This window comes from Thamnophis sirtalis, unplaced genomic scaffold (genome assembly GCF_051295495.1).
Source record: "Thamnophis sirtalis isolate CommonGarterSnake01/CBP01778 unplaced genomic scaffold, rThaSir2_p1.2 scaffold_7, whole genome shotgun sequence".
Taxonomy (NCBI): domain Eukaryota; kingdom Metazoa; phylum Chordata; class Lepidosauria; order Squamata; family Natricidae; genus Thamnophis; species Thamnophis sirtalis.
Window position 1 is genome coordinate 43,575,228 of NW_028261387.1, and position 121,896 is coordinate 43,697,123.

At 38.8% G+C, this 121,896-nt stretch overlaps 2 protein-coding genes and 1 long non-coding RNA gene across 12 annotated transcripts; 1 reads left to right on the forward strand and 2 right to left on the reverse strand.

Moving 5' to 3' along the window:
- Window positions 1–41,348: 41,348 nt before the first annotated feature.
- Window positions 41,349–73,424, reverse strand: KCNC4 (potassium voltage-gated channel subfamily C member 4). 6 transcript variants are annotated; one of them, XR_001312913.2, is made up of 5 exons: window positions 71,818–73,424; window positions 61,761–62,703; window positions 55,811–55,996; window positions 44,984–45,068; window positions 41,349–42,046 (listed from the first exon to the last, which is right to left on the reverse strand). XR_001312913.2 is itself a non-coding variant. In XM_087719857.1 (5 exons), exons 1-4 carry the CDS (start codon window positions 72,463–72,465, stop codon window positions 45,026–45,028), a joined length of 1,806 nt encoding a protein of 601 aa, XP_087575983.1. In that variant the 5' UTR covers window positions 72,466–73,424; the 3' UTR covers window positions 41,349–42,046; window positions 44,984–45,025. The 6 variants fall into 6 exon arrangements, 4 of the variants coding, with proteins under 4 accessions (XP_087575983.1, XP_013911483.1, XP_087575984.1 ...); XR_015697288.1 differs by lacking the exon at window positions 44,984–45,068 and adding an exon at window positions 53,112–53,264; XM_087719857.1 differs by having other exon boundaries at window positions 44,984–45,054.
- Window positions 73,425–73,624: 200 nt separating this feature from the next.
- On the forward strand, window positions 73,625–99,504 carry LOC106540766 (uncharacterized). 4 transcript variants are annotated; one of them, XR_015697292.1, is made up of 7 exons: window positions 73,625–73,710; window positions 79,218–79,319; window positions 80,356–80,450; window positions 84,130–84,275; window positions 88,670–88,973; window positions 96,912–97,064; window positions 99,210–99,504. It is a non-coding gene; the product is annotated as an uncharacterized LOC106540766 (long non-coding RNA). The 4 variants fall into 4 exon arrangements; XR_015697290.1 differs by lacking the exon at window positions 73,625–73,710 and having other exon boundaries at window positions 78,473–79,319; XR_015697289.1 differs by lacking the exons at window positions 73,625–73,710; window positions 79,218–79,319 and having other exon boundaries at window positions 79,429–80,450.
- Window positions 86,453–121,499, reverse strand: SLC6A17 (solute carrier family 6 member 17). 2 transcript variants are annotated; one of them, XM_014056012.2, is made up of 13 exons: window positions 120,787–121,499; window positions 116,965–117,089; window positions 108,417–108,826; window positions 99,539–99,696; window positions 97,237–97,363; window positions 96,376–96,557; window positions 95,584–95,694; window positions 93,526–93,767; window positions 92,692–92,884; window positions 90,807–90,999; window positions 89,068–89,227; window positions 88,654–88,816; window positions 86,453–87,714 (listed from the first exon to the last, which is right to left on the reverse strand). In XM_014056012.2, the coding sequence occupies exons 3-13, from the start codon at window positions 108,694–108,696 to the stop codon at window positions 87,346–87,348; spliced, it is 2,178 nt and encodes a 725-aa protein (XP_013911487.2). In that variant the 5' UTR covers window positions 108,697–108,826; window positions 116,965–117,089; window positions 120,787–121,499; the 3' UTR covers window positions 86,453–87,345. The 2 variants fall into 2 exon arrangements, with proteins under 2 accessions (XP_013911487.2, XP_013911488.2); XM_014056013.2 differs by lacking the exon at window positions 116,965–117,089.
- Window positions 121,500–121,896: the final 397 nt, after the last annotated feature.

A 121,896-nucleotide genomic window follows, 5' to 3' on the forward strand; every position in this document is an offset into this window, starting at 1 on the left:
GCTTCCTTCCTGCTTCCTAGTTACTTTATTCTATCAATAATAAAAAAATATTTTAAAGTGTGGATGTTATATCAAACATGCACTAAAAATGAAATCTCAGATATATCTCAATGAATTCATAAAAAGTTAAAATGGTATCAACAGATCTGAAATTATTCATACAAATGTATTTAGGGTGTACTGGTCTCACCAACAAAAATATTTGAAGGATGGATATCAGATTTTCTCTGTGTAGGTATAAAATTGAAGGTTCCTTGATCATGATCATGTGATTATTTGATATCTTTTGGAGTATAGGAGTTAATTAGTGTACATAAGTAGGTTTATGTAGGTTAAAGGTTTAATTACTATAGATTTTAATGAATTATATACCAAAGCTTTGGAATCTATTTATCAGGAATGATAGTTGTACTGAACATGGGAAGTGGTAAAAAGAAACATACCAAAAATTGAAAAAATATTCTTTCAACTATTAAGAAATGGTTTTCAGAAATGTTGATATATATATTTTGGAAAAAGTAATTAATCTATTAAAGTAATTTTCTATTAATCAAAGGATGGTGTTTTAAAATCAGCTGTGGAAGACTTACTTTATACTTTATATAGAAACTTTATATAGAAAGTCTAAGAGAAGCTAAACTAAGAGAAGAAGTAATTTTCCTTAGTAATTGTGTGAAGGCTTGTCATACTTTCATTGTAGACATTTACTGGTAGACATTTACTTAATTTTTCTGTACTGTTTTTATACACATAAATAAAGCCGTTTTACTTAAATAGGCATTTACTAATAGTCTATATTTTAAGTGGGGTTTGGGTGAGGGTTTTGTGTATGTGTGTGCCTGAGTTTATGACTCCTAGTGATTGCCTGGATTATTTCCTACAGTTTTCCAAGATTTGTCAGAAGTAATTTGTCATTGTCTCCTTCCTAGAATTGAAAGACAGTGACTGGCCCAAGACCACCTGGCTGGATTTTGTACCTAAGATGGCAATAGAACTCATGGTCTCCTGGTTTCTATCTTGATGTATTAGCCACCCCTGTACACCAAACTTTCTCTTTTAGTTTCATTAGTCTTTATTATTTTATTTATTAATTATTATTTAATATTTGCCAACTGTGCATCTCTTGTTTCAGTGATGTGAACAGAGTTAGCAGAAAAGATTGATTTCTGGGCATGGTTGATATAGTTGCTAAGCTGGACTTCTTGTTGAGATATCATGGCTCTGCTTCCCCTTTGGGGGAGATTTTTGCCTCCTCTTGCCACCCAGCTGAATTAGAGATTGTGTAAGTGAAATACTAATTAGCAGCTTTGCAGCTTCTCCTTAGTAGCTAAATCAATTTTTTTTTTAAATTATTTCCATTTCTAAGCAAGGAGATTGTTAAGTGAGTTACATGGATTTTACGACCTTTTTTACCATGATTCTTAAGCAAATTACTGCTGAATCACACAGTCACTAAGTGAATCCAGTTGCTCCCATTGGGGAGGTCACAAATGGTGCTCCTGGGATACCACAATCATCATAAATACACACCAGTTGCCAAGTACCTAAATTTTGATGGGGATGCTCTAATGGTTGTAAGTACGAAGTCTGGTCATAAATCACTTTTTCAGTGCCACTGTAACTTTGAATGATCGCTAAATGAAAAGTTTTAAGTTAAGGACACCTATATTTTGTCCATTTCCACCTTTTAGGCCTGGCAAGGTGCATGCTATATGTCAGGTTAGTGGGTTTTCTCCTTTTATATTTTCTATACCTTATATACGTGGTGGCTCAGTGGCTAAGACGCTGAGTTTGTTGATCAGAAAAATTGGTAGTTTGGCGGTTCAAATCCCTAGTGCTGCGTAACGCAGTGAGCTCCTGTTACTTGTCCCAGCTTCTGCCAACCTAGCAGTTTGAAAGCATGTAAAAATGCAAGTAGAAAACATAGGAACCACCTTTTGTGGGAAGGTAACAGCTTTCTGTACACCTACAGCATTTAGTCATGCCAGCCACATGACCACGGAGACATCTTCAGACAGCGCTGGCTCTTCAGCTTGAAACGGAGATGAGCACCGCCCCCTTGAATCGGGAACAACTAGCACGTATTTGCAAGGGAAATCTTTACCTTTATACCTTTTATAGGGAATTTGGTGGTGGTCGGATTTTTTTATTGCAACATCTGAGGTCAGGGCTGATTTTGCGTTTTGATTTGAGCATTTCAGAAATGAAGATAACCACAGATTTTCTTCATAGTGGTTCTGGAAGTTTGGCGAGTGATGGTATGAAAATGTGATCAAATTACTTTGTATAGTAGCAATGTTACATATCGCTAGGTAAGATTATGAAATCTATATAGGAATCATTTGTTGATTTAACCTGAGAAGTATTAGGGTTAGAAATCAGTGCCAGATAATTTCATGTTTCAATATAACTTGTCTTCATCCAAACAAAATACTAAGAGCCTGTGTGGGAGTCAGGCGGAACAACATACTCAGACTGGGTGTCATAGAAACGAATTAATGGTTACCATGAATCTATTTTGAAATCACATTGACAGAACCTCCATTAATTTCTATTTTGAGCAGCTTTATTGGGTTTGGAGAAGGATGACATAGCAGAAGAACATACAAGGCTGAATTTGATCATAATGGAACTGAGACTGTATTCTTATATAACTGTATTTACAGTTCTTTTGAATAATATATAGCATCCTTACTGAATACTATATGGTTGCTTCTCTTCCCCGCTTCCCGATTTACATTTAACACACTGGATGGAAATATATTTTCTGCCAAAATTAAAATATAAGATTACACATCTGTCCAGTATTTATTTATCTATTACATTTATTGGCTGTCCACCTTACCACAATAAGAAAGAATATTGGACTTCTAATATGCAAGAAACAAAACCTAGTATAGTTATCCCGTCATTGAAGAGAACTACAGCTAGTCCTTGACTTACAACCACAATTTAACCCAAAATTTATGTTACTGAGACATTTGTTGGTTTTCCCCATTTCTTGCCACATTTGTTAAGCGAATCACTGCAATTGTTAAATTAATGACATGGTTATTAAGTGAATCTGACTTCTTCATTTACTTTGCTTGTCAGAAGCTTGCAAAAGATGATCACATGATCCTGGGAGAATGCATCGATCATAAATATTAACCAGTTGTCAAGTTGGATTTTATTTAAATCCAAATTTAAATCATATGACCATGTCAGCTTCTGCTACGCTTACTTGCTATCAGCTGCCATAGAAACGGGGAGGGAGGGGCTGTGTTATCATTTGATATGTACTTGTTTGCTCCTTTCTGGCTCAGATCTTGCTTTACTTTCGCTGCTATCTTTTCATAATCAGTAAAAAGTATTTTAATTCCATGAACAATGGAGTTGGGAGTTTTCTTTCTTGGTTATTGATGGAGGCACACCTGACAGACCATGGGGATCCTGCCAGAGTCATAAGTGTGAAAAATGTTCATAAGTCACTTTTCAGTGCCCTTGTAATTTTGAACAGTCACTAAATGAACTGTTGTAAATTGAGGTTTATCTGTAGTTAAGAGCCAAGGTGGCGCAGTGGTTAAATGCAGCACTGCAGGCTACTGCTAGATCAGCAGTTCAGCGGTTCAAATCTCACCGGCTCAGGGTTGACTCAGCCTTCCATCCTTCCGAGGTGGGTAAAATGAGGACCCAGATTGTTGGGGGCAATATGCTGACTCTCTGTAAACCGCTTAGAGAGGGCTGAAAGCCCTATGAAGCGGTATATAAGTCTACTGCTATAAGACATTAACATAGGTTGGGACAAAATAAATACGGTTTAGTTCAGAGAACAATACAGAAAGTCCCACTATTTTCACCAAATAAATTATGTGCTTATACAAGAATGGAAATATGTAGTCAGAATAGGTATCATAACCGGTGGGTGCTCAGCTCAGGCAAGGAAATACAACCATAAGTTTTTAAAATATTCCAAAGAAAAGCCACAATATAGAGGAGCAGCACAGAAGGATTATCCTAGCAATAGGAGTTATAGATTCCCTGAAAATCAGACAAAAGAACACACAATAACATCCACATATCCTGTCATGAGTTCTGAGGGTGAGATATTCCAGGACCCATCACCCAAAGCAGGTCATCTTCCTTGGTAGATGTAAACATACAAAGAACATAAAAGCTTCCCTATTAGCTACAGTGGAACATCCTGCAGGGACACTCCTGTGTTTATTGCCAGAAATCCTGCAGACACGCTTCAACTCCCCTTATAACCCATATAAGATGAATTTGCCTTAGGACTCATGGTGATATTCTCCTAACTGGGACAGCACCAACATGTCCCATCTTTGTTAAGAATGTTTTCATGATACTCCCTTCTCCAACCAACAACTGAAGCCATTTAGATCTTCTAATTTTCTCCAACACATTTTTTTTGCTATTAGTATGATCTTAGCATGCTGTACTGTCAATTGCCATACTGATCCAAATATGATCCCCTTCCCTGAAATCACTGGGCACTAACCTCCGTGGATATTTTGTTTCTGGGTGTAAAGGAGAGATTGGACACTTGGCTTCTGCAGAGAATCCTGCTCGAGAACTGCATAATTCCTGACCAATACTTTCCAAAACAGTTGTCAGGTCTTAGTGTTTTTCAACCACTAGTGTGCCGCGGCACAGTGTGAGGTGTGCCGTGGGAAAAACACTCCCCCCCCCTCCCCCAAAAAATCGTTTTTAAAATGCGCTTTCTGAACTCGGCCTCTGTTGTCTTGGGAGCCTTCGGGGCGAATTCGCTTAATCTCCCGCCACCGTCGTCCCTTTCACCCGAACCAGAGCTAGGGCAAGCCCCGTGGCCGTTGTACACGTGCGCGATCCTATTTTCTCCAGGGGACGACGAGCCCGAGGAAGAGGGAGCCGCGCAAGGGTGGGGCTTGTCATTGCAGGCTCTGGGCTGACCCTGCCTGAGAGCAGCTGCAGCTGCAAGCCAAGAGAAATTGAGAGAGAGGGAATGTGCACGTTGCGCTCTCCAGAAGGGCTAGGGACTGACAGCCGCGGCGAAAGCAGCCCCCGCCGGCCGGCCCTCGCTGGCCGGCCCTCGCTTTTGTCTGCTGGGTAGTGAAGGCGGCGGCGGCGGAGGAGGAAGCAGCCCGGCGTCGCTGCTCGCCTTTCCCGCTCTGTGCGTGGGAGAATGTGTGTGTGTGTGTGTGTGAGAGAGAGAGAGAGAGAGAGAGAGAGGTAATTCATAAAATCCCTTCCCCCTCCAGCCATTCTTCCCCTTTCCTACAACTGACATTGGTTTTTTTTTAAAAAAAATTGTGGCGGAAGCTATTGCAAGTAGATTCGGTGTGTGTGTGTCAGGGTGGAAGGAAAATTGAAGTAAGATTATAAGCACAGTTGTAGTTTTAGTAGTTTTATTTAGAGGCAAATAAACGTGGCTTGCCTCGTCTTTTGGGGCGGGAGGAGAGCTCTGCCATAATTCCACATTAGCCAACAGTTTTTCCATGCTAGAGCTAGAAGTGTTGTGTAAGCCCAATCTATATGAGAACCAATAGAAATTAGTGGATGAATTCAATAAACCATGGTTAACCATGTATAAATGTCTTGTGGAAACATTCCCATGTTGTCCTATTGCAAGTAGATTCGGTGTGTGTGTGTCAGGGTGGAAGGAAAATTGTAGTAAGATTATAAGCACAGTTGTGGTTTTAGTAGTTTTATTTAGAGGCAATTTCACTTAATAACCAAGTTGCCAGTTCCAATTGTGGTTGCTAAATTTTTTTAACATTTTCTAATGGTGGTGTGCCTTGTGATTTTTTTCATGAAAAAAGTGTGCCTTTGCACAAAAAAGGTTGAAAAACACTGGTCTTAGATATGCAAACCTAACACCTTTTCAAAATCCAAATCTTCTTTAAACAAAGATTTACCATTTATTTAGCATATAGCAATGACATTAGCCAGGAGAGTATGGTGCTATTTACGAAGTACTTGTTTGGCTGCTGAAGATTGCCAGTTCCTTCTGTTCACACTTGTGCACTCTCCAGAGTGCACCATAGGGGGCATAAGGAACGAGTGGCATCCTGCAGCGTCATCCTGGGCCTTCTCTCACCACCAATGTTGCCTTGTAGTCAAATGTCACATTTGAGGAGGTCCAGCATTGGCAGACTATTCACACGAAACACCACCACATTTTCCACCAAAGTGATATCTATTTATCTACTTGTATGTAGCATGCTTTCAAAGTGCTAGATGGGGCAGGAGCTGAGGCAAGTATCAGGAGCTCACTCCACCACGCAGTGTTAGGATTCAAACTGCCAGAGCAAAGACTATCTCCAATGTCTTTAAGCCATTGAGGCACTGTGCCTCTATTTTTTTAAGAATACTAGTCCTATGTTAAACTGGGAAAGAGATAGATGTTCTGTCAGTAATATGTTGCTAGTTCTGTCACCATTAGCTTTGTTTTTCCTTCTGCTGACAAGAAGTTTTGTGTGGCTTTATTTATCTGCTGCTTATACCACTTCTGTTATTTCTGAAAATTTGCAGGCATAACTGGTAACTTATCTGTCAACACTTCCAGGATCAGTACCTTATAACTACTGTCTTCATAATGTTTGCAGTTGCTGTTCAAAGATAGCCAGACAAATTGTCATTAGCAGTGGAGATGGAGTTGCATAGAGCAGGGAGCATTAGGAGAAATTCCTGATTCATCTTGCATGTCTCAGCCACATCTATGGGCTGTCAGCTAGAGTTCTTTGGGTTCTAGGCTCTGTCAGAAAAGTACTGGACTCATACTCAGAAATAGCCTGACTGAAAGTGATATGCCCGAAGAAGCTACATATCTGTTTGTCTGGATCTGGGAACATGATGAACTAAATAACCTGTTATTTTGAGATTGGGAAGAACAAAGCCAAGGGTATACACCAGTCACTTTCTTTAACTTTTGTCACTTTAATGATGTCCTCCTTTTTATAGAAGAATCAGAATTGGCAATGAGAGCATCCTAATCTATGCCAGCATACTTTTTTGAAGTTTAGATTTTTTATTTCCCCTTCAGGACAGATTAGCATAGCTTTAACAGCCAATTGCTTTTGCTCTTAATATTTGTATTATCAAAATTGTTGATTCTTCTGCAACTAAGATTGGTGAATTAGAAATTTATGGCATTATTTTGAATGTTGTGATTTAACTCCCAACAACTTGGAAAGTTATTTGTGTTATAAGTTTATTAAATTTGTTTGCTTTTGGGAAAAATGTAAAAACTGACACTAGTAGAATCCCTGAATCTTTTGCTGTTGTTCCACAAACACTGCAGAGATATCTACCATTGTACATCATTTTCTGAATATCTGTGTTAGGGTATTGTACTAATTAGTCTAGATTGGTATAAATTGTCATTCCGTTGTCTTAATGGCAACGTATTTTTCCCTCTTCAATATAGAATTGCTTCATGGAATGAGATGAAAACACACCAGTTGTTTTATTTACCATTGATCAGCAGAGGGCAGAAACTGTATAGGAATTTTTCTAACACTTCCCTGATTGTAGTGTTCTAGCATCTGTCACTTATCTTAGACGTTGATAATGATAGCATCCAGAGTCTGAATTGTAACATCTGCTGTAATATGTCATCTCACTAAAATAATTCATTCCTTACTAAGTTTTTCAGTCAAATGGCTGATGGCGATGCTAAATTTGAATAAATAATGAGAGAACTTTAAGATCCATTAATGCATTTGGTTACAAGTGTTTTAACATCTGCATCTTCAAATAATATTTACTGTCTCAAATATTTCATCTAATATAACTAAAGGCCTCATTTTCATTACAATATATATTCAGTTAACATTAGCATTATTTTTCCCCAGAAAGTATACTTATATTTATTGTTAACCTTGCATTTCATACCTTCAAACAGATCTTATTCCTTCATTTTTCAACAAAGCATCGCTGCCTATATATACCAGTTTTCATTTGTTCCCCTATTAGAATTGCTTATCAGCAGTGAAATATCATTATAATAAGTTCTTAACCTTATACATTATATCCCCAGACCTTATATTAATTCTTCATTGTGTCATTGTTAGATTATTTCACAGCATAATTATATCATCATTTACTTTCTTCAATTAAGGCATAAGTATATCATTTTTCATTTCCAAAGTTTTTTTTTTCCCCTAGCCACCGATAAAACAAATCCCATATCTTATAAAATTGTTCATCCTCTTGCTCTCTAATTTCAAATGTCAATTTACTCATTTCAGCACAGTCCATTATTTTTCAGATAACTTCTTCCTGTTTTGGTATTGTTTGGTTTTTCCAGTTTTTTGCAAATACAATTCTGGCTGCTGTTAACACATTTACAATCAGATATTTTAAGTCTTTGTTGTAGGTTTCTGGTATGATCCCCAATAAAAAGACCTCTGGTTTAAAGTCTATTTGTTTGTGTGTCATTTTCTCCAACCACATGTGGATTTTAGTCCAGTATCTTTTAGCTTCAGTGCAAGTCCACCACATGTGGTAGTATGAGCCAGGTATCTGGTGACATTTCCAACATTTTTCTGATTTATTTTTGAACATTCTTGCGATTCTGGTCGGGGGTAGGTGCCACCTGTAAAACAACTTATACAAGTTTTCTCTATATGCAGTAGACATTGTCATTTTGTAATTTTGAGACCACAATTTCTGCCAATTTTCTAAATCAATCCCATACCTAAAGTTTTTCCCCAAGCTATCATAGTTTCTTTAACTTGTTCTTCATGCAATTTAAACTCCAATAAATATCCATATAGTTTTTTAATTACTTTTTCATCAGTGCCTGTTAAAATGTTGTCTAACTCAGTCGTTTTATTATAAAGACCTTTAGTTTTTCTATCTTCATTATATCTAGATTGTATCTGTACATATGAATACCAGTTCATTTCCTTCCCTTCTTGTTTCAACTCTTGAATAGATTTGAGCTCACCCTCTGTATTCAATAATTTTGTATATCTAACTGTTTGTTCCTTTTTATATATTATTGGATATGAAAATGCTTCAATTGTTGATATCCAGACTGGAATTTTTAAATAATGTAGTCTTTTAACCTTTTCCCAGTTTAACAACAACACCTCCCTTATATAATGTCTTCTAAAGTAACCATGTGATTTAGTACCCTTATACCATAGGAAAGCATGCCATCCCAACAGTAAGTCGTGACCTTCTACATTCAATAATCTAGAGTTTTTTAATAATATCCATTCCTTAATCCACATCAAGTTTGTTGCCTGATAGTATAGCTCCCAATCAGGTAGCCCAAATCCTCCTCTAGATCTAGCATCTTGTAGTAATTTAAGTTTTATTCTAGCTTTTTTCCCTTACCAAATAAATTTCAAAACTATTTTATTTAAATCTTGAAAAAAATCTTTACCCAATCTGATTGGGATTGTCTGAAACAGGTATAGAATTCTAGGTAGAATGTTCGTTTTAATTGTAGAGATTCTTCCCATCATTGATAAGTGCAAATTTTCCCATTTCTCCAAGTCAGTTGCTATTTGTTGTTTTAGTCTGGTATAGTTATCCTCTTTAAGAGTGCTACATCTAGGTGATAAGTATATCCCCAAATATTTAACCTTACTTGTATTTTGAATCTGCAACGTTTCTGACAGCTCTTCCTTTTGTGTTGCTGGGATATTCTTCGTCATGATCTTTGTTTTATCTTTGTTTATTTTCAAGCCTGCTACTTCTCCATATTCCTCTATTCTTTCCAGCAATTTGGATGCTGTTTCTAATGGATCTTCAAGAATAAAAACTAAGTAGTCTGCAAACGCTTGTAATTTATACTCTTCTCTCTTAATTTTCATTCCTCTTATTTCTTCTTCTCTGATCTTTCTGTTTAAGACCTCTAGTGTTAGGACAAAGAGTAGTGGTGATAGTGGGCAGCCTTGTCTCGTACCTCTCTTTATTTCAATCGGATCTGTTAGTTCTCCATTTACCATTATCTTTGCTGCTTGTTTCTGATATATCATTCGTATAGTTTGAGTGAATTTCTTGCCAAAATTCATCTGCTCCAGTTGCAAAAACATAAATTGCCAATTCACATTGTCAAAGGCCTTCTGCGCATCGAGGAACATCAGTGCCATTTGTTTTTCAGGATGGGCCTCATAGTATTCCAAGGTATTCAAAATCATTCTCATATTGTCTTTAATTTGTCTTTTAGGTAAAAAGCCATTTTGATCTGAGTGGATGAAGCCATTTAAATATTTTTTAAGTCTCTCAGCTAGTATAGATGCAAATAGCTTGTAGTCTGAATTTAATAAAGAGATTGGTCTATAATTCTTGATTTGTGTAAGATCAGTCTCTTCCTTGGGTAGTAGTGTGATATACGCTTCTGACCATGACTTCGGTATTTTGCTCTCAGACATCACTTCATTCATGACTTGTAGGAGTGGGAGGGTCAATGTTTCTTCAAATGTTCTGTAGAATTCCACAGGTAGTCCATCTGGTCCTGGAGCTTTCCCATTGTTTTGTTTTTTAAGTGCCTCTGTTAGCTCCATCATTGTTATTTTACTTTCTAACATTGTTCTAGTTTCATCTTGTTCACTTGTAACCAAACGACATGCTGCATGTGATGATGGTTTTTTTTTCTTTTTTTTCTTTTTTCCCTTCTTTTTTTTTTAAAACCCTAGGTTATTGTGGTGTCTATTAAATATACAACAGAGAGATACGGGATGTGTGTATGGGGGGAAACGTAGTAGGGATGCACCTGTGATCAAATGACATATTGTATGGGATGATGGGGGTTTTTTTCCTTTTTTTTTCCTTTTCCCTTTGTTTTTTTTTTCTATTGTTATGTGATTATGTTGTCTATGTAATAAAAAATAAAATTATATATTTAAAAAAAGATCCATTAATGCAGCCATCGATCTCTTTCTCCTAGAATTCTGAGAATGACCAGGTGCTTTCAAACAGGGTTCCTGGCACTATCTATCATTGCTCTTCCTCAGTTAGCTTAAAGCTGGATTGCAATTGGCTGTCCATGCATCAGAGGGCCTGTGCATTTTGAAATCCACATCTTGTTCTGTTCTATATATAAAATAGAGGAATAGAGTTGTCAAGCAGGCAAGCTTTCAGCACTAATTATCACACAAAGTTCTCCTGAAATCTTTAATGTCAGTAATTTCTTAACATTATTGTAATACTGCTCTCTCTTTCACCTTTAATTGTAGTTGCTATTATTGTTTTGTTATGATTCTTATTCTTATTGCCTACAGAATAGAGCTAGAAAATTGCAAATATTCCTATTTCTAAGTATATAAACTTAACTGTGGAGTTCATCTCAGAACAAGGTCTAATCAAACTTTATTGTAAGCTTACATTAGCAGAATCTTGCAAGTCTGAAAATACATTTCTGTCCCATCATCTTTACAGCCCAACAAACTAGGGAAGGTCCCTTCTGAGACCTTTGCCATATATTTCTGAGCAGGGCTGAGCTGACTCTTACTTGACCATTTTCCTAGTTATGACTCTTTTCCTGTCTCCTAAGGCTCACACACTTACAAGTTAAAAAAAACAAACAGAAAAATTAGATTTCCAAAATCTCCAGGAATGCTTTGCTTTGAAATAATTTTCAGTCACTTAAAGAGAATAAAAATAGGGACTTCTATGATGGTCATGGTGAGCTGAATGACCTTGAAGGAGCAGGGATGGCATAGTGGCAGGGATCAGCAACTTGGAACTGAACACTGGATAAATTCAAGTATAGCTGGAACAATGCACAATTAAAGTTAAGATTGTCTGCTATCATAGACAAACTGGATGTAAAAGAGATTATAAAACTGGAAGTTTTATTGGACAAGACTGAGACTCAAGCTAATTTGAATGTGGATTTAAAAATGACAAATTATAAGAATGATATAGAAAAAGATGTTAACACTATCCACTATACAAATGAAACCTAATGTCTTAATAATTAAAAGTGATATACCAATAAGAAACCATAAGAGTGATTTAGATAATTTTCTTATTTGGGATTTACAAAAGAGACTTCTTAAAGTTTCAGAGAATTTTCTGAGAAGAGACCAACAAGAAAAGGGAATCAAATTCTGGAGCATAAATTTAAAAGGATTAAAATAAAAGGGAAGGAATATAAAGTTGGTTTATTTGACTAAGGTTAAAATATATGTGTTGTTTCTAATAATCCTTAAAGGATTTGTATTGACTAGAACCAAGTGATGAGGCTTTAAAGGTTTGGAAAAAGATACTTTTTATTGTATTTTTAGAGAAAGTGGTAAGATTTTAAGAATTTCTTGATAGATAAGAGATGAGATGTGACAAGAAAAAACCTTTTGTTGCATTCTCAGAGAAGGTGATTAGTTACTGAAATTGTTTGCACTTGTGACGAAGAGGAAAGTCATTTTATATCCAGCATTTCTTTTCTTTTTCTTTACTTAATTTTTCTATATTTTGTATTTTTCTTTCTATTTTGTTTTCTGCAGTTTCTATCCCTCTTTTTCCATTTTTTAAAAAGTGTTATAGTCTTTTATTTTTGTAATTACAAATTTTATTAAAATAAATTTTTTTTTAAAAGAGAATAATAAAAAATGGCCTGGGAGGAGGGTCAAGTAAACATGCTTTGTCTTCCATTCCCCTGACCTGTATGGAATACAGAAGAAGTGAACAAGTAAATAGGATCAATTAATTTAGAGGGGGTTACTTATGCTGCATTCTGGTTATTTCAATAGATGGGAAATTCTCTTTCAAGGCAATTTATCTTTTCAGAACTGACCCTCATTCCACCATCATCCCCAGAAACCCCCCTCCTCCCCCTGCAACCCCCCCCCCAAAAAAAAACAGGAACAGTTTGTTTTTGTTCTGACTTCCCCTGCTGGAGAAATGGACACTTTGATCTGCCTCTGTAAGTAAAACAACAAACACAACAAACCACAGCCTGGCATTTGCATGCTGTCTGGATTCCTGCTGGTGGGGAAAAGGGGTCTTTTTCTCATCAACCACTTCAGAAGATGGCTCCTACTGACTTACTGTTAGGCAGCTCTTGTCAATTTCATCCCTACTCATTTCCCTTAGCTACCATGGTATATCACCCAAGCAGCTGTGAGGACTGGAAAGACAGCATGGGTCCTCATTCAAATTAGGCCAGTGAGTGTCTTTTATATCAGAATCCAAAGTGATGGGAGAAGGAACATTTGATTATCTGGAAGTCTCTTGATAAAACTAGAAGAAAAACAAGAGTTAATTTGGGGTAGTAGTTTAGTATCAGGCTAGAAACCAGGAGACAATGAGTTCTAGTCCTGCCTTAGACACAAAGCGACTCTCAGCCTAGGAAAAAGCAGACAATGACAAAATACTTCCAAAGTCTTGCCAAGAAAATTGCAAGGACTAGTCCAGGAAGTTGGCATTAGTCAACTCTGACATGAAGGCAAGGAAAAGGAAAAGGAAAAGAACTTCTGTAATATTGTTAACACTATTAGCCATCCTGCTATTGGGGCTATAACAAAAATGGCATACAGATAAAACAATGTAATATAAGAGACTCGAGCACTGACCTCTTTGTTGTACAATATTTAGCTTAAACAAAGCATAATCTGTTACTCAAATTTTATTGCTGTCTGTTTTCCCACATTCAGACTTGATTCTCTTTGTTCAAATCTTTTAAGCATAAGGTAAATTTATATTTTGTTCTTATATACATATATTAATCCATATTTATATATGTAATATGACTGGATAAATTCTCATTGTGATAAAGTCTGGAAATTATGTAAACTAGAATTGAAAATGTAGATGAGCAAGCTTACATTATTTAAAAAGTTCAGTTAAGCCTTGAACAAAAACACTGATTTTTTTTCAGAATTGGACAGACACTTTTAATTTCCTGAAAGCTAATATATAATAATATAATCTAATAATAATGAGATAATAAACTCATATTGAGGGCAGGCAGAATATCAGTTCTTTTAATATCAAATTTTAATCCTTTTCTGAAGGGGTGCCTTGTGCTCTAAAGTATTCATCTAAGAAAATATGTTTTTATTATTTTGATATAATTTATCTTTATTTTATTTATTTATTTATGAAATGTATTTACCGCTCATCTCATATCTCATGACTCTGGGCGGCTTGCAACATAAAAACATTAAAAAACATTAAAATAATCAATTGTAAAAATAAACCCAAATAAAAACATTAACAGATAAAATCATTAACACAAGATGGCAAAGGAGGGAGCCAGACACATGGGGGATTCAAGTTTTAATTAACCACTCGAATACGAAGCTCCCCCATTGGGTCCCTAAGCTGTCTGGCAGAGCCAAGTCTTAAGGCTCTTACAAAATTTCAAGCAAGTAGGAGCCACTATCATCTCAGGGGGTAAGAACAGTGCTGCTTGTAAGTTTATAAGATCACTGTCCCAAGGATCAGAAAAAAAGCATTCCCAGCTATGTTACCTTCTCTCTATATATATTTTTGAGGCATAATTAGAGAGGAGGAAGACAGCTGGAGGTTGGAGCTTCACTTTTCAGCCTGCTCACCTGATAAAGCTTTAAATTGCATAAGTGATATTTGGGCAGGCAAGGACAAATGCCAAAAAAAGCAACTGAGAATGCAATGATCATTTTGATTTGAGACTACAGGGGTAAAGTCTTCCATTGTATAATTTTAACAACTATTTCTAAACCTTTGCATTTGCGAGCAGCCATTCTGGAGAATCTGAAGATGTTTCAGCAATTCCTAGGAGCTGAATTTCTACTGATGCAAGAATGGATAAGGCAAAGGATCTACCAAATGTGTGGGATGCATGGAACAAATAGACAACAGGTTTCATACATAAGGGCTGCCACATTATTTTCTGTTCTTGTTTCCCTGTACTATCAGTCTTTATCTACATACTAGAAGTTTCAATCACAAACATGTGCTACATCAGTCACTAAACTTGTGCAGATTGTCAGGAAGCCTCAGTGTAAACTCACAAATAATCTGACATTATTACACCATTGCTGTTTAAATAGGTACTATAATTTCAAATGCTCTTCCAATTACTTTAATTATGGAAGAAAGAATTGGGGAACCTGAGTTAAGTCTAGCAGGAGATGCAGATAAGTTTTTCATTGTAATTATTTTATGTTTTCTTTTATTTTCTTATAGCTTCTGATTCTCTTTGGTTCTTGCAAGCCTTGCTGAAATGGTATTCTTGCTTGAGAAAATCTTTCAGTCCTTGTCATCAACTGAAAACTTATTATTAAGTTCAAGGCGTGAGGTAAACAGAACAAGTTTATTCAACGGTTAACAGTACAATGGTAACTTCAGAATGCAGACAGCGCCAGCCCGCCTGACAGCTCTTTATATATCCGAGCTGTCAGGCGGCTGGCCAATAGGAGGCCAGTGTTTTTACCGCCAGCCGGCAGGTGCGCCAGGGCCAATCAGGAGCCTGCAGCTTCGGCCCTGCCTGTCGGCTGCGTCGGGAGGACACAACACCCCTTCCCCCCAGATAGCGCATGCATAATCTTTTAAGTACGCAGGCTTCCTGGGCACGCGCTGGGATCTCCGCAGACTGGGAGTGTCCGTCGATGGAAGAGGAGGTGACCTGCAGTTGTGACGCGGCCTCTGGGACGGCCCAGCCCCGGAGTCCAAGGGAAAAGTTAAAGGTAGGCCACCAGTTTGAGCTGGAATGTTTGGATGACGGAGGTGCGCTGCGGGGAAGACGGCTGGAGCTGGAGGAGCCGCGGTTGTGCGCGGCTGGGCAGGATAGGCAGTCACTGGGCAAGCAGGCCCCGGCTGCGTTGTTTGCAGATCTGCGGACACGGCTGGAGACGAGTGGGCCTATTGGTGGCTGTGGACTCCCTGGTGCCCGGCGCCGTAGTTGATTCAAATGGCGCTGCCATAGTCCAGCAGGACCCTATAAGAGCAGGGTCCTGTTAATTTGGTAATAACCCTGGGTAGCCATTTCGGGTCCCCCGCGAAGTTTTGGGCAAAGACCCCCTCACCCACCAGAAATGCCCTAGGTGATTTAGCCAGAGGCCGTGAAGTGGGAGAGAAGGAGGGGTGCATCCTGTCAAGGGTGGTCCGCAGGCGGCGGCCCATGAGGACCTCAGCTGGGCTCTTCCCAGTAGAGTGGCATGGGGTGGAGTGCTGGGCGAGCAGGTAGGTGCGGAGCCAGTGGGGCCAGGGCAGGTGGGTCAGTCGGGCAAGGCCTTCCTTGGCAGACCGCACCGCATGTTCAGCCAACCCATTGGCAGCCGGGTGGTAGGGGGCAGTGGGGGCATGTCTGATACCCAGGGGTGCTAGGAAGGAGAAGAAAGGATAGGATTGGAATTGGGGCCCGTTGTCGGAGACGATGACGTCTGGAATTCCGTGAGTAGAGAAGAGGGATTGGAGAATTTGAACGGTGGCACCAGCCGTGGTGGATGTCATAGGGAAAATTTCCACCCATTTGGACTGGGCGTCCACTACGAGGAAGAAGGATCGGCCATCCAGGGGCCCAAAGAAATCTATATGAAGGCGGCTCCATGGGGAGGAAGGGATCTCCCAGGAGCGGGTAGGGGCGGCGGGAGGTGCCGGCTGAACGGCCTGGCAGGGTGGGCACCGCTGGACCCAGGCAGCGATGTCAGCATCCATGGAGGGCCACCAGGCATAGCTACGGCTGAGGGCCTTCATCCTCACTATGCCCAGGTGCCCTTCATGGAGGCTGGTGAGGACTTGCTTGCGGAGGGCAGCTGGCCAATAGGAGGCCAGTGGTTGTCCCACCAGCCGGCAGGCGCGCCAGGGCCAATCAGGAGCCTGCAGCTTCGGCCCCGCCTGTCGGCTGCGTCGGGAGAACGCAACACTTATCAACACAAGGACTTGATTGGTTGTACCCAGCTACTTAAACATCAGGTTTTTCCAAATTGGAAAGCAATAGGTACATTATATATAGTTCCACTCCCCACCCCAATAATGGTGGATAAGCTATTCTGTTATTTTTTTTTACAAATGGCAGTTTGAATGATTCACTAGCTAGAATCCTGTGAGCAATAGGCAGTCTTGTGATACCTAACAATTATTTTCTGTTGCTGTCCAGATAGCTTAGGGAGAGATGAAGGAAAGAACAGTAATTTTATTGCATTAAAATCTTACAGCCTATCTGCCTTGAATATATAGGCTGTATACTCAAGAAAAACCAAGCAAAACATGTAATCATTCAGCATGATGTCAGAAGGAACATTTCTAGTTCCTCATAATAGTTAATTCTTATTGGCTATAAGAGTTTGCTTTAAGTCAACCAGTTAGTTTTCAAAATATCACAGGAGGTTTTGTATTCTAACTGTTGTGATTTAACATGAGTCATTTTTTGAAATGCATTAGTTATATACATACATCTCCTCCCTCAGAAGAGAAATATCGTCTTTGATATTTCAAACTTTGCCAAGGAAATTCAGCCAAGATCTTTTTAGTATGTACTTCAAAAACTTATGGATCTGAAGAATCAAGACCATTGCAAGTTTCAGTTGGCAAATGTAATAAAGAAAGCACAAGCATCCAATGTGTCATGAAGTGTTAAGTTGACAGAGTTAGGAATACAACACCTGCCAAATATTTAATAGGGACTATTAAAGAGAAACAAGATAGGAAGCATGGTTGAGGAGAACCAGGAGCACAGGAAGAAGGTAAAGGAAACTAATATAGAAGCAGGAAAAATGAGTGGTTTAAAAAAAGTTACTTGATCTCATCCAATCAATATTTATTACCCATTATTTTTTTTTTTAAATAAAGCATCTGAGCCAGAAAATATCCTCAGAAGCAGGGGTTGGGGTGAATCCTGGGGAGAGCTTGGAAATGGATAAGGCCCTCAAGAAAATGGAAATGGATAAGGCCCACAGAAAAAGTAGGGAGGAACCTCTTGTTGAAGGAGTACTAGCAGCCCCAAGTCTCAGTCGGGACTTCCAGAGCAGCCCCAAGTCTTTGAGAGTGAGAGAAACAAAAGAGATTAAATTACAATAGTGCCAGACCACAGGAGAAGGCTCCTTTAGAATAATGGTCTACCTAGGAGTTATTGTTGTTTCTAAGTCTGACAGCAGACTCAAAGGGGATAAATATTTCATCAGTTGGAAATGATTCAGTAATAGAAAAGACAGCTATATGCTGCTGTGTTGAGCTGTCAGAACTTTCTTTGCGCCTTAGACTTGAACCCAAGATCTTATGACTTCTTAATTTATTATCATTTGCCAGTTTCATGAGCAGAATAGTGGCTACACTACACAGTCCCGGTCACAATGGATTTTCATCCATCACAAATACCTCATAATTAGGTATCTTATTATTTAGTTTGTATTGATATTTTTTCCAGACCCGCAGTAGAGCATTCCTTAAAATATGACTTCTGAAATTCTTATCTATCTTTTTGTTATATAACAGGTAAGCATGCCAACCATATATCAAATCATTCCCTTCAATATTAAGTATTCTATCATCTGTTAAATTGATCAATCGCTAATTACAGATAAAACTACTGCTTCATAATATAGTTTTAAATTGGGTAGTTTCAAACCTCCCCTCTCACGCACATCTTGCATTATTTTTAGTTTTACTCTCGGCTTCTTCCCTGCCCATACAAATTTATTAATACCCTTCTGCCAAAAGAAATAAAAATTTAGGTAGAATATTCATTTTCACTGCTGCTTTTCTTCCCAGCAAAGATAACTGTAATTTCTCTTCCCACTGCTTCTAGACTAAGACCTGTAGCTTCTTGACCGGTGGCAGGTGTTTGTTGTAATTGTTGGTTTTTTAATTCTTGGTCCATTCGCCTGGTAATCACACGGGTTTGTCTTTGTTCCTTACCTCCTTGTACCTCTGAGAGAGGAAGTTGATCCAACCTTGTTGATACTTATGTGGTTTGCTGTCTATCCTGTCCTTCTTGTTCTCTTTCTCTAGGTCCAGGCGGGGGGGGGATGTCCAGCCTTCAATATGTTATTGTAGAAATCTCGAGCCTTCCATACTTAATTAAGACGGTATCTTTGCCCCTGATAGATGAGTGCAAGTCCGGCTGGCGCGTCCCATCTGAACTGTAACTGATGATTTTTAAGCTCTTCAACTAAAAAAGCATAGTCTTTCCTTGATCTCAACATTTTAGGTGGTATCTCCTTCAAAACAGTCACCTCCTGACCCCCAATTTGAAGCTTAGTTTTGTAAGTCTCTTGCAGTGTCATATTCCTCATGTCTCTTATAGCGAAGTACACCACAATGTCTCTTGGTAAATGCTTTTGTCTGGCAATCCAGGAGTTAACACGATAAACCTTTTCAATTTGCCATTCATAATTCCCACCTGGCCTTCCCATCAATTGGTCAAAGGCTTCTGAGAAAATCTGCTTCAAATTTTCTTGATTATTTTCACGTAGGCCTCTTATTCTTAAAGCAAATTCCATTTGTCTGTACTGTAACATAATAATTTCATTTTCAGCATCGCCGACTTTTTGTTGAACCACATCCATTTTCGTTACCAGGTTGATATTGGAATCACTAAGATCTTCTAATCTGTCTTCAATTCCCAAGACGTATCCCGAGAGGCAATTAAAAGCCATCAAAATATCGTCCCTAATTCCCTGGTTCCTAGTCACAAGCTCTTCAGACAGTTCTTTATAAGCAGCAGATATCTCCTCCTTAATTTTAACTTCCATCGCAACTGCATGATTTTTTAAGGCTTCAACCAATTCTTTCTGCAAAATTTCTCTGGTCAGGGGCTCCCCTGCAGAAGTAGGGGGGGGGAGTAGTGACTGTAATTTAGTAGTGGGAGCAGGCAAGCTGCCTGCACTTTTGGACGTGTTAGTGGGGGGAGGAAACTTTTGCTTAGAAGCCATTCCAAGTTTAATCTTCTTTAGCCAATTAGTAAGTCTATGCAAGCCAATTATACAGCAATTGGTGTTTAGTTTGATGATAAATCACTTCCTTTTCTTTAAAAGTTCTGAGCTCCGTAAAAATGTTTTCAAAGCCTGACCCCTGCTACGAAGCTGCTCAGCGCCATTTTGTGTGTCTCTTTAGCAAGTAAATTATCAGAAGGAATTCTTTAAAAATGAAGCTAAGGATTTATACATACAATTAGGAGTTCACGAGTAAAAGTTCTGCCCATTCTGGAATCATCATGTGCTGAGGATGGGCGGATGCCTTTATTCTGCAGATAAAAGCAGAAGAAATTCTTGAAGCGGAGAATACTATGCTATCGGGTGGCCCCCCCCTTCCTTCCCAGATTTATAGTCTGGGGAGGTTAGTTGGAGCACTGCCCAAGCATAATTAACTCGCCTTCTTCTTCTAAGCCTGAAGAAGAGGTAATCAAACTGCCAAACAGCTGATGAATTGCTGTTTAGACAGTTTAACGCAGCCAAGATACTGGAGCTGTTAAGAACAACAAGCTCCCTCAGCCCCCCCCCCCTCCCTGGAAGTCACAAATACCTCAGAATTGAAGGTGAGGAGGATGACAAGTATGTTGGGGACAATCTGGCCATCAATTTTTTTCCTCTTCTTATAGAGGAAGAGGAAAATGTGAGGAGAGATAAATTATCATTCAGATTTGTAATCTGGATTATTAGTAAACACACACACACACACACACACATATTATACCCCAGGTTTACATTGTATAGTGTGCGGGTGTGTATAGTGTATGCACACACTATACAATGTAAACCTGGGAATAATCTCACGAAGACTATGTAATGTATTTATACAATTACATAATGCAATAAAATTTCTATTTAAAACCAGTGGAGGAGAAAGATTGAACTGCAAATTACCTCATATACTGTATGTCAATGATATCATTACAAAAATGATGCAGACCACCATGCAAGACAAGCAATTAATAGAACTTAACTGCCTCATCCAAAATTAGATGGAGGGAAATGTACATTATTCCAAGGGGAAGTCCAGACATAAATTTCAATCCTTACATTTGACGGCTGCTAAATTAGAGACCATTATATGGTAGTTTCATTGCGTTAATACAGGCTAGGCCAGTACATGGTGATAGTGTGTTACCTCAAAGGCACTTGGTTTCTCAGAGGTGACACAAATCAATTGAGCAATCATGACATTCTATCTTTGAGGCCTCTGGCATTTCCAGGAGCCTGAAGGCTTTTGTGCATCTTTTGTAAAACAGCTTTGATGGCATCTTTGTCTGCAGCAAACTGAACCTATGTAAAAATGACGATACTGTAAATGTGTGGCAAGATCAGTAGGTAAATGTCACTTCAATGAACAAGGCCCCGTTTCATGCAATTTGTAGGTGTATTTTGCGATGTCCATTTTCTCACTACCCTCCTCCCAGTTCTCCTATTGACCCTCTTTTGAATGACTGCTGCAACTGTTTCAACCCATTAATTGTTCCATCACTTCAAAATTTTGCACAGCCCCAGATATAAAATCAGTTGGCAGCAAATGTTCCCTGCATGTGGACACTCCAAAACACTTTCAATTGATTTTTTCAAAATGTATCGTTATATTGAACTCTTTTTAATTTTAAAAATTGATATCCTGCCTTTCATGATAAAGGCCCTTACAAACATTTTGCAAGCAATATAAACAGGTGGAAATAAAAATAGTGCACAATAGTATTTAAAAGCCAAACATCTAGAATCCTTCTCACAGGGTAATTGTTTAGTCAAGCTTGTATCAGGTTGCAGAGGGAGGAAAGAGTCAAACTGAGCAAGCGTCTGTGTTGCTTTTCATCTGCCTTCCTTTCTCTCCTTCAATGTTTATCTTGTCTTGAAACTTAATACAGTCTTATAAAAAAGAAAAAGAAACTTTGTGGTCTTGTTTCTTGGAGAAGCTAAAAGAGCAGTTCAACCTAACAGGCTTCTGGGATGGCTGAAATCAATCTCACCCTTTTTCTCTCTCTTGTCCAAATTATTGGATTCTACCTCTTAGCTTTAAGATCACTAATACATCTTACACATTAATACAATAATTAATTATAATCAAATAGTTAGTACTATACTATCACACATTCCACACAAAAACTCCAATGTATTTATTTCAGTGAAAGCAGTCTCTCTCTGAATGTTTATGGAGATTCTTATCCATCCAGATCCTGCTTGTCCCAAAGGTGCTTTTTTAAAAAGGCAACTGGACTTCCTTTGTTTTTCTGTGAAGACGTTTCACTTCTCCAAGAATCCCAGTTGCCTTTTAAAAAAGCACCTTTGGGACAGCCTTTGTGAACAAGCTGCACAAAATTATAGAGAGACAAAGCTAATATGTGCATATACCTAGATAAAGTTTCAATAAAGCATAATAGGCCATATACATACTGTATACATCTATAAGGAACTTGATTATGAATTGCAAATAATATCCTGTTTACCAATTACTCAGAGGGTTGAATATATGATGAAAACAACCTTTTAAAATTGTTTAGTTTGGGGGTGAGGTCTTTTCAATCATAAAGTCATCTTAAAACATGTTTTTTGACTTTACACTCCTCTCCTTTAAAAGCAGGGGCAGAGCTGTATAACTGCCAGCTATGTCTTTTGTCTCTATGGAAGAATTTTTTCCCCTAGATTTTTTTTTAAGGGTATGTATGTTTGTGTGTTATTTGTTTGTTTCTTGCAGTGACATGATGCAAATTGTTTCAAAGTTCTTTTGTTACTGAAACATTTTTAAGGATGCACATCTTGCCACGCATGCTTAGATGTGAAGATCTTACACTGGGTGCATCTAAGGTGAATGCACCCCATTTTTTCAAACTAAAGGAGATAAATTTAGTACCTGGCAGAGATAACACAATGCAGGAAATGAAACAGAGCAAGTATAAAGGAGTATAATCAATCAGAATAGAGCTGGATGGGACCTTGGAGGTCTTCCAGTCCAGCCCCATGCTCAAGCAGGAGACCCTATACTATTTTAGACAAGTGACTGTCCAGTCTCTTCTTAAAAACTGAGGAAATTGTGAAGGCAAACTTATACTCCTAAATATATTGTAAATCTGCATGCTTTTTCTTTAAAGCATGTTCATTCATTCATTTCCATATAAGAAGTGCTGTTGAAAGATCTCTGGATCTTTCTTAACTCCAGTCTTTTGTTTCTACTTTGGTCAATTATGGAGCGAGTTTGCTCAAATCTTGATGCTCTCCAGATATATTAAATTACAGGTCCTAACATATCAGATGAACATGCCCAATAATCCTGGGGGAAATGATTTGAATCCAACAAAACATTCTGTTGCAGAGGGGAAAATTGTATAAGGCAGAACACAGTTTACAAGAAGCAACTGCAGAATATGATTTTAAATAAGTTATAAAGTATTCTCTCATTCATTAAAAAAAAGCCCTCAGTAAATCTTGAACTGATGAGAAAATTTTCCAACAAAGTTAACAGGAATGCAAAGCAAAATCAGAGGAACATAGGAAAGGTGGATGAAGATTTGGGGAGGGGATGGCAATATTTGTGGAAGAAAATGCAAAAACTTAATAACATTCCTCTCAATAAAGGACAAGGGAATGTGCAGTCAGTAATTAAAAAAATAGAATATTGATAAGATTTGCATAGATTTAAAGCACAGCCAGTCAGAAATCCAAAAGGGTAGGACTGTTTCAGGAATATACTGATGCTTGTTCTGAGAATTCATTGAAAAATAAACATAGTATGAGGAAATAAGAAAATGAGAAGTATAATGGCTGTATTTTTTGTGGGGAAAGGGCATGACAGGAATTTTTAAGCAGATCCCTTTAACTTCATGCTAATGAAGGTAATGAAATGAAATGCTGATTTGTACTTCATGCATTTAGTAGTAGTTATCATTAATCATTACTAATAGCAAAAAATAGATTTGCTTATATGTTGAAGTGTTATGTTTTTCAGGTTGTACTAAAAGTGTGAACTTTCCACCAGCTTGGAGAAGCTGGTCAGTTAGAAAAGCAGTCTTGACTCTTAGAAAAACAGGCTAAAATTATTAAAATGAAATGCAACCATATATGTAAGTGCACACATGTAATGACACATAAGTGATGATTTCACAATGTTGTTGGAACCAATGTGCCTTTTCAACACAACAGCAGTAATATGGGATGAGTGGTGAGAACATTTGATAACAACTTGCAAGTCCTATCCTGGGAAGCAAAAAAGAAAGACACTTTCATGGTGGTTTTGATATTGTAAATTTAGCTTCAAGTTGGAATATATATATTGAATATACCGTAACCCAGTAATTCTTAAAGTATTTCTCCCATTCTGTTGCTGAAATTCTTCTTAACTTTCAAATTCTTCTTAACTTCCATTATTCTTCCATCTTCCATGTTAAATCATTTTACTTTCTACTAAAAATGTACTTGATTTCTTTTAAGTACAGTTGAGGATTTTTACTTTGGGGGGCTTTTGAAGGGAGGGGGCTTTGGAACTAAAAAAAAGAGTCTCACTCTCATTAAAAAAAGAGAGCAGAAAAACAATTTTGGGGATATACAGTATATAGCATTTCAATTATGCTTATTACAAACCAAGTTCTCCATGGAGATCATGAAACCAAGCATCCTAAATTTAATGGAACTTGTATCTCCCAGATAGTCTACGAATGAGGTTGGTTTTGTTAAGACAACCTATGCAACAATATTTCAGGTGATTATGTTTCCACAGGGCCATCTTCCTACCTGTGCAGCCACTTTCTGACACAAAGTTCTGTTGCCCTGGAGCTGGGTCTCCATGGTTACATTTGCTTTTCAGACACTCAATGGAAAATTCTGGTGTGGAGAGACTCATGCTGAAATACTGATTCCATCTAAGTGTCTGCAACACAGAGTGAATTTTAATGCTATTTTACTTGCCTATTGGCTAAAAATATATGTCAGTTCTCTTATTAAACTTTAAGAAGGAGAATAATTCCTCTTGTCACATTTCTATGAATTGACTACAATTAAGCCCAACTGAATATTTTGAGAAATATCCAGGTAAAACAATCATTCTTCCGATTAGTAACGTGCAATGATTCCTAAAGAAATGGGGGGGGCGGTGTTGACAACTAGAAACAGGAAGTGCTTTGTAGTAATTCAGAAAGAGAGAGAGAATTAGTGAGTCACAGCACAATAATATTGCGATACATAGAACAGAAACCACTGGGACCTACCAACAAATATGGTAATTATCACAAGTTGTGGTTCTGGCTGCCAGCTTGGACCAGTTTCAAAAAAGGATTGGACTAATTTGTGGAAGTCATGGTGATCAATAGCTATTAGTCTTGATTGCTCTGGGGCTGCTCTAGAAGGCTGTCTGGCGACAGACTAGTTGTGCTTCCTTTTGTAGTTGGTTGCTCACTGAAGGAACAGATTGGTGGACTAGACGGGACAGAGGTCCAGTCCAGAAGGGCATCACTTATGTACAATACAATACAATGCAATAGCAGAGTTGGAAGGGACCTTGGAGGTCTTCTAGTCCAACTCCCTACCTAGGCAGGAAACCCTATACCGTTCCAGACAAATGGCTATCCAACATCTTCTTAAAGACTTTGGGTGTTGGGGCATTCACAATTTCTGGAGGCAAGCTGTTCCATTGATTAATTGTTCTGTCAGGAAATTACTCCTCCGTTCTAAATTGCTTCCCTCCTTAATTAGTTTCCACCCATTGCTTCTTGTTCTACCCTCAGGTGCTTTGGAGAAGTTTGACTCCCTCTTCTTTGTGGCAACCCCTGAGATATTGGAACACTGCTATCATGTCTCCCCTAGTCCTTTTCATTAAACTAGACATACCCAGTTCCTGCAACCGTTCTTCATATGTTTTAGTCTCCAGTCCCCTAATCGTCTTTGTTGCTCTTCTCTGCACTCTTTCTAGAGTCTCCACATCTTTTCTACATCATGGCGACCAAAACTGAATGCAGTATTCCAAGTGTGGCTTTACCAAGGCATTATAAAGTGGTATTAACACTTCACGTGATCTTGATTCTATCCCTGTTTAGAACTGTGTTGGCTTTTTTGGCAGCTGCTGCACACTGCTGGCTCATATTTAAATGATTGTCCATGTGCTTATGTTCTTAATAAATCAGAAAATGCTTTTATTCGGTGTATTTTAGTTGCATAAATTGTCAGCACACGTACTCAAACATTGGGAATCAAAGGAGTTAATCAGGGAGGAAGGAAGGGATGGAGAGAGAGAGGGGGAGAGAGAGAGAGAGATGGGAGTTATTTCCAAACATTTCTGGAGGTGCCTTATTTTTTTTCCCCTAAGCCCATTGGTTTTCTTAACTTGTAGGACAGAAGCGTTCATGGCATGATTGGCAACTGAACAAAATAGGTTTATATGTACTTGTTTACCTTGTTTTATTTCTAGGACTTTCATTGTCATGACAGATTCTATTGGGAGCAATGTGGCTTATGCCCAACTAATTGTAACTGGAGGGCAGCCAATCATCATTTTGACCAATTTCACATAGTTGTGTGTAGCAATCATTCCAATTATTATCTGGTTTCTGTCTTCATAAGGTTTCCATCTGGTTTCCATCTTCAAGTGCCAAGGTTCTGGTTTCCACCTTCCACTGGAGCACACACAAAATATAGAAAATGATATCTGGGTTTCTTAAAAGGTAAGCCGTGATTGTTGGAAAAGTAAGGCTGTTAAACCTGATGGCTTGCAGAAATTTCTATTGAGTAGGTATAAATTCAAATGTTTATCATAACTTCCTCAAGGATTCTTATTAGAATTTTGGGTTGGGAGTTGCGAGATGTGGTGGGCTGGTACTTTCCAAAGGAATAGAAAGACATCACAGCTGAGAACAGTAGCTGGAAGGAGGATTCTGGCAATAATCTCTCTGGATCAGAGAGAGATCATGAGATAATCCATGTGCAATTTGGATATCAATTTCCCTAAAAATTCCCTGAATGTTTTTGTAGCCGAGTCAAGAATTGACTTGCCAGAAACCCAGGATTCTATCTACACTCACAACTGTGGCACAGTCGTCATAGACATTAGGTTCTGCCTTTCTCATTTCTTAGTCACTTTGGAAAGTTATTCATTCATTCATCCATTCATTCATCAATTCATTCATTCATTCATTCATTCATTTCTATACCATTCAACTCCCCTACACATTGACTCTAGGTGGCTGACAATCTGTAGAAAGAAATAAAAAAATGCCAAAAGATTAAAAAAACCAACATTACGATATCATTAAAAACTGTACTAAAACTAATTAATCTATAAATATAGAAAGATTTCTTCTGTGGCAAAGGTAACATTTATTGTGTGGTGAATCAAAATAACTTTTGGGATTTAAAAAAAAGAAAAAGAGACTGTAAGGATTGAAAGATCTAAGAATTTTCAGCAAAAAGCTTAACAAAGAAAAGATTTAAGAAAGCTTTAAAGTAGATAAAGGGTCACTCCCGGTGAAAAACATGGTGTGAATTGAGGCTTCATTAGATTGAAACTCTTAAAGCCACAGAAGATTAAAAAAGAAGGCGGCTTGCTTTTTCCTTTTGCTTGTTTGAAATACTTTCACTTTTGGATTACAATAAAAAAGGCATCTCTGAGAAATATATCAAGAGAAGGCAGAACGGGGTCGGTAGAGCAATTGGCAGAAGCAGTTACATTAGTTTTGCTTCAGAAATCGGAAGCTTTTGAAAAAGAATGGCTGAAAGCTTTATAAAGTTGAGAGAGGAGATGAAAGAAGGTATTTAAAAGATGGAATGTTGCATAAAGCAAGTATCAGCAAAGGGAAAAGAAATGACAAAGTGGAAACTTTATACAGTAACCTACAGATAGAGAAATGGAAACAGAATGAGACAATCTGGTTTTATTGAAACCGAAAAATAAATAATTTTGTTTGAGATTCCGAGTTGTTTCAGAGGTTTTAAATGAAGATATTAGAGGACAGTTTATTAAAATATTGGCCAATTTTCTGGACTGGGAAAAAGAAGATATGGAGATTTTAAAAAGTCTATAGATAAAGTCTATAGCAGTAATGGCTAACCTTTTCTGGACTGAGTGCCCAAAGCCTGCATGAATGCATGTGCACGCCCGAACCCCCCCCAATGCAATGCATGTGCGGGCCCCATGCATGCATCCTGCCCCCACACATGCGCATGTGGCCTTCTGTTTGCGCCCCACCCCTGTGCATGCACTCCCTGCATGCACCCCCACAAGTGTGGGCGCCCCTACACGGCCCCTGCGCATGTGTATGTGCAACAGAACTGAACTGGGGTGATGGCTCGTGTGGCATCAGAGAGGGCGCTATGTGCCACCTCTGGTACATGTGTCATAGGTTTGCCATCATGGGTCAATAGAATAAATTCTAGATATGCCAGAAAAAGAAATGTCCCAAGGGATAATTTGGTTCATTTTTTGGTTAGAAAAGTGACAAAGTATCAAGTCCTGCAGCAGCATTTTAATAAAATATTGAAAATACAGATGAAATTATTTTGAAAGAGATTCCTATTAGAATTTTGTAAGAAAGGCGAATATTTTTTCTTGGCTGATTAAAAAAAAAGATTCCATTTTGATTTGAAATGGGAATTGGAAGATGTCTTGTTTTTTTACTTTTACATGGCATAGATTCAGATTGAATTCTGTTCAGAAGGTGGGGGGATTTCTAGAAAGATTTAAAGGAAAATCGGAGGAGGTGCAAATGGAACTCTCAGAGGACACTACAATAAAGTAGAATAAAATATGGATTAAAAATATAAGAATGAAGATGTGGCATAAAAGGAACAATTAGAAGCCTGCTTAAAGGAAATGTAATCAGCCTCTAACCACATGATGTTTTAGCCAACGTCCCTATGTCAAAAGTCCAAACCACAAGGTTCAGATAAAGTTCGTTAATGACACGTAGTCCATACCTGTAATAAAAGGAGAAGTTAGACCCTCATCTATTTATAAGGCTTTCCCCCCAAAATAACCAATAAGAAATGAGTTAAGTATTTCCGTGTTGCGCTTCTTTAGAGAATGTATAAGAATGCGTGCTTTGATGATGAAGGTTGTTCAGAATTTGCAATGTTAGCCATTTCGCTAACTTTCTGAACCTGGCTGCCAAATAAACTTTTCCTGTATCCTGAAAAGTCTAAAGCCTGTCATTTTCTGCAGCAACAGAAACATCACAGCAGATGCAACAGGAAAAAGCTGATGCTGAATTAAATGCTACAGGTATTGACTTATCTAAATTTTGGGCCTGAGTATGAATTATGTTCAGGGGTGGGATTCTACCGGTTCGGATTGGTTCAGGCAAACCAGTAGCTCTGATGATCAGCTGGGCCCACCCACCTGCCCCTCCTCTATCCTTTATTTCCTGCTTTCTAGCTAATCTCAATCACATTGCACAATTGATCCCCCCCCTCGCGCCCCAATCTGTTTTAGTTACCGGTGCTGACTTGGAAGGTAAGCAGCTGAGCTTCTAAATGCTCCATTTTCAGCGCTCCGTCTGCTGCAAACCACACATGCACACAAAGTGCATGCTCACCGGACCAGTTGTTAAACCAGCAGCATCCCACCATGATTATGTTTCACACGGAATATAAATGGAGCAAATGTTCCTCAAAGGAGAAAATAAATGTCTTTATTTGGAGAAATTAGAACAAGGTATTATTGGCCTACAAAAAACTTATATCAGAAAAAAAAAGATATAAAATATTTGATTTACAAAGCTTTAGGTGAAGAATTTATTTCGATAGGTACTGTTGCAGAAAATGACAGGCTTTAGACTTCTCAGGATACAGCAAAAGTTTATTTGGCAGCTAGGTTCAGAAAGTTAGCACAATGGCTAACATTGCAAATTCTGAACAACCTTCATCATCAAAGCATGCATTCTTATACATTCTCAAAGGCAGCGTAACACGGGAACACTTAACTCATTTCTTATTGGTTACCTTGAGGAGAAAGTCTTATAAGGAGATGGGGTCTTACTTCTCCTTTTGTCTTGAGCCATAGGTACTGACTACGTTCCTTTATGTGAACTTTAATTGAACCTTGTGATTTGGACTTTTGACATAGGGACGTTGGCTGGAGCATCTTGTGGTTAGAGGCTGATGACATTTCTCTGTCCCTTTAAGCAAGCTTCTAACTATCCTTTTTATGCCACATCTTCATTCTTATATTTTTAATCCATATTTTATTCTACTTTAGTACAAAAAGGAGAAATTGAGTTGTTTTGTATATTAATCCTCAACTTTGCCCGATTAATATCTATACCTAAATTTGTTGGGGTAGAAATTAATCCTCAGAGCATTAACACTATGGTGTTGGGAATCTAGGTCCCAAATGAGGATAATAAAGTGATGTTTTACAAAGAATGAATGGAGAGATCAATAGTCTTTTCTTATGAAAGTTGGATATATTTAAATTTATATGGCAGTGGGTGGGGAACCCACAAAGTAAATGTAAGGTATTAGAATAAATAAAGAAAAGAGGAGTATTGGGTCTGATTTGAAACAATGCTCTGCTGTCTGTTGCTTAGCTTGGATGAAAGAGTGGATGTTGCTGAGAAACAGAAGGCTATTGGAAGGACAAGTTTTCAGATTTGAGTGACATGGATATTTATAGAACAATAAAGTTGAGGTTAAACTTTAAAAATCATTATGTGATGTGTTATTTTGAGAATATGGAATAAATATAAATCTAGGTCGTGTCCAAAAACCTTTGTGGCTCTGGTTCTATATATTCTAGTCTTAAGGAATTATTTTTAATAAAATGATGTACTGCTGGTACATGACAGGAGATAAATTATATAGAATGTATAAAGGTAATTTGAATTTATTCTGAAAGGATTCCATTCCAATTAAATCCTTCCACACCCCACCATCCAGTCAGAGCTGAATAAGCTTCTTGGATGAAAAGTGAAACATCTTCAAAGTAAAACAAGAAAGTCCAGTTGCCTCTTGAGAAGGCACCTTTGGGAGAAAAAAGTGTTTTTGTACATATAGAGTCAGAGATAATTAGGTAACTGTATTTGCTGCAAAAGAAATTGGAATTTTTCTTTTTGCACCTTTGTCCATTCATTTCTTTCTCCTTTTTCCTTTCATTTCTTTTATTCTGTATTCGTTTTTGTTAGTTTTTAACTTTCTTTTGAAAACTTTCAATAACACTTACACAAAAAAGTTGTAGACTCTCTGAAAATTTGTTTACAGAAAAGATAGCTTTTAATGTGATTTGGAAATAAGGCAAATAGCTGGAGCAAATTGCCGATTTGGAACACATTCATTTAGAACTTCTGCAGAATACTTACTGTTAGATATAACTTTGTTAAATTGTTAGAGACAAAGGAGAAGTTGTAAATGTAAGAGATTATTAGTAAGTGTAAGTTATTATTATTAGTAAGTATAAAATATTACTAATAAGCAGGCATTGTTTCATTTTCCCCCTGTATTAATGGTGAGTGCTTATCTCAATTTGCAACTCATATAAATTCCCTTCTGAGTCCAGCTTATATGTTCCATTTGCTTTCTTTCCAGGTATTGCTGAAATTATGGATTTTGACATTTGCAATTTATCATAAGCAGCATTAGGCTGCCAATGTCAGAACATCTATGTTTCATAATTCTCCTAGGTCTTTATGCTGTGTTTATTTATTTGTTTATAGTCCACCATTTCACCCAACGTGAATAATCCATATTGGATAATACAACATCAATACTGTAAAAATATGGAATATTTTTTTGTACTTGATAATTTGCAAGAATATTGTATGCCCAAGGATGGAAATATGTGGCACTATCTGCAATGGAGGAGTGGTTGGTGAAAATAATAGAATTTGTATATATGGCTACATTGACTTTTTAATCAGAAAAAATACAACATATGCTAATTGCTAACTAGAAATTCTTACGGACTTCTAAAAAAAATAAACTTATGATTTATAGCATTGATGATTAGGCAGGATAGACAATAGAAAGAAGAGAATTATTTTGTAACCATAGAGTAAGAAGTGAATTGATAGTTGTATTTACAACTGCTGTGAAGATCAGAATTACTGATTTGTATTTTTGTCTTTCTTTTATATTTTTTCTTTCCTTTCTTGCACTTTTACCTATTTTCTTTTTCTTTCCTTTTTTCCACTTTGCATTCATTTGTATTAATTTGTATCCCTTTAAAAAAATTTTTAATAAAATTATATTTAAAGAAGACACAATAACAATAGAAAGAGCAAAAACATAGCAACTCAGTCAAACCATAACTAATGAACATGCATGAACACCGAGATGTCCTTAAAGCCATTCAAAAGGCCCAGCTGAAGAAATTCGGTATGCATGTTCTGAATTCATTTGACCATGAAAAACCTTGACTCTGAAACCTTCAGATTTTATCCCTTTCGCTTGTGGGGATGATGGGGCAAGAGAATAGAGTTCAGAGTCCACTGCATGAACTCCCCTTAGAAAAATCCTTCACTTGCCAGATGCTGTACTTTGCTTTCACTTAATGCCCTTAAAGTGTAAAGTTCTGAGTTCTGTCCAAATACAAAGGAGGCCTTACTGTTTTGCTCTTTTCTCTCTCTTTCTTTTTCACTTGAAAGATACTTGCACGCTCAAGAACATCCTTCTTTGTGGTGGCAGAAACACATGCTTTTCCTTTGCAGAGGCTTTATGCCTTAACAGATGCCTGGAGTATAAATGTTCAACAAATAGGTTTTTCTCATTCCCTCATCTCCATGTTGGGGAAAGCTCACTGAGATTCTGTCAGGGAAACGTTGACTGTACATAATGGTTGGCATTTTTATTTCTGTTCCTCATTACTGATTTGTTTCCACTCAGTTGTGCTCTTGTGTATTCATTGTTCTGCTTTGGAAGTGTATACCTGGGCAACTGGGAACGTGTTTTGGGACTATATAGTCTCTCCCCTTGCATTCTTCGGTCTTCAATAAATGAATCATATTAACTATCATGCCTCTTTCCATTCAGAACTACAAAACTAAAGAGCAGTGACTAATATAATTAGGATTTAAAATCATAAATCAGAGAAACCCGGTGGCATAGTTAAATCCAATATCTGGTGATATGACAGCCACATATTTATTTTGGACTCTTGTAACAGCAGGGCAGGCTGTGTCCATAGATCTCTAGTTCTACATATTCTACCTCTGCCTTTCTATAGAGATTTGGAAGTTCTTATCACTACTACTTTATTTGGCATCTTCCCTCTCCCTACACTGGAATGTAAGAGAAGACTCCCAGAGCCTATGGATTTTACTAGCAAATAAACAAAAGAAAATGATTACATCTGAGATGAATGAATGCTGATTGAACTCAGATGCATCTGGCTTTCACTAGATGGGGGAGGGAGGAATGTGTGGGGTATGTGTGAGGACCAGCAAGTAACTTGCTTGCTCATTACTGTAATTCTCTTTCAAAGTTCTGGGTGGTTTAAGGAACTAAACTAGGAGTCGTTTTAAGAATCAACTTTATAATTTAGAGCAACCAGTTTCTTGGTTGCATAATATTTGCTGGCCAAATCTTGTAGTCTTCCATAATCAGAGTCCCCAATTTAATGTCCTTTCAGGGTTAGGATCATTAAAATTATTAGCTACCGTGGCACTAGCCTAAAATCTATGATACATTTGTTGGACAATAGCTAAGTTTGTGGAAGATTATATATGAGGTCATGCAATATACAAAGCAACATCGTTCTTTTCAGGGGTTGTTCAACAAATGATAATGAACGAAGCCATGACAACATATTGTATGGACTTGGCCACTGTTAATCTTTATATAAAATGCCATCCAAGAATAAAGATGTGAGAGATAGCTAGCAGGACCCTGGAACTCCATTTAGTTACCCAGCTGTACTAGAATCCCTGTGAGCTGCATTCGGTGCTGAAGAGCTATTTAGACCTACCTGCAATTCTTTCTTTGTCTCAGCCATCAAGGAGTCTGGTCCCAGATACAGAATGATTCTAATCTTTTCAAAATACAGACAGTTTGAGCTGTTCTTATTGATCAGTAGCAAACTTAAAAAGAGGCCCTGCAATATAATATGATTAGTGTCCAAGCAAAGCTGTTAAAAGCCTTTACAGATTCAGCAGCGACACCGTTTTCAGGACATCCTTACAAATAGCTGTGGATCTAGATAGTTCCATCTCAGTGGAACTAGAGTTTCTTTTTCTGCTTCCCAGACAATTTTTATCTGTAACTGATTCTTGGCCAGATTCTATAGTGCAATTGTTTAGGATTTGATGCCTGTTGTTTTCCCTCTGAGATTGATGGCTGGAGTTTCAGATGAGTGGGCTTGGTGCCAGCAGCCAAACTGTGTAGCTTTCCAAGTGCTGGATTTTTAGGGCTATGGGATACAGAAACAATTCATTTCAGCCTACTCGCTGTTGCTAAAATATGAAGCTTAAATCAGAACTGAGAGACAAGTCAATTCTGCCCCTCTTAACATCTCCACTGAGAACAGATGAGAAGAATATTACAGCAGGAGAATTGGAATAGAACAGGGGTGTCAAACTCTTATTTCATTGAGGGCCGCATCAGGGTTGTGTTTGACCTTGGCAGGCAGGGGTGGACATGACCAGCTTGATGTTACTCGTGACAGGGCCACCTGTGGTGGTCTGAGCATTCTGCCAGCAAAAATGCGATCCCGATTTCCATTTTAGACTGCAATGGCCTCCTGCAACCTCAGCCAGTGAAAATGGAGCTTGGGAGGGCCACATGCGTTCCTCCTGAACTCCCTTTTTGGCTGTCAGAGGCACTGCAGACCAGTCCTTCGCTGTTTCCAGAGTAGCCCCACAGGTCAGATCCAAGCCCATGGGCCTTGACCTTGACACCCCTGGAATAGAAGGTTTATATTGCTCTTTTAGCCATGAATTGGTGCTCTAGTAGGATGTACCATCTCACATTGGACCCTTGTGAAGCTAATAGTTCTCCTGTATCCTACCTGTAGCTCAATTATCCTCCTCCTGACCTTTAGAGTTCTCTTCAGCCAGGCTACCAAGCATAACTGAAACAGACAGAGGAACAGCAGTGTCCCTCAAAACATTTTCAAAGGTAGCAGCCCATACAGGAGGAAACTATAGGGAAAATAATGCCTGTCACGGAATGTACATCTCTCAAGTCATAATGTAAAAAGCAGTTGAATGGGGAGTTGAAAAGGCAATGCTCCCCAGTGGTTCAATCCCATTTGCTTGGATGACTCTGCATTTAACACACATGCAAACAAGCAATCATCTTACTTAGCAATTTGGGTTCATGTTATTATGTAAAAGGACCTCCTGCTTGGCAAACAGTGTGATATAGTAGCTTTGGAAGGTATATAAACTGTTCTAATAATAATGTACCGATGCTGCAACATGCAGCTGGCAGTGCAGCTTGTTTTTTTGTTTTTTGTTTTTTGAAGAGCTGAAACCTGATATTTCACTACATTAGTTTTCCTCAATCTGGTACTCTCCAGCAGAGTTGGGCTATAGCTCCCATCAGTTGCCATGATGGCTTGGAATGATGGGCTCAACAAGCTGGGAGGGAATCAGTTTTAAATGTTTTGTTGACAGAGAGCAATAGAATCTTTTCTCTGATCCACAAAGGAGTATTTTTCCCAATTTTCATATTTATTTTGTGTATATTCTGTAAGGATTTACAGACATTAATATTTATCATTTTTATAAATAACTCAAGGTGACAAACTCATCTAATATTCCTTTCTCCTCATATTATTCCCCAAAACAACCATTCTGTGAGGTGGGTTGGGCTGAGAGAGAGAGTGACTGAAGTCACCCAGCCAGATTTGATGCAGGACTAAACTCCCAGTCTCCTTGTTTCTATCGGTACTTTAATCACTGGACCAAATATATCTCTCATAGATGTCTCTCATAACTCTATATGATTATTTTAGTCAATGGAAATCACAGTGATCCCATCTAATGAAAACAATGTTGATACTACAACATGTAAAGTCAGTATTTATTCCTTAGAGGGGAATCCCTTCCTCTACCAGACTTAAAAGGTGTGTGTGATCTTGCTTTTGCAACCAAGTGGGGTATCCACAACCTTGACATAGCTGCAGGTTTTTCAGAACAACACATCTTTAAGAATAAAACTGAGAAGAAATTTTCCAAAACAATCAAGTAATGACTGAGCATGCTCAATGGCACCTGGATACTGGATATTCAAGCAAGCAAAAAATTACGTCAGCAAAATCAAATTATCTTAGAATGCAACTCTGATTGGCTGAAATATGAAACTGAGCACCTATAGAGCAGCATTTTGTTGAAGATTTCAAAACAGGAAATAATTCTCCTGCATGGGTCAAAAAGTTAATGTGACATGTTTGATTAGATCCAGAAATTTAGAGAAATCCCCACAAAGCCAGGAAGCCCATACAAAGATTGGGAATAAGTAGTTTCTCAATCTAACCGACCTATTTAGGTTACAGCTGTTTTGAGAATAATGAAGCAGGGAAGCCATAAAAATATAACTGAAAATTAATAAATACTGGGTGTACTTTGGTTAAGCAATGTGCTTAATCTTTTCTTCCCAATGGCCTTGTGGATAATAGTAGAAGGCGTTAATAGTTTTTTAAGTTCCTTGTAAAAATATATAATAATATTATATATTTATAATATTATATATATATATATATATATATATATATATATATATATATATATATATATATATATATATTATTATTATTATTATTATTATTATTATTATACAATTGTATCACAGCGGCCAGTTGTTTCGCCAGATTAGTCGGGCCCCACCCAGGGGCCTAGGACGTCGTAACGTATTTTCGTAATATGCGTGCAGATCCAAGCAGTGCGGCTTTTTGCATCTGACTGATGGTGATTTTGTCAATTTTTAACTGTTTTAAATGTAATTCCAGTGCTTTTAGAATAGCACCCAGTGTGCCAATTACCACTGGAATTATCACTGCTGGTTTGTGCCATAGTCGTTGAATTTCGATTTTTAAGTCCTGGTATCTTGCGATTTTTTCATGTTCCTTCTCGGCGACCCTGCTATCACCTGGTATTGCGATGTCTATGATTGTGACCTTATTTTTCTCAACCAGTGTGATGTCTGGTGTATTATGCGCCAGTATTTTGTCGGTTTGTATACGGAAATCCCACAAGATCTTGACCATCTGATTTTCGGTTACTTTTTCAGGCTGATGTTCCCACCAGTTTGTTGCTGTTTTAATATTATAATTTTTGCACAAATTTCAATGGATCATTTGTGCTACTGAATTGTGCCGCAATTTATAATCAGTCTGGGCGATTTTTTTACAGCAGCTGAGTATGTGATCAACAGTTTCATCAGCTTCTTTGCAAAGTCTGCATTTGGCATCATCAGAGGATTTTTCGATTTTGGCCTTAATGGCATTTGTGCGGATAGCTTGTTCTTGCGCAGCCAGGATTAGTGACTCTGTTTCTTTCTTTAATGTACCTGTTGTTAACCATAACCAAGTTTGTTCACTGTCCACTTTATCTTTTATTTTTTCCAGAAATTGGCCATGCAGTGCTTTGTTCTGCCAACTCTCCATTCTTGATTTTATCACATCTTTTCTGTATTCTTGTTTCGTCTGTTGGGCCTTCAGTAGATTTTTGTTCTTTACTTCGATTAATAGATGTTCTTGACTTTCTTTTAAATAATAATCTCTTATTCAACTGTTTGCTTCACTTGTAATAATCCTCTGCCACCTGATTTTCGGGGCAGGTACAGTCTATCAGTATCACCACGTGGATGTAAACTGTAGTGCATTGTCATTAGTTTCCTGGTTTTTCGGTCCAAAATGTCCAAATCAGCTTGTGTCCAGTTAACTGGTATTGCCCAGGTATTTATGGCCTTGATTGTATTTCCACCATTCAATTTAGATTTCAAAATTTTCTAACTCTGTTGGTGTACTCTCGCCTGACAATAGTTTTTACTTCTCCATGCTTGATGTTATCCAACTGCAGAATGCCTAAGTATTTGTAGGCTTCATTTTCTTTGCATTTAATTAATTGGCCATTGGGCATTTCAATTCCCTCACATGCAGTGATTTTGCCCCTTTTTATGGATACAGTGGTGCATTTTTCCATGCCAAACTGCATTGAAATATCGGTGCTGAATACTCGGACTGTGTTTGTCAATGATTGGATTTCTATTTCTGACTTTCCATAGAGTTTCAAATCATCCATATATAGTAAATGCGAAATTTTTTCAGCTTCTTTGGCTGTTTGGTAGCCTAATTTCATTTTTTTTAAGATTACTAATAGTGGGATCATCGTGATGATGAAGAGAAGAGGTGAAAGTGAATCACCCTGGAAAATTCCTCGCTTGATATTAACCATTCCGTAGATCTCATTCCCTACTGCCAACTCAGTTCTCCATTGTTTCATCGCCTTTTCACTAAAGGATGTAATATTTTTGCTAATGCCAGTTGTTTCTAAGCATTTTATGATCCAACTATGTGGCAGTGAGTCAAATGCCTTTTTGTAATCAATCCAGACCATATTCAAGTTCGTTTTTCTTTTCTTACAATTTTCTAATATCATTTTATCAATTAGAAGCTGATCTATTGTGCCCCTGCTCCTTCTTTTGTTGCCTTTTTGCTCTACTGGCAAGATGTTGTTTGTTTCCAAATAATCCATCATGTTATCTGCAATAATGCCTGTGAGTAATTTGAAGGTTGTTGGCAAGCATGTTATTGGTCTGTAGTTTTCAGGTGTTGTTCCTTTAGTTGCATCTTTCTGAATCAAGTATGTTTTTCCAGTTGTCAACCATTCACCAATTTGGCCCTTTTGTAAAATTTCATTCAGTTGCCTGGCCAATATTGCATGTAAACTGGTCAGATATTTGAGCCAGAAACCATGTAATTGGTCCTTTCCAGGTGATGTCCAATTCTTTACCTTTTTAACTCGATTTTTGACCATCTCAGTTGTTATTTCTAATACTTGCATTTGTTTGTTGCCAATGCTTTTCTCAAAGTCATGTATCCACTTTGCTTCCTTGTTGTAGTCCTTTGCATTTTCCCACAATTCTTTCCAGAATTCAACTGTGGCCTGTTTTTCTGGTTTTTCACTTTTGGTGTCACCATTCACATTAAGACTTTGATAAAAACGCCGTTGGTCTGATCGAAATTGCTGATTTTGTTTATATTGGATGATTCGTGCCTCATATCTTTCAATTTTTCTAGCTGTTGTTGTTATCTGCTGTTTTACAATCTCTACAGCTTCATTGATGTTTCTTGTATCCAATCTATATCTTCTGATTAGCCGATCTATGATTTTGTTGTTTTTAAGCCGTTGCTCATGCATATTCTTTAAGTTACTAGCATCTGCCCTTAATTTTTTGATTGTTTGTTCTAAACGGATTTTCCACTTTGGCTTTGATGCTTTTTCTGTTGTGTGACTAGGTACTTTAATTTTAATGCCTAGTTCATTAGTGACTATTACAGCTGCGCTGTACATTAACTGGTTTGTTTCCAAGATGGATCCCGGTTCAATTGTTGAAAACACTGCATTAACCATTTTCATGATAGGGGCCAAAATTTTCTTAGGCACAGTTTTTAGTGATGGTAAACGTTGCCTTTCCTCATTAAGCAGAAAATGCTCCATGATCTTATCCTTCAATTCTTTTTGTTTTTGAGTTAGTTCATCAGTTGGTTCAGTGATAACTGGTTCTAGTGGTGGTGATGTTATTTCCTCCCCGAGAGCTTCTTCTGGGAGTTCTACTATAATGTCTTTAGTTCTGTCTTGAATATCAGTTATTTCCGCTTGTGATATTGTTTTTTGGGTTTTGCAATTTGCCTGAATTTCCTCATGTTCATCTTCACTAAACACTTTATTCCGTATAATAAATCGCCTTTGATCTGCTAGTCGTTGTTCACTAACATTTGAATCTGGATATTGTTGTTTCCATAATCATACATTCGCTTTAAATAGCCTCTTTTTTCTGGCTCTGAGTTGTAGTAACAGGCCATTATGGCACGGTTTTCATCTGCACTATATTTTTGTCGTTTTGTTGGCTGGTCCACTTGTAGCCCACTTGTCAACGGATGTCCAGGGACCCCAACATCCGCCGCGGCCCTTGTTAACCCGCGCGACGACCGATGCGGTATGGAATTCTTATTTGTTTTTTTCACCATATTGTATGGGTTGGCGGGTTTTTTTTTACGGGACCAGATGCCAACCTGACCCCAACCCTCCTCCTTTCTCATCCGGGCTTGGGACCGGCAACGGCGGCGTTGTTGTTGTTGTTATTATTATTATTATTATCATTGCCAACATATAAAAACTGAAGATTATATATCTTTAGATGGACTAAATTAGATGCAATTTGGAAGGTCCCTGCACTGTACATCTAGTCTTTTGTTTTTATATTAATTGTAGACATAGCAACCAAGGATTTCTTTTTCCATACCAAGCTGTTTTTCTGATTAAAATAATTACTCATTGCTTCTCGTTTTAATAGGAAAAATCTGCAGATAGCTTTATACTACCTGTCCCCTACCCTTAAAGAAATTGTAGCTTCTGAAAGAAAATTGTCAGAGTGGGAAGGATTGGGCTGTGTCCCCCACAAACCAATGCAACTATTATTATTTTTTTTAAAAAAGTGAAGATATTTTGTTCAGAGATTTATCATAGTGATTATACCTAAGAGTCAGACAATGTCATTTCTGAGAAAGGAGAGTAATTGACAGGGCTCACTTTCATCTAAAACATGACGCTGCATATTGTACCAAAAGGAAGAATGCACACATGACATTTTGAAAGTTTTTCTTTAGGGAAGTGCATGGTATACAAACCATGCCCAAAGCAGGATTCTCTATTACCCCCTGGCATAGACACTTAATGCCATGGTCATGCTGGAAGAAAATCAAAGTGAAATACTTTGCATTATGGAGTGGGAAAGGGACAGTTGTTTCCTGGTGACTTACGGCAGTTCCACTGGAGGAGTTCATACGGGAGGGGGGGGGTCTCATTTTTGAGGATCTGAGGCCTAGACCTAACTTCTGTTGGCTATTTCAGAAAGAGCTAACATATAAAGGTGTACAAACACTTTCAATTAAAGAGGCTATCAAGCAGTTAATAAAGCATTGAGAAGATCAGTGTCCTGTTTCTGAGTCAAAAGGTTTCTGAGACTTGATTCTGAGCCAAGATGGTGCAGTGGTTAGAGTGCAGTACTTCAGGCTACTTCAGCTGACTGTTAGCTGCAGTTCAAATCTCACTGGCTCAAGGTTGACTCAGCTTTCCATCATTCCAAGGTGGGTAAAATGAGGACTCAGATTCTTGGGGGCAATAGGCTGACACTGTAAACCGCTTAGAGAGGGCTGTAAAAGCATTATGAAGTGGTATATAAGTCTAAGTGCTATTGCTATTCCTCAGGGACTGCTAGAGAGTGTGAGAGGCTATGATATGAATGCAAAGGGTCTTGTGTAGATAATCAAGATCCATTTCAGTGTCAAGACAATCCAGTGAAACCTTATGCTAGTTGTGGTGGTTCATCAAACAAGTTATTTTTTAAAAGGCCACAGAAAAATACCCAAAGTTGTAATTTAGTTCCCAGATCTTTTTATTAAGACTTTTTTATAGTTTGACAAGAAGAGCCATGTGTACAGCACAGAAGATAATAGTTCTAAATACTGTCTGGGAATGCAGTAACAGCACTGAGGGGGAAACAGTCTAATGGTTCTTCTTTTTCCTTAAATACATCCACAAGCTACTTTCACCTTGCAACATCTTGTGGCTTCAAATTCCCAAATAGTTCCATGAATATCATATACAGAAAGGGAATTTCCTACTGAAGAAGCCAGGAATACACACAGTAGAGTCTAAAACAAAATACTATCTGCAGACAATGCTAGGTTGGCACTTACATGTTGAAGCATCTGCAGGAGTCTGCTGGAAGGTATCTAAGATTAGCAGTGTCCATCTGTAATGAAGTCCAGGAACCATTCACATTTCTACAGTGAAATAGCAGCAATGCTGGCCAACAAGTTGGTCCACACAATAAAACGCTGATTGTGAAACATTCCAAATGCTTGTACTGGTTGACAGCCCATCTTGACATTGATAGTATGGAGTAACCCTGGATGTCTCAGATACATTTTTATATATTGAATACACAGCAAGCAGGATTACAGCAAATTGATAGGTCCTTCCAGCTTACATTCTCCTTGTATACATTTTTAACAGGAACATTTCTTGAGCCAATCCCAGCTTCTAGTGACAGTCACTGAGGATTCAAGAGTCCTGAAAAAACAAGCATTTTCAGATTCTTTCACAGTAAAAGATTACAAGCAGGCAATAAAATAAACTCCAACCAATCCCCCTTTTCAGTTCTGTCTCATGACCAAAGTTTGCCTTGGGGTTAGTTTTGATTGAATAGATCTGGCATTGACACACTATTAAATACCTTTTGCTTCCCATTGACTACTGGGACTTGAATGGATTTAAAATAAACTTTTTTGTAGCGACATGAAATGAGAAAAATGGGATCTTTCTTCTGGAGGTTCCAAAGCTGCTTCAAAGGGAAGAGCAGTGATGATTCATTCAGCTTTCTAAAGGCCTCCAAAAATGCCCAGATGCACATAGGGTGGCTTGGCTGACCGAGAAGAATAAGACAAAAGCACAGTGGGAACGGAGAGTACTATATCTGACTAACTACACAAAGAGCATTTTCATTTTCAGAAGGATCATCAGATCACCACAAGGTAGCATCTGCTCACAAAAAGAAAGGTGACCCCCCCCCTCCGCCACATACACACACATTTTTGACTGTACAAATATTGTTCTGGAACACATCTGTTTCTGGCTAACACATTAAATCTACATAGTGGACCATTTACTTTACCATTAGTTTAATAAAAGTTTAGGACATTGGAAATTAAATCAAAGATATAGTAAGAATGCCATTCTTGAGGCTTAATAAAGAGGGAATAATTAATTCATGCAATCTCAAAACATTTCAGTATCAATGAAGTAAAAAACAGCAAAAAGACTTATAACACAGCCTTCAGCAATTTAGGTTACAGAAATACCAAATACAGCCAGGATCAAACAGGTCAGGATCAAACTCCTGGCAGTGGGCAGAGTTAGCCTGCAATACTGTATTCTAACCACTGCATCACCAGGACTAATTGGTCCCTGAAAATATCCTTTCCTTTTGGAGAAACTGTAACCCAAGCTAGTCAGGTATTTCTCAACTTATGACCACAATTGGGGCAAGAATTTCCATTGCTAAGCAGGATGGTTGTGAGTTGCACCTGATTTTATGGCCTTTTTGCCATGGTTATTAAACAAATTGCTGCAGTTACTAAGTCAATCATGCGGTTATTAAGTGTATCTGGATTTCACCATTGCTTTTACTTGTTAGGAGCCAGCTGGAAAGCTTGCAAATGATGATGTAGCACCCTGGGATGCTACAACGATCATAAATACATATCAGTTGCCAAGTGCCTGAATTCTGAACCTGTGACTATGAGATGTGCGATTGTCATAAATGTGAGGAGCTGTCATAAGTCATTTTTTACCAGTGCCGTTGTAACTTTCAGCAATCACTGAACAAATAGCTGTAATATGAGGATATATATTTATACTCAGTTTGGAAAAGGAGAAATCAGATTATTCTTATATTACCAGTTAAAAAATGGGTGTAGACAAAGGGAGTGGCATGTCTAAGTTTAGGAAAATCCGGCTGATAATTAAATAAGTGTATTTTTAATTCATAGCTTTAATTGGCAGGCCAGCCTCTTCTTTGAACTTAAAAGGAACACATTAACAGATAACTCTTTTCCCATCCATTGCTGATCTCTTATGAGAAGGCAATGCTCTGAACTGAAATTTTTCCTGATGGAACAATATGCCTCAAGGGGCCAAATGAATTCTCCTCTCTCCAGAACTAGAGTTCCTTCTTGGGAAAAAATTTAGTGGTTAAACTTCGTCCTGTTAAACAACTGCTGTTAGACTTGAGGAAAAAAATAGCAAAGCCAGTTGAAGGGGGACTGAAACCTCCAGAGTTTCATATTATTGCACAGTATCTTCAGTAGTTTTATTTATTATAGCCACATTATGATTAGAAATCACTCCAACTGATTCACATATGCATGACAACACTACATCACTCAATGATCAATCACTCTGGCTTGCAGCTGGAAGTGCCTCAGCTAAAAAGCACATTAGTTCTAAGGAGAAGTGTTTAATCTCTAATAGCTGTTTTACTTATACAAGGCACAAGCTAAGTACAGCTGTCTTGAGCTGACTGGAACATCTCTATGAAAGAGAAAATCTATGCAAATCTAATCTTGCTTCTAAAATCTCACACTGCTAATAAAGGGCAAATCTTGGGGGCGGGGAGGGGGGATTAATGATGAAATAGGTATATCAGGTCATTTCCCAGTAATCTGAACTTTCAGTTCCTGGCAATCAAAGCACTAACCTAGCCTCTAAGACAGAGGTGGGTTCTAGCCGCATTACTGCCGATTTGTTTGTGTGCATGCGCAATTCAATAGAAATTTTTCTGTGCATGCACAGAATTAAAAAACAAGATGGCAGAGACGACTGCGGCAACCAGGGAACCGGGCCGAACTGGTAGGAACACTGATCTGAGATCATAAAATTTCAAGTTAGTAGAGCAGCTTGTAATAGATGGATGGGGGGCGGGGAAAGTGTATAAAACAGGAATAGTCAACCAGTTCAAAATACATAGAAGACCCTTGTCAAACTTCAAAGTGTGCCCTGCTGTTGCAGCCATCTTTTCGTTTCTCAGCTTGCCACAGACTAATGGGGGAGGTTTGGAATGCCAGCCCAGACAACAAGAAACCATCCCATGGGAACCAAGGCCATCTCAACAGATGTTTGGCAAGGGCCTGAAGGAGTTGCCATAATGACACCAGAACACCTATTTGGACAATATGACCTGGTTGAGGGAGGAGGGGAAAGAAGTCATTGTTTAATTAGGTGAAAACCGCAGGAACTAGTAAAGAGTTGATTTTGCTTCATGCATGCTGAAATGATGTACTCAATAAAATTATGCTTAAAGAGATCTGATTGTCTCTAGAGCTGGCATGGTTGGGTTCGTCAGTCGGAACCTTGACAATCCTATCTGGCATAAAAACAATATGCTATTTAGCCATAGCAGTACAGTGTACTTTTTATACACAACGGAGTACACAAATGCTTCATACATACCCACAGACAGGCAAAGTAAGTGCTATAAAAGTGAACCAGCCCTCAGTTCCTTTCATCATGTCCATGTTTTACTGAAAGAAGAGATCTAGGAACAATTAAATTCAAATAATCTACTATGAGAATAAGAACCAAAAGTAACTTAGTTATATTTGCCTTGATTTTAAAGTTTCACATAGAATTGCTGCAGGGTGAGCTTTGCAAAATTCAAGTGGCTGATACATGGGGTCACTGCACTCAGTAAGTTGTTTTTATATTGCATGAGATCTTGGTCTACATAGTTCATTATCTGCACAGACCACTGGCAGCAACTTGGAATGCCAGGCTGGAGTCTTTCCAATCTTATTTGAATCTGTTGGGATTTTTGACACGTATCAACCAGGTGCCTCTCTCTAAACTATTACTTTATTAGAGAGACAGAAGAGGGAGTGGAGATTGCAAGAATAAGGAACTTGCAACCTGAACCTCTGCATGTCCCTTCAAAAATAGGTTCTGCAGGATATTCCCTAATAAGTATACAGGAAATTGTATTTTTCAGAATACACTCCCCAAACTGAACTGATTTCTATTTTAGTCCTGAACCTTTAAAAAAAATACCTAATAACTGTTACACAAAATTAATACATTCCATTCAGACCGAGGCATTTGCACACACATAACTTTGTAGCCTAATCTTTTGGATATATTTGTTTATTTGCTGAAATGGGTAAAACTAGATGAACATTTGATTGACCGTTCTGTGTTTCCATAAATGCTGCAGGAATTAAAGGTTTGCTTTTTCTGCTACGACTGTACTTGATCCAAATATCTATTTATTACAATAAGCTAACACTAACTGATGTCCTGTTTCTAACCACAAAAAAATCTTACTGGCAAGGCAGAAAAACCACTAGCACAGATGATTTCTGGGCAGCTCAATTATTGCTATGCTATTTAAGCAAAGTGGCTAGCTAACACTCTCGTAATTTCCATTTTCTCCACTCTCCTTGTGCCCCTCTGAGAAAACAAAGGTATTTAAGAATTAAATATTCATATGCAAACTATTTCATGTGTCCATTGTGTCTTTGGACAAAGTAACTTGAACCAACGGTATATAGAAAGGCTGCATTCTATGTTTTAAAAGGATCAGATTAATTTTCCCGGAGCCTGGTCTGTCAGTGTCACTCATGTCAAAGAAGGCTCCATGATTAGAATCAATGTATTTCTAATTGATAAATACGATGGAGACACAGCAGCCAAGCTATTTTAGGATGTGCTGCTGATATGTTTGCTGTAATATATATTGTGGTTGAATAATTTGCTGAAAACATGTTGCCCGGGATCAGAAATGCAAAAATATTGTCTATCGGCATTCCCTCTGTAGACCCACCAGAATGACCTATCAAGTTGAAAATGTTGTATCTTTTTGCGTATTGTAGAACTTATGGAGGGCTAAGGAATGCTCACTTTGAAACATAGCCTTCAACATGCTAGGCAAAGCATGCTGGGGCCTCTCAAATCAACAGATGTTCTGCATCTCCTCACTAGACCAGCATGTCAATTCATATCTGCCTTGCTTTCCTACTAGAGATCTACATAAAACAGTGTGTATGTATATGGGTACAATTGATTTATACAGTGTCTTTGCACCATTCCAAAAATCAACTCTGTGCCTGTACAATCCCACACAGTCATCTGTGTCGCTGGCTCAGCTACAGCTAAAATTTCCATTTGTAATGTTTTAATTCTATAGGTAGCCTATTTTTCTGTTGCTGGGAAGATTTGTGTCACCACATCTCAAAGCAGTCATCATTTTACAGCTCCTTCCTTGTGCAACTTCTATATTCTGTTCAAGATACTTCTCTGTAAGCATTCCAGACAATTACTCTCAACCCCACTCCAGCTAATCTAGTAAATTTGCAAGAATGCTTAGAAATAATGGAGAAAGCTCTGGTTGCAGAAACACCAACATGCTAGTTTCATCGTGGTAATTTGCAGGAGGCTTTTCAGAGCAACGGAGGAATAGCATCTTTGCAGCTAAGAATTTTTCCTTAAGGTCAACCGTTCAGTATTTATTTGTAAACAATCAAATGTACAGAACACCAGCTGAAAATACAGCTGGATGCTGGCACCATCAAGTTAACTCGTTTCTCTTTTGTGTGGAGTAGAGATGAAAACATGTTTGTTGATCCAGGACTGATGATAGCTCAGGGAATGGGACATTGTTCATATTTTTGTACCATCCTTTTGATTTCCTAGAGATGAACTCTGAATGACTCAAGGTGTTCTTGTGCCTTCAGAATGTGAAGAGAACAGAAATAAAAATGATAACAAGTTATCTTTTGAATTGTTTTGGGGAAACTGGAAAACAAAAATAGTAGTAGTGTGGAAATATTCATTCATATAGTTTTGCTCTCCTTCCTATTTAAGAAGGAAATACCAGAATGAATTGAGATCTGAGTTCAAGAGCTTTAGGATTCAACAACCATTAGCTTTCCAACAGTTCTTTTCTTATAACAATTCAAAGAATACTTCTAACAGTTGGCAGAATCCATTTGATTAACATCTAACAGTGCTCTCTTCACTTATCAGGGATGGTCTTACCACTATTAAAAAAGGTTCTGCTAAGCTTTCTGGTGTCTTACTCCCTAATTCTAGTTTTTGTTCTCAAAGTAGCAGGGATATTAGTCATGCTTTGTACACTAAGTTGCATAATGTCAAGTCTAAAAATTGCATAGTGGGGCTACATGTCACTTCTAATAAACACTGGCTCAAACAATATTGTCCTTGCTGATTAAAAATACTTGGTGCACGTTAAGTTTCTTAATGTCAGAAGGGCAAAGACTCATCCTTGCTTTAAGCAGAGATCAGATTCACACCCAACTTCTGCCTGGTACCTGATACCAAGGAAGTATCAACCTATGTGTACCTATGTGTAGCCTAATTATTCCCCCACCGACCATCATAGCAATAGCAATAGCAGTAGACTTATATACCGCTTCATAGGGCTTTCAGCCCTCTCTAAGCGGTTTACAGAGAGTCAGCATATTGCCCCCAACAATCTGGCTCCTCATTTTACCCACCTCGGAAGGATGGAAGGCTGAGTCAACCCTGAGCCGGTGGGATTTGAACCGCTGAACTGCTGATCTAGCAGTAGCCTGCAGTGCTGCATTTAACCACTGCGCCACCTTGGCTCCTCTTGCACCCCTCTTCAACCTACAATCCAAGTTGCTTTTTAAAAATTGGCAAATCATTTAGCACAACAAAATCATTCGTTTGTGTATGCGTGTGTGTGTGTTTTTACTGGCTTCCTGCATAAGTATGAGGAAATTGTCTGTAAAACATATGCATGGAATGGTGAAATCTCACTGGGATAATTTGATTAAGCTTCCTGTCTTAGAAAAGGCCACAGCTGTCTCATCAGGAATTCAATCCAGGTCTTAATAGCATGTGCATACCTTCTATTTTATTGTTGAACACTATAAAATAGGTAATTACCTATTGGAAGATAGGAAACCTGCTTTCAAATAGTACAAGAAAGAATTTTGTGCAAATCACTGGATACCAATCAAGGAATAGCGAAAGCCCAAATTTATACAGCTGCTGGCCATTAAGCCATCACTACTCAGGTATACTGCTATCCAATCATTCATAAATCTCTCTTTGCCTTACATCCTGCCTATCTGAGCCAGCCTACAAAAGCAAAAGCTTCCAATGGAAGAGAATATCTGTAGCCCAGAATTGAACAATAGAGTCTCTGGTGCTTTCTAAGCTTTATTGTTGTTTACAGATGTTTCATTATCCAACTAGGTAACATCAGTGTTAGCATCTGTGGGTTTGTTTCCTGTTTATATGCAGTAGTCATGCCAGAATTGGTGGGGGTGTTCTCCTTTATAAGAGCCAAGGTGGCGCAGTGGTTAAATGCAGCACTGCAGGCTACTGCTAGATCAGCAGTTCAGCGGTTCAAATCTCACCGGCTCAGGGTTGACTCAGCCTTCCATCCTTCCGAGGTGGGTAAAATGAGGACCCAGATTGTTGGGGGCAATATGCTGACTCTCTGTAAACCGCTTAGAGAGGCCTGAAAGGCCTATGAAGCGGTATATAAGTCTACTGCTATTGCTATTGCTATTTATAGTTTCTGATAAGAACTGCCAAAGGGGGGAAAAACTACACCTGGTAAGCCAAACTACCATATACAAAATGAGAGCAAACCTCACACTCACTAGGACTGATGACATTACCAAGCCAGGTAATGAAATGTCTGCAACCAAACAACCACACTGAGAGACTGCCAAATACTCCAAAGCAAAAATTAGCTGAGCATTTAATGTACTAGGAATCAAGAGCAAAAGGCAGTGTCTGATATAGTAGAGGAAGATATTGCTGCAAAACAATGGGGAATATGCAAAGTATAAATAATTAATTAATCAATCAATCATAGGATTGTTTTAATGTAAGAGCAGCTGACAACTGTTTTTGCTGTTTTGTCTAACAGCTGACAATTAAAAATGCAGATTCCTGAAGGAACTTATTATGAATCAATGGGATCTAAAGTTGTATAAAATAATGTATGGCAAATCTACAATACCCCTGGCTAAAATGTTGTAAAATTAAAAACGGCCACTTTCAAATCATAATCCAACTGTAAGCTTGTGCAAAATTATTTTTTCAATCTGCGGGAAAGACAAAAATGTATCTTTGCATATGAATGAAAAAGATAGAAAATTTTGCTCCTGCCTCCCTGAATTGTTCTCTGATATCTTACAAAGTGAAAACATTACAATATTTCATTTTCAGGCACAAGTCTCAGGTATTATATGAGTTAGCTACTTGATTTCTAGATGGCACCTACTGTACTTTCTCTGCTCCACAGAATCCTATTATCCTGGTCAGATATAAAGGTCTAAAAGGTTTGGGTATTATTTGAGTAAAGCTGCACAAAGGAAAAGTGTGAGCAAACAGGGTTCCTAAAATAACATTTCCTCAATCAGAAATAGCAGGAAAGGTCCTAAGCAGGGGTGAAATTCAGCAGGTTCTGGAGAACTGGTAGCGGAAATTTTGAGTAGTTCGGAGAAGCGGCCAATACCACCTCTGCCTGGCCCCAGAGTGGGGAAGGAATGGGGATTTTGCAATATCCTTCCCCCAGAAATTGGGAGGGAATGGGAATTTTGCAATATCCTTCCCCTGCCACGCCCCCAGAACCAGTAGTAAAAAAAATTGAATTTCACCACTGGTCCTAAGGAATTCCTGTAATGGCTCTACACATTTCAAGCAATCACTTAGATCATATGCACTGTATACAGGTAGCATATGACCATTTCAACTTATAACCATTTGTTTAGTGACCATTCAAAGATACAAAGGCATTGAAAAAAGGGACTTATGACTGGGTTTTTTTTGCACTTATAACCATTGCAGTATAGGTATAGGTCACTAAATGAACTGTTGTAAGTCGAGGACTACCTGTATCTCAGTTGTATATGATCAAAATCCAGATGCTTGGCAACTGGCATGTTTATAATGGTCACAGTGTCCAGATCATGTGATCATCTTTTGCAACCTTCTGACAAACAAAATAAATGGGGAAGCCAGATTCACTTAACAACTGTGCTACTGATACAACAGCTGCAATTATTTTTTTAACATCTGTTGTGAGAAAGGTTGCAGAAGTGGGGCAAAATTCACTTAACAAATGTCCCGCTTAACGATGGAACTTTTGGGCACAATTGTGGTCATTAGTCGAGGACTACCTGTATCAAAAATTAGGCAAAATAGAATGATGTTTGGATTAGTGGATAATCTTTATTTTACTTTTATATCAGCTGCTTTTAAAGTTTCTGGGATAAAGATGTATATGGCAGATAACACAATTGTTTAAAAAAAATCACTGGAAATTTTTTACATTTATTTTCAAAACAATTATGTCGTAAGAAAATACATTTAATTTTATTTAAATATAATTGGGTGAAAAACAATGAACACTCAAACTGTTCTAAAACTAAATCAAGGATGTTGTGGCAGCTGCCATCTCAAACCACTTTGCACCGTCATGCACAAGTGAACTGTTTAATAAATGGAATTTCAAGAAGTATGCTTTGTTTTATGGAGTCAAGAATAATTGTAGTTAAGGCACTGAAAAGTCCTGTTCTCTTTTGTAGTCAGTCATTATTAGCACATTCCAGCTGCAGTCCCATTAACCTGACTGTATTTTCCTTTTGAGAACTGTATGCATGAATTAATAATTCTTTGGTTTTTAGTCTTTTTGGCAGAATCACATTTGCAAAGAGGCTTGGAAGTTAACAGTAGGTTTTGGCTGGAAAACTGATAATGGAATGAATTATAATTTTGAAAATTATAAGCTTCATTCTTTGAATCAGATATATTAAATATATGGCCGAATTATAAATGAAAGGCAAATAGTTTCTGCATTCCAGTTATTGCTTTTATTTGCAGTGACACTGCAAAGATGACTCCAGGAGGTAAAATTCTATCTTAATGGTTAATGACATTATCCTCCTGTTTTGAAGAGAGTTTCCTGCACCTTGATTAACCAGAACATTTGGGCTGGCTGAATCTAAAGCCAAAAGAAAGATTTCACTGACCTTTTCAGATAAAGGAGACTCTGAATCTACCCTTTGTGTTAAATTAGGCCACTTGTTATGTTTAACCTTATATTTGCAGAAATGTTTATACACTGTGCTTCTACGAAAGGAAGTGTTTTCAATCTACAATGTTGCTATTTTCAATCCAATTTAGTTCCCTAAAGCCTGCACAGAAGGAACTTGAACACACACAAAACTGATGAAGCAATGAAATGCAGGCTATGTGGCTTTCAGATTGCAAAACTGATGCATGGTATCCCACACTGGGTCTGGTCCATAGCTGGCCTCATTACAAATAATGGTATTTTTTTCTTCTCAGATACCCCAATGAAAATAGGAGCTAGATATATCAGTGCCTTATCACTACAGTACACCAATTATCTGAAACCGTATTATTTCCCTCAGCTGAATAAAGTATACAGCATTCAGCATATTTATTGCATGACTCATTACCTACTGAGAATTGAAAGCTTAATAAGCAAATGAATACACTTAATTAGTCAAATCGCACAATGCCAAAACACACCGTTATGGAACAAATGCCTCACAAACCTGCTGGATTTAAACAGCAGATTACTCACAGTACAAGGCACGGGAATTCATTCACAGCTATCAAAGCATGGGGCTTATACACGTGGTGAAAATCTTGCATTTTTATCTGTCTCCTTCTATGCTTTAGAACCTGAGGTAAATATTCCTCAAAACAGGATAGGGCAGGAGGAGAGCAGAATATTAGAGACCTCCACTCAGATCTCCTAGAGACCTTTATTATTATTTTCAGATTTTTTTTTCCTAGGATTGAAAGTCTCTGCCCAATGATAACTTCAAGGTGAAAATGCTATGTGTGCTTCTTGACTTTAGTAACATCCAGACACAGCTTATGCTCTTCTTTAAAACACTGGCTTTCAGTTTCTCAGGGAGAAGCCCTTTAATGATTGCATCCTAAAGCCAGACAAGTCACATCAAGACCCATAGTGTCATCCCCTCCCTCCTTCTGAAAAACAAGCGAGGAAGAAGATGGAGGAGAAGAAGAAAATGAGTGAATGGTGCTGGCTGGCAGATGTCACCAAGTCTGAATAATGTTCAATGACATAAGAAGAGAAAAGATGACTTGCTTTGTCTGTTCCCGAAACTGTCCTGGATCAAACTAACAGTACACAGTACAGTAAGGTGGGCAAGAAGAGCAGCAGAGGAACAAAATAGAACATTTTGTGCTCTGGCATCACAAGCATCCTATTTATATTTTGTGTTTTGGGGTTAGGTTTTATGAAGCAACTTGTTAACGCAAGAAGCAAATGGATGGAATAAAGGTTTTGAAATGGCAGCTGTCCTTTTTCAGAGAATCATAGAAAAAATAGCTTATCTTCATATCAAATCAACTATCTTTACACCTGTACAAACCATGGAAATTAGGATACTCCAGATGCTGTGGGAATATACAATCTCTTCTAGGTACCAATAATTCTAGCATAATCCGGAGTGCCACAAGTTGCCTACTACCTCCAAAATATGGTTTGTTTCAAAAAGAATGAGAGCAAACTATTACTAACCTAGAATCTGCAAATGTAGGTATGGTGTTGGCAGATCATCATATTGCACCAAATTGTATCTTTCTAAATGGAATTTATGTCCAGAAGGAACAAACATGAAACTCGAGAGCAGGCAGAAGCCATGGAGTCTGGTAGCAAGCTATGCTGACATACCTGTTAGGCAAATGGTAAATGGTTATGAAGAGTTTGTTTTAATAATTTTTGTGCTGATTTTTAACAGCACAAGTTAGATAGGCAACTTTCCCAGCAATATGTACAGATGCTAGTTAAAGTCATTCTAAGTGCATAATAATGCATTTGTTTGTTGCCAAGTAACTGACTGGATGCATAAAGAAATCTATGCCATCATTAGTGCTTTTATATGCATCCTTTATTGTGTAAGTGTCCTGCCTCAAACCTAGGCTGAGTAACATCCTGTGTTTTCTCCATATTTTTGCTATGCTCTGAAAAGAAGTCTATTAAAGAGAAAGATATAAAGATGTGTCTTTTCATTAGTATTCCTAAGAATCTTCTGTTTGGATGCATCACAGAAAGACAGGAGATATTCTTTCATATCCAACTGTTATAGAAATTCAGGATTCTTCATGTGCTGCTACTTACAGTTACAAATGGTAGTATAGGAACAGGTGCACATAGAATGAACTACCTAGCCTTATGATCAATTACTCATTTCAGTAACTATATGTGTCTGCTCACATATTTACCTTTAGTTTGATTGCTAAAACTTACGAGTGTGGGCAGCCATCAACGGGAGAATGTGAACCTGTTGAAATTCATGATTCCACATAACTATGAAAATAGGAAGCCTATCATGGCTTGAAGCCAGTACTATCCATATGCTCTTATCTGATATTTACTTACATCAGATCCTTCTATATTCATAGACATGGATGTGAGCAATTCATATTGTACATTAATTATGCAAACAAGCACATTCATTGTATATTTGACTGCATGACTTGCATAGTTTGTTCACCTGCCCTTTAGAAATGATAATTATGTAAATGGCCAAAGTCCATAAAAGAGTATTTCCAAAGTGTACGTTTTAAAAAGGTTATCTTCTGCCCCCATCTGCCATCCTCACCCTCCAAATTCCACTGCCCTTTAAAACAGTCTCCCCTAAATATGTCTTATTCTTTCATTTGTTAGTCCCAAATTACCTGATCCTGTTAAAGTAATGATAGACAGTTTCATCTCCTAAAAGCCTAATTTCTTTAGGGATAATTTGAGAAAGGAGTAACATTGAAATAAACAGAATCAAGTAGCCCATATATTTCTCTTCCAAGCAGCTAAGAGGTTTGACCTGATTATTTGCAACATTTTTTAAGCTGAGGGCTACTTAAAGCATGAAATCTGATACATTTATGGTGTGTTCCACTTTGACCTGATTGCAATTTCCCTCACCCACATCTGAATATTGATATATTCTACAAAGTTTCTTTACAAATTGTTTCTTCCAGGACATGCACGTCTTCATTGTGACATGCCATCTATGATGATTGCACATATCATGTATGTCCCTGTCTGCTGTGTGAATTCAAAAGGACCAACATAGAGTGAACTTCATATCTAAATGTTGCAGATATTAAAACAGGCTTTGAATTATTTAGCTAGAACTCAGGAAGCCATTTTATAACCTATCAATTCATTTTGCTTAATAATATCTACACTGACCAGCAAAGACTTTCTTGGTTTTGGCACTGGAAATCTATCTCAGACCCATCTGGAGATACCAAAATTAAGCTGGATTTTATAAAAATACATATATCCTACGGTGCTAGGCTGTTCATACCTGATCCTTAAAGCTATAGTATGTTTCAAGAACAAGAACATTAAACTTCTTTGTCCCAAAGGTGCTTTTTTCAAGAGGCAACTGGACTTCCTTGTTTTTCTTTGAAGACGTTTCGCTTCTCATCCAAGAATGGGAATGGATGAGAAGCAAAACGTCTTCAAATAAAAACAAGGAAGTCCAGTTGCCTCTTGAAAAAAGCACCTTTGGGACAACCAAGACCTGGATGACTGAGAATCTCCATAGACATTAAGCTTCTTTGTAAGGTTACATGATAAAAAGAAAAAGAAATTGTGAACATGACATGTTGCCTCTAAGACAAGCATATATCTACTCTAAGCTCTTTACATGGTAAAAGTAAAGGTTCCCCTCGCATATATGTGCTAGTCATTCCTGACTCTAGGGGGCAGTGCTCATCTCCATTTCAAAGCCAAAGAGCCAGCGCTGTCCGAAGACGTCTCCTTTGTCATGTGTCCAGCATGACTAAATGCCGAAGGCTCACGGAACGCTGTTACCTTTCCACCAAAGGTGGTCCCTATTTTGCAGAGGGAAGAAGGCAACTGTTGTTCTACCACCTTTTTCCCCCCCTTAATCCTTACCTTCTTGTTTGCCAGAGCCAGTGCGAAAAGAAGTCAACCAAGAGAACCAGGGCAAAAACAAAATGGGAGAGAAAAGCTATAGCTTTTAGGTTTACTATTGCTTAGGACAGGTTGTAGAAATATATTTTGGGTCTTTACAAATCAACTCTAACATAGACCGAGAAAGTGCAGAGAGGTCAATTTTCAAAAGCAGTTAGCAACTGACATTGTCAGTTATAGCCAACTGCAAAACTTGCCCCATATACATTACGGTATTTAATATTTCAATTTCCATCCATTCACCAACACAGATCTTGGAATCTCCTTCATACCTTTCCGGATGCCACCATCAGAAGCACAAGAGAAATCTCCAGTGCTCAGGAGAAAACAGGTTGCTGCTTTCTTGTTTTTGTCCCTGGTACTTGAGCCCCTCATGAGTTGCTTCTCCTCTTGGGGTGACGAAAGAGGTTGATCTTCATCTGACAGGACCACATTGGCATCTCCATTCTGCTTGGTGTCTTAGAAGGAGAAAGAAAGAAAGAAAGAAAGAAAGAAAGAAAGAAAGAAAGAAAGAAAGAAAGAAAGAAAGAAAGAAAGAAAGAAAGAAAGAAAGAAAGACCTTTGGAACCATAATTCACCAAATCTACAATCTGCTTTGCCAACAGGAAAATGAATAATTTATTTATATATAAAAGATTATATGACATAATCCAGGGGAGGCAGCATTTTCATTTTTAGTGACATTTCCAAAATATATTGGAATCAATTTTGCACCTTCTTGACTGGAGTTTTGCATTCAGCCCCTTCAGCAATACATGTTGGTGAATCCACCAATATTGGAGGTGGGGGGAAGTGTCAAAACATCAGTCCTATACACTCCTATGTTTCAAGTGACATATGGCTAACAGAAAATGTCTATAAACATATACCGTGCATTAATGCTATGGTGACTGCAGTATGGTTTCCACAGAAACTGAAGTTTTCTAGAAACAGCATTCTGTTCATGACGACTGTATAGCCAGATATCACTTATAATATAGTAAATGTTAACATTCTAGTACTGATAATGTTATTCTAGGCTAAATCTTTACATCTCATCAATATTCCTTATCTGAGACCGGAAAAAATGATACAAATGACCTGCTCACACCTCACATCTCAGACTTCCTGGTTTTCTTGTTAGTCTTAGCAACTTGTGAACATTGTACCATACCTGGTTCCTTTTTTAGTAACAGAGCAGCCTTCCTTATCCTACTGTGTTTTCCCGAAATTAAGACCGGGTCTTATATTAATTTTTGCTCCAAAAGATGCATTAGAGCTTATTTTCTGGTTAGGTCTTATTTTCAGGGAAATATAGTACTAAATGCATCCATCTGGCTGACGATTTTAACTGGAGCTTATTTTGGGGGGGGGGGGTAAGTCTTATATTACCAGCATCGTTAAAAATCATGCTATGGCTTATTTTTGGGTTGCGTCTTATTTTCAGGGAAACACGGTAGTATATTAAATGTATTGAAATCCAAGACTGCATTAATCCCAACACATCTGCCAAGCCATAAAATGAGGAAGGATTTCACAGGATTTGGAATCAAAACTTCTTTCAAGTGACAAGAGATGCAATCTGCCTATGACTTGTGCAAAACACTAAATCAAGTTTATTGTTCCAACACGGCAATAGATGGAGGGAAAAATGTTATATAGACCATTGGAACTAAAACCCAAATGTGTTTTATTTAGTTTTCACTTATGTCCTGGGTGAGTGATAAATTATGGCTTGTACATTAGCACAGTATGAATCTAGCTAACTGCGGCTTATTCAGTAAACAATGATTAAATGTGACTTTTGAATCAGACCTACGGCTTAGTCACCATGTTTATCCAGCATTGTAGCACAGTCTGTTAATCCAATCTCTGAAATTATTTCATTGGTTTTCAATTACAAACTGAAGAAGCTGAAGTCTTAAAATAATGAAAAGATTTGCTTTCTGTTACATGAGTTGCCCTAGGGAAAAACAAAGTGCTTTTTAGAGCTGAGATTTTTTTAAAAAAAATTTCAATTTGTTTGTTATTGAAATATAGAGAAAAGCCATTCAAGCCAACTCCTTTCAGGCCTGGCCCTATGAAGAGGCACACAAGGAAGCAACCTCTGCAGGTGAGGACAGAGAGGGAGACCTAGCCCTGAGCCTACCCTTGATACTCTGCCGTCCTAGCTGGTGTTGATTTGATGGCCTGAAGGGCCACAGCAGTCCTAGCCCATCCCATCTCCCAGGCCAGAGAATCAGTCCCCTTCTTGACAATTCTGCTAAGCTGCTGCTATATGCCATCAACACCTATAGACAACTGATGGTGATGGAGAGGTTCCCTCAACCACTGGGAATTCCTCAGGGAGAAATGCTGTTGCAAAAAAAAAAAGGAAAAAAAAGAAATTTCCAGCTTTGTCTTACTTTATAATCCTTCTGCCCTAAGATGAAAGCAGACTAACAGGTTAATAGTAGCAAAGAAGCCTTATAGGTCCTAAAGATTACAAATGCTTAGCTCCATTGACTCTCTTTTCCTACCACCAATTAAAGTATTGTATCCAACACTGAATTTTTTTAAACGAGACCTTATTATTTTATGTCTGTCTGTCTGTCTATCACACACACACACACACACACACACACACACACACACACACACACACACACACACACACATATATATATATATATATATATATATACATACATACATACATACATATACACACACACACACACACACACACACATATATATATATAGTGGTTATATAGTGGTTAACACATCTGCCTAATATGTAATACAGCCCAGGTTCGAATCCCAGTAAGGGTATGGCTAGCTGATGAGAGCTAAATAGCTTGAAATAGATCTATACTAGTCTCCCTTTATTTATTTATCAGCACAAATACAACAATGTTGTACGCAACGACCGTAAAAGCCCGTCATCAAGGCCCTTCTGCAGGAATCCAAGACGTTAGGAATAGTGGCCCTGTTGGGAGAAATGCCAAGAGGAGAACACCACCGGTCAAAAGCCGCCCAGGTGGAATTGTAGATGCGGGTCGTAGAAGTGTGCCGAGACGCCTCAAGGTACGAATGACCCCAGCAGACAGGGAAGCCCCGTTCAGCAGCCGCTGTCCAAGAGTCAGGCGGCCAGATGGACCCACTGGGGCTCTGGGCGAAGCAGGACCCCCTGCAGCAAGACCACCTCCCCCCCAAGGAATCCTCCACAGGGAGCCACCGACAGCTGGACTAGGCCTGCGGACCAAGGCCTCCTGGACCGCCACCGCTAAGACCAGGGCCGTCTCCACCACCGAGGAAGCCGAGGAGTTCACAGCGAGGCGAACAGATCGACCAGAGAAGACCAGAGTCTCTGACAGATCGTCCGAGCAATGACGGGTGGAGCTGTCACCCCCCCTGTCCATAGTCGCCCGACTCAGCCACTCCGCCCGGATGGTGGAGAGCCCGGAGAGTGTTTCGACACCAGGACAACAGCCCCCCCCCCGCCCAGGCGCCCAGTCTCAGAGACTCCAGGCAGAGAGCCCGAGAGTAGGTCCCCCCTGACAATTGATGTGGCCTTGGCGGCCCCATTGGATGTCCGGAGGAGCACGTGATGCTCCTCCACCGAGGCCTGAAGTGCCGCAGAGCCAGGAGGGCTGCCCACAGCTCCAACCAATTGTTGTTGTGGCGGAGAGCCAAGACCGACCACCTACCCTGAGCCATTCGGGAACCCACCATCCGAACAGACTCATGTCTGTGGTGACAGTCACCCTGCCTGGTCCCAGAGACAGCAGCCCCGCTGAATGGCCAGGGACAGCCACCACCCCAGCGAGACCCGGACTCCCACTGGGAGGTGGAGGGACCAAAGAGAATTGCTCAAATGTCCCTTCCGAAAGGGGATGAGTTCCCCCTGGAGAGGCCGAAGATGAAGTCCGGCCCACGGGACAATCCAGATGCAAGAAACTAACTTGCCCAATAACAGAGATAGAGAGAGGATCGAAACTAACCGACTACTGCGAACGCTTTCTGCCTGACTAACTTTGGGATCCCAAAGACAATCCTCAGAGACTTATTGCTGTAGAAAAGGTCAGACAGTTAATCAATGCTTAAGAAGAACGGAGATCATTCAAACAGAGCAGGGGTGACAGATCACTTAAATGCAGTCTTAGATTGCAAAGAACATGACTTTACATATCAGAGGAAGCAGGCACTTAGAGGCTGTGCATTTTCCTTGGTACTTTTACATGCAAGCTGTCAGCTTTCACAAAAGCTTCACAAAATGCTAAACACATCTTTGGATTCCACAAGTGGGATTCTTTTGTTTTTAAAATTGGCATAGCAATGTCAGGACCATGGCATGGGTTTTCAGTCTTTTTCTCCTATACCCAGGGTTTCCCTGCTGAACTTTCTTACTTCTTCCTGCTCTTAATAGAAGAAATGATATCCCTGGTAGGGGATTCCTTTTTAATGGAGAAAAAGCACGGGTGAGAGAGATTGGCTTAATATTAAGGATAACCTATGTATCAAAGACCCCCCCCCCCAACACACTCTTGAACCCCTTTTCGGTGTCCCAGTGCTTCTTCCAATTACAGGATTACTTTTCAATATTGCAGTGCCAAACAATCAGTAGAGTTTTCTTGCCACTTGGAGATGAGAGAAATATATGAAAATTATAACGTTATACCCAAAATACATAGCAGGATCCAATCTGTGTCAGAGGTTCTCTGAAAATGGACTCCAGCATGAGTCTGAAAGTTTGGAAGACAAAACCTCTGGTCCCGGTGGCCAACCCAGATTGGATCCTGCAACATTATCCTGGGACATGTATATTCGCCAAAATACTTTTATTGTGGTTTTAAAAAGAAACAAATTGTTGATATTCTCATAGCTTCTCCCAGAGCCACAAACATCCAGTGTTCTGGCTCTATCCATGTAATTCAGCCCCACAAACTATGAGTCTGCCCAAAATTGTCAAAAGTAACGCAACCCATTGAAAAATTGCCTATAGTTGGCTTAACTAAGGGTATCATCTGTTTTATAAAGTAAAGTACAAACTATAGATCAGAAGTGTCAAACTCAAGGCCCGCGGGCTGGATGCGTCATATGCTGGCCATGCCCACCTCCATTTTAGCGAAGGGGGAAAAAGTTGTGATATGTCACAGGATGCTGTGTCATTGCGAGTTTGACACCTTTGTTATAAATAGACAGCAACAAAGGGTTAAATTTTCCTGTATCTCTTTGTTGCCACCTAGTGGTCATCCATAGTTTGTTTGTTTATTGGATTTATATGCCGCCCTTCTCCCAAAGGACTCAGGGCGGCGTACAACATTAACAAAAAACCACATATTACAAAAGTTAAAAAGGAAATTAAATAAAGTATCCAAAAACAAACCCAATTAATATTAATAATAAAAATTTAAAAATTAGATTAAAATTAACAATTAAATTAATCATTTATTTTATTCTATTCAGGCCAGGCCGGCTTGCTGGAAAAGCCAACTTTTTAGGGCGCGTCGGAAGGACTAGAGATCGGGGATTATGAGAAGCTCCGGAGGCAGCTCATTCCAGAGGGAAGGCGCTCCCACAGAGAAGGCTCTCCCCTTGGGGGGTCACTAGCCAACACTGTCTGGCCGACGGCACCCTGAGGAGGCCAACTCTGTGGGATCGCACTGGACGATGGGAGGCTACCGGTGGCAGTAGGTGGTCTCGCAGGTACCCTGGGCCTAAGCCATGGAGCGCTTTAAAGGTCATAATTAGTACCTTGAATCACACCTGGAAGACAACCAGCAACCAGTGCAGGCCGCCTAAAAGGGGTGTAACATGGGAGTACCTGGCTGCCCCCATGACAACCCGCGCAGCCGCATTCTGGACCAGTTGAAGCTTCCGGGTGCTCTTCAAGGGCAGCCCCATGTAGAGAGCGTTGCAGTAGTCCAGGCGAGAAAGGGCGAAGGCATGAGTGACTGTGCATAGAGCATCCCAATCCAGAAAGGGGCACAACTGACGTACCAGGCGAACCTGGTAAAAGGCCCCCCTTGGTCATGGCCGTCAGGTGTTCTTCTAAACTAAGCCGCTTATCCAGGATGACTCCCAGATTGCAGACCCTCTCTGAGGGGGCTAAAATCATCAAAGATGGAACAAGATGCACAAATCAGGATGATGGAAACCACAGCCACTCAGTCTTGGAGGGATTGAGCTTGAGCCTGTTCCTCCCCATCCAGATCCGCACATTTATAGGTTTTGTTTAGCCTGAAATCTTACATCTCACCTGATCTTTTCCTCTCCATCACCCCAGCTGCTGTTGCTGCTGTTAGAGGACTGTTGTAACTCTGAATACTGTTGTGAGGCGAGTTGTCCTCCGATTTGCAGAACGTTGGAGAGTCAAGTGGTGCTGGACGGGGTATGTGCTTCTTTTTCTTCTTTGGGAGCTTTTGCTTCGCCATGGCCAATGAGTAATACATTCCAAAGTTGTTAACAATCACTGGAACAGGCATAGCAATGGTAAGAACACCAGCCAGGGCACAAAGAGCTCCCACCAACATACCTGACCAGGTTTTTGGATACATGTCTCCATAACCCAAAGTTGTCATGGTTACCACTGCCCACCAAAATCCAATGGGAATATTCTTAAAGTGGGTATGGTCACTACCACTAGGATCAGATGGCTTGGCACCAATCCTTTCGGCATAATAGATCATGGTAGCAAAAATTAAAACTCCTAGAGCCAAGAAGATGATGAGAAGGAGGAATTCATTAGTACTGGCCCGGAGTGTATGGCCCAACACCCGAAGTCCCACAAAATGGCGGGTCAGCTTGAAGATCCGGAGGATTCTGACAAAACGAACTACCCTCAGGAAGCCCAGCACATCTCGTGCAGCTTTGGATGATAGGCCACTGAGTCCCACCTCTAAGTAGAAGGGTAGAATGGCTACAAAGTCAATGATGTTAAGAAGGTTCTTAATGAAGATCAATTTATCCGGGCAGCAAACAATGCGCACCAGAAACTCCAGAGTGAACCACAGCACACAAACTCCTTCAATACAAGTGAGAATAGGCTCTGTCTCCATCTTTTTCATCACAACAATCTCAGTTGTGTTGCCCACTACTAGGGTCTCAGTCACATTGGTGTCTATGATGAAGGCTTCATGTGTCTCCAGACAAAAAGTTGTGATGGATACCAGAATAAAAAAAAGTGAAGCAAAGGCAATGATCTGAAAAAGAAGGGAAAACATATGCTCAAAGATTAAAAATAAACTATGGGAGAAGAAAAACAACCTAAGAAACAAGAATACAAGATTTAAAACTTTCATTCTCTATTTTTTTTTTTCATTTTAATCACTACAAAGAAAGCTTGGAATAAAGAAGCATGTTTCATTTGAATCTAGGAGGAGAAATAATCATTGACTGGCTCCTTACACAGTTTATAGGGCCCTCTTCTCCTCTTTCCTATGATCCATTGTACCCCATCAAATCAGAAGATCTCAATTTTCAATCTACCCATCTATTAGAACTATTCATAGAATATTCTTTATTGGCCAAGTGTGATCAGACACACAAGGTATTTCTCTCCAGTGCATAAGCTCTCAGTGTACTAACAAACAACAAGGTGATAAGTTATAAGATACAAAAAACAAACAATTCATGTTCTAATTCTGTATATTTTATTTTTACATTAGGCTCACTAAAGTGTGCAACAGTGATAGGAATAATAATAAATATATTTGTACCCAGGTGTTAGACACAGACTGAGCAAATGAAATTCAGCTTCTCTTAATTCAGTTCAATTCTTTTGCAGCATGAAATTGGTCATCTCACAGTCAGCAGTAAAATTTATTGGCAGATTTGGTTTTACCTTCTATCCCAAAGGTTAATCTAACACCTTCCCCTGATATTAACAATAAACAGAGAAATTCAATTGCTCAGCTGCGACTGATTACATTTGATTGTGCTCCAACCTCATTTATGCTCATTTTCCTCTGCAGATTAGTTTGCCAACAAAGGGAGGAATTAACGCTTATATGAATATGCAAGATAGCTACTTCTCTGCTTTATTTTGTGAACAGCGGCAGAAAAGCTCTGACAATTTGAAAGAATAAGGAGACTATTATTTAAAGTCATGTTACTTATTTGTTAATCCGGGAGACTATTTGCTACCTATAATAATTTTACTGATTTGCTCCTAATTGGAATTTTCATGTTACTTACAATAATAATCTAAAAGTCTTTCATAATCAAACCAACAACATGGGGTTTTTTTTGGAGGGGGGGGATAGAACTTATATATCACTTATATAATGTGATCATTTATCACTTAATGTATTTTCGTTTTGCTTTTTTCTGTATCTCTGCAGATATATTATGTTTGCACATATAGTTAATTACCCAAGAAAGCTGCAGTTTGCCTCCTCTAATCAAAACCACCCACATCACATATCAAACAAGTTTTGAAAATGAAGAATTTCTAAAGGCGAATGCTGGTAACTATTGAACAGAACTGTTTTATTCTATGTTATGAGAATTACTGCCAATTTGTATTATTACACAGAGTCACTGTTTTCTATCTTCTGTCCACAACAATCTCTTACATGGTATCATAACCTATGGCTTATGGGAACTAAGTCCCATTTCCAATTATGCAATCAGTGATTATGTAAAAGAACAATCAAATGCAAACTCTGTATCTAATCTGATTTTAAAACCCCATTAAATACAGGATCTAACTCAATATGATCCATTGCACTGAGACTTTAAGAAACTAATGATTAAACACACTTTAAAAAAAATAAAAACCCATCCATTTGGATTTACTTTACTTAAGTGTCATTTGACTTTGAACCTACTCAATGATGCCCCCTCCACCCCCCTTGATAGCATTTCCAGCCTGTTTCCCAAAGAAAAATTCTTGGCTGCAGCTTCTCAAAATGCAGGATATTTCAAAATCTGCGTAACTGGGACAAATGTAAAGCAAGGACAAGAACACGCACACAAATATGCACCATTTTCATCAACCAACTGAAAAACCAGTCTACCAAACACTCTTACTGAATTAATAACCAACAGGTTGAAAAAGCCAAGAGGTTTTCAATTCTCCTCTATGTTATTAGTTAATCTATAACCATTACAGTGGCATATTGTGTAAATCAAAAGGATATTAATATAATATAAACATATTAATATATGTGTTCTGAATGGACATGGTAGTCTGAAGGTACAAGTGCAGAAAGGAATGGCAGTAACTTTACTTATCTCTGTGCTACCCTTTCCTCCATGCTCCCACAAAAAGCCTACTAAAAAATAACCATAAAACAGCTCATTCTTAATTGAGCATTCTTAAGCTCAATTCTTAAACCTGGAAACAAGCTACCCATTATATTTATATGATACACTAAACCAGAATTATTATTTTTTATCTCCTTTAGTACATACACTTATATAAAAGGTCAAAATAATTCTGCTAAATATTTCCATAAAAATATTTTTAATTTAAAATTAATTTAAAATCAGCAGCCCAAAAATAAACAGAATTTTGACAAAACTTGTCTTTTGGTATTAGTAAAATACGTATCAGAAATAGTGGCAAAAATTGGCTTCATTAACATTGTGGCTTCTCTATGATCATTTCCAAAGGATTCTTCCCCCTTCAGTGAAAAGAAAATAATTTGATATGAGCGGGTGGCATATTAGAGATCCAATTTTCTTTCCCTCCCTGACCTCGAAACAAACAACATTTATAAATCAAAGCTCAATTCTTGTATCTTGAAACAAACTACCCATTATATTTATGTGACACACAAGCCAGATTTTTTCAAAATGATCAATAACCATTTGTTCTTCCTGAAGTAATACAACTAACACACCTTGGACAATTCTATTCATCTGCAACTGTCATGCTGCCTAATCCAGGGACCTTGATTTTCTCCTGTCAAAACAAGCTACCAAAAAACAAATGAACAAGCAGAGCCAGAGCGAGCATTATAAACAAATACTGGATAGAGCTGTGATTTCTAAGCCACCTTTGCTTATAAGTGGAGACATAACATACAATCAGAAGAAGGTGCAATGGACAGTCCTCATTAGCTGAAGAATTCTGGTGTAAATTGGTCCTATAAACTCAATAATTTAGTTGTCCTCTTCTGAACCATGGATAGGGAGGGGGCTTGTGGATAGCCTCCCTATTTAGCTCCAGTACAGTGCAGTATTACACTGATCAATTTAGAATGTTATCAATTTAATTTAATTTAAAGGTGGAGCAAAGTTCCAAAGGAGTCCTTTGCCAAATCCTTTCAAAAGACATTGTAAATGGTCCCCTCACTTCTAGGCATGGCATGATGTGAAACAAGGTAAGCAAAAGTTGCCTATCATGTTCTATGTAAGGTTCAAAGTGGGACCTAATAGGTACAGTATCTTTAGGAGAAATGCTGTTTCAATTGCTATAAAATGTTATTACTAGCCTCTTAATTAATTAAAATAGCTTTAGTTTCCTTAAACTCATTTCATTTTGCTTTAGAGCTACCTTCTGCTTTCTCCTGTCAAATTTGCAATCCTGGCCATCATGATTCTAGTCTTCATCAAAGACTATCTGTAGTGGCAGCCGAAGAAGACCAGCCTGGACTAGCCCTCTTCCTCCAATATGTAGCAAAGTTCTTTGTTTGCAGTTTGCCACCTCTTTCCACAAAAAATACAAAGGGCCTATCACTCACATACAAACTGCTTATCAACAACTTTGGCGAGTAATTCAGAGGTGGCAAAGGGTACACCCTGTACAAAGGAAGAGGTAATCGATCCAAAGCTCCCTGCTCTTTTGAATCATCTACTAAAAATGAGCCAAGATGGCACAGTGGCTAGAGTGCAGTACTGGAGGCTACTTCAGCTGACTGATAGTTTCAGTTTGGCAGTTCAAATTGCACCTGCTCAAGGTTGCCTTCGCTTTCCATCCTTCCGAGGTGAGTAAAATGAGGACCCAGATTGTTGGGGGCAATAGGCTGACTCTGTAAACTGCTTAGATAGGGGTGTAAAAGCACTATGAAGTGGTATATAAGTCTAAGTGATATCGCTATTGTGTGCCAAAGGGCTAGTCTAAGTGGCTTATGTGGTGGGTAGTCCAAAACCTGAAAGCAATAATGAAGAAGCTTCATCCCACATCAAGGCTCACAGTGGTTCCATGGACACCCAAACTGCTTGCACAAAGCAAATGAGACTATTTTCTTACTATGATAACATATTAACCCCATGGTATAAATTATCCAAGTCAATTCATGCAGGCTTTTACCGTGTTCCCCTAAAAATAAGACAGGGTCTTATTTTCTTTTGACCTCCAAAATAAGTGCTTGGCCTTATTTTTGGGGAGGTCGTATTATTTTTGAGGTGCAAAAAGGCAGAGAGCGTGGTAGAGGCAGAGAGCGTGGTCACCTCATGGCTGCTGCTGTGTTGCAATATTTTCGGGGAGGGCTTATTTTAGCGCATGCGCTCAAAAGCCCGATTGGGCTTATTATCTGGGAAGTTCTTATTTTCAGGGAAACAGAGTAATTTACAAATAAACAATGAAACTACCATTGCCCATGGTGTGCAGGCCATCTAGCAAATAAGTCTTGTAAAAAAAAATGTATTGTGTAAGAGAGGTGCTTTTGAACTAAAGAGAAAAGTTGGACAGAACTGATGTAATAGCTCCCCCATCTTCATTATGAACTTAGTCACAAAGAGATGATTAGTTTAGTCACTGCAACATTAAAATCATTATGGAATATTGTTTTCAACTTTCTTGAATAAATATAACTCTACATTTGTGTATATATTTAAAATGAGTGGTATTCTGTATATGAGTCTTAACTGTTTCAGTTGTATCCAACTTACCATATTTTTCGGAGTATAAGATGCACCGGAGTATCAGACGCACCAAGGTTTTGAAGAGGCAAATTTTTAAAAAAGTTTTTGCCCTCTGCAAACCTCCCAAAAATTGGCCCGTTTTTTCAAAAAAAAGACATGAATAGCTCTTAGGAGGCTTGTAGAGGCTTGTAGAGTGCTCCGGGAAAAATGCTGTACTCAGTATATAAGATGCACACAGATTTTCAGCCTCTTTTTTGAGGGGAAAAGATGCGTCTTATACTCTGAAAAATAAGGTATATGTTGTCTTTCTATTTCAGTGTCTAACAATACTGTAATTACACTACAAAATATTAAAAAGTTTTAAAATCAAGAAATTTAATACCATTCTTTAAAATTAAAGGCTGGTAAAATTAAAAACTGATAACAAAGAAAAAATAAAGCCACCTTCAAGTCAAGCTTTACTCTCAAAAGGTATTAAAACCGCACTAGAATACTAGAAATATTCCTACCTGCTGGGACTATAACCAACTCACATAATTAGGAGCAAACTGTGCAAATTATAAGTCATGTCCCCAGGCAGAATTGAGCCTGGACCCTTTCCTTACCAAAAAGTAACCATTGCTCATTTGCTCTCAAATTATTCCATAATCAGTTTTTACTGAAATGTAAGACAACACTTATTTCCTCAATCAACATGTTGGATAACCAGGTTTAACCAACATGCTAAGCCACAACATATTTGATTTTGATGTTGTGTGAAGTCTCCTATGCAATTTGTGAACTACAATTCAAGATTAATTATGAACTGTGAACCCAGTCAGCCATGGTCCATTCAACAATCTACAATTAAGCAAATCATGTGTGAATTAGAGGCGTACCAGTCTGTTGCAATGATTCTCCATTGCAAAACTCACCATTTTGGCATCACAGCCATCAAGGAGACTAATGGGGAGGAAAGACGGTCTGAGGTGCCTCTCATGCTGAAATTCTTTAATTCTGAACACACTCATTCCTATATCTACACAAACAGTGAGGTTCCTAATAGTGAGAACCCTACTTGCATGTTGATATACATGATGGAAGAATGGAATGATGTTTGCTGCTTTCTTTTCTGTGGTCTGCCTATCTTGTCCTGGAGGCCAAAGATATGCCTTAAGTTCCTGTCCTTGGCGATTTTCCACTACTAGACTTCCATCAACTCCCTATGGGGCTCCTTGTGATTAAGGACAGCTGTTTCCTTCACTGATGCTTCCCACCCACCCCCCGCCACCCATGAAAGGAGGATGCTAGGAGGATGAGACTGCTTTTCTCCCCATGGACAGTTTGGAGAAACTACTAATCAGGATTACGATGGAGACTTCTTGAGATTCTCTATGTCCTCCATGGTTCTACTGCAATGCTTTTCAAACTTGGTAACATTAAGATCAACTAACTGGGGAATTCTGAGAGTTGGAAGTCTAGTATCTTAATGTTGCCAAGTTTGAAAAAGAGTGCCCCTACAGCAGGGGTCCCCAAATCCTGAGCTGCGGACCACCACCGGTCCACGTCATGGCAGAAACCGGGCTGCGCAAACAAGTGAAGCCCCATCTGCAGGATGCAGGCAGCACATGAAACCACACCCCCTCCAGTCCATGGAAAAACCTCTCACCATGGAACTGGTCCCTGGTTCCCAAAAGGTTGGGGGCCACTTGCCTACAGGAAGATAAAGATAGGTGAGAGTCAACAAAATGGCTGCTGGGTAATGAGGGATGGATGGAAGGCAGACGACTGTAGTGAGTTTATGAACAAATAGATATATTTTGGAGGTGAAGCTGTCACAACAAAGTGTTTGGATGACTTTCCTTTACAACAGAACTTCTTAGGAAAAGAAGTTTCCTATTGCACTAGCCAATTATAAAAGCACTTTGCAAGATATCCCATTCATGTTTTATTCACTGTTTAAACATTCTTTTTGAATTCAGTACTGATATTAGAATAGGTGCTTGATAAATGTTGAGATAACTTGTTGATTTTTTTTCCTAGTTTTTTTAAAATCCTTATCATAGTTGGAAAGAAGCCTGGAAATGAAGACGAATTGAACCTCAATTGCCAACTGTTGCTAATTCTTTTAGAGTGCAGTGAAATCAACTAGGATAGACTGGCCAAATGCTAATATATACATATCGTCTCCTTTAATTTAGGTAGTGTTGGATGTTCTTATGTAATGGCTCTGTGCCCTGGAAATCCATGTTTCTTTCCAAATTCTTTATCTGACCTTGACATTGGGTCACTTATTTTTATCTTCTGTAACAGGTTGAAATATTTTCCTAATTAATACCACTGATTCTTTCCTTTAAAAAAGAAAAAGGAAGGTTTAAAAAGGTAGTTAGCTACTGAGGGAAAACTGAATAGAAATAGCCATGTTTTCATGGATTCATAACAAGCTGGCAGGAGGCTGTCCTCACCCTCCATTTGCTAGCTACTAGTGATCCTTATTAGCAAAATTGTTTATTTCTCACCTATGATCAACTTTTTATCACCTGAGCATGCAGAACAATCACAGTTTTTTTTCTTAAGTAGGCAAGATGGTGATACAGACAAATCCAGAAGATGGTTTTCAACAAATCTGTTTATATCTTCTGATCAACAGTAATTGTGGAAATCTAAGACTTTTGAGACGCAAATAGTTACAAATTCTATTTAAAATGAATCTTTTGGAGATATGAATGCCTAAATTGTCTGAATTTAGGTGAAGGAAATATTTTGAATAAATTTTATTGGCACTTCCCAGCTATGGAATATACATTTTGAGGTGAACTTTATAAGAAGCAAAACTAGGCTCAGAGTTTACACATTTAAATCTTACTATGTTATTCATCCAAGTATTATACACAAAATGGAAAGCTTAGAATATGTATGGCAGAATGTATATATACCACGTGACTAAGAAATTCATTACTGGAGGCTTTCAAAAAGACATTGGACAATCATTTATCCGAAATGATATAGAAGCTCCTGCTTGAGCAGGGGTTGGACTAAAAGACCTCCAAGGTCCATTCCAATCCTGTTATTCTATGTTATAAAGCAAATATATGGATATTTGTTTCTTGAATGTAAAAAGTATGCTTCAATCGCAAAAATGGACTTTAAAAATATGGACATCCAAAGAGTGGACATTGTCCATTACTAATTTATATGGACTTGCTTGAGAATAAAAATGATATATTTCTACTAAAATGCCCAAAGTGTTTATTTTTTTAAAAAAAAGAGAGAAACAGAATTTCTATAGAAGACTATTACAGGGATTTCTAGCACACCTCAATTTGTACCAGCCAGGTATTGCTGATTTGTTTGCATGTTATTGAAAATATTAAGGGTAAATTAATTCAGATATGGGAAAACTATAGGAAAACATCACAGCACAATAGAAAGAAAATACAAGACAAAAGTGAGTCTAGTAAGTTTCTTTGATGTTTGTTGTGTGGGTGTATGTGTATGTAAACATCAGACACAACAGAACTTTAATTGCTTGGACAAATGAAATATTTCTTGATGGAGCCCCTGTTGGATGTCTCACAGCTTAGGGAGAAATTTTCTGTACCAAACTTAATTCAGAGTACAGTTCTTTTATGCAAAAGCCCATTCCTGACTACACAAAACTTATTTGTATTTTAGCAACCAAATTTCAATGGAAAAACCATTCTCCTGTTATTATTCTTTAATAATGGAGAATTAGAAATGTCTTAACTAATACCAAGGGATCTACCAGTACTATCCCTCTTCTGAGGTACACTACATCTTATACCACTAGTAAATTCAGAGCACCTGGCAATCCTGGAGCTAGAATAATAGAATATACAAAGGGGGGTGGGGGGTGTCTAATTGTCAAATGTTGGATTCAACGGGAGGGGGGGGAAATCTGATACAAGGGTGTACTGGTAACAGATTTTTCCAAACCTCCAAAGAGACCCCTAAATATAAGCACTGTTGTTGTCTGCAGAGAGTATCCGTGTGCAGTACTGATAAATAACTGGGGAGTATAAAACAGCTAAGTCTTCACCATGCACAATAAAAACACACACACAATGAAAAAGAGCAAGACCTGTTACCTGAATAAGAAAGGGCAAATAAAGGGGAAAATAAGAGAAGAGAAGCAGCAGCAGAGAAAGCAGAGGTCAGTTCAGGTGAAGAACTACACTGAAAACTTTGGAGAGCTTGAAATGTAAAGTAACTATAGTAGTAAATCTGCAAAGAAACATACCGAGGGGGGGGGACTTTTTTGTTTTGTATGTCCCCAAACCCAAGTGATTAATTCAATCTTCCCCAATCAGATACACTACAATAGAGTGCCTGTCGCCCAAACAGGTCACTGGGAATGTTACCTGGGAATGATAGGACTTGTAGTCCTACATATCAGAAGGGCATGCAATTGTACCCTAGGCATTAGAAGTGGGGCATATACCTATCCACCTACCCATCCACCCTAGGAAACCGGCTCTCACTGCCCTTTCTTACTGACTCACCCGGGCTGCCTTTGATGAATAGGGATCCTCAAAAAGTGCCCACATCTTTGGCTGCCAATTCCGACAACAGCCACATCCTCCTCCTCCTGAGGCCCCAGGAGGCCTATCCTCCATGCCCAGGTGTTGAAGGGTCATTTCCCGGGCCCCTTCATCTTCCATCTCTTCCCCAGTCAGCCCACTGCCAGGCTCAGGGCTCTCGAAGATATCCAGGGCTTCCTCCGCATCTCTGTGCTGCCTGTAAGTCATCCAGCAGCAAGGCTCCACATCAGTCTCGTCAATGCCCCAGTAAGTCAGCTCCTCTTCAAAGAGGGGCCCACAGATGTCAGCCGGGCAGTGTAGTTTACCTGTGCGGTAGTAGTTCAAGACATAAGAGAAAATGCCTGGGTGGCGGTCAAAGAAAAACTCATTGCTTTTCCCATCAAAGTCAAAATTGCTCTGGGCATCGGGATCCGCCAGCCAGGCCAGGCGGGTGCCAGGCAGGGTGCGCAAAGTGCTCTTGTAGGTCTCATGCCGGGTGCCCCCCACGTTGATCGTGATCTTGTCGGACTCTTCTCCTTTGCCCATCTCTTCCTTCAGGCATGTTTTGGAGGGTGGCTTGTTCCCTGATTTGCGCCCACGGTAAGATGAGACACACACCGAGCTGATCATAGATTAGGTTAGGTGGGCTAGAAGTGCTTCTGATAACCCTTTTCCTTCTGGCCCAGAAGCAGGAGGTGTGGGGGGGGGAGCAGAGAGAGGCCCTGCACCTGCTGTGCCCTGAGGGAGCTAGTGAGATGGACCTCGGTTGAACGGCCGCCGTTATTTTGGGGGGAGGAAAGGAAGTCTCCTCAAGGCCACCCAAACCCCAACGAGGAGCTGCAACAAGTGCCCCGGTGAGCCGGGAGCAAAGCCCCGACGTGGAAGGAAACGGCCCTGTCTGGCCAACCAAGATAGCAGAAGGATTATATCTCCTTTTGGGGGGGGCTGGGAGCAAATGGCCCCAGACCAGAAGCGGCGGGGAGGGCAATTCATCCAGGGCACAGGCTCCTGGCCAAGCGAAAAGAAAATGCTTTCTGCCGCTGGTTGGTAAACAGCCCCGTCTTGCAAAGTAGAGAAGAGAAGCTCGACGTGACTTTCAGGCCGATTTTAAACTTCGGAAGACCTCCCCGGGTAAACCCGCTTCTCTCTCTCCCACGCACCGCTCGAGATACGCAACCAAGTCGCCGGGTCTCGCCTTTGCCTCCCCCCTCGTTCCCAAACGCTCGCTCGATGGCCCGCCTTTCCCTTCTAGGCAATCGGAGAATGACAAAACAACGATCCCCACCCACCCCGTCAGCGCAGCGCTAAGCCCCCGGGCCGTTTCCCTAGACGAGGCGAAGAGCCGGTAAGAAAAGCCGGTGTGCCGAGGCGCATCCTCGGCACCTGCCTCTTAGGCTGAACGGTTCCGCCGTCGCAAATCGCAGAAGAGGGCAGGGAGGCTCCGAGCTGGGGCTTGGCTGTCTCCGTCCGGCTGGCTTGGATAGCCGAGGCTCAGGCTTCCGACAGGGGGATCCGCTTCCCGTCGGAGACCCTAGGATCTAAGCGGGAGAGCAGCGGTCTTGGCAGGGCCGAGGCGAAAGGGGGCGGGTGGGCTCGTCGGGCGTCAGGTGCGCTGGCGAGAAAGCGGGAGCAACCCGAGCCCGCTTGGCGCTGTCTCATTTTCAAACTGTGGGAGGGCGAAGAAGAGGGAGTGGAAGGAGCGCACTGCTCGGGCGACTTGGGCTCTCTCGCGTGTGCTGGCGCCGCTTTCCCCTCCTCCAGGGCTGGGAGGGGCTGTCGAGGGAAGGGCTGGCCGTGAGGGGCAGCTCAGCGCAATCCACAAGTTGCTGCGCGAGAAAAGGCGGGAGGAGAGAGAGAGAGAGAGAGAGGGCGAGGGTAAGTGTGTGTGTGCGCGCGCGTGTGTTGCGGGCACGGGCGCCCTCGTGGCTCTTCTTTGCCACAAAGCAGCCTGTTGCCGGCGCCGTCCGGACGGCAAAGCCGAAGCCGAAAAGCCATAGGAAGCGCAAAGCCAAACAGAAGCGTTTCTCTTGCAGCCCAGAGAGGGCGCTCGCTGCAGGGCGGCGCGGATTTGGTAGCCCCGGCGGTTTTCCTCCGAATGGCTTTGCGCTTGCCCGTTGCCCGGATACACGGGCTCGTGTGCGCCCGGCCCTGCCCAGCCCAGCCCGTTTTCCAAGCCGAGCGGGAGCTGGCAAGATGTTTTTCTGCCTTTGCACGATCGGGGCATAAGAACGATTGTGGACCAGGCTCGCTGCGTGTTTCCTTTTGCATTTTATCTCGCAAAGGAGTGGGGGAAACGGGGGTGGGGGCCGCCCTGAGTCTCTCGGGAATAGGGCGGCATACAAACCCAATCAAATCAATCAATCAATCAAAATCAAATCAAACACCCTTTCTCGCCGAGTAGTACAAATGCCCTTAGCTCCAAAGGAGATCCTAATCCTCCCACGATCGAATGCAGGAAATGAGAAATCTGAAACCTTAGAGTCGTTTCAGGAGAAGAAGCGCGTTAGTTTTATACCAATAGCGACAAAGAACCCGAGGTGGATTTAGGGAAGAAGTGAGTCCATACTTTTGCTCCATCCAGCCAATCGCTGCCTGCGTTGCCTGGCAACGGCTATGATTCCTTATTGCTACTGATTTCTTGCATTTCGTTTCTTTTTGACTTGTTAGTATTCCTGCCCCAGACGGAATACTCCATCATGTTACACAAAGAGTGAATTGCAGACAATCAATGCTTATGGCAAGGAGGAAGTTACTTTATGCACAAGGTCAGAGGGCGAATCCAGTGGGTTTAAGTTGAAGGAGGCAGGTTTTGGATGCACATTAGGAAAAATGGTCTGAGTGTAAGAGGTATTGTACAAATCAAGAGAGGTGGGCTGTTCTTTGTGGGCCTACCCAAACAAAGGCTGGATACTTGGGGCCTAGGTTGGCCTAGAATATCTTCAAGATTATTTTGAACCCTTCATTTTATTATTCTCCTATTCATCTAGCCTATTGAATTCAGGTATTTCACATCTCATCTGGAAGTGATGGGAAATAAACCAGGGATCTCCCATAGGTACAGTGTATGTTTTACTCCTGGGTGTCAAATCCATCATAAATGTGCTATATAGTGTACCATAAGGATGTTTCTTACTTTCAATTACAAACTTACGAATCACAGCAAGCTACATTCTCCTTTACTGATCTTACTAAAATCTCCCTTTCTTCCTTTGCAAATGTGGAAAATGCTCTGCCTCTACTATCTCAGAATTCCCATTAGCTGGGGTTGAGATACTGGTCTTTATTATGGTCGGTGACCATGTTTTATAAAAACTTTTTAAGAAGATTGCAAGACTTAGGTGTTGACATGATTAATAGAAAAAAATGGATCAAACTGCAAAACCCTATAGATACTGGTGGAATACTAATAAATACCAAACCCTTCTTTATGAGTAAAGTACTAAAACCACTACACTAGAAGATATATATGTATTTTATTTATTTATTTCCACATTGCTACCAGACATAGTATATGTGAATATGTAACTTTATTTCAGCCTGTGACCAGTGAAATGTAACAAGAGAAAACATAAAACAATATAGAAAGCATAAGAAAATGTTTATTTATGAAATACTACAATGTAGGATAATGTTTCCTTGCTTAAAGCAATAGCAACTGCATTAATTGTTGCAACCATCCTGGAAATGTTAGGTAAACAATAAAAAGACAAAGAACACAGCAGGTGGAAAGACAATATGAAGGTAGGGCAGAGGCTGCTGTAGAAAGGACATTGAATGAACATGTGGGCTAGGACCTCAGGTTCACTCTGCAAAAGAGGTATTGTTATATCTTTCCTCTTGGGTTACAGAAGACAAGGCATTAACATGGACTAAATAAAAAGTTCCACAGTGTGTTACTCTCTAAAAGAATGGCAATTTTTCTAGATTGTTGATTATTGCTGCTGTTTGATCTGCTCTAAGCTGGAACTTCACTGGTCAAACTAAGACCTTTGGCAGATACAGTTTATGGTACTGTCTGTACATTAAAAAGCTTTCATCTAATCAACCTATAGTCCCAATCACAACAATATTTGTTCTGGACATATAAGTGCATGATTTGAGATAACCCAAAGATTCTTGGTGTTAAGAGAGACCCAAGTACTCAGTAATTTATCTGGTTTGAGTAAAAAGTGATACAATATGGCAGTGTTTCTCAATCTTGGTAATCTTAAATTTAAACCTAAGCATTTTAAACTTGCCAAAGCTGAGAAACACTGAAGCAAGTGTGCCATAGTTGACAATATGTAGGTAAATTGAAAACTCTGAATTGGATGACCTGCATCCAGAATTGTATCTTAAACTAGACCAGTGTTTCTCAAACTTGGCAACTTTAAGATCTGTGGACTTCAGCTTTCAGATTTCTCCAACCTACCATGGGGCGTTCCACTGGCTGGAATACTCTGGAAGTTGAAGTCTACATATCTTACAGTTGCCAAGTCTGGGAAACACTGATCTGGATAGAGTAGAATTCAGAGCCTTTTTGTCTCAAATTAGGCAGGAACATAGCACTATGGGAGGCCAAGAGAATCATCAACAATCTTGTAGGTTCTTACAGTCTCTCCCCTTTGTTTCTTTTTCTCCCTCTTTTAATTGACTCCGATATAATGCTTTGCCTAGCAGTAAATATTTGTTACAATTGTTTATCTGCCCACCTGTCTCCCATTAGTTTATTTTGTGTCATAAAGGAGATTGTTTGGAAGAGTCTCAGCATGAGAGGACTTTGGGTACTTTAGCAGCGTGTGAAACTGAAGTCCCTGGGCTTTAGATTGTTATCTTGTGGAACTGCATCTCAATTTTGATTTGAACAGGAAAAGGTTATTAGGAGGGTCCATGATGATGCAAGTCACCTCTATTAATTAGCAGCTCCATAAAAAAGCCATAATCTTTTCCTGAAATCTCACAGGTGCATCCTCTTTCTTACACAAGTCAGATTGTGCATCTCTCTAGCTTGACAAAGATTAAAAATTCTAGAACAACACATCTGCCTCTCTTGTTTTCTGAGGTAGGCCCCGGAAAGCAGAACAGCAGACAAACATGTTAAGCTGCTGATTAGGAAACATTTCAATCAAAGCAAAATGTTGGTAGCCAGGGCCAGCCCTCCTGATCAACAAATCAATATAACTGCCTTAAGCAGCAGATGCTGAAAAACAACAGTAACAGCCACAGATATAATTCCTAAAAACCTTTGAGGTTCCCTTCAGTTGTAGAGGAGATAAGTGATTATTAAACAGCCTATCAACTAGAATCCTATCAATGCAAATTCTGTGCACAAATGTAAGGTACCCCAGTACAAAAAAATTTATTTTCTGTTTGTATGGGTAAAAAAAATGCCTTAGGGAAAAATTAACCCAATGAAAATTGCATACATTAGTTACAAAATGTTGATTACCACTTGGCAAATAAGGGATGAAAAATACCAAAAGGGAAATATGCAGGATTACCCCTGAGAAGAACAAGGGTGATAATTGATAGAAACATTAATTCAGTAGACTCATAAATAGATCATTTTGTTCTGTAACTTAATAGTTCAAATCATTATAGGTATTTTTCGTGTCATCTGTCTTTACTATGACAATAGTTCCCTTCTTTTCCAAGTAGCATTTCCCAACAAGGCCAGAGAAAGTTATTTCAATTGCTGTTGAACAACAGACTTGGTAATTCCTGAAGTTATTTATTAACAAATAACAGGGTTTCAAGGGACCTTGGAGATCTTCTAGTCCAACCCCCTGCTCAAGCGAGAGGCCCTATACTATTATGGACAAATGGATGTCCAATCTCTTCTTAAAAATTCCAGTGATAGAGAACCCACAATTTCTGAAGACAAGCCATTCCACTGGTTAATTGTTCTGTCAGGAAATATCTTCTTAGTTCTAGGTTGCTTCTCTTCCTGATTAGTCTCCATCTATTGCTTCTTGTCCTACCTTCAGGTGCTTTGGAGAATAGATTGATCCATCTTCTTTGTGGCAGCCCCTCAAATATTGGAACAGTTATCATGTCTTCTTTTCACTAGACCAGATATATCCAATACCTGCAGTCATTGTTCATTTATTTTAGCCGCCAGCCTCCTAATCATATTTGTTGCTAATTGTTGCTTTGTTGTTAATTGTCTTAAAACTCTTCAGCAGAACATTGGAATATCTTGGAGATTTGCTTCTCTTCTGTTACAAAATACATGGTCTTTTGCACTCTTTACTCCAGTCACAAAACTGCAATTAGAAAGGAATAAAATCAAGAAGCTTTGTTGGAGTTTTGATCAACATCCTGGGAGCAGAGAGACATCTTGTGGTTATTTAAGTCTCAGAGTAGTATCACATTTTCCAGGCTATGCAGTCTGAGCCTATACAACTTTATTTTAGGCAACTACCTATGTGAGGCACTCAGAAAAAATCATGCTTTCTGTTTGAGACAGTAATACACTATCCAGAGGGGACCAGGACACTGGTGGGTTTCTGCTGGTTCAGCCCAGATCGGGCAAACCAATAGTGGTGGCAGCGAGGGGCTCCCCCCACCTCCACAGAAGCGTCATGCAAGTGCGAGTGCACGAGCAAACCGATAGTAAAAAAAAATGGAAACCCACCACTGGACCAGGAGTAGGCACATGGGACATGTGTGGCCAGATGTTGTCAAGGTTTGTGTAGAGTGTGCCATCTACCCCTGGTAGGATCTGTCCCCAACCTCTCAGATGCCACTTATGAAGGAAGGTGAATGTGTAGTATCGTCCTTCTGATGTGGGAGGGGGAAATGATTTTCTACTAACATAGAGGTCCATTGGTTAGGCAAATGTATACACCCAAATGCCCTCCGTGGTTCCCTGCCACCCTGGAAATGCACTTGGATGGGAAAGGCTTCTTTAGACATTCTTGAAGACATTCTTCAGAGTCAGGAACATTCATGTCAGCCAAAGTGGATAGTATAATGTGGAGGCAAACGGGCTTCCTGAGATTGGTTTGATGAGTGGGTAACCAAGTTTAATTTATAACTTGGTTAGAAGTAGCACACCATGGAAACATTCATGGTACTCCCCACTATAGCTCTTTATCAAGAACCTGGGATTATTGTTCCTAAGCCTTTTGAAACAAGGAAGGAAGGGACCAAAAAAAAAGAGCCCAGAAGACAATGCAAGGTAAAGAAGAAACTATTTTAATTGCAGGCTGCTATGAGTTGTTACATTATTTCTCCCATACAACAGAATTCTCCTGCTGACACAGAGTGCTTGGGATAGTACTTACACTGACTATGGTGTATATGAGATAAGTCACTACAAATTGTGCTTCCCACTCACCCCCACCCCCATCCAGTTTCAGGAGCCATATGTTTTCTAGTTGTTGTTTTTTTCTATGCAGGCAATTCAGAAAATCCAGCAGCCTCCTTCCTCAACTTCAGCATCCTCGTTTCACGTGCAGCCTTCTCAGCATGGATTCAAGATGCAAGTCCGGGTTGATCCAGTACTGCAAGATAAACTTAAATCTACACTATCTTCATCCTGACTCTTTCCCCATGTGATAGACTAATATAGCATTTAATTCTTCTCCATCTTTCTGGATTACTGTAGAATCAATGTATAGTAGTTCTGTCCTGAAGATGTTTTGATGACATCAATAGATTCAGGCAATCAAAGTTTCTTCTGACAGCAGTTTCAATAATATTGCAGTTTTCTGATCATAAATTAAGATGACATATGTGAAACTTCCTTTAAAAAAAAGGGTCCCCTCCCTTAATTCTCTATTACTAATATACTCTATGATATAGTCTATATACTCTATGACACAGGGCTATGGTATGGACTATAGTAGGTTGATGGAAATTCCTTGGTGGGAGCCAAGAAATCATACCATAGAGAGTTAAATAAATATTACTACAGGCTTATGATAGGCACCATTTGCAGGTGCCTATAGAACCAAGTAGGACTTTAAAAAGCCTAACATTCAATACTATAAAAAGAATACCTAGTAAAATTTGATAGGTTAAAAATATTCTTCTTAAAGCCACCTGAGGTGTTTGGGAAGATTATGCATTAAGAATGTAGATTCACTATTTGACTTCCTGCTGTATTGTTGAATATTTTTTCTTGCTAGATGTTTTGTAAAAACTGCAGAATATTTCAATAATTTGAAAGCAGTACATAATGTAAAGATTACAGTCAATGAGGCTGACTGGAATATTAGAACACTGAGGCAAAGAGACAAATGATCAGCTGGTTAAAAAACCCCCATCCAGAATAGAATTACTGTAGAACTGATAAGCACCAGCCTCAGTTCTGATGTTGAAATTTCAGACTGATAACATATGGGTCTGAAAATACTAACCATCTTAAAGTAACTCAGCATTCAGTATGGTGGTTTACAAATCTAGCAGCTGCACTCACATCTCCTCTAAATGGTACTGTCAGAAGGAAGCTGAGCTTATTTCAAGAGGCTGCCATTAGTGTTCAATGTTGCTGACTTTACTATAAAATAATCCTACTATATTTTTGTTTTACAGAATAATCTGACGCACATTTAGGATTACCATATGTGATCAACAAAATTTAGACGGCAAGGAAAAGTTTCTATGCTGCCATCCCATGGCCATATATGGTAACTAAGCATGCCTATCTGCATAGAATCAGACAGATAATATTGCAACCGCCTCCTTACTGTATTTCTATCATAATAATGCAATTTTTCTCATAATAATCTAACCACATATCATCGCACTGGGATTTATCACATTATTCATTCATTGTTTGCTTTATAAGTCTTTTTTAGAACCTAAAACAAGGTGTATCTTGGGAACATTGATTCATTGACTAGAAGGATCAACTCATGATGGCAGAAAGTTGGGCTCAGTTTATAATGTCATAGGTGAGCCAGGAATAGTTATAGGATTCATTTTGACCTTAAGCATGAATATGTTCAGGCAACTCATGCTCCCAGATAGCAATAGCACTTAGACTTATATACTTCCCCATAGTGCTTTACAGCACTTTCTGGGTGGTTTACAATATCCGCATGTTGCCCATCGGGTATTTTTGATAAAAGAACTACATCATTCCAATGCTGGAAAGGCTGATCAAAGTGGAAGCCTCCAAAATTTAGAGGCCACAACTTGTTTCCAAGACAATAGTTATATGGTTGAAATTTAATAAGATTTGATTTTGGACCAAGATATAGGAGATGTACTGTATAGCATATTGTTTCAGACAAGGCTTTTAAATTGCAAAGACCTTACTTCATTCCTGGAATCTTATGGAGAACCTATATGAAGTTGCCTGCCATTTCAATCTTCTCATGGTCTCCTACTTCTTCTGGAAGCACATAAAATCAGTAGGAGTATTAGCATTAAAAGCATTTTCTTAGATTGCTGGGCTCATTCTTTAGAAAGAAACATGAATATTATCAGACGTGTTCCAGATAGGTTGCATGTTGCATTTCTCTTCTAGATGCTTGTATTTACAAAAGCTGTAGTTTGTGCTATAGGGTTTTTTTTTGCCTATCCCAAGTGGCTAAATAAGGTTTAGCTAAGGGGTAGCCCAGTGATAAATGGAAGAAAATAGTCTGCCTTTCCTACCTGGAGCCCTCTATTTGAGTTAAATCTCACTTTCCATTATTTCCAGCTTTAAGGTTGGTTAATTTAATGTTAGTTGAGATTACAGCAATTTAACTCTGATAAATACAGAAGGCACCAAGCTGGAAAGGGTCATTCCATCAAGTGAGCAGGAATATTGCATATCCATTAACTTCTATTGACTATTTGTTTTACAAAGATTGGGTATATGTTCCTACATCTGTTAAGCAACAGGCCCTACATTATTCTACACTGACAGAAGATGATATCCCCTCCCGCCATTATCCTTTTCTATGTTTTAGTTTAGCAGCATACAGTACATGACCATATTTTGGGCTCATTCTATTGGCAATATAGCTGAACACAGGCCACAGATTAATGCAGTGCTTCAGTAATATTCCTGTCAGAATAAGCCAGACATTTTATCTTGGTCCAAGTCCACAGTCATAGAATATCCATACAAAAGCAACAGAATGGCCTTGAAACAGATTATATTATAGGAAGAAAACTAACTCTAGTAGAACAAAGATAAGCACAACAGCAGATATGAGTCTTAACACAGAGAGACTCGATGGATCAATTGCTCAAGGCATCTAACACTTATTCCCATCATACCCCAGTTGCTGCTTAGCAAAATGCCACAATGAAATACTGTTACATATTTTCACAGAAATAATGACAGGAGTGCCCTTTTGTGCTCCACCCCACCCTCCCACCCCATGGGCAGCTCAGCAGGATGTAGTCACTAATCAGACACTAAAAAATTATAAATATATCAAATATACAATAAAATATATCTGTACAGCACTGAGAATGAAAATAGTTCACTGATCACTTTGGAATATGTTTCTCATTTAACAGAATTTACACCAACATTTACAGAATAAATATACAATGGAAATAGAATCTATAGATTATTGTCTTCTCTCTTTATATATATATATATATATATTATGTACAAACAACCAATATACGTTCCTTTGTCTTCCCACTGCCACTAATCATACACCACAAACAAGAACGAAGGAAATGCTATGGATCCATTGTGGAAACACTTTACCTAGACTGGCTTCTCCTTGAGAAGCCAATAGAGGGGCTTTGCATGAAATTAGCTCCAGTCAACCCAATGGCCCTTCAAACATGTCCCAAGGTGCAGAGAGCAAATCAAGAATTCTGGGAATCTCTGACAATTTCCTTCCATGCAAAAGAAGAAGTCTTCAGGAGAGGACAATATGGAGAGGAAGGGGAAACTCTGTATTCAGCAATTAGCTTCTTCAGTGATTGCCTTTTCACATTTTGCATGATCTCTAGACAACAGGGGCTGGGTGATATTTTTTTCCCCTTAATGGAGTCCAGAGGGTGGGGGTGCGGGTGGGACTATCAAAAGATAAATAAAAAGGGAATTGAGTCTTCTAGCAGAATTTTTTTTTATCCCTATTGGATTCATTCTTTTTTTTTAATGACTCATAAAAAAATCAAGTGGTATCTCCTTCACCTTAAAACATAATATCTTTATAAAAAAAGAAAGCAGTCCATTTAATTGCTTCCATCACAAGCTCATATGATCTCTGCTTATAGTCTTGTCAAAGACATACAGAGAAGTCAGAAGAGGAATCAAAGAACAGGAAACAAAAATCTGCTGAAACCAATAATTATAACACTATTCTGAAAAGAACCTTTGTCCTAGAACTGCCAGTGTCTATAGTATAATGAAGAAAAAGTAAGAAGGCTTAATGAAAACTACAAGGCCACCCTTGATTGTCTTTCACATCTTAACCAACTAATATCCTTAATTTCTAAAATAGCAGTCATCACAAAAGATGTTTCTAAGAGAAAGTCCACTCTGAACCTTCTTTAACTGCAGCATTGCTTCTAATTAATTGATTCCAGCAGTGACAATTACTCTATCTTAATCACCTTGAAGTCAACTGTAATTTTTTGTAGTCTGAAAATAAACTTCACTGATCTATATAAGACTTATTTCTAGTGTCTATAAAACTGTTTATGCTTTGAAAAAAAAAGGATGCAAGTGCTCGAAATCAGACAAGTATAGTTACTATTATTTTTTGAAGCAGTCCAGCTTTTCCAACTCTCTGTACAAACCTGGAGAAAGATGCTGCTCTTTAAATTTATATAGAAGCCTTAAAAAGTTAGGGAGCGGGGTTAAGAAATAGAATACAAGCTTTTTCTACTTTGTGGGCACTTCTTTCCATTTTTTTTCAAAGCATGCAAAACCTGCCTTTTTGTACAATTGTCATAACTACCAATTCAGGGTATATGATAGTTAAAAACAGAAACTGCCATAATTCTTATCCTCCTGATCATTAGCTGCTTTGAATCAGGTTGTTTCAAATTTTTGTGTTTTAGAATATAGAATTACATAGGGAAATGTTAACATAGTAATATCTGGATGAGTATTTAACTCCAGTGGGTGGAGTGAAAAGTAGTCCTATAGTCTTAAAAATGATTGCAAGTGCTTCTGCATACTGTTTGATTCATATTCTTAGCCTGTTGTGATATATCTGCATAAATGACGAGAAAAGAGTGAAGGGAAATTGGAAATTGACCAACCTTGTAATGAAAATGGAAAAACAATGCCATACACTGGTACCCATTTGTTTCTTTGAGCAAGTGGTTTACCTAAAGAAATGCTCAAGAGATTACAACTTCAGATGATGCATTAATGTGCCTTTTCTCTTCTGTATATAGGATCTAAATGAACAGATTGATTTTAAAAAAGGAAAAGAAAGATTAACAATTAGAAAAGACCCATTGACAGAGTAAGCTGCTTGCTTGGGACCAACACGTGACCTGCAAAAAGAGAGACTTCATAGCAGATTACTGCTGGTGCTGAGGTACGAGGTTTCCTATATATATATATATAAAAAATCTTCAGATATTTGTAAACTCCAATTCCTATCAGCCCTAGCCAGAATGCCGATACTGAGCATTGATCAGACTTAATGGTCACCTGATCTCAAAGGCTCTTATTTTTGAACTCTATCCTAATTCTGTAATCCTGTCATCTGTAGCAGCTGGACCAGATTTCCAATAGCCATCATTTAATTTAATTGATTCCAGTGGAATTATATTGACTCGTATCCAAAAGATTTGTTCCTGACTAGGAAACATGTAGACCTATCACAGAAAATGGCTTCTTTTCTTTTTCTTTTTGCAAAATATTTGCTTTTACAGGACTCAGATAAAATAAAGTAATGTGATACTTTATGACTGGACTAAAAAAAGCCAGAAACGGACTGAAATATGAGCTACCTCCATTGTCTATTCAGATTGTAATATATTGCAGGCTTACTTAAATAATATCATGTGGAAAAGGAGAAATTGAAGTATAATTATGCATAATCCTCCAGGTTACCTGAGTAGTCTGAAGTCAAATCTGAACCCCAAGAACAAAAAGAGAATCCATTGTCTGCTGAAATGAATTAAAAAATTGTGACCTCTTTAAATGCAGCGGTACAGGCAAACCAAATCATGAGGAAACATTCTAGAAAGGCTCTTACTGTAAAAATGCTAAGTCTCTGGAAAGTAGGACATTCTTCATCATTTTCTTGACATCTTGACATTTTCCCACTGACACTTCATTGCCTCTATAGGAATAAACTAGTTGTTTTTCACTATTGCATAATGAGTGTATATCCTGGATAATTGGAGTTCCTGACATTAATTTAATGCATTGTGATATACTGTTCAGTGTTGGGCCACATTGTGCTCCAGAAGCCCAATGAATAGAATGAGGTGGAGTTAGGACACCAGATCTTGGCTTCTGTTTAATTGCTGATTTATGCTGAACACAAATTCAAACCTTATTTCTCTATTCCACCACTTAGAAAAGACTTGTAAAGTTAAAATATGTTGTATATTCAAAGCAGGATAAAAATCAGCCTTAACTGATGGTATCAGGGAACAACACTCTGAAAATATCATAAGTACTATCACTGACTAATTACCTATTTAATTTTTCATAATGCCCCAGACACAACTTTAAAGGTATTATTGGTGATTAATACTCCAGCAGATTCAGTCACTCAATAATGTTCAAAACGTAATATTTTTCTTTTTTGTTGTTTTTGTTTACTCCTAGAGAATTGTGCATAACATTAGTCTCAGAAATTAATAAACAACTGGCCATAGAGACCAATCCCAATAATCACATTTAAAGTGGCCTCTATAAATCTTTTATACCATAATTGCAGGCATCTTGTTAACTCTCTTGTCAACTCTCTGCACATGAACTCTTGAAGCATCTTCTGCAAATAATTTAGAGCTCCTCCCAATATGTATTATTTTCTACTTTAAAAAATCAGACTTCAGTCCACATGTTGCAATCAGGGGAATATTTACATTTCAAAACTAGAGAAGGAGAAAAGGAAAAGGAAAGGAGGAAGGAGGATCCAGGTGGATATGTTTAAAATGTTCATTAATTATATGGTTCACCTGAACAACTTTGTAAAGACTTATAATGGTTAAACTATCACATATAAATTGTAAAATTTTGGAGGAGGAGAATGTTTTAAAATTGGTTTTAAAAATTAGCATTGCTTGAATCACTAACTGAATGTGACTAAGTGGGAGGCAAGAACTCTTTACTTTAGCGATCTTATCAATTCCATCAATATCTGATACATGATTGATATATGTGCAGTTATTTTTCTCACTGCAGTTAAAGAAAACAGAGGTAACAGTTTGAAGAAAATGTTTAAATTATCTTAGGTATAAAATATAAAACATTGTTTAGAAAGTTTGATAATCCCACCATACTAATCCTGGCTGGGGGACATAATTCACATGTGCTATGTTGAAGGAAATGTGCTATCAATGTTTTTAATGTGCTTGTCATTCCTTTCCAAATTATAATATAGGAAGATGCTTCCATGTATTTAGTGTGTGCCCACGTAACAGGAGTAGAGAACCTGAAGCCCTTCAGATGTTGTTGCACTGCAGTTCCCTGCATTCCTTATCATTAGCCTTCCTAGCTGATGCCAATGAAATCTAACAGCCTGGAGAGCTACTGATCTCTATTGTAGAAAAGAGCTGCTACTAAAATAGTTCTTACTATGCCCTATATTTCATAAAAAAATTAATGTCAGCATTTAATTAGAGTTCTGTGAATAATGTCACGAATGACATCAGGAATTCTAGAAAACTACATTGATAGAACTACGTCTTGGTTCTGACTGACACACGTGGCACAAACCTGAATTTGTGATAGAGGAACACTGTGAGTTTCAGCAGCATGCATACCACGGCCAGCTTCACTGAAACAAACACCTTTCAGGGTTTTTTTTTATCCACCTTCAGCAATAACATCACCAATCTCACATAATGCAACAACAAGCATTCTAATGTGTTTTGTACACAAAATGTATCTTATTGAAGAATTGTAAGAACTCTTCACTAAGATTGTGCAACTTGGATATGGTCCTGGTAGAATACATATAGGGCTTTTAAAATCTTGTGCTATGAATAGTGGTCGTTATTTAGCAAATGGGACAAAAGCTTCTTCTCCTAACTAAAAGTAAGGGATGGAGAAAGAGAAAGAGAGAGTCAGGGAACCAGCTGCTTCTTGTTTTTGCTTTGGCTGTTTCCTTATTCCATCTCTCTCCCCCAATCTTAGATTTCTTGAAACAGGTTATCTATGTTTTTCAATACCAATTAGCTAAAATTTCCCTTTTGCCCATAAGATTTATTGCAATGTCCTCTTATTCACTGAGGAAAATTATGGTATTTCATTTGAAGAGCACCAGAAGGAAAGCAACTTTCCTTCTCAACCTTTTACACTTGATATCATCTACCTCTGGTTGCTATGCATGATGGGAAGCTTTTTTTTAAAAAAAGAACAGTTGTCCTCCTTCAGGACTATCTTCTCTTTCACCCAGGAAGTAGGGGAAGGCTACTGGTTGATGGTCACAGTTCAGATTCAGGAGTGGTATCCATGAGGTACCCACTGCTGTAGCGTCCATTGGCAACATTACTCATTTCCATTGGGGACGTGCTCCCAGGGCCCAGGTAAGAGCGATGTGCAGGCATTGGAGAAGGGGTTTCACTGGGAACTTTGCTCAAGATGAAACGGGTCTCATCATTGTCTTCTAAGTTGGATATGTCCTTCATCATACGCCCCTTTTTGTATGTGACTGACAAAGCATTAGAACCATCTGACAGCAGATGGAATTGGCGGAGGACAAAGATGACAGGCAGAGGAAGGGTGGCCAAGATGATCAGAGACACAAGTATGCCCATTGCCCATTTGGGGTAATAGAGAAACTTCTCCGTTGCCTGGAAGGAAAGGGGAAAAATAATTCGGCATATATTATTGGTATTATGCATATAATAATTACCTTAGTAGTTCTTTGGAACTAAGGCAAGCATAAAACCATTCCTCATCCATCACCTTTTAGAGAAGGAACACATTTTGAAAGGAGATGTTTACAGGAATTAAACTGCTACCAGTAAACAATATTCCTTTCTCTTCATTTCATATAGGTAAGTTCTTCCTTTTCTGTGTCAACAATTTGTCTGCTTCCTATTCATTTTAGGCAGCTTACACCTCCAAGTATATAAAAATACAATTCTAGTAGTCTAAAGTCGGCTATGACTGCAAAGTAAAAGCCGTAGGGACTCCTTTACCTTACCTTTATTCTCTCACTAATATATGTACAATCCTTCCCTAATGTTGACTAGTGACGATTTATTTCATTACTGTAGCCACCCAACTCAACCAAGTCACTTTTGTTTGAAAAGTGATATGAAAAAAGTAGCTTCCATAATCTAGGACCAGTTTCATAATCTAGGAATTTCCTGCCAAAGGAATAAATGCTAAAATCATTTTTCAGTCAGAGTCTTCGTAGTGCCCTGCCAAAACATAATTCTGGACTACCTTATTTTAAAGCGTATGAAACTGGGTTATATAAAAATGGTGCTAACTTGAAGGATTACATGAAGGGGGAAGAAAATATCACAGTTCTTTGGATCTCTAATGTTCAATCGCCATTCTGTTGTCAGAACAAGGGTTCTTTTGGCTTAATGTATATGGGCCCTGATCTAGTATTTACGTAATTTCATCTGCGCTGAGGATTCAGTGGCTTAATTACATATTGCCACACTGTTTATGATCAACTGATATGCAGCAGCCTATGCAAATGAAATGGATTGGTTTCATGCTGATGCGCAATTTATGGATTTGAAAATGTTGACGTATAATTTAGGCAGACTCACCTCTTCTCTTATCCAGGCACTATAACCTGGTGGATTGACTGCTAGCTGAATTATACTGGCCGTCATCAAGCCAGCCATACAGATGGGTGAAATATACTTCCATGTATAAAAATAGTAGCTGGAAGGCCGGAAACCCAGCATTTCTGTTAATTCCTGCATGAATCTAAAAAGGGAGAAGGAAGAAAGTGAACAGGTGAAGCACAAATGCCAGATTTCTGTCTTCTTATTTCACACTGGATGGAGAAATCCAGAAATCAAAAAACTTTGCTGGCATTAGAAATCTAAAGAAGAATCAAGAAATCTGAAGATTTTGTGATCAGGTAAGGCCATTATATAAAAAGTGGTTTTAGAAGCAAAAGAAGGAAGAAATATAAGAACATCAGTTCCACTGATTTCTTTTGAAAGAACTCTTACTTCTTGGTACCGTAAATCCAAGCCACAGTAATGTTCTCCAGGATTACCACGAGAGTGAGTGGCAGCGTTGCAGAATAATCATCAAACATGGTGACGAAATAGTTGCCTGAGCGTTGCACAAAGATCAGACCCACCAGGAAAGCAAAAATGCAACAGCCAACTGTAAGGAGCAGATGACAATTGTTAACACACATAATTTGCTCTTGGATGCAAGGGCTGTTATGTTGGTCTTGTTAACATATTTTGTTATGTGTATCCTATGGATATAATTCTACTGCCTAAAAAAAACAATTCACAAAATAAAAAGTCCTGAATAGAAATTCACAAATCATGAATATAGTCCATACTGTGGAATAAATAAATGCACTTCTATCGCATGTTTAGGCATGACAGAATTGGCATGTGCATTCAGTGGCAAACAGGCAAATGAGTGTAAAAGACTAAATGCAGGATCCAGCTGAACTTCTTTGTACAGTAAGCACTATGCTCTTATGCTAAGCAGTCCCTCTTCATCCCTACAGGGAAGCTAACTAAAGGCAGGATAGAGCGTAGCATTTAATCCTCCTGTGTTTAAAAACATGATTCCAGTGTGCATGCTTCCCTGAGAGTAAGTAGCCGTTGCAGAAAATAGGGATTATTTCCATAGGAATTGCTTCCAAGTAAACATGCAAAAGCTTGCAAAGTATCATGAGACAAACAGGATAAATTATCTTTAGAGAAAGGTAAAACAAATTTTGCTATAAGTCTGGGAGAAACTTGACTTAATGGTATGATGTATTGCAGAGAAAATGCTTTAATTTTACCTGAGCAAATCAGCAAAGATGCCACATATCACAACATTTATGGATTAGAGATGGCTCCAGTTAAGAATGTGCAGATTGGGTGAACTCAAGGTCAAGTTTAGCCCATAGAGAACCCTCCCATTTATATGCTACATTTGGACTGAAATTACATATATTATTTTATCACACTACATTTCACTGAAACCAGGAATATTTACTTCCAAGTAACAATACATAAAATATGATGTAGTCACAAAACCACTTTCCAAACACCACTCAGACCTACTCACCACAAACTGTTCTGTAAAGCAATACTTAATAGCTATTAGGAAAATGATCAAAATGATTAGCTATTATGATCATGATTATAAGATTAACTTCCCAGATGCTGAAAGGAAAAGGCTATTCCTGCTTCCTGATTAAGGTTCTGAATTAGGACATTGGAGGAAGAGAAAGGATACCTGTGGCTTAATGGGCCCATTAAGTATTGGCCCATTGTTCTGCAGGCGCAGAACAATTTACAGAGAATTGCACATGCGCAATCACTAAAAACCAAAATGGTGGCGGCCCAGCAGCGCCAAGGGAACTGGTTTGGGGGTGTGGCAGGTGTGGGTCACTGCCGGTTCTGTGACCCAGGCCTGAATTCCACTACCAGTTCAGCCCAAGTGGGCCAAAGCAGGAGCAACCCACCTCTGACCGAGACTGATCAGCTCTAATAGCAATAGCGCTTTCATAGTGCTTTTACAGCCCTCTCTAAGTGGTTTACAGAGTCAACCTTGAGCCAGTGAGATTTGAACTGCCAAACTGCAGCTAGCAGTCAGCTGAAATAGCCTGCAGTGCTGCATTCTAACCACTGCGCCACCTTGGCTCAAATATATCTCTTGAAACCAAAGGTTTTACAACTGCCCTATTACACTGCAGTTTTCTCTTTGCATTTCCCTGAGAAGGTTACCTTACCTGTTAATGCTTCTTTGCGCACTTTGAACATGTCAATGATGGGTGTGGTGATGCCAGCCATGGTCCCAATCATGCTCCCCAAACCCAGGTTTATCAGCATCAGGAAGAACATCACTGACCAGAAAGGAGAAGCTGGGAAGTGGGTCATTGCTTCTGTGAAAGCTATGAATGCGAGGCCAGTTCCCTGCACTGACTGTACACAGCCAAAAGAAGATGCTTATGTTATTCTTGACAACAGAAAGAGTTTTATAAAAGCAGATGTGGTGTATGTGTGTGTATATGCTTGTCAATAGATTTCTGTCTGCAAAACTACAAGCTTTCAGAGCCAAACAGCCAATTACATATTACCCTCTGGTCCAATGAGGGGAATTTCCTATGTGGATAAGTAGAGGCAAAAGCATGCATGTACTGAGGACTGCACAAGCATCTGCTGCTTTCTATATATACATGCTCTGCAAGAGATAAAATAAACTCTGGCTTTATATTGCATGTATATCATAGATATGATGGGATGAGTATTTATTCCTCAAGTTTTCCCAACCTCAGTAACTTCAAATGACCCAAGCACGTTTATTCATTCATGGTCCATAAGTTCTGAATCTCTTTCTTTCAATAGCTGTGGAGAAAGGAAACCCACCATTTCAACAAATTATGGCCAACACATTGACAAAAACTACTTCACAGTGAAAAAAATTCATGAACTTTCTTTCACATCAGGTTTGACATCCAATGGGATTTTCTTATCATAGATGTTTCCACTCAGTACCCTTGAAATGAGTGCTAACTAGCAATAGATTTCAGAAACCTCAGAACATTAAAACCAGTGACAAAATTGTGGACAGAGGCATTTCCTATTGTAATTCTGCTACAATAAATACATTAACAACAAAAACAAAAGATGTCTGAGCCAATCTTCTGGATCTATGTATCATGTCTCTATGATAAACCAGCTAGAGGATCTTCGCTCAGCTATACCCCATATAGGAGTGTCAAACTTTCAGCCCACATGCTGGATGCATCATGTGCTGGCCACACCCACTCTTGGTTTAGCAAAGGGGGGGAGTCGCAATACATCACATGACAATGTGACATCGCGGGTTTGACACCCATCCCCTGTATCCAACCAATAATTTTCAAGAGCATCAAATCAGCATCTGATTTTCTTTGGCATCTCCAAGATTCCTTGCCTATAATTTCATAATTATAAATAATTACTTCAAAACAAAAGGATTTTGAAGAGGATTATATCACCTTTCTTTACAAAGATGCCTCTGGATCCTATACATCTGAAACTTTAGTCACTGCTTGGAATCAGAGGCCACTATGAGGAATGTTCTAGACATCTGCTAGATAAATTCCTCAGATGAGGTCCAAGTTGGTCTCTGGCTGTGCAAGTCCAGCTGAGGCGATCAATGCATGGACTGCCCAGTTATTTGGAATGAATTTGTGCCAATTGATACCCCCGCCCCCTAACGAAATGGACAGGTGATAAGATTACAGTTTCAGAAAGCCTACAGGAAGCAGATTAATCTAGTACTCTTTCAGTTAGGGTTAAATCTGGATATAGTACTGAGACTGCATTGGTTGATTATCTGTGGAGGAACTGGATGTGGCCGCATCTAACCTAGTCCTCAGTCTCTTGTAGGACAAAGTGTTGACCATGTCAACAACAAACCATATTAAGAACTTATCAGTATTTACAAACCAATCCAATATCTACAGTCAATTTATATAAGGGACTTGACATTTGGGCAATATTTGATCATGTCTTCATTCCAGAAGAGAGATTGTTTCGGAAGAATTATAATGTGTCCTTTGTCTTGTAGTTCATCTCTTTCTTTTCAAAGGAATTAAGATGTCCCAAAATGCCAGTCTTTAAACATACCTTGTTAAGCTCGTCTTCCAGAAGGCAAGGATCCAACCCCAGATTCTCAAATTGATCCTTCTTCACTGTCTTTATCACAGCATACATTTCAGTGTAATCCTTGGCTGTGAGATGGGAGAAGTTCACTTGGGGTGGTATCAGGGCATGGCTGAGGATATCTGTGTTCAGATAACCCAGGATCTTCTCAGCATTTCTACAACAGAAAAAAAAGATGTACTTACAGAGACATTCTGCAGGTTTCAACATACAATGAATCCACCTACTGTCAGCAAAATAAGCCATCATTTTTAGGCTGACGTACAAGAATTAAAGGTGGCTCAGTGAAGATGCGATGGCTCAGTAGCTAAGATGCTGGCAGTCTGGCGGTTTGAATCCCTAGTGCCGCGTAACAGAGTGAGCTCCTGTTACCAACTTCTGCCAACCTAGCAGTTCGAAAGCATGTAAAAATGCAAGTAGAAAAATAGGAACCACCTTTGATGGGAAGATAACAGCATTCCATGCGCATTTGGCATTTAGTCATGCTAGCCACATGACCATGGAGATGTCTTTGGCCATTGCTGGCTCTTCAGCTTAGAAATGGGCAATATTGGGAACGACTAGCACATATGTGCGAGGGGAAATTTTACCTTTACAAGAATTAGTTTTATTACTCCTAGCAATTTCTTCAGAAACTATATAATGAAAAGATCTCTATTTGCTGTAAAGTCGAGACAGCAATCCACTTGGAGGAGAATGACAGATGATTGAAATTGCAAATCAGCATAAAGCTGCATCTCAGAAATGATAACTATATGTGCCTAAAGCACCTGGACAGAGAAGGAAGGAGGTACTTACTCAACCACACACTTTTCATTCATGACATTGGCTTTGAAGCCCAGCACAGCAAAAACAACCAATGTGGCCAAGATGGAAGTGAAGAAATTGATAAAGGAGACAAGGGCTGCGTCAAAGTGGCAGTTATTATCTTGCTTGTTGTAACTGGAAAAGGCAATAACTCCACCAAAACCAAGACCAAGGGCAAAGAAGACCTGAGTGGCAGCTTCTCGCCATACTTGGAGATCCAACATTTTATCAAGCTGCAAAAAAGAGAGACAGACAGAAAGGTTAAGTCATCCCTGTATCTTTGTTAGTGAGAAGGGAAATGCCTACAGTATCACAACTTATAAACAAGGAGAAATATTGTAGGTATACTTTTTGTATTTATGCTGGCAAGTGTGCAATAAATTTCTCCTCTGCCAATGGAATTATGGATGATAATGGGCAAATCCCAAAAAGTTGGGGCATTTTAAAGATCTATTTAAATCGGGAAATTATTTGTTTGGAGTGTTTATATATTAATATTGGCCAATAAATTATATTCTCCGGGCAGCTTAAAGTCATAAAACATAGTTAGTTTTTATATGATTTTTACTTGATGGATTATAATTTTGCTGTTTGTTCAGTATTACTCATTGGAACACTATTTAACTCTAAGTAGCCATCAAATTACAAACTATAAAATAAATTTGTCAATGGAGCAGCATCACTGTGCTCCAGAGCCACGGTGGCGCAGTGGTTAGAGTGCAGTACTGCAAGGTACTTCTGCTGACTGTTGGCGGCCTGCAATTTGGTAGTTCAAATCTCACCAGGCTCAAGGTTGACTCAGCATTCCATCCTTCCGAGGTGGGTAAAATAAGGACCCAGATTGTTGGGGGCAATAGGCTGACTCTGTAAACCACTTAGAGGGGGCTGTAAAGCACTGTAAAGTGGTATATAAGTCTAAGTGCTAGTGCTAAATGTTAGTGCTATCAGAACTAAACTAAAAATAAGGGTTATACAAAGAGTACTGTAGTGAATAAGTGAAAGATAATGTAGGAAAATTGACTTCAGATTCAATTTGCCAAAGGTGCTCAATTTCAAAATTTCACTCAGCAGTGCAAACTTAACACCTAGTTCGTCCTTTCTCAAAACTGCCAAGATCATGCAGCTGCTCTCCACAGCTAGCACATAGTTCCAGATAAAGATGATATGTTTTGGGAGTTGCAGATGGCATCTGTCTGACAATCCAGACATTCCAAATCATTTTTGAAAACATCCCCAAGCGATATAAAAAAGGTCACCCAATGATGCAGAAATTTCCATAAGGAAGATGCTAACATTCTGGGATAATATCCAACAACTGAATTATTATTTCTACATATCTGACCCCCCCCCAAAAGGGGGGGGCGGGTGTCTTAAGGCAGAATTAAAACTAGTGACAGAAAACCTCCGTTAAGTTTTAATTACAGGTAGTCCTTGACTTACAACCACAATTGAGCCCAAAATTTGTGTTGCTAAGTGAGATAGTTGTTAAGTGAATTTTGCCCCACTTCATGAGCTTTCTTGCCGCAGTTGTTAATGATTGTAGTTGAATCACTGCAATCATTAAGATAGTAGCAGGTTTGTTAACTGAATCTGATTTCCCTGTTGACATTGTCAGAAGATCACAAAAGGTTATCAAGTGACCTTGGGACATTGCAAACATCATAAATATGAATGAATTGCTCAGCATCCAAATTTTGATCATGTGACTATGGGGATGCTGCAATAGTCATAACTGTGAAAAATGGTCATGTCACTTTTTCCAGTCACTTTGAATGGTCACTAAGCAAACTTTTGTAAGTCAAGTATACTTAATGACCCCCTGAAAGCTCTTCTCCCTCAGCCTAAACTACCACTCAGGGTGAATGTAGAATGAGAAAACCTGGAGACCCACCTTAATAGTTAGGCACAAAGTCAACTGGGTGAATCTCAGATCTTGGAAAGAGGTGAAAGCAAACCACTTCTGAAATCTTGCCAAGAAACTGCTGGCACCTGTCTGAACAGTTGCTAGGAACTAACAATAATGTCAAGGTATTTTCAAAAAGTCTTTACCTTAGGAGTGAACATATGTAGAATCCCATCTACTGCCCCTCTCAAAAGCAAACCCCGGATCAGGAAGCAGATCAATACCACATATGGAAAGAGAGAACTGAAATACATCACCTAAGTGAGGAAGAGGATGTTGATGTAAATCAGCAGTAGCATCAACAGGCATCAAAACTAATTAGTATTTTTTTTACTGTGTCATACTTTTCTATAAAAATGTTGGGACTTTCAATTTGATGAGACAAGAAAAAATATCTTCTGGATATTCCTAACCTCCTTGTAAACAGAACTATGATTTCCAGAAGGGCAGTCCACTAGACTGAGAAACTGAAAAACATTTTGGAAGAAGATGATGGCAACCACTTCCATGCATTGCCAAAAAAATCAACAAGGACATAGTTATACATTCACCAGTAAACATTGGTGAAGAAGCCATAGACCATAAAAATGATTACAATACATTTGTTCATTCATTTTGTAATATATATGTTACAAGATGAATCTCTATCTGTCTCTGTCTCTCTCTCTCTGTCTATCTATCTATCTATAAATATATAACAGCCATGGACCTGATCACATGCTTGTCTTTTAAATAACTACCAAAAAGCACAAAACCATAGAACATGGCATACCTATACTTCGCAAGTGTTTAGACAAAATCTGCATGTTTTCAGCATTCACTTGAACACTTTGGATGTGTAGTAGTGACTACTGATTTATAGACTTAAAAGAAGGGTTATCAATCAATTCTAAATGTCCCATTATTCTCTGTTTCAACCCATCATCCATTATACTTACTTTTCCTGAGGATTGGATTCCTTTGATCATAGCTAAGCCTACAATGAACCAAGCTGTCAGCAGGCATAAGGTCATTCTCCAGTTAAGTCCACCACTCTCTGAAATGGAGCTGGAAATGTCCAGGGCATCACGATACCAGAAAAAAGTGGTTGCAGAGCTTTTGTCACATTCCGGTTCTATGACTGCAAAAGATAAGAACTTGGATTGAATAGATTTCCTACAGATCTTTGAGTTGGCATTTGACAGTGACATGCCTCAGGTGTAGCTAAGTGAGGTAGAATTTATTTAGAACCAATCCATAGGACACATCAGGAAATATGCCTAGAGGTCTTTTTCAGAAATGGACGTGGGGAGAATGTTACTATCCAAAATTAAAGATTAAATAAATGGTGTGATTTATACTCACTATAAAAGATTCATCTATATGCTGGGAGATGCTCAAAGTCTATTAAATGCTCCATTAACTTCCAAAGTGTCTCAGTTGCATCCTTTGGGCAAAACTATTTCTTACCCACTAATACATTCTTTTATTCTAGCAGGATGAAAGAGACCTGAGCTATTGTCTTTTTGTTGGAATGGAAGACTGTGCTATGCTACACTCTTAACATAACAGAAAAAGAGAGCAACATTATTCCTTTCAGATACAGGCAAATGAATACTTTGTGCTTCTCACAGAAGGAAGAAAAAAGGTGAGTGCATCCTACACTTCTTAGTGGGTTTAAATAGGAAGCAACATTAAGTACTATTTCAACAATTATCTTTATGGCTTTTATTATTCTAATAAAAAGTAGACAATTAGAATGGAAATTTGCCTCATCTTCTTTCCCCTATACACAAGAGTTGCAAAAACTGGCTACTCACTTGCCACTGAGCCATTTTTAAAAATAGGACATTCGCTCCAAGGTAAAGGATACTGGAAGGATTTGAAAAAGTAGAAGATGCTCCATCCAATGATCACATTATAATAGAGTCCAACAAACAAGGAGACCTGGCAAAAGGAAATTGAAATTATGCCTAGCTCTTACATAATAATATTTCATTCAAATAAAGGAAGAGGACCTTCTAAAGTGAACCCCAGAAAATGCCCCATTGCCATTTATTTACTTATTTATTTACCATATCATGTATCATACATGGACTTTCTTTATGAATGGTTTTGTGAACATATTTAATCTCCATGAATCTGGGAGCATTTATATACCAACAGAATGCTCCCAAAAGCCAATCTAATTCAGAGACTGTAGTTCATGTTTTCATTCAGTTGATGGCATAGATCTATTTCACCCATTGAAATGAATAGAGCAGTGTGCATGAGCAAGAAATGTGAGTGTACATTAAATGTGACACAGAAGCCTATGTGTGTGTTGATGTATTCCCTTCTTTTAATATGAAGATAATTTTGAATAAGAATTTTCCAAGAAAGCAAATATGAACTAGGTTCAGTGCAGATAAATCATATGAGTACAATAATATACATGTCATAGAATCCTTTTGTGTATAGAGGTTCAACCCACTGTAGTGTATGGATCCTTAACCAGCATTTGCTTGGTTTAATATGGTCATAGAATGATCTGATTGAAAGATGTTATTGTTTTCCCATTTGCCAATTGCTCAGTGATTTTCAGAAAGGAGTAATCCAGCAGGGGATGCTCTGCCTTATGGTCCTCCTATGGAACAGTGATTGAAAAGATTGCAACTGTCAAACTATATAAGAGCTCTTGAGCTAAATATAAAATGTTTATCAGACAAAAAAAACCAACAACCCACAAGCTGAAACAGAAATTTATCTTAATTAAAATTTGATGACCTTGACCTATTGCCATTAAATCAAAAGAGAAATCTGATAAATGTTGAATAAAGCAGAAAAAAATAGTTTGAAAAGATGAATCATTCTGTTTTGTACTGAATTTTGACTTCATTTTTTTTTCAATTAAGTGGAATTTAATAATATTAGCAATAAAGTGTAGTATGGATAAAATGCTGATAAAATGGTTACATTATTCTGATAATCCTCAAATAACTGGTCAGTGGAACTTTTATGAAAGAGATTTTTGCTGGAAATTGATGGTGTTAAATTAAGGAACTCATGCACAGTTTCATACACTGCCATCTTTTCCATTGAAAAATGGTTGCTCTCCACCAGCGCCATTCTCCTAATGAGCTAAGTTCCCACATTAACTACAATTTATATAATATTGTAAAATCCAGTAGGAGAACATGCAAAACGAACTCAAACATTATTCTTTACTTCATCATAATTCTCCTAGTTTTCTGCATTATTTATTCCTTTTTAGATCTTCCAGCAAGATCATGTTTCTTTTGCGTCCATTAGACTGCTTGATATTCTAGGCATTTCACTTAGAAATAAATACTTTTCAGGATGACTTGTAATATTTCTCCAATACTGAATTAATTTTTTTGCAGTGGTAATGTACTGTTACACAGTTGTTTAAACGTTAGAAGTCAACAAATTTTATAAAATGTCCCAAGCCTAAATGGCTTTTTTTCTAATGCAAACATCCTGATTATTTCCTAAATTCCTAATCAGAAAAAAATTGGAGTTTTAGGAAAAGGCTATCAATGTTGATAAGTGCAAGTAGAACATATAACACATTTAACTTTGATGATACTCCATTTATGACATTGTGCAGCTTTTGCTTGTTTTTTTTTTAAAGCTGTCCTAAACATGAATTTCAGATCCCTAATTGACTCCACATATTAACATTTTTTTATTTTTTTATTTCATAATTAATCACCCTTAGCTATAGGTAATGACTTTATCTAACTGCTAGATTATTGATGGCCAGACATTATCTTCTTTTTTTTCCTGGTAGAACTTTGACATGCATCAACAGGCAGATCTGGATACTGCACACAAAAGCTTTATTTTATGAACCAGTATAGAATGGAGTTGCAAAAAAAAAAACCCCTATCCAGGTAACACCAAACTTCTTAAATTTTAGAAAAATTAATTGAGTTAATTATCCCATTTTTTTCCTTTCCTTTTTAGCTGTTTGTTAGATAACTGGGAGTTATGAATTTTGGTCCACATGTTGTAAATCATGCACAAATTTACTATTAGGTCCAGATTTTTTACCCCAAAACCACCTACATAATATTATCCACCGATGTATAAGACATATAAACTCATCCAATCACTCACTAAGAGGCTGGCAAATCCAATGCCACCTAATCGAGGGCAAACGTAATTCCACACTCCTATGCTGCCCCGGCGGATTCTCTGTCCTACGGCCAGTTCCAGGAAAAACAGAGGGAGTCCAATAAGGATGAGCAGAATGAAATAGGGGACTAGATAAGCACCTGAAAGGGAAAAGAATGTTTAATTAGATACTTTTTTTTTCTACTACAGATCATAAGAAAAAATCACCCAGCCCTGAACACTTGTAGGCAGACCAAACAGCATGCATGAGGCAAAGTTTTAAAAATCCATTTGGGGTTTCAGACAGCAAGTGGCTTTGGATAGCTCTTCAGAATTAGACCACATTTTTATTCAGCTCTGAAGCAAAAACCTTGCTTTTATCACATTACTTCATGGCTTTTTATGTTTCCCCAACGGGAAATGGAGAAATAAACAACTGACCACATCTTCTGTTTTAAAATTGCTTCTGTTTTAAAATTACAGAGTTGGACATTTAAGGCTCTCTGAGGGAATGACATCTATCCCATTTCAGATAAATACATGCAGTGGGATGTAGATTTTCTGCAAAGAGAAAGAAATTTATATCAAGAAAAAGGCTAAAAGAAAAAGTAAAAAGGGCTTCCGGGTGTGGTGATATGGCTGGTTAGTTTTCTCCACCAGGGGCTCCACAAGCAGAAACACCAGGAGACAGTTTTGAGAGAAATTTCTCTGGAGGAAGGAGAAATCAGGTGATCGCCCACTTCTGCTCTGGACAAAAGTTTCCCAGGAGAGGGAAACAGGAACTGAGTTACTTGTGACCAATTGCAAGTTTAACGGCTTAGGAGCCAAGGGATTTACAATGTACCCTTAACTGCTCTTCCACCTAACAGACATAAGAGAGATAACCTAAGAGAGATACTCAAATGGCAGTGAAGATTTTGGTGAATGGCTTACTTTTCAAATTAAGATGGGAGGGGGGGTAGATGCTATTTTAGATTTAGGTTTAGGTTTATTTGATTTATATGCCGCCCTTCTCCCAAGGACTCAGGGCGGCGTACAACATTAAAAGAAACATATAATACAAAAGTTAAGAAGAAATTAAACAGGATATCCCAAACCCAATTAAAATTGACAATGACACATTTTTTTAAAAAAAAGAATTAAAAATTAAAATTAACCGTAATCAATAATTTGATTTGTTTTGTTCACGCCAGGCTGGCTTGCTGGAAAAGCCAACTTTTTAGGGTGCATCGGAAGGACCGGAGGTCAGGGATTATACGAAGCTCCGGGGGCAGCTCATTCCAGAGGGAAGGCGCTCCCACAGAGAAGGCTCTCCCCCTGGGGGTCACTAGCTGACACTGTCTGGCCGACGGCACCCTGAGGAGGCCAACTCTGTGGGATCGCACTGGATGATGGGAGGCTACCGGTGGCAGTAGGTGGTCTCGCAGGTACCCTGGGCCTAAGCCATGGAGCGCTTTAAAGGTCATAATTAGTACCTTGAATCGCACCTGGAAGACAACCAGCAACCAGTGCAGGCCGCCTAAAAGGGGTGTAACATGGGAGTACCTGGCTGCCCCCATGACAACCCGCGCAGCCGCATTCTGGACCAGTTGAAGCTTCCGGGTGCTCTTCAAGGGCAGTCCCATGTAGAGAGTGTTGCAGTAGTCCAGGCAAGAAAGGATGAGGGCATGAGTGACTGTGCACAGAGCATCCCAATCCAGAAAGGGGCGCAACTGACATACCAGGCGAACCTGGTAAAAGGCCCCCCTGGTCATGGCCGTCAGGTGTTCTTCTAAACTAAGCCACGTATCTAGGAGGACGCCCAGATTGCGGGCCCTCTCTGAGGGGGCTAAAATTTCTCCCCCTATCATCAAAGATGGAACAAGATGCACAAATCGGGATGATGGAAACCACAGCAACTCTTGGAGGGATTGAGCTTGAGCCTGTTCCTCCCCATCCAGATCCGCACAGCCTCCAGGCATTTAAAGGCATTTCAGTTTAAAAGTCAAAAGTTTAAGAAGATTGTGATCTAAGAAAGTTTCAAATTGACAAAGGGGACAGAGATTTCAAAAATAGAAGAGTTTTTTTCCCCCTGACAAAGTGCCTTTGAAAATAGTAAAATTAATTAGATCACATCTTCCTGGGAATGTTGTTTATTTTTAACGACAGTAGTAGCTGAAAGGTTTTACAAAACAAGAAGAAAAGAACAATATGAACCATGTTGTGGGACTGTAACTATAGAGAAATAATTGGGACTAAAGTGTTAAGGATAGAAGCAAAAAAAAAAAAAAAAGGAGAAACCTGACTTTTACTTTCACCACAGTAATTGACACACTTTCATTTTTTCATCATGGCAACTATAAAGAAAGTTGCCAAACTGGGAGACAGATGCAGGAGTTCACTAGGACAACTTATAGATAAGGGCATTTCACCAGATTCATTGCAGAAAATATATCATTAATGCCTTAAGAGGGACACGATTTGACTTGAACAAAGAACAATCAACTAATATCTTCACTGAAGAAGGATTACAAACAGTTTGCCATAATTTTGGTTGAAAGATTGAAAATAATTTTACAGGACTTTGTTATTGAAGACCAATATGGGTTTTTATCTAAAAGACATAGATGCAAAGAAAGCCTTTAACTATTTAAATTGGATTATTTTGTTTAGAATTCTGAAACATACTCTATGAACCTTGGAGTTAATTTTATTAAATGGTGAGATCTAGTACTTTTCAGAAGGAACAAATAATTGTTAATGGAGAACCAACAAAACTTTGGGGAATTCAAAATGGATAAGACAAGAATATCCACTGCCTCCACTTTTGTTCATTTTGGTTTTTGAGGTACTTAATAGAGACATAAGATCAGAGACTTATGGGGTTGTTATTTGTTGATAATTAAGGGTATTTGCAGATGATTTGGTGTTAGTTTTGGAAATTTCACTAGAGAGAGTAGAAACATGGAAACATTAAATAACTTTTGTATATTAGCAGGAAGTTTTACAAGCATAGAAAACTGATGGCAGAAAAAAACTTAGTGGTCTATCAAATCTGTCCTTTGAGTCTATTTGGTTTAATTCATTCATTCATTCATTCAATTATTATTTTTATATTTAATTAGCTTTATTTTTTATTTTGGTCAGATGAGTTTTTAATGTTAGAAATGGATATCAGATACATAAACCACTCAAGGTCTGCAGTGATTCCAGCAGCATATAAATTGATGGGTAGATGGATGAGTAAGCTTTTTACAATAAATATACGTGCGTATTTGTAAGATAATCATCAGTTTCATTTTCAGATAGACATTCAATGATTGTGCTAAGTCATCATAAGCCTTATCTGGTTCTGATTCAGGGCAATGCACGTTTTATACATATTTTGTAGCATAGCATGTGGTGTGAGCCCAGCCAGATGTGATTTACTTAATAAATAATGGTTAAGCAAAATATTTCTCAGCAAGCTATCCGAGCCAATGTCCTCAACAACCTCACATCTACCATAATCATATGCTGCCTTTTGCATTTATTGTCCCCACAGCAGCTCTGTGCTGAAAAAGAATAATTCCTGGAAATGCTAGATGAAACTTCTTCATAAAATATTCTTAAAATAGCAGCACTATAATTCTTACATTAAATGGACAGAAAAGAATTAACTGGGTAGATTGAGAAATATAAATAGCTGATCAGAAAATCTAAAAATATTAACGCTTGGAAGTTGCTCTCTAACATAAAGTGAGCCTTCCCTCCTCCTATTAATATTCCAAGCACATTCAGCATCAGCAGGTTTTAAAAACCTCCCTTACATTCAGAATAGCTGGATAAGCAGTTTGAGAAAAAATAAATAAGGCACCCACACAATACTATTGGTGCAATGCATGCCATAGCTCTGAGAAAGCTAGCCCCCCACCTCAAATCTTTCTCACCCCTATGAAAGCTCCAAACAGGTTGCATCTGGTTAAAAGTCCACCAACCAAACAAATAACAGCATGTTTTCCCCCATGGTCACAGGAAAACAATATAACCCTGAAATACCTTTAAAGCATAAACCTTTACATCGCTAACTTAAGTGAATCTCCATAACATTCCCTACAGCAATAAGGACTGCCATTCATTGCTAAACTGCTTCATACTTTGATCAATACTGAATGAAAGGGTCAGTCAAATTTCTACGCAGTTGTGCACATATATATAATACATAAATCCTCTTTCCCAAAACTGTGCTTGGAAAACAAATATATGGCAAGGTTCCTTCTTAATACAACAGCACTCTCTGGTGGCCCACCAATGAACAGACATCTAGAAATGTGGACAATAGTAAGGAAGGGCTGTGTGGCCAAGGTGAGCTTCACAAGTGGTTGCTTAGGACTACACATAACCAGAGACCCATAGGCTGAAAACACCTGCATAAACAGATTTTAAAAATAATTTTACAGATGAAGCTTTGGGATAGCCTGATGTTCAGCACAAAAGGCTGAAGCACAACATTCAAGACAATGGCAGCACAATTTTATTGAGGTATATTCAATAAAAGTGCTCTCAGATAAATGCAGATATGTTTGCACTTTGTATTATTTATGTAGACACTAGACTTTTAGCTTTTAAATATTAAAGAAAATCAAAATGGTTAAAAATAGAACCAGAAACAAATGATTCAAAGCAAATTAACAATATAATTCCATGCATCTTCTATTATTAGTGAGCATAGTCTGCTGGACTGAAATTCAAAAGAATGAAATGAGCATCAGAAGTAGATGATTGGGACTTCCAGTTGATGTTGCAGCAAGAATGGCTGGAAAATAGCGGTGCTCCACTGGGCTCCGTGAAATTTAGCCAGCAACTCCTTGGGTTTAAACTTCCCTGAAGGGGAGGTGAAAAAAGAGGTGTTTCATCGATCACAAGGAAAACACAATTTCCTCACTGATCCAAAGAAAGCTCTCCTGAACCATGACCCAACAAATGCGCGCATGACAAAAGCGCGCCGACAAAACCGTGGCGCTAAAACCGCGATGTCATCAACGCGCTGACAACAGCGCACCGACAACAGCGCGCCGACAGAAGCGCGATTTAAGTTAAGGTAAGGGTTAGGTTTAGGGTTAGGTATAGGGTTAGGTTTAGGATTAGGTTTAGGGTTAGGGTTACAGCGCGCTTCTGTTGGCGCACTGTTGTCGGCGCGCTTCAGCGCTCATTCGTCGGCGCGCTTTAGAACTCGCGGTTTTGTCACCGCGGTTTAGTCAGGCGCGCTTTTGTCGTTCGCCCTTTTGTGGGTGAACCATGAAAAGTCACTATTGGGAGAAATTGCTTTTCTAAACTTTTATCTCTAATGGGTGACAATCAGCTGTTTCTGGTTTTGTATATTCTGTGGAAAGCTGGAATTAGGAGCAGGGGAACCATCTACTGGAGGAAGAAGATTACTGCACTATACAAAATCCAAAAGGAAATGAAGAGAAAGTAGATAACATCTGAAAAACTATCTGACCTTGACTTTATCTTAGTAGGCAATTGGAATGCTAGGAAATATTTACTGAGCTTCTTGAAGATTCAGAAGGCAAATTAAAGTAAACACTAAAACTCTACTGGAACAATATACTGAAAAGCGGATTGGAAGATTGGAAGAAACTTTGTGGGCTAAATTGGATTTGGATTATTAACATTACATGATAGATCATCTTACAAAGCAAAAGAAGAAAAGTGACAAAAGAAGAGGAGGAAAAAAAGAAAAAGAAGAAAAGATAAATAAGATTTTAAAATCTGGACAATTTGGAAGGTGTAAATTGGAAATTACAAAGACTGAAAAGCACAAATTTATAGACATTTTGGGGACTTGGAGAAATAACTTTGGGATTGATTAGATCTTGCTAATAATTGATATGTTTTTTAGAGTTTTTACATATTGTGATATTAGAGGAATATTAATTTGTTGCAAAATGACCCAGCAGGAGACAATAAAGTTTTATGAAGGAATGTTAGACATAGCAATAAAGAACTATAAGAAGTTGATGGGAATATTTAAAGATAAAGATGTGAAAGTAGAGGGCACTCAACAAATGGTGGGAAAAGATGAATATGATGCACAGAAGACAGCTGAGAAGTTAGAAGGAGTGGTGGAAAGGACAATGCAAAATAAACAAAAAGATAGAAATAAATTAAAAGCAGAGAAAAATACTGAAAAGACAGCAATGACAAATACTAAAAGTCAAATAGACAATCCCTTAAGAGCTTATCATAGAATAGAGCGGGGGAAGGGGGAGCTCACAAAAACAAAGAAAGGATTATGGATGGATATTCAAAAGACGCAGCAGAAGGAGTTAAAGCATAAGACAAAGGAAATAATCAGTTTGTGTAAAAATGTTAAAAAGACATAAGATTTCAAGAGAGAAATATAAACAAATCCCCCCCCCACAAATCAGTAAATGATGAATTCTAGAAAGTCTGAGAGATGATGGAGAGAGAAACAATATTTTGTAAGGTAGTAACAATATTGTAAAATAATAGAAATAAGTAGAAAGTTTAAATTGGGAAAATAATAGCACACACATATATAATAGAATTTATTATAAATACACTTATATTAAGATTAGGAAATGGAAGACAAGGACTAAGTATATTTTAAACTATTATTATGATTAACAGGATGGAAAAATATATTGGGAAATATAGCCCATAAAGACTGTAAATCCAGGGGATTTAGATATATAAATTTGGGACTGATTAGATCTTACTGATAATTGGTTTTAATTCATTTATAGAAAGTTGAGATATAGAAAATGCAGTGGAACACTGAGTGACATATATAATATCAAAATGTTAGGAGTTAATAAGTATATAAAAGAATATATTACAATTATATTGAGCACATTAAGGTTGGGAGTTAGAAGATAAAAATTTTGTGTAAGTAATTTTACTATTACTGTGAACACTCTGTGGAAAATATGTTAACCCAGTCAAACACACCATAATAATTCATTTAAAAAATCTGATATTAAAAAAGAAGATTGTATCTGAATTTAAAAGCTAATAAAGAAGGTGAACTCACCCAGGGAGTAGATTTCATAAAACCTCAAATATACATGGCACAGTAACCTAATGAAGACTCTGAACATGCTCAGGGACCAGATGGCAAACTACCTGTGGGCTGCTGGGGGTTCGCAGAGGTTCGGGAGAACCTCTACCTAAGATTCTGTGCAGTTCAGAAAACCCCCAAATCCCACTCCTGGCTGACCCCGCCCACCCCTCCCACGAGTCCCCAATGGCCCATTTTGGATGCAAGTAAGTGCAGGGTGTGCGTGGAGGCTCAGGGACGGCGAAAAATGGGCCTACTGGAAGTTCAGGAAGGCTGGAAACAAGCCTGTTTCTGGCCTCCAGAGGCCCTCCAGAGCCTGGGGAGGCCATTTTTCACCCTCCTAGAGACTCAAAGAAAGCCTCAGGAGCCCGGGAGGACAAAAACATCCCTCCTCCATGGTGCAGGAGGCTGACTAGGCCATGCCTACCATGGCCACACCCATCCAGCAGCCGGGCAGAGACTACTTGCAATTTTTGAAGCACACCCCTGCCTATATCTATGTTCTTCAAGTCAATGATGGGGGAAAGAAATCATGTGAATGCAAGAATAATTTTCCAACAAACAGGAATTCTCTATTCAAGAACGTCCAATATGCTAAGATGGTCAGAATTAGACCAACAAAATTCTAAGAAATCAGCAAGAGATAAACTCTAGAATCAGATGCAATCAGATGCAAGTACCAAGGCACATACCAACTATGTAGAGGATCAGCAACTACAACTAGATATAATTTGGGTTGTACATTCAGCTGAACAACTGAGGTGCTTCGTTTCATGGAAATATCCAATAAATGCAGCATCATTTTGTCAGCTCCTGAGCACACAGTGTTCCAGAAATTTTTTTTTTTTTAAGGAGCTTTCAACACACTTTCAGTAGAAAACTCTCTATGCAGCATATGTTATGTTGGATTATGCATGAAAAAAAATTGAATGTTTTAGCAGAAAAATTATGATATTGTCTACCATAATTAAATGTGTTAATTACAAAAATAATGAATGTTATTTTTATAACAGCAATTACAAAATACAATGCACCAACATTTTTTGATAAAAAATAATCTTGTCCTACATTGCTCCCCAGATAAAACAATGCATTTGCTCTGGAGTTTATTTGTTTATTTATTTATCCAACTTCTATAGTTGCCCATCTCAGCCAAATGACTCTGGGCAGCTTACAATTCTTATTTTTAAACCACTCTCCGAACCATCCAGTTTTTAGGAGATCTGCGAATTTGCAAGGTGTTTTTTTTAATTGGTGCATATGGTTAATTTAATATTTATTTGTTTGTTTGTTTTGTTTGTCTCACACAAGACTAAAAGCAATAAAGTCATATAGACCCATATATCTAATGAGGTGGGGAATACAAATTTCAAATTATAACTAAAATTTGGGGAGGGAAGGTTACAAATCAAAGAAATGAAGCCTACGCACACACATTCAAATGATTCCCACTGTATTAGCATTTTGAGAAGCCCTAAAGACTAGGCTCTTTACCCATGCCACTAGCAATACAACCAATGCCATTTTCTTCCTTTTTGTTTCCCTCCAAGTTTTCTTTGCCATCATTTTTTGGTGCTGTTTTTGTGGGGTTTTAAAAATAATTTCCTCATCCTTAACTTTTTTTAATCAATTGTAAACTGAAGAGCCCCTCCGGGTTACCTAAGGATCGGGAACCTCTGGCTTCCAAACCAGAAAATTTGGTCAGCCCAGCTAATAATGGAGGGTGAAGGGTGTACATGTGTAGTTAATATAACACGTGAATCATGGCTTTCAAGGCAAAATGGCCTCTACATTAGAACAGAGAAGCAGAGCAGACGCCTCCTCTATTGAGCTTACCTCCACCATTCTTTTGGCATAAATATGGAAACCGCCACACATTCCCCAGGCCCACAGAGTAGCCTATTTGAGCCAAAATGTACTGTAGCTTGTTGTTCCATGCCGGTCTGTCATCCTCTGCTTCTTCCCCGACCTGCTGTTTGTTCCAGTTTTCTGAAGCCACATTTAAGACACTGTGTCTGTAGTCCACAGGTTCCTCCAGAGCCAGTAGATCAGCCACTGACTCTGTGACAGGCTCATTGCTCTGTTCTCGCTGAGTTACTTTGCTGCTCTTAGGCATTGAGATGGTCTGGTGTAGCCACTTATAGATTAAGTACGGATTTATTCCAAGGCCAGGTGGAATCAAACTTTAAAAGAGCAAGGGCTGGCTTTGCAGATAACACGTCAGATGTGAGTCGTTTGTGAGAGACCTGCAAAATAATACACAAAGGAAAACCAATTAAAACATGGTCGGGTGCATTACCACTTTCTCCACTGCTCATCCATCTCTGTGTGCTTCATCATCCTTCAATCACACCTGCAGACGTGGACATTGCCTATAAGAGTCAATTGTCCATAAGTCTTAGTTTTGCATTCTTAAAAAACAATTTCTTAGTCCATAATGCTTGAAAAGATGCTGGCAATACTTGGTGGAACCATAAAAGATAGGGCTGGAGATGGGAGACAGAATTTAGATTTTTTTTGGTGGAAGCCATTCCATTATATACAATATGCTAATATATTTGCACAATAAAAACAGGTAGTAGCTTTTCTAGGTACAGATATTGGGATAATTGGTTATTTGAATAGTGATATCAAGTATTTAATTAATTTTTGAGAACATTCATCGTTTTGGGCATATTAAGTAAAAAGAGTATGAAAATTTTATTTCATTTCAAGGTTAAAGGAAGATCGTGCACCTATTTTTCATTATATCCAACAAAACCTTGAAAGTTGTTTTGATTTCTTATTGTTTTGGTACTGAAATTTAATACATGTGGGCTGGGGGGATGGGGGGTTACAAAAAGAGGGTTTGAGGCATATGTGGTCCATCGCTCCCCCACTCAGCTATAAAGCAACTTTATAACTAGCCACCCTTCATTTTGATGCCTCCTTTTCCAATCAATGAAAATCTGAGGATTTACAGTAGTTTTTAATCTAACATTTTTTCCCCAAGTGCATGCAATGCCAACAATGTGTCAGAAACTATTTAGGTTAAAATACTGCAGCAGTAAAGAGCAGACCAAGCTTTGGCAGTTCTCACATAAGAGCAGCCAACATTAAAGTTATCTTTTTGTTGCTGACATTATCAGAGCAACTAGAATGGCCAGAAATCTTCTATTAAATTGCCCGTGACACTTGTACTACAGATAATATCTGTGAAGTGTTTGGCATTGCATGTGAAGCCATTGATTACTTGGCTTTGCATTCAAGAACTATCATCTCTCAATAGAAAACCCTCCCCCAGCTGAACAGAGCACAGTCCCTCGCTTTTTAATGTGTGCACCAGTGGTGGGATTCAAAATGTTTTTACTACCAGTTCTGTGGGTGTGGCTTGGTGGGCGTAGCATGGCTTGATGGGCGTGGCAGGGGAAGGATACTGTAAAATCTCCATTCCCTCCCCATTCCAGGGGAAGGTTACTGCAAAATCCCAATTTCTTCCTGATCAGCTGGGATTAGGGAGGCAGAGAATACGTGGGGGCAGGGCCAGTCAGCGGTGGTATTTACCAGTTCTCCGAACTACTCAAAACTTTCGCTACAGGTTCTCCAGTACTGGTCAGAACTTGTTGAATACCACCTCTGGTTTGCACCCTGAATTCCTGGTTCTGAACTATTTCAAGACTGATGCAAATTAATTTCCCTGAAAACATATTTTAAAATGAGATTATTAAAAAGCTATTTTCACTAGCACTTTCCTGCTTGCGTATAGTTTGGAACAACTGAGGTTGCTCCACAATGTAACATTCACTTTATTCTACAAATGATAACCAATAAATCCCCATGAGCGTCAGTGGGCCAAACACTAACCTCTTTGGTGCCCACAAGGATTTCTGCTCCATCTGATATTTCATGTATTATTATTAAAACTATTTTAAAATATAAAGTTAATAACTGATATATAAACCCAAGAGGCATTGTTAGGAGGGCGGGAAGCTAGAGATGATAAGAAGAAATCCACTACAGGTAGTCCACAACTTACAACCACAATTGAGCTCAAGATTTATGTTGCTAAGAGAGACATTTGTTAAGTGATTTTTGCCCCATTTAATGACCTTTCTTGCCACAGTTGTTAAGTGAATCACTGCAGTAGTTAAATTAATAACAGGGTTATTAAGTGAATCTGGGTCTCCCATTCACTTTGCTTGTCAGAAGGTTGCGAAAGGAGATCATGTGACCCCGGGGACACTGCAACTGTCATAAATATAACTCAGTTGCCAAGCATCTGCTGGCAATGCTGTAATGGTCATAAGTATAAAAATGGTCATAAGTAACTTTTTTCAGTGCCATCGTAACTTTGAACGGTCACTAACTGAACTGTTGTAAGTCGAGGACTCCCTGTAGTTAGCCTTCTAATAGACAGACATTTTGTCAGTGTCCATGCTTATCTTTTTGTGAGAGTCCCCACAACATGCTTTCAAAATTTCAAATGTATCCATCAAAGAAAAAAATTGCTGCTTCTAATATAGCCGTGATGGCAAACCTATGGCATGCATGCCACAGGCGGCACACGGAGCCATTAGTTTGGGCATGTGAGGTGTTGCCCTGTCAGATACAGCACACATGTGCGCACTGGCCAGCTGACTTTAGCTTTTATTTTCGGCCATTATTCGTCCTCTGGAGGTTTCCCTGAAGCCGGTTTGCCTGTAGGGCCATTTTTCGGCCTCCAGAGGCTTCAGGGAAGCCTCCTGAAGCCTCCAGAGGGCCTCCAGGGGGGACTGGGGAGGCCGTTTTCACCCTCCCTAGGTTCCTAGAAAGCCTTGGGAGCGTGGGGGGGGCGAAAAATGGTTCCATCACCCGCCAAAAGCGGGGAAAGGGCGGGGTCGCACATGCATGCACAGGGGGTTGCACACACATGCACGGGGTGGTGGTGGCACGCATGCATGGGGGTTGCGTGCATAGAACGAAGGGTGTGGGCATGTCCATGCATGACCCCTTTGCACTTTTGGCACGCGATGGGAAATAGATTAGCCATCACTGTAATATAGGATAGGCCAGAGGTCATGCAGTTTCCCTTCCTTCTCCTGGAAGATTAAATCAACTAAATTTTAGTTTTGCTTTAGGAGATCCTTGGCTTGTCATTACGTTGTGTTTATTCAACTCGTAAGATAATTTCATTAATAATCAATATATTGTTTACACAGACATCACACAGAGTTGTTAGAGTATATAAATTAGTTTATATTAAGCTAACTGAAACTAAATCCAAGACAAAGAAGGAGATGCTACTCGGAGGAGAGCCTTCTCTGTTGCGGCTCCGACACTATGGAACAATCTCCCCGTGGAGATTCGTACCCTCACCACCGTCCAGGCCTTCCGCACAGCCCTCAAGAACTGGCTAGCCCGTCAGGCCTGGGGATAAGTTTACTTTTACCCCTCCCGAATGCTGAGTGAATGTTGAGTTTTACTGTTTAATTTACTTTTGTTCACATTTCTTTTGTATTGTCCTACACTCCCCTTCCTTTTTGATTGTAAGCCGCCCTGAGTCCCCTCAGGGAAAAGGGCGGCCTATAAATGTCCAATAAATACCTAAAATACCTAAATGCTGAAGCCTAATTTATTACACAATAGGTTCTGCTCATTCTAATGGCTTGGCCATTAACATTATTATGTTTTAATGACATTATGTTTTAACATTATTAAGGATACAAAGCTAGTAACCAAGATTTTCCTGACTTTAACCAATATTTTCCTGACTTTAGTAAACTCAAAGGCAATCTTATGTTACTTAGGCTATTTGAGATCATAGAGAAAGATGGATTTTCATGGAATTCCAATTAAACTAATCTTAAACAGGAAGAGAGAGTATGCTTTTCTTGTGGATTTACTTTCCTTTAATAATTTAGCTGCAATAGCAGTGACAGTAATGATCCAGTTTACTGTTTTCCCTGTAATGTGTTTTTTGTGCTTTGCAGATGTTCAGTTGTTCTTAACACTGTGAAATAAGAAAAGAGAAACTGCTACTATATATGGCAAAATATTCTTCTCACTGAGCGTATGACATAGAAGCAATATTGCGTAATATTTTAAAACAATATCAGCATTCATCAAGAAGAGGAGAGAGTTTTCTATTTGTTTCAGGGGATTAACGTTCCTAAATATAATAGCTATAGAAAGTTCTTAATTCTTCAGTTGTTCTGCTTTAAAGACTGCATGGCTTAAATATTGCATCATACTAAGCAAAAGCTGTGCATCCCTGCAATGAATGCCACAAGCACTGAGAGAACCTAAACTTTTACCAAATTAAATTGCGCACATTCTATTTCAATTTAATTGGGGAAAATACTGCAATTGATTGTATGTATCAGTCCCAGGTACTAGTGATACAGCAAGTTCAAAGACTTGTTAATGTCTCTTAGCAACCAGCAGCCTAAAATAGAATGGACCTGGATGAGAAAATGTGAGATCTCAAAAGGAATGAAATAATCAGGTGAGGAAGCAAAATAGCCCTTAATATTTTATTGCTAAGTATTTTTATTCCCTTGTGAGGTCACAGAAATCCACTGGCACGTCACTTCTGGAAGTCATTGTTATTTGAGCTGGTTTTCTTAAATATGACCAATCACAATTGGTGCTAGACTTGGTGCCCCTTCTGTTTTAATAGATTTTTATATTTTTCAATAACTGACATAAACCTATGAAACAGTCAAAGACTATGCATTTGGAGATTTTGATCTGATTTCTGAAAATTCTGTACAAATATGTTCATTTTTCTGTTCATTATTCCAACAATATACCATGTTTTTTTCCTCATTTTATATACATTCATATTTATTCTATATTTTATCAGAGTATATCATTTTAAAATCTCTTTTTTGCTGTGGTTGAACGTTCCTGCAGATATCTGCTCTTTTAAGATGTCCCCTCTCTGAATATTTGAGAAGATACTGCCTCTTCAAAATATTCTAAGGTTCTTTGATAAAGTCCTTATATTATTCAAAAGGATATAAAATTTAGGTTTACACTTCCCTTGGTCTGAATATCCCACTGAAGAATTATCTCAATGCACAGAGCAGATATAAGATATAAAACAACTGATAATAAAAATGGTAATTATATTATTAATGCATGTTGTTTGTTACTAATATTCAGGAAACATACAATGTTTAGCATTCACAATTACATCCAGATGCTGGGTCCTTGATCAATGACCTCAGCTGGAGGACAATTATTAGAAACCAGCCCAACCTACAGTTGGGCTGTCAAATGTTAAATAAATTTAACATTATAGCAAACATCTGATAATGTCTGGTATTCATATAAGTAGCTGATTATTGTCCCCTCTAATGAAAACCTGTAAAAATATATTTCACATTTTTACAGGTTTTCATTAGAGGATACAATAACCAACTACTTATATGAATACCAGACATTATCAGATGTTTATTATTGAGTGGCAATACAGACTACTATAGCTTAACTTGCAAAGTCTTAAGAATCAGTTATTCATAGACAAGAGTGAAAAATTGTTATAATTTGATTGTTTGCCACTTAGAGTCACCTTCATGGGATGGCCAGCTATGTAAAATAAATAAATCAATAAATTCTTTCAGCCACACAGAAAATGCGTTTGAGACTTGAGATTAAAAAAATATAGCAGATTCACCCTAATCAATAAAGTTTTAAAATCAGAATGGAGCTGTTCTTGGTACTGATTCTTCTAGCAAAAGCTATTATTATCGTATGGAAATAATCTGTAATAAAAAGAATAATCAGTAGTGTGGCAATTAAAAGAACAAATGTATTATTGCATAAGTTTTCATAGATCACAGTCCATTGCACCAGCTGCATGTGAATCTGATAAAATTAGCAGTAATTCACAATAAAAGTTGTACACTTTTATTTGTTTTTGCTGCAAGACTACTATAGCAATCGTTCTAGGAACCATCCTTTGGGGATAGTCTCCCTGTATTTTTCTTTCAATACACCATTTAAATTATCACTGGCTCCAATTTTTCTCTATATTATCCTATTTCTCTATTTCTCTCTAATGAAATCCTTCTTGAGGGCCATATCCATTCAAATGCTTAATTATCTCAATGACTCATTGAAGCATGCAATGTGCTCTTTTCTGTAATCATGGTAAAAACGTACTATTTAGAATCACACAATGCAAAAATAATGCTAGTATATAACAACAAAGCTAACTTCAGTATCTCATTAGATTCATCCCCAGAAAGATACTGTATGTTCAGCATGTACTGATCATGCAGAAGGAACAAAGTGTGGTGGTTCTTAAGTAGCTAAAACTAAATCATTAGGGAGCAAGATGGAATTGGCTTCTTTGAATCACCACTCGCAACAGGTGTTTCCTGGCTTCAGATGTTGGCCATACTTTATTTACCTCCACTGAGCTTTGATTATTACTTTTGTCTTAGTATCAATAGATGCCTTTATATCTATTCCCCCCTAATTCTATAAAACTATTCATATACCATGGTAGCAGTGTTCCAATATCTCAGGGGTTGCCACAAAGAAGAGGGAGTCAAACTATTTTCCAAGTCACCTGAGGGTAGAACAAGAAGCAATGGGTGGAAACTAATCAAGGAGAGAAGCCACTTAGAACTGAGGAGAAATTTCCTGACAGTTAGAACAATTAATCAGTGGAACAGCTTGCCTCCAGAAGTTGTGAATGCCCCAACACTGGAAGTTTTTAAGAAGATGTTGGATAGCCATTTGTCTGAAACGGTATAGGGTTTCCTGCCTAGGCAGGGGGTTGGACTAGAAGACCTCCAAGGTCCTTTCCAACTCTGCTATTGTATTGTATTGTATTGTATTGTTATTCCACTTTAAAATGACAGCTTTTCTTTGTAAGAATAAGATTGTTTTTCTCTCCAAATAGTAACACAGGAATTCTAAGCATGTTATTGTAATTAGTAGGTATTGTTAGTATGACTAAAGCAATCTAATTCCCCCCTTTTCCCCATGAGTTTATCTATGCTTTGTGTAGATTTGCATGTAGCTATTGTCTTCTGAATAATTCCACTGAATAATTCCACTGCAATCAAGTAGAGCAAATATACACAAAGAACCTCTTTCTACATGGTTTGTACCTACTTCTATATCCTAGATATAGTATCAATCCAAATTGCTGCAAGAGTACAACTTTGAGGACTAATTTCTAACACTGAGATAGTTGCAGTCATAATTCCTCTTTTTTTAATGCAACTTTTCTCAACTTTATACTCTCCCATTGTGCTGGATTTCAATTTGCAGTCAAAACATGATTTGCAGTCAAAAACAACTCAGGGTCCTATTTGATTGGAGATTGGAGGTACTCAACATATTTTAAAGCCACCAAGTTACATAAAACTATTAAACAAATGTTTGCTAATGGTATTGACTGCGAAACAGCCACAGTAATATTAATATATCCACCAGGAGTAGAACAAAGAAACAAAAGTATTGACATAACAAACGAAGCTGAACAGTGAAAGAAAATTAGGCTGCTTTCCAATTTATTTATTTCAGCAACAATCCAGTTGGAGATACACAATCGGATTTAGATAAGTGAGAGCTGTTCAAGGATACACCACATATAGAACTGCTATAAAGTCCTTTTATAGATGGAGAGATCATAAACCTACCATTATAGCTACATTTTGCATGTTAAAGTGTACTAATTTGTATAGTACTTTTGATTCACATGTTCATGTTTTAGGGATATTGCCTGTGAAACATCTGCTTTACAGCAAATATATACAAAGGGGTATTTATTGAATGAATGTTGTACCTGCAGTTCTTAAATGCATGAGTAGGAATTGCCATGGAATTTGGCATAGTAATACATCTCAGCTGTCAGTGGAGGAAAGGTTTTGCTAGCCTTTTAAGATTAAAAAGATAACTTTAAAAACAATCCTTGATCAAATATCCAGGAGCACATTTCACAGCAGTGAGTGATAGTTTTCCAATTATATGGTTTGTTTTTGCCTCTTCAGCATCATTAAATAGATTAGAATAAATTATGCAGTTATAAAGATACAAAGTGTATCAAAAGTCAAGCCCTTTAGGCAATTTATTATATAAATTACATTAAATGTACAAATTTTCTTCTAAACACTTCCTTACTTGATCAACACATGACCGTGGACTACTCCTAAGCACTGTAATATTTTTCTCTAAAATATTAATAAAATGTATTGTGATTGACATATGGTCTCACTTTTATTATTCATATATATTAAATCTGTCTGTTTTGCAAGCTTAAATGGATTGTGATATCCAAGTCTTTTTCTTAATGTATTTAATTGATGCAATTTTTAAAAGCATGGCATCTACACAGTTCCTTGATCTCACTAGCGGTTTCACAGAATATCTTTCAAAGAAGGAACAATAATATTGTTACACTCACTGATGGTGGAAATATCACCTTCAGAATTCCCAGCTAGTATGGTTCACAATTATGTTGATCTGGAACTAGAGGGATGTAGTCTTGGCATATCTGATGGACACCAGTTTGGGGAATTTGTTGAGAACCTAGAACGTTGAAGATCAGAGGAAAAGTTTTTTCTTAGTCATTAATTTACTGGGTAATCCTGAGAACATAATTTCCCAACCCTACTTCTCTATGTAAAACATTAATAGTAAGTACCTATCCTCAAGTTTGTTGTAAGTATAAACACACTTTTTAAAAGGTACTCATTTACATTCTAAATGCACATTTTTAATTAATCATTGTATTACTAAAAATAGAAAGTATCACAGTTTACACAACTCCACTGCTACTCTGTTTTATTGACTACAGCCAATGCCTAATTAATAATGTAAAAGGGTCGGCAGGGAAACAATGAGTTAAAGTGAATTGGAAAAATATATTTGAATGCTTTCAATCCCCACTCAGAAGCTTTTATAAAAGTCTTTCCTTCATCTCTCATTTAAAAAATTCCACAGGAACATCAATGGTCTAAAAAAGAATAAGTGAGACAAGTCATCTAACACAATCTATATTTATTTCTTGTTGGTATTATAGAGAGCATTCATGAGCTTCAACAATATGACCCTGTTATTTGAAGGCAGCAAAAGCCACTAATCATATGACTTACTAAATGCTATGATTATATTTATAAAATGATACTTTTGACTTGAAGCCAAAGAACAAATTGGCATTCTGATGTATAAAACCACATGGCTCTTTCTATGGAAAACTGTTGCAGGGATTAAGTGTTAAAATCAGGGCATTTAACAGGAAAATAGTATAATCATGATTAATTATAGTAAAATTTAAAATACCAGTGCTTTAGCTCTATTAGCTATTACTTCCCAACTATGCCAACATTGTTTCATATTTTAAATTAAGTACCATCTTTGTGATATAAAAAATAGTGTTTTATTTTATTGTCCTTCTATTACATGCAACTTGTGAATTTTATTTAATGCTGAAAACAGAATTGGATACTGTAATTATATACTTTCACACAGAACCAATTCGCTTATTTGATGTTATACCCTAGAGGTATAATCTGCATGGTACCTGGGAAGGTATACTCCAGCTAAGTCTACATCCTTTCTCCAAGTTCATCCTAAATCTTGCACATCGCTGATATTGAATCTTTAACACAAAGACACCTTCCCCTTTTACCCTCATTTCTACCCCATGAAAAGCTGTAAAAAATTCATAAGTTTGTCTATAGTGACTTTTTAGCTGGTCCTGAAAGAGAGACAATTCCACTGCAGACTTTGGAAACTATGCTTTATCAAAGAAAGATTGTGTATGTATTAATATTCCCAGGATTAGCCATATTTCCACATGCTCCAGCTCATATTCCATAATTAGCACTATCCTGAGATCTAGAATTCCTGTAGGCCAAAATGTTCTGCTGCAGATACAAGACATGGAGTCACCAAAAGAAAAGAGGACACTTGTGTGGAAGGACAAGATAAGACAGGCAGATGGAGATGGTTCTGCTGAATTACGTGATGATTCCCACAGGCCCCCAGCAATGCTTCTGTATGTTTAATAATGTATTGAGCACTTTTAACTAAGCAAAGTGCTGTGCCATTTTTAGCTCACCCTCATCCCACTCTTGCCAGCAAAGAACCTTGTGTGATCCATCACTGTGGATCATTTGAGAAATTGGATCAAAACAGAATCAGTCCAAGCACACTGAGTGAATTGCTGAACCAGTCCCAGAATTTTTAGACCCTGTAAATATTGACTTTCATATTAATGAATGGGTTCTTTGGAAGATATGCTGACCCGATCACATGAAAGCTCTATTATTTCCTTGAGGGCATTGAATTGGACAAAGAAATATTTTTAAAAGAGTATTTTCCAACAGCTAAAATAGATTTCAGGCTAATAAGATATTTGACTATCAGCAAAACAGAAATATCTGAATTATTATAGGGAGGTTTATCTAACTTTACAATGTGCAACTTAAGTATGTAAATCATCAGGACACAGAGTGTTGTTATGTCATAGTAATATGTTGCCCTGAAATTCATTTGTTCAGAGGGCTGCATAGCCTAGAATGGCCTAGATGCCCTTAAAGATGGACTTTTTAAAAATAGCCTTTCCAAACTCAGTACCCTCTGCCTAGGTTAGGAAAGGCATTTATTCATATTCTGAAAGAGAAAGAGGCATTTGGTATTCCTGATACATAGGTTTTCACTGTCCAGGCAAAGCAGTAGATAGAATTTCTAATTTATAGAGTGAGAAATGGGAAATGTTGGTGTGAAGGATATATAATTGAGTAGCTACAAGGACACCAGAATCTGACACACATTCAGGTCAACAAAGTGCACAAAGTGTGCACAAGTGTGAAGTGCACACTTCAGCATTTGATTCTGACTCAGAGCCAATTCTGTTTAGACACAATGAAACTACCACATCAGACAGCATATCCTGGACTATGGCGCGCAACAATAAATAGTTGGAGGACGGAAGTATAGATGCTACATGGCCTATTACATTTCCCCAACCTAGCTTGATATTTTGAATTGCAGGTGAAAGTGCTACCTATCTCGTCATCAATACTGAAGTCGTATTGCCCATCTTGCACCCGGAATAGCAAGGAAGTACAAAGGCTTTCCAGATTAATTTCAGACAAACATGTGATAGGACTTCATATATACCATTCCAACTGAATGTTTGTGTTCACATGATTCAGAAGACAAACAGAATCATAAACTAACCACACAAGTTAGATTTCCACACATTACACTTACATATAATTGGCTAGATAGTTAATCTGTGGTGTTGTACGACATTATTAGCCTATAGGAGAAATAAAACAGTGACCTGTATTTTAGAAAATTACTGAACAGTCAGAAGACGTCTCTATTTTTTCACTCTGTTTCTAAAAAGCAAAGACATTGAGGCCTGTAATTCCTAAGACCTCGGTATGTTTTATTAGAATTCATTTTTTTAAACTTTCAGCCTCTTAAATTATTCTGCATCAGATTCAATATGAATATGGGTGCAACAAATCATTTTACAAATGCACATTTTTTTAAAAAAAAGTAAGACAAATAGATTAATACTCCCCCTTCCCCCATTTCAGTCCATATTTAAGCTCCTCAATTGATTGGACCTGAATTGATTGGACTTCTGCTATGAATCACCAATAGGGAGGAAGGCAGAACTTGAGCAGCAGGATTTGAGCTCCATCCCCCGTTGTAATTCAAGAGGGTGGACCGGTTTCTCCTTCCCTTCTCAATGTTAAGATCAAGGTCAAATACAACCTCTGAGAGCAGAGATGATCTTTGCACTCTTTCCTTCCTCCGTTTTTCAAATCTGGGTTTTCATCACAGGGACGGAGCGCTTCCGAGGAAGCCAGAGACCTCTACTCGGGCTTCCAGGAAGGGCCGTTTGCTCGCCGACACCTCCTCCCTCCGGCTTTACTCCCGCGGCGCAAGGGTGCGCGCCAAGGCCCGGCTCCTTCGGTTCCGCATCGCTTGTTATTTTTAGGCTTCAGGTGATGCGCCCCTCCCCCCTCCCCGAGGGACTTGTGCCATTTTCCACCGTCAACCTGTCGGTTCTCCCCGAGATCTTCTCGTGCTTTCTCGCCTAGCAACTAAGAAGAGTTCCGCCGTCTATCTCCCGGGAGAAGCGTGCGTGGAATATGCCGGAGGAGCCTGCCTGTGCTGAGGGAGAGAATCTGTGGAAGGCGAAACAGGAAAGAAGCGAGGGATCGCGGAGGAGAAATCTGCCCCTACCTACCTACCTACCTACCTGGGGAGAGGCGAAGGCACGAGATGCCCGTTTCCCTCGGTGAAGGATAGCTGCTTGTCCGCGGATCCGTCCGTCGCCCCCTGTGCCACAACGAACTTCTCCGCGACGAAAAAAACAAAATAAACGCGCGGAGCGAGGGAGGGAAGAAGGAGCTGAGCCCTTCAGCCGAGCACCTGCTTAGCGACTGGCTCGGGAACGGAGCGGAGTTGGGGCTTGGAAAGCGAGCGGCGTCAAGGCTCCGGGCTCTGACGCGCGCATCAGCTGCTCAGGTCTGCGCACCGCACCGCGCCGCGTTTGCCCGACCCTTTCCCTTCTCCTCTGGTGGCTCCCCGCTCGCGTCCTTCGGGCCGCTTGTGCGGTTCTCGCAGGTTCAGCAAAGCCCTTTCTGGTAGCGGTGAGCGGCGGAGCAGCCAGCCCGGTTCTGTCTTTCTCGGTGGCTGTCTAGGCTGGGAACCGAAGCCTGGAGCGCCTGGGTCGTGAGCGCTTCGGAGAGGCTTTCTTCACCCAGGGAGGGCTCCGCGTCTTTTGCCTGGGCGGGGGTGACGTAGGTTTGAGTCACTTAGCGATGCGCGTCAGTGGGCTCAGCGCGGGGCTTTTCTTGGCAACATCAGCCAGGCGCCCTTATGGGACGGAGCGCCAAAATAAAGAAATAAAAAGGGCGGGAGCGCTGAGGCACTATTCCCCAAAACCTAAAACGACGCCCCAAATCAGCTGGCTGAGACCGTCGGCGTCCCCACATCTGATGCTTCGGGGGTGGGGAGGCGGGACTTTCCCAGAATGCCTTGGACCGCTTTGGCCCACTGCGGGAAAGGGTCCCCAATATTAATTAGCTGAGAAGCTAACGTTGCCTCCTTAAAGGGATTTTGATGGCCGTTCAAATCAGGCTTTTTACCTAATCGTTGCTGCCCGATCTCCGAATAAGGAGCATCTCTTTGGCCCTCACCTGTGGGGATTCTCAGTCCTCCAACCTGAGAGACCGCCTCCTGCCGATTACCTCCCATAGACCGATCAGATCTCACAGGTTAGGTCTCCTCCGGATTCCATCTGCCAGCCAATGTCGGCTGGCGACTCCCCGGGGGAGAGCCTTCTCTGCTGCAGCTCCAGCCCTGT

Excerpts from the sequence above, each read along its gene's own strand:
- KCNC4 (XM_087719857.1), bottom strand. The coding sequence starts at position 72,465 with ATGATCAGCTCGGTGTGTGTCTCATCTTACCGTGGGCGCAAATCAGGG. Across the intron at positions 62,704-71,817 it reads ATTCATCAAAGGCAGCCCGG|ATCATTGCCTTTGCTTCACT; the intron begins GTGAGTCAGTAA and ends CTTCTTTTTCAG. Across the intron at positions 55,997-61,760 it reads GATGGAGAGGAAAAGATCAG|ACACCAAGCAGAATGGAGAT; the intron begins GTGAGATGTAAG and ends TCTCCTTCTAAG.
- SLC6A17 (XM_014056013.2), bottom strand. The coding sequence starts at position 108,696 with ATGCCTAAGAGCAGCAAAGTAACTCAGCGAGAACAGAGCAATGAGCCT. Across the intron at positions 95,695-96,375 it reads GAATCCAATCCTCAGGAAAA|GTGATGTATTTCAGTTCTCT; the intron begins GTAAGTATAATG and ends TTCCTCACTTAG. Across the intron at positions 88,817-89,067 it reads TGGATTTACGGTACCAAGAA|ATTCATGCAGGAATTAACAG; the intron begins GTAAGAGTTCTT and ends CTCCCTTTTTAG.